At 38.5% G+C, this 121,896-nt stretch overlaps 1 protein-coding gene across 1 annotated transcript; it reads left to right on the top strand.

Moving 5' to 3' along the window:
* Nucleotides 1–1,403: 1,403 nt before the first annotated feature.
* On the top strand, nt 1,404–65,440 carry SLC26A7 (solute carrier family 26 member 7). Its single transcript, XM_058813916.1, has 18 exons — nt 1,404–1,596; nt 13,944–14,054; nt 17,719–17,891; nt 25,450–25,614; nt 33,163–33,315; nt 34,686–34,768; nt 36,281–36,428; nt 38,443–38,556; nt 41,819–41,896; nt 43,364–43,459; nt 50,165–50,271; nt 52,488–52,554; nt 56,230–56,346; nt 58,042–58,090; nt 60,725–60,825; nt 63,159–63,213; nt 63,301–63,404; nt 65,405–65,440. The coding sequence occupies exons 1-18, from the start codon at nt 1,404–1,406 to the stop codon at nt 65,438–65,440; spliced, it is 1,950 nt and encodes a 649-aa protein (XP_058669899.1).
* The last annotated feature ends 56,456 nt before the right edge of the window (nt 65,441–121,896 follow it).

Here is a 121,896-nt window from a genome sequence, read left to right as displayed (position 1 = left end):
GATGTCAGGAATAGTTAAAAGTAAGGGTCTGTCTCATGCTAAGAAATTCTTTCTTTCTCTTCCTTTTCCCTTTTTATCTTTGTAATTCTATGGGACACAGTTGTGGACATCAACTGAATGTCACTCAGCAGAATGACTTGATGCATTTGTCTTTGTGCCAGTCTACCTGTTGCGTTTGGAAGCAGTCTCATTTTTCTAAAATTGTTTTGGGTAGAAAATGCTTCAGGGTTTTTTGCCTTAATTTAAACAATAAAATGTAAATTAATTTCTATTTTTAAAAAAGGAAAAATTTAAAAAATATAAAATTTGATTTTTATTGCTTACTACAGAACAGTGATTGGGAAGACACTTCCCCCATATAATGGATCTTGCATTTCAAATTAAATTTCTTTGCCATCCATAGATACAGAAAACTTAGAGGAAAGCTTACTGTGTCCTTGCTCCATAACAGTCAAGGCATTTAAATGCCTGAACATTTAAAGCTCCTCTGTGTCCTTATCACTTTGTCTGAGCACTTTGTATCGTACGCAAGGTGCATGACATTATTACAAGAACAAATGTTACTGGGTGAACAGCCTGTGCTGAGAGAGCCTTTGTGGAGTGGATAGCCAAGAGCAGAAAGGACTAGCTTTGAACAAGAATGATTGTCACAAGAATTTTTGGCACTGCCCATGTGAAGCTGATACCTTGCAGTCCCTCGCTGCGCTTTGAGCTTGTTACTCCAAAGTTTGAGTTTTCAGCCCACAGAGAGTCTGTGTATATTTCTGGTAGGGCTTATTGCTACCTGATGTTCTGCATTTGCTACAAAAACAAGCTTTTTGTGTCATTTAGAAGACAAAATGCTGATGGAGTAAGACAAGTCTTCTAGCACGAGCTTTACTGAGGTCTCGGTGCCTCCCGCCTGCGGCCAGGAAAGCTCCCCCAGGAGGGACCAGGCTGCTCCCAGGCTTGGCAGGGAGATGCCTGCTCTGCCGGGCACTTCTTGCTCAGATTAGCATAGCCCAGCCTATATCACACACACACCCAGTAATACCTCATTTTGCCACTGGAATGAGGCCAAAAGCACGAGCATTACAGGGATATAAAGCGGGAAGTTACTGGAAAGAATCACAAACTAACGTGAGACTAGACCAAATTTTTGCAAACAGCAGAAAATATGATCTTTTTCTGTAGACAGTTCTTGTGTTTAATGTAGCTGTTTATATGATTGAAGCACTTAATAAGTGTTTTCATTGAGTGTAGTAACAGAACAGCTGCAGAAATTTTTAAGTGCTTCTGTTCATTTTTTTTCTTTGCAGTTTGGAACTGAAAAATCTCAGAAGAAAATTGGACACTGGCAGAGGTCAGGGTGATTCCTCAACAGTGCACTCCTCTGACAGAGGCACTGCTTTTGTGGGGTAGGAATGATGACAGGGGCAAAAAGGAAGAGAAGTACAGTCTGGAGGAAGGTCCAGGCTGTTCGCTTAGAAGATATCAAAGCCTGGTGTATGAGGAGGCTGCCTATCTTGACATGGGTGCCTGTCTACAACTGGAAGGAAAATTTGGTTCCTGATACTGTTTCTGGGATGATGCTAGCCATCCAACAGGTGACTCAAGGTACAGTTAACTCATTTCAAATTAATATTTTAAGTTTGTCTGGTCACATCTAATGTTGATTGAATCTAAATAAAAATACAAGGAAAAATATATAGTCTTAACTAATTTATAGAGTGGATGTGTAAATGTGGAAAGAATTCAGTTAATTTCTGTGTAACTTTACTATTTATCCTTTGACATTTTTTCAAACATTGAATATGGAAGGTGAGAGAGCAGTAACTCTCTTCATACAGGATATATATTATATACAATGTTTTGTCAAGTTTTATATATAATGTTAATGTTTTATATATAATGTTTTATTATATTACATACAATGTTTTTAATACCATCTTTTTCTCCATTTTACATGGAAAACAAAATATAACTCAATGATAATTGCACTATAAAATAAGCTGTTGTGGAATAAACACATGTGTGACACCAATACCTGTATAATTCCAAAACACAGCAGGAAGAGGTCACAACTTTCTGTGCCTAAAGAGTATTCCTGCCAGAGCCATTATCCAGGGAGAGGATCTGTGGCATCCATGGCTTGTGTGCTGATTCAGTGCTGTATTGCATTACCTACCACACCTCTTTTCAAGCAGCAATACAGAGCAGGGGTGGAGCTAGACTCCATTTTACAGCTAAAAATAAAAAAACAGGTGGAAAAAAGAAAAAGCTTCCCAAACCCTGCACAATGACCTGCAGAAACTTTAAGTTCCAATCATCTTGCTTAGTAAAGCGATTGCTGCGAGGAAATAAATGCTTTTGTCAGTTTTTGATGTCTCTCTGATAGTGTCACCTTCGTATGATAATTTCTTATATTTGTCTCAGACAAATCACAGCTTCTTATCTCAGATGGACTTTAACTCCTTCCTTCATGTGAATGATATCTATTGTTTCCTAACAGTCTTCCATATGAAGTGTGCTTAACTATCATTCATGCTGTTAAACACTCCTTTAATGGAATTATGCTGCAACTTGAAACAACTGATTTGTATAAGTATTTGTGCTTTTAAAGTAATTAGGAACATCTGCATTGGCATGATTTAACTTTAGAAACCTTAATACTGTAACTCTGCAATGTATCTAATTTCACTGGTATGTGTGCATACAACAATTGTAATTAAAATGCTGCTAATAACAGTATGTTGAAATTCATCAAAAATGCTATGTTAAACATATTTCTGCAGTCCTGGGAGTTTTAGCCAGGATTTTAATGTTTGACCCTTGTACCAAGAAGTTGTTTACTGTCACAGATAAATCTGTGAAGACAGAAAATACAGGTTTGTGTTTTTTGGTTTATTTATAAGTACTCTAGAAACAATTTTATTTTTATGCTGTTCAAAAATCAATACTTTGAAACTCCTGATCTGTTCTTTCTTTCTCTGCTTGCTACTTCTCAAGGTTTTGGAATGATTTTAGGGGATGAAATAGAAAAAGAGTTAGAGACAAAAGCATTTCATCATCTTTGTGGTGCTTTAATTTGAATGCAAATATAAGCTCTTTCCCTAGTGTTGTAAGCATTCCAGTTACCAGCACTATCCGAATATTTTCACAGGAAGACTTATGGATGAAAAGAAGTTCCATTTGTTATATGCACAAAGCCAAAAAACCCCAAATTTTTGGAGGTTCTATTGTGACAGTTTTCTTCCACCCTCAAGATAAACCAAGAAATTTTGTAATGCAATACAAGGCAGAAGTTCTAACAATAGTAGGAAAAAAGGTAATTGGTGATAATTGATTTGTTGAGCATAGTGCCAACCTCAACAACAGGTTTAGGCAAATCCAAGTATAAGGAAATAAACCTGAGTAATGGAAATATTTGGAAAAATATACAGTTGTATTCATATGCAACAGTTTTCTGAGTGATGAAAACTGCAAACTCCAGGGTGGAGAGCAGTCCAGTAGCTTGAGAATAATTAGAAAGGCCTTGCAAATGAGCTGTGTTTTTCACAATTTCCTTCTGTGGGATTTCTTACTCATCTGGTATTGGTCATATTCAGACTATTCAGGTTGGCAACTGCTCTGATCTCGTGTAAGGCGTTTGTGTTCCCACTTCTAATCTGAATTTTAGATAAAATTGCTGATTTCGCTTTGTATTGCAAGGAAGAAAAGATGGAAGTCACTGTCCTTACTGTGCTGTAGTGAAAGCAACAAAACTGGGCTGGGGAAAAGGAGACTGAGGGGTGTAACAAGATGGAAAGTGAAGGCATGGGATTATCATAGTGTACTGCTGGGCATTTGTGATGAAAGAGTCATTGCTGAAACCAGGCAGTCGTTCTGAAAATGTTCCTGTAGTTGTTTCATTGTCTGCTAAAAATAATAAATATTAATTCAGAAGCCCCAAAATTTAGGGATCTTTACCTTATGAGACAATACTTGTATTTTCTCTGTATGTATCCCCTAGTTTTAGAGTCCTTTATCTACTTCTACAGAATATGGAGAAAGAAATGTCAAAGATAATTATGTTTCTAAAAATTTTATGAAAATATCACATAGGAAAAAGACTCTACAAGTTCTAACTAAAAAAAAAAAAAGCCTTTTCAAATACTCCAACTGGCACAAAAACTGGACTTGCACAGTTTCAGACTGCAAAGTAAGCCAGCCACAAGTCAAAACTAGTAAAAGAAATCAGGCTTCATCTGTTCCAGCTATTTAATATTAGTTCCAATTATAATTTAATAATGCTGACAAAGAATCCTTATTCTTACTTTGATACTTAAGGTTGAAAAAATAATCTTTAAATCTAAAATGAACATCATGATGCAGTCTTGAAGTTTGCTATACACTGTAATAGGAAGTTAAGAAATTTGAGCTTTTATATTGTGGTAATCACAACATAATTTGTATAATTTGTCTCAAAAACTTCTCAAAACTCTGTTATTGATAGACCAGAGCAATATGTCTCTAAATTAACAAATAATTCCCTAACTTTCTTGTTGGATTAGCATTCATTGTCCTCTTCCCTTTCCCTTTAAAACTTATTAATACCACATCCACAGTCATTCTATGAAGAGTCTTTCCATTTAATTTTGTATCCCTCATCTTTGCAAACAAATTCAACTGCTAGATCCATGTAGATGTCCCATAAGTGCCTAACCTTCTTTTTCCTTTCCAAATTGAAATCATGCTGATAAAACAAAGGGTCTGCTGTGTAGGTAAGTAGTTCTCAGCAAGTTGTTTCTGTGTTCTTCACTGGTCAATGAAGACTTAGTTGATGGGAGTTAATGAACATTAAGTTATTAGAGAGCATCCAAAGGAGGGTAAGGAGGATGATGAAGGGCCTTGAGGGGAAGCCAGATGAGGAGCAGCAGAGGTCACTCAGTTTGTTCAGCCTGGAGAAGAGGAGACGGAAGGGAAACCTCAACATGCTTTGAGAGGAGGTGGAAAGGCAGGCACTGATCTATTCTCTCTGGTGACCAGGGACAGCACTTGAGGAAACTGAGTCAGGAGGGGTTTAGGGTGCATATCAGGAAAAGGTTCTTCACCCAGAGGGTTGCTGGGCACAGGAAAAGGCTCCCCAGGGAACTGGTCACAGCACCAGCCTGGCTGAGTTCAAGAAGCATTTGGACAATGCTCTCAGGCCCATGGAGTGACTCTTGGGGTGTCCTGGGCAGGGTCACGAGCTGTACTCAATGATCTTTATAGATCCTTTCCAAACTTAGTTTGTTCTGTGATTCCGTGCTTGTGAGAGGTGATGAATGACTACATTTACATCACTATTTTTTCCTTTTCTTTCATTCTCTTATTAAGTTGTCGATCTTGACTGACAAATTTTCTCACTTGTGCTTTTCTGATTCTCTCCTGCATCCTTTGAGGAGGAGTGAGTGGCTGGATGGGTACTTAACTGCTGGCTAGAATCAACCCATCACAGGGGTGATTAATCAGACTAAATCAAACCATCTGCTTTGTTAAGGTTGATTAATTATATTAATAAGTTTCCTCTGAGTGTAACAGGGATGGGCTCAAGTGTAGACACTGATAAGGCAGACATCAAAGTGTAGGTGTCTTAACCATTATATCCATGTCATTGTGGGTAATAACCAGATGAAGATATCATGTTTAAGAGTTCATGGTTAAAGGCAGGTCTTACAGTTTTCTTTTCTGTAATTCATCCATTGACCTGTCACAATTGAATTATTTGTGGGTTTTTTGTGTGACTCATACCCATACCCATACCCATAAAGAAGAATACTTTGATCAGCCTGGGTCTTAATTTTTCTTGGTTTCCTTACATGATAAAATTAAGATGCATTATGATACAGTCTTTCCATGTAGCTAAATCTCACTAAACTGTCATCATGTTTTTTCTGTAGCCTTCTGAACATGTGCTATAGTCCCATCATAGCTCTTCAGAATGCATCTGCTTAGCTTATTTGCCCAGTGGTAACTTTTATTGCACCAAGCAAATTATTAATCTTTACTTTCATGGCCTTTCATAGGTGATCTTCTTGATCCATCTACCAATAATCCACTTTGCTATTCTTCTTCATTCAGTCTTGTCTTTTCAAAAAACCAGCTTTTTACTCAGGATTTAAATTTTGCAGTGTATATGTTTTGGTAGTCATTCCTCAGTTTTTTTTCTATTTAGAATGTGGGATTTGGGTTTTTTTTTTTTTTGCTTGTTTTGCTATTTGTTTTTTCCTGGGCAGAATTATGCACACTGCTCACAAAGACTGGCATATAGAAACCATGTGCCATGCCCCTCAGTAAGCTTCCCTGAATGCAACAGAATTAAAACCAAGTTTATCTGAAAAAGTTTATAAAAGATACCCTCTGTCATGCAGATGAGTTAGTTGCCAGGGGAATTACTACCCAAGTTAGTCTGCTTGAATATATACTTTATTTTTTGAATGTATATTTTAGTGTATGTAACTTATTTATCTTGTCTATACAGATAGGGGACACAAATGTGACCGAAGTATTTTGGTCATGAAATGCTGTGAAAATTAAGTGCTCTGCATAACACCTGAAGTTGTTTTACTCTTTCTGGATGTAAATAACTAATGTTGGTACTTAACTTCAGACAATGTCAATCCTTCTCTCAGGCTTCTTCCAAGATCTCTCTTGAGGTTTTGATAATTATAAACCTCATCTTCAAGCTATTAATGACCAGACTGTCTCCTGCTTACACAAACATATGACTTAAATTCTTTTTTTTTTGGTAATTTTCTGGGTGATGATAATACTTATACCCTGCACTTTTCTTTATAACAATTTAAAACTTTTTACAGTAACCAATAATAGAAAAGTTTATGGGTAGGGAAATTAGACACACAAAAATGCTTTTGCTCAAAATAGAGAAAGTACTTGTGCAATACTACTCTGAGAGTTTATGGTGCAAAGAATTCTGGTTTCAGTAGTTTGCTACTGAAATGACGTTTAACAGTGCAACTGAGTTAAACCCCTCCAAAAAACCTCAAACCTACTAGTGCTTTTACAGCCTTTAAAAAAATAAGTGCAAAATACAGTGTTTCATTTTGGTTATCTCTGTTCATAGATGATGATCTCAGTAGAAGAAAAGGCTAGGAGAAGGAGTAGAAAAACAGAGATTATATTTGGGAGAAAAATGGCTCAGGTTAATTAAAACATGAGAAGGTTTTTTCTTTATCAGGAAAGGCGTTCAAATTAAAAGACAGTTGCAGCACATAGAGAAATGAAAATAAAGTAACTTGAATCTGTTTAGATTTAAAATTGGGAGTAGTTCTAAAAATATTGTATTTAATTATTGGGTTCAGAAGATGGATCTCATCACATAATCCCATTCATGGATGTGCTAAATTACAAACAATTGTGTTTGGCTGTCATAAGGGGGAGCAGACCACAAGAGAAGGTCTTCACAATTTTATGCTCCCTTTCAATTTTATGATCTCTGAACTGCTGCTTTTTTTTTCCCCAAAGAAATAGAAGTGAAGTTTGGAACTTCTGTGTATATATGAAAAAGTTAAGACAAATGTGTGGGAGTTTCAAAATGAAAACACTGTCACTCTATTTTTGATTCAGTCTTTGCTTACTAAGTTGTGGAATCATAAACATTTTTCTGTTTCTTTTGAAATAAATATTTTTCTGAATATTATATTGCATGTACTCAGTAGCTGCCTGCTGGAAGTGTGAGGGTATAAGATTTGGACTTTCAAACTTGCCAGATTGCAATGATGTCAGTGTTTGTAGTTTTAAAAAATATATTTTTCTGTAGGCAGCTATTACAGGGATATGCTTAATGTAGAATTTATATATAGTATTATACATTTGCTGCCTTTACTGTGACCTATCATGAACAAGAAATGCTTTGGCTCAAGTGGATTTTGGTGGGCTGTTTTTTTGGAGGGTGGAGGGCCCTAGAGACATATTTCCTCTAAAAGTTAAATATGTAGATGGTATCTGATGAAATCAGTATTGTTATTTCTGCCAACTTCTTTTCTTTTTCATTCTTCAAGCCCAATAATAACTCACTGAGTCTTGGTGTGGTTTGTATGTTTTAATTAAACTTCATTTAATCTGGAGCTGGATTTATTGCTGAACAACTAATTCCTTAATACTGGCTGGAGACCCTGACATTAAAAAAAATTAACTATATTGCCTTCCTGCATTTCAGAACTGGTGCCCAGTGTTTTGGAAGGCATGATGCCAGGAACTTATATAATTTTTTTTCCTTAGTTTTTCATGGAGGAACCCCAGCTGTGTCTTCTCAAGAGTGATAGTTGCCAGGGGTTTATTTCAGGTTCTGATCATAAATGTAGGCATAAATATACTCTAAGCTCACTAACTGGAGCTAATAATTTTATTAAGGGGTAAAGCTGCCTTGTAAATATACATCTGGCTTACAAATAACACGTGTAGATGAAATAGAATAGCACGTTTGGAAACAGAGCCAGAAAAACCTCCTACAGAATGCATTGGAGAATCCATGTAGTTCATGATTTCTGGAAGAGTGTCCAGTTGAACTCTGTAAGAGTTCTCTCATGCAAAGAATAATGATGTAAGCAGAATATGAAATTTAACATGTTAGTGAGAAAATGTGGGACAATGTTTCACACTTTACAACTCTCCAATGGAGTATCAAGGCACTTAGGCTGCTGTGCGTGCAATATTTTCTTTCTAATGTCTATAAAAGTTCTTCCAAGTTACACATGTGCTAATGCAGACCTGTCTAACAGACTGCTAGAAATGTGAATTCAGCTTCTGGATGACTCTGACTCCCCTGGGGCCTCCTGTCCAGTGCACTCTGGTGTGCACACACTGCGTGCCCAGGTGAGCTGCATGGGCCTTGGGGTGCCTGAGCACCATGGACAGAGACTGAGCAAGGAAACATTGATCCTTGAAGGAGGAAATGACACCATACCTAATCTTCCAGATCAGAAAACTGATAGTGCTCAGATCCTTGGCCACTGATTTGCCAAAATGGGTGCCCTTTTCATGGATTTCAGCAAGTCCAGCTCATCGGGATTAAGGCCTCAAATCACTCATGAGAGGTTTTTGTTTCTCCACAGCATTGATGCTTCTCAGAAGATTACCTCATAGTTACCTGCTTGCCAGAAACTTCTGAAGGCTTCATTCTCTGTTTATTCTTACTGAAATACAGAGATTTTTACCTATAATCCACTGTCAAAATCCTTCTTTGTTTCTGGAGGTGGCCGAATTCTTCCGGTTTTACGGCTGGCTAGTGGATAATAGAACTCCCTGTGAGGCAGTTTATAAAATCTTTGTGGTGTTCAGATATGGTGTCAAATTTATCCTAAAGGGATCTTAACATTTCAGATTGTCTGTCAAGACTGATAGATTTTTTTGAGGAGCTCTATTAAAAGAAAACACTAGGAATTTTTTAATGTTCTGTTTTGCATGTATCTATTGCATACAGAAGGGTCAAGCTGTCTTGAGCAGTGAAATCATAAGCCGGTCATGACATCCCCTTACTTCTTGTACCATAATGCTTGCATATTTTCCTTTTGAACATTCAGATACAAATGTCAGTATCTGGGGATCTGTAAAGTGGCAGAATAACACAATGTTTTCTCAAATCCACCTTTGATGTGCTTGTCAGATGGTGCATTGAATCTGTGAAATACTGCGAATTCAGGTACTATGGCTAACACAGCTGAGGTGCGTAACTCTTACCAAGCTGAAGGAGACTGCTGCATGGGAAGGAACTGCACTGAAGGATCCTTCAAAAAGAGGGGGGTTGCCAAATCAACATTGTGTGGTCTCTGAAAGATTTATGGTTCGTTTTTGAAGGCCTGTCCTTCCATTTTGTCTTTGCATTCTTCATTTGCCTCAGGTTTTGAATGACAGAAGAACCAAGGAATGATTTTAAGCTGTTGGTACTTTGTCACCAAATAAGTGAGACAGAAGGTGCAATCCACTTCTGCAGCCCCAGCAAATGTGCATTGAGAGAACTGACATTGAGCTGCCCAGTTTTTGGAAGTTAATGATTTCCAAAAGATCATTTTGTGTTAAGAGCTTTTATGATGCATTGTTAAAGAACCCTCCAGAACTAGCAGATTTGTGTAGGAAGACTTTTCTGAAATATAATGTTATTTTTTTCCCTATAGTGGAGAAAACTTTTTTGTTTTTTCTTCAATAGAAGTTAGTTATCCTGGAGTTAGAAATTAAATCCTGGGATATGAGTCATTGGTTAGTTTGATTTGTTAGTTCTCTAGGAAGTATTGATAGGAGACTGATTAAACATGTGTCAGTTCTATATCCTCAGAAAATACTCTTCTTGCTACATAATAAAGCTTTGTGAGAAGAAGGAGTAGAAATGGAGAAATTATATTTTTCTGAAGCATTAGAGAGTGCCCACAACTGAAGATAGCATTTTTGAGGGGGATAAGATGAATTAGTGACATTTAGGGTTCCATAAACCTGGGCTCTGACCATCTTAGAATAGTCACACTTAAGAGTAAAAGGTTACAATTACAGAAAGTTATTTGAATATACACTCTATCAGAAAAACTTTTAAAATATATATAGCTTTTTACAGTAAATATTAAATTATACTCATGTTGATACTCCTCAAATTAATTATTGGCTTAATACTTTTCCTGCTTCTAATTTAATTTCTGGTTTGCACCTAGTATTTCCAAAACATGTGATAGAGTTTTCCTCAGAATAGATGTAAGTATCATGAGCATATTTCCAGATGCAGAGAACTATTAACTAGTTGACTATACTCTGGTGATTCACAACTCTTCCTATGGAAAATATTTTTTTATTGCTGTAGTTTTGGCACTAATCTAATTAGCAGAAACATACAACTCAAACTGAGACGTTTCTCCTGCAGCAGGAGATGGCCTTGTTTCTCTTTGTATCGAGATTGTTATTTTGCAGTTGCTTGCATTGACACCAAGAGTTAAAGATCCCTTGCTTTTCAGCCTGGTATGCCAGAGGACTGGAAAGCACCTGGTGCTATTCACAGGTAATGGTTTTCAGTGAAAGTGTGTCCCACAATGTTATCTTATGATAAGGAGGTAGTTAAAACAAACAATATTAATGTACTGTATCCAAACATACTGCTCAATATTTGTTTGCATTTCTTTTCATGGAATTTATATTCTTATATGAAAACCTTAATGTCACTGCCATGGGGGCTTCTCCATATTGCCAGTGAAGATTATGGGAGATCCTTACTTTATGATCTATTTTCTTTAAGTATTACTCTATGGAATGAAAAAAAAAAGAAAATAATGTTTCTTGTCTTTTGACAGGAAAGTTCTTGAGCAAACAGAATGCATTGCAGTGAAGTTTAATATGAAAATTAATGAAATAAGCTTAAATATACTACTGATTACATCTTGAAAAGTATTTGAATCTTTAGGGCATTTTATGCCTAATGAGAAAACCTGAAGTCTTTACTGATTCTATTTTATAATGCCCCCCTGCTCTTACATACTTCAGTAAGTGCTACACATGCTTCAGTAATGGGAGTAAAAACCTAACAAACAGAGCCAGGACTCTAATCAAAGGCTGGTAGTTTTAGCCTGATCGCCACAACCTCACCATGAAAAAGAATGACAAATTTCTTCTAGAAACTCAGTACAAAACATGAAAAGTCCAGGCATGAAATGGAGAAAAGCAAGGGCCAAATTTAAGCTCAGATTATCTGCCTGTAAACAAGTGATATTTATCAGCAGCAGATAATCTGGATTTATAACTATAACCAGGATCAACAGGCTCTTCCCAAAAACCTTCTAAAGTACATATCTGGCTCAACATTCAGTACTGAACCTTGTGTATTCCCTTATACTTGGCAAGTACACTGACAGGTCATTCCATTTCAATTATGTTGTTATAATTAAAATGTGACTGAAATACTGATTTTTCAGATTCCTTCACTTTTTGGAGTCAAATAATTAGCCTAGCATAATGCTTTGTTGCAAGTCTGGAATATGTGTGTGAGTAGTATTCAACTAGTAAATTAATTCCAAATTTTCTCTTTCTGTTTGGTTTTGTTCATGTTCAAAATGGTTAAAATGGAAGAATTGTCCAGTGTTAAACAAGATTTAAAAATTTATTTCTCCTATTCTCTGTTTCCCTCCCTCCTCCATGCTTAATTTTATCTGGATTGGGTCACGTAGTTCTCTCCTGTGCTGTTTTTATTCTCCTCAGGCACACCCTTCTGTGTTGCCCTTGGTCCAGAATCTTCTTTTACCTCTATTGATCATGTGAACATGGACATTACACTACAATTTCAAAGAGCTTTCTGGCTTATGATACTGCTGTGCTAAGAGAAAAATACAGAAGTGACTATCAGTAGATGCACTCATCATAAGGCTGAAGAGCAACCAAGTCCATTTCTGCTTAAAAGAAGTTTAAAACTAAACAGATTTAAAAATATCTCTTCTTCAAGTCATAACTGATAGCGCTGCTTTGCTGAGCACAATGTGGATGAAAATGATCCATGTAGGATTCACCTCAGCAAAATCTTCACTCTGAGGTTTTTCTAAGAACAGATGAACTGCTTCACTGAGAAATTGACACTTCTGACCTTTTTGTATTTTCTTGCCTCCCCCCCACCACCACGTGCACTTTGTTACAGACTCAAATGAAAATGTGAGAAGGAGATTTTGAATATAAATGGTCAGAATTGCCTCTCAAAACCCATAAACAAAGACACTTTTTGGCACTCTCCATACTATCAAAGCCCCATAACACCAACATTTCAGGCAAAGAATGCTTTCTGGAGCAGTTAGGAGAGAACAATGAATCCTACAGGTTTAGTTTTCTTTGGGGATTTCACATGTACACAGAAGGCAGCTCCATTGCACAGGTCTGAATCTCCTCTGTCTCAGACCACAGGTGCTCATTCTCCCAGTGCACACACCTCTGCTCTAGGCTGGTGAGTGCACTCAGGTTGAAGGTGGACTTGAGAAAGGCATCTTGTGTGTTACACAGGCCAGTCCTTTCTTCCAGACTGCACGATGAGGCATTCATCAAAATTTATGGAGCAGCTGTGCAAGCCAGGTTCTCCTGCTCTTAGTTTCCAGAAGTAAGAGCTGTGACATGGCCGTGGAGCCTGCTGATCTGGAGCAAGTCTGGGGAGTCTCCTGATGACTTGCAGGAAGCCAATGCAAGAAAGCCACTTGCTATCTTAGGTATCTCAATTTGAAAAGCAACCAAATCTGCTGCTTTGCAGGAATGTTTCTGTTGAAAGATGAATTCCTGTCCACGACTTTCTAAGAAAAGGATGGATGTTGTCCTCTCTAGCTAAGCAATGAAGGTAATTAGCAAGTCTAAAAGTTAAACCTGAAGTCTAAAAGTTAAACCTGAACCAATTCTGTTCGTTCTCTATCTCAACATGAAAGTCAAGTACTTTCTGTTTCTGACCTGACAGCTTTACATGATGGAAGAAATGTTAATGTCTAAAGGCTTATAAACCCCCCTAAAGAAGATGAACTCTGGAATAGTTTTTTGTTTAAGAAATTAGAAGAAAGCAGACTGAAGGGACCCCATCCAAACCAAAATTACAGGTTTTGAAAAATTTGTAAAAAATAACCATCCCGCTGCCTGGAGACCGCCTGGCAGTCTCAAACCCACATTTGTGAGGGTGGGGGTGAAACATTGCTGCCTCCTCCTGTGAGGCCTGGCTATTAAAAGAGGCTTGGATCCACTAATGGAGACAACTTGGAAACATGGTGGGATATATGGATTTGGATGATGAAATGAAAAACCTTCCACAGTTATTTCTGATCCTTATTGTATAGTAGTTCACTAGTAGTAGTAGATTTTAATAAAGGAAGGTGAGTTTTTCCTGCTCTTAATAAAATTGTAGACATTTCCTCATAAAAATAAAAAACAACAAAGCAAACAGAACAGTTTTATAATCATACAGTGAAGTATTTTTTAATTTTAATTTTCTATAGGGCTGGCCTTTGCTGTTCTGTCTTCAGTCCATCCAGTTTTTGGTTTATATGGATCTTTTTTCCCTGTCATTATTTATGCCATATTTGGAATGGGACGTCACGTTGCAACAGGTAAGTGTCTGTCTGCTAAAGTAGTTTTCAGAACTGGATACAGAAATTTATTCTTGTGTAAAGGTCAATGGAAGGAAAATTATCTATGATTAAACAGAAATAAGATGGTTTTGTGCTTCTCTTTACAAGTATTTTTTGTCAGTTTAAGTACTTTAAAGAGCCTCGTTAAGAATATACTGGAGTTACTCCTGCCATTATAATTTTATATTGCACTGACACTTCCTTTCTAAATGTAATTTACTAAGAGCTTTTGTATTTTAACTTTGCTTTAGAAATCTGCTTCAGGCTAAGAGTTTAACACAGGGCTCTGCCAACAAGATGTATGTAAATGGAAATGAAAAACGTTTGACTGCCTCTTAAACCACAAAAAACACACATTACTCCTCACCTGTCTAAAACACAAATCCTGCATTTCTCAGGAAAAGAAAAACAAAAGTGACCTTCTGAGCCCATTACCTGCTATTGTATTAAAGCTAGAGACTCTCCCAGTAAGGACTCTTATCCTCTTGCAGAGCAGCTGGGCAGGCAGTGAAAGATGCTGCCTGGCCACTCTGCTGGTAGTTATGAGTTACTTGTTTACCCTCAGCAGAGCCTCCCCAGCTCAAGAATTGAATGGCTTTGGGCTCCTAATAGGTTGATGAATGCTCTGCTTCTGAGCCCAAAGAAATCAAAATTATAGAGGGCAGCAGGAAATAATACTCATTAGATTGAACGACAAATCCTTGGCTGGGCAGAAGTGGGCACTTGGTGGCCCCTGGAGTTTGCAAGAAGGGTGAGATAGGCCCAGCATCAACACACAGCATGGCTGGGTAAAGGGAAGCAGCCCCTGGGGCTGTCAGAAGATTTGAGCAGGGAGGAGTATCTCTTCCTTGAAGAGCAGGAAATCTCCTGAAAGGAGAAAAGATGATTCTGGGTAATCACACTCAAAATGAACTCTGCAGAGTCTGATTGCACAAGTGTATGCATGTTCTACTAAGAAGTTAGCAACACATTCTGAGCTCCCTTTTTGATCAAAAATATTCAGTTACATTATAAAAAAATACAATTCTGAACAGCTATAAATTGTCTTAGAGAAGAAAAGAAAGTTGAAAGTTTGCTTTCCCGAGATGTACAGAGAATATTTGAGCCTTTTGATGTCCAAAAAGTATCTGTAGATGTGTTAGTATCATAATGTTGTAATGACTGTGTTCAACTCATGTTAAAGCATTCCAAGAAAAGGTGGAAATTTAGAATCTGGAAAATAAATTTTTCTCTTGAATACAGATAGATTAAAACTATAGCCTATATTAAAAAGCTGTTTCAAAACAAAAAAAAAAAAAATAGGAGTGTATTGTCAGAAGTTTGTTGTTGTATGATCATCAGGAAGACAAGAATCCATCATATGTAGGAAAGATAAGTAAGCATCTGGCTGCCATAAATTCTAATAATGAAAACAGTTGATAAAATAGGTAAGTATGCTGTTAAGTCTGATGTTTTATCCTTGGGAGGGAATAGTGTTCAGAGAATGCCTTGCTGAGTTCACGTCTGCAGATTTCTGCATGGTCCTTGGTGTGGAAACTCTTTCCATTCACAATTCTATTTCAAAATTTAACGTCAATGAAAAAAAAAAAGGCAACAAAAGACTTGTCTTGCACATATGAAATTTTTTAAATTAATAAATTTGAGTGACATATATTGTTGATCTTTTCAGAGAGAAGGTCTCATGCACTTGTTCCCCCAGCCCCAGTGAAGGCATTGTGGTTGTAGCTGAGTGTACAGGAGCCATACTGCCTGCCTCAGCTGCTCCATAGTTCCTTATGGACTTTGGAGACAACCTCTTCACTCACCAGAATTTTCTGTAAGATCTGAGATGCTCTCCATATGTACACAGGCTGTAAAACTGTTCTTTGTTAGTGAAGGCAGTCATGTTAGTATGAAATAGACAATCCATCAATGGCCCCGTTCAGTTAACTGTTATTCACTTGAAATGCCTCTTCTTTGAAAAGGCTGGTCTACCTTAAGAGATTTCTCACCTGAGCAACAAATACATACAGCTTTTGACTTTTGTTAACATTGATTTTGAACCATTCTCTGAGACAGTTTTATCTGCCATAAACAGCACATACACATCTTTGATTTAAGATAGAACTTCATGTAAGGTTCTATCTTTTCTATCTCTACAAATTTAATTTTATGCAAACAACTTACAACAATAGAATGGCTGAGTTTGAAAGGAATCTTAAAGGTCTTCTAGTTCCAACCCCTCTGCCATGGTCAGGGACATCTTCCACTAGGTCAAGTTGCTCAGAGCACCATCCAACCCGGCCTTGAACACTTCCAGGGATGGGGCAAAAAAAGCTATGTGTAATCAGACCCTATTGGAGAGGAGCTAATGTGACTTCTGTAAAGGAAAATCCTACCTCACTACCATCTAGACTACTGCATGAATGTCAACAAGTGCATGGAGAAAGGATATACTTTGAATATAAGATATCAGAATGGTCAAACAGCTACTGATAAGGCTCCACACCAAAGGTTACTGAAGAAACTAAGTTGTCCTTGTGATAGAAGAAAAGTCCTTTTATTAATTATTAGCAGGTTGAAAGATATGGAGCAAAAGGCTGGACCTCATGGTCACTTTTCAGGATGGTGGAATCCCTGGTGGGTTCCTGAGGAATTCATGCTGTGGGCTTTACTCTGTGAAGGCCAAGGTGAGGGCAGGACTGTGTACACCAGGTCCTGCAGGAGTAGAAAAAATGTGAGTTCAGAGAGAAATTGTTTTAGAAGACTTTTAAAGTATAGATTAAAGAAAACAGTACAGCAGATGCTGAACTTCTGAAACCTGCTCTCAGACAACATTGAAAAAGGAGAAATTACAGGCAGGTTCAGACAACCTTTGATAAATTCATGAATGCTAGTCCACAAACAAAATTAAAAAAAGCCAGCTAAGGCTATTCTTCACTAACACAACAGCTATGGATGCTGGCAATAAGAGCAATGGCCCACAGAAAATGGCCAGGCTTGTGTGCATTCCCCAGGTAACACCTCTGACTGTCACAGCTGGAGGCGGAGTGCTGGGCAAGATGGGCCATTGGTCTGACATAGCAAGATATTCTTGTGCTCTAATAGTCTGCATGTTTGTGTCTTTTAATGTTGAATTGTCACCCTCATTTATCTTTGTGTCATTAAATACGCTTTATCTCTTTCAGCAAATAAATGTTTTTCTCATAATTTGCCTCCATTTATTAGAGTGCTAGGTACTATTTAATGGGCTAGGTACTATATATATAGTGTGAATTAATTGCCCTAGACATTTGAATAGTGAACACTTGGGATTCTCAGAGAAATAGCTGCTTGATCACATCCAGGGTGAGTTAAAAGCATTTCTGATAACTTGAAATAACTTGAAATAATTTTAAATTGTTGTATTTGAATGTCTTTTGTAAATCTGTCTTAATAAATGTGCTTAAAAAAGGATTTTCATTTAATTTGCCTGTATAAATGGTATTTTATGGGAAGAAATGTGTGTTACATAGAAAAAAATATCTTAAAATTGTTCTTATGATGACAGGAAAGTAAAAAATGGCACTTTTACTTATAATGGCCATTTTGAAAAAGAGACCATGAGTGATGAGTACAGACAGATATACAATTATTCGTGACTAATGTGTGGCTTTTTTTACAGGAACTTTTGCTTTAACTTCCTTAATATCTGCCAATGCAGTTGAGCGTCTTGTTCCTTCAGTCAGAACTAATTTCACAGCAAACAATAATTCAGGAATTTTGGGTTTGTCAGAATTTGAAATGCAGAGGATTGGAGTTGCAGCAGCAGTTTCATTTCTAGGTGGAATCATTCAGGTAGGTGGTGATCCCATTTTCTGTATGCTAATGATGTACTGCCTTTGTTACAGCTATGACATTTATAATAGTTTTTATACTTCTCTGAGGAAAACTAATGAAAACATCTGCTTCAATGGGCACAAATGATGAAATTAATGCACTTTAAGAATTTGCTAATCCTTTGTTGAGATGTAGTAATTATCTGTATATATTCTCTCAGTGTTTTACAATATGAAGCAAAATCACCTTCAGCCAGCTTTACCATAATACTCACTTGGAGTTGGTGTCTCTTTTCCTTCTTCAGAAACAAACATGAATCAGCTCCTGGTAAGCACTGACATATTCCTGTGGCTTTCTGTTGCCCTTGGCTTGAAAAGCAATACTGTACAATATCCAATAATTAAAAACAGTAGGGAAAGTTTTAAATTCTCTTTAGAGTTCACACACCCATCATTAAAGTGAAATAGTAAAACAGATATCTTCAAATGATTCTCTAAAGTTTCTCAGAGGTCTTTTAAATTTCTTCTTTTATCCTATTCTGGCTAAAGGGGCCAAGTTTCTTTGTCCATTGCCAGTTGCTTAGGTTTTCAATGAAGGCTTCCCTCTTTCCTTGTAAATATTAAAAGAGAAGAATTGTTCCAGCATGTGACATTGCAATGCCTCCTAGGTAGCTGGGCTCCTGAACCAAACCCAGACCCCTCCACCTGGTGCTTTGGATCCCTCTCCAATGCAGAGGATGAGCAAAGGGGCCCAGAATGGGATCTTCAGTAGCCTACGTGCTTGGCAGGAACTGGGGCATGTACTCATGTTAGTCAGTAGGAAATATCAAGAAGCATTGTTATTTCTGGTGTTCTTATAATTCTTTTATTGGTTTATGATGAGAATTCTTTTATTGGATTATGACAAGAATTCCTTTATTGGATCATGACTTTGGAGCATGAGGGACAGCCTACAGACAGCACAGACAGCAGAGCTGATGCAGATTGTGCCTGGCTGTGCCTGCACGTGCTGTCCCAGCACTGCATCTAACGCAGGGTGTGTGCAGCAGCAGAGCATGAATGGAGCTCTTCATGCAGGAGTCCTGTGCCCACAGCTTTGAAAGCTCCTGCATCATCCCCAGAGAGGCCAAAGTGCCTTATGTGGGAATTTGGTGCCTGCATTCATTTGATGTAACTTCAAAATCCAATGCAGAAATTGTTTTGCCTGGTGGCTGCAGTATCGTGTTAGGTGTGTGAGTCCTCTAGACCTCTTACACTTCTTAATCCTGAAAAGTTCTGCTTTTTCATATGCCTTCCACTGCATCAGCTGATTTATCTCAGCCTATGTCCTCTTTAATCCTGACTGGAATGAGAAGAACTGGTAAATCCTCTCTGCATCTTCAGATGCAGGGAACTGTGCCACGTGCATGGGCTCCTCTCCCAGGTCAATAACGTCACTTGCATTAGAATTATATAACGCAGCTGGTGCTTGTCATGCTGCCACCCATCCTTTGTGTGAGTTTAATGGTTGGAGGCCAGAGTAATACTTATAAACATTTATTTCCTAAAGAAGTGCCTTGAAGATACTAATACTGCAATATGCAGGTGAAAGTCCTGATCAAGGCTGAGATTAAACTTTGGCATCTTCCCAGGTGCTGTTAAGTGTGGCAATCTATGTCTCTAATCAAGATTCCAGTCTCCCAACTAACAGTTGCTGCAAACCCCAGATAAGGTGACAGGGCATGTGTTGCTCTTAATGGGTAGCTGAATCAGTCACCTTCTTCTATTTATCAGATTAGATTAGAAATTACCTAGTGGCTTGAAATTAATGTGTGTTCTGGGACAAGATGAATAGTACAATGCATTTTGGGGCAACAGCTTTTCATTGAAGACATCCTGCAATACAAAAAGAAGTTGGATTTTCTGTGTAGTTGATATCTGGGATGGTGCTGCTTTGGGAAGGGAGCAGACCTGGGTTATGTTATCTACTACAAGACTTTATTTTTCTGAAAAATAGTCAAAATGCAGTTTTCTAATCAGCCACTAATTGCATAAAAACAACAGATGCTGTGACTTATCCCTACCTTGGGCATCTTCCAGACAAAGGATGAAAAGTCCTTGCCAAAACAGCTGTTTCCTTCTTGGAAAGAGTAGGTAAAGAGCTGTACACCCTTGGCCTAAAAAGCAATTTGATGCTATTTTTCCAGTAGCATGGCTAAGTAATCCAATCAGCAAATAATGTTAAAATAAGAGAGAAAACATAAAAAATAGTGGGTAATGGAGGGAAGGTGGGGGAAGGGGGAGCTGTTTTTGAGATGAACTGCTGTTGGCTAGCTTGTGTTTATTGCAGACCACAACTGTGCATTTGTGTGTGAGGCAAACCCTGAGCAGGCTCTGTGAATTTCAGCGCCATCTAGACATAAATTAGCACTATTTTCTTATCATAAGACAAGGATAGGTAGAGATTTTCACAATTCAAATTAGGGCTTAACTGCTTAAGTTTTTCTCAAAGTAATAAATTTCAGAGTCCTGAACTACTTCTGAAATCTAATGTTTAAGGAAGTGCTCATAAAAGAGAAAGAATACTTAATTATATTAAGAGGCATTCTGATGAAGTTAAAATAGTATTAAAATAGAAAATAAGTAAACATAAAATAAAAACTTCAATTACCAAACCCATTTAATATAATGCATGCGTTATTTCATTTTAAAAAGCAGAATGGAAGGCATATGAAGTTTTTTTTTTTATGTTTGTGTAGCTACTACTCTATAAAAATAAACAGGGCATAGAAAACAAATCAAACTAATAGAAATCTTCCCTGATATCAAATACCTTGGAGGTATTGATGGGGAGAGAAAATGATGGAACATAGCAGACATATATGGGGTAATTTTGTAATTAAAATTGGATGTTGCCTTTATAACATTAAAAAAATCCTCAAAAGGGCTTTTGGGTAAGATTTTTTTTCCCTATTAATATATGTGCAAGAATGCTTGCATAAATATATGTGTCTCTAAAATAATCTCAGCATACTAAAATGAAATTCAAGATTAAGATTTGCTGAATAAATAGAGGAAAGCTCCTTGCAGATCAAACTGAGGAAAAAATATCCTAGGAAAAAAACCTGAATTCTCTCAAGACCACAGTGTTATAGACTTCAGTTGGGCTATTCTTCTCTAGGGGAGAAATAGCTGCTTATTGCATTCCAGTCTTGTAACATTTTTATTGGCAAGTTTTTCATCTACAGTATTTTAAAAACTATCATGTAATTAGTTGCTGATATACAGCGTTGGATATAAAAATATTTCTGGTTTTCAGGAGAACAAATTTACACAGTCTATTATCAATTTGGTTAATAAAAAACGAATACATTTGAATAAGAAGGGCATTTTTGTAAGGCAATATTCTCGTCCAAATCTCTATTACCCTGTGAGAAAAATGATGCTGCAATATTCTGTCACCGATAGCTCTGCATGAGGTAAAAACATGAGTCTATTATACAGTGATAATCAGGGAAAAAGTTAATTTTCCTTTTACAGTGGAAATACCTTATTGCAGGCTCTTAATCTGTATTTTGAAAATTACAAGTTTTCAAAAGGGAGTTCTGATTCTCACAATTATGGTAGAGCATACTACCATATGTGTTAGTACAGAAAGACCATAGAAAAGACTTTTTCAGGTCCTGGAATGAGGAAAGTTCACTGTGCGCACCCTCAGAAGCTACCAGACTCTCTCAGGGCACCCAGAATGAACATAGGAGCTGAGCTCAAGGAACAAAAAGCTAGTGGTCTGCCAGTCAGATGTCCATTGAAACAGGCCATGGAGATTTTAAATTGGCAGCTCAGCTGAGTTGAACTGTGTCTGACTGTTGTCTCCAGAGGGTCCACAGAAGTCTTCGCTTTTGCTCCCTTGGATTGTGAGGTAACCAATATAATGTACTAAATGAGAGTCTCACAGCCTGTGTTGGTTCCCTCCAAGAGATGCTCCCAGTTCTGGCCTCATCCACCCAGCCCATGCAGCAAATGATCAGGAAGAGCCCCACCATTTGTCTGCTGTGACACTGGAAAACCCCTTCCAGAACAGTGGAGTTTCGAGGGGTTTAAAATTCACTCCAAAGCTGAATCTGTGCAGCAGGCAACACCATGTCAGTCTTCCAATTTCTGGGGACAGAAAGTTCGACATTAGTGATTTCCAAAGAGCTGTTAAGTGATAAAAATTTTTACTGGCCGTGGAGTTAAATTGACTACATGTTGAATGGAATTTTAATAATAATAATAGTAACAGACTGAGCATGTTGTCATGGGAAGAAAGTCTTGAAAGTGGACAAGAACCAAAGGTTCTGGATAATGAACATAGAGGGCTTTGCTTTTTGCGATTGCTCGTTTTTCTTCTCCTGGCTAAATTCCCGTTCTCTTCTACTTGTCAGAGTAAAATTATGGAGCAGTAAAGACAGATGCAAAAAAGATTCCCTTTGTATTGTCTTTCTTCTGTTTTGAAATTTACTTATTTTTTCCAATGTTTTTTTGGGAATCACACCTTTCCCTACTTCTGTCTAATCACTTCATTGTATACCTTTTTTCTGTGATCTTTTCTCCTTTACTGTGCATTAACTCAAGGCTGCTTTCCCTCACTTTATCTTATATTGCTTTTTCTTTTCTCTGAAAGGTCTTTATTTTATTTACATGAATTTATTCAAGAATTTATACCTGGTGAAAGCAAAATTCATCTCAAGACAGTTACTTCTTAAGGAACCTTTTTACAAAGTATTATGTACTGGAAGTGCCACACAAATAATCAATAGCCAAGTGCCTTTCAAACCACTTTTATATTGAGCATATTCTTTCCCTGAAATCTGCTTTTATCCTCTAGGAACTAAGTTCTTAAAAATTAAGAATTCGGGATGCAATTATAAAATAAGTTAAACTCTGTTTTCTTTTACAGGTTAAGAACATCTCAGCATTATTATAAATAATAAAAGGAAAAAATATTTGCTTTTTTTTTTGTTGTTGTTGTTGTTCCAGCACTTTAGTGGCACTTTTCTCTGTAGTTTGTCTGCATCAGGAACAAAAAGAAATCATAAAATATACCAGAAAATAAGGTGGAAGACCTGCAAAAATGAGCATCACAACCAATAGCCAAAATAAAGCAGATTTTTAGACATTTCTTTAAGAATATTGAACTTTCTACACTTAGGTCAGTGTTACTGGGTGAAAGATTTTATGACATAATGCAATGTAGTGTAATTGAGTGCTGTCAGCTTAGCTAAGTTTCAAATGGTGTTTATTCAAAATGCAGTGGCAGCCAAGCTTAAATGGCTCTTGCCCAGCATGGAGGGTTAATTGTAGAGTCAATCTGGGCCTGTGTAAATGCTAATAATAATTTTATCTGTCAGGAAAATTCACATGCAGATAGATTTGGGAGGCTTGTTTCAAAACCTTTTCCTCCTCACGATCCAAGCAGTTTCTGTCCATTACTCATGTTGCAGGGACAACATGAGGTACCCATATCAGTTTGTGCTAAAAATTACACCCTCCACCCAGAACGTTTCCTGTTCTGGTTGCTGCATTTTTAGATCCTCTCCATGGAAGTTGTATGGGTGCACATCATATTTATTTCTCTATCATGTAAATAAAGAGTAGGATGTTCATGCTCATGAAGTGCTCAAGACTGCCTTTGTCTCTGTCAGTCCTGAGCTGCCTTCTGCAGGAAGCAGAGGGCACCAAGTGTTGCTTGTTCAGTTGAGTGGCTACAGAAATTGTCTAACTGAAACCACACCCATGGTTTGCATGTATTTTACATAGCCCACGGTTCCACGCAATCAATAAAAACTGTGTTTGAAATGTGTTCTTTTAGTTAGTACCTGTGAAGCATCCTCTTAAAATGCTGAAGATTAAACAAAAAAACGGTAAAAAACCAAAACGTAGACCTGAGAGTGATGCTAAAATTTCTAAGCTCAGCAATCATTTTGCTGTAACTCACAAAAATAACTTTCTCTGAAATGCTAATAGTAACTAATACTTCTCTGTGATATTATGTAGTATACAGAATTGTCCCTGTGGTTTTGATTCCATGGCTAAATAAACATCCAATTTCCTGGAAAGTAAGCTATTACACAGTTAGAAATTTCACATTCAGACAATAGAAACCAATTTTAGAAAACAAACAAAAATTCCCAAGGGAAGAGAGAATTGAATTCTTATTGAACTTTGCTACTGTGAACAATGTTTTAAATATAGTAGTAGACACACTGTTAGAACAAACAGCTAAACAAAATATCTGAAATTAGTAATTATCAGTTTTAGGCCTGACTAACTAAATTACTACTCACTGAGGGTACACAGTAATTATCATTATTGGAGTCCAATCTTGAATGGCAATCAATGTTCCAATTGCTCATAGTAAAGAGCAATTTACATGCTATTAGTGGGAAGTAGAAGAAAAATCTCAGATTTAATCTCTCAAATGGAAGAGGATATTGCTCACTAAAGGTTTTGTGGTTAATTAAAAGCCACTTATTTTGATATTTTTGTTTCTTTTGTGGTACTATGCCCAAAGCTCTCTGCATACAGGTGAGCTTTATGGTGAGAACATGAATGGTGTTCAGGCATAAAGAAAGATAACATCTGAAAATAACAGTTTTAGCTTCAGAAAAAAAGAAAACAAAAAACCCCAACCCCCAAAAAAGCAAGGGAGACTGTGATATATTCCAAAATGATGATATTTAGTATGGTAAACACAAAATGAACCTCTTAGAAAGTATTGTAACAAACAACTCTGTGCCAAGAGCATGTAACTTTTCAGGGAGAAGAGCAGCAAATGCAAAAGACTGGAGAAGTTAGAAACTGCAAAACTCATTGTGAAAGGAGATTATGTCAATGTAACTTAATGTGGATCAGAAAAGCACAAAGTGTTGTGTAAACCACAGTAGCAGCTGTAGTCATGTAGCAACTTTGTGCAAAGAATGAAGAGTTATCAAATCTCATACTTTGGAGAGAAAGAATGTTCCAAGCACAGGATAAGGGGAGAAAAGAGTTGAACACAACAATACCTACAATAGTTGCAGATCCTGCTGTAGTTTAAATTTCTGGATTAGGGGTCTCACCACAAGAGTCTCTATAGCACCTCATAAATTTGGTATCTGTTGAAATTACTAATTTTGAGAATCCTGATAGTGGCATTATGGCAATCAGTAAGCTGGACCAAGATATGGCTCTTGGCCCATTTAGGCTGCAAAGCAGTGGAACAGGAATAAGTCTCAGAACCAGCCTCACTTTTTGAGTTGCTGTACTTGTTGCAGTGATGAGTTGATGTTTTTATTGTGTTTATTGTGCTTACATATTTGAGCAGGAGAGAATATTTAGAGTTTCTCTGAGTCTGCTTTCATTACTAAACTAGTATTAGAATCTGGTAAACTAGTGAGTAAAATAGTGCAGGTAAACCCACAGAACTTCAGTGGGTTCCACTTTCAGATAGATTTATCTTCCAAAGGACTTTTGCTTTGTATCTTTAGCTCATTTATCTTATAACTTATGAAAAAGACTCTGACTCATTGTCCTATCACCAAGAAGCTGCTGATCCTCCTGCCTTTGCTTTTTAGGTAGTGATGTTCATGCTGCAGTTGGGCAGTGCAACTTTCTTGTTAACAGAACCTGTCATAAGTGCCATGACAACAGGAGCAGCTACACACGTCGTGACTTCACAAGTGAAGTATCTGCTGGGAATGAAAATGCCATATATATCGGGACCACTGGCATTTTTTCATGTGAGTTCAGTTAAAGAGATGAGATTTACTTCATTAGATAAAATTTTATTATATGCACTATTTGTCTCTGTGTAAGAGTATGGAATTTGTTAGGCACATGTGTGAATGAACAGATGAATCTTCATCTTGCTTTAACTGTTTGTTAGACAAGACTTGGAAAACTTGATAGAGAACTAGCAGGGATGGGTACAGTAATTAATTTAAAATATGTTTCTTAGGGTATCCATAATCCCTTTTATTATCCTGAGCCATACAGGGAGGGTAATCTCTCTCTGGGTCAGCATGTGGAAGGAATATAAATTTAAATATATTTTCTTTATATGCTACTGAATGAAATCTGACCATCATTGTGGTGAAAGGAAAACGACCCATGATTTGTGCATCTCCTATGCAAAAATTACTCTAGATATGTTATTTATTATTTATCACATGATACTATGCCATAAACACAGCAAGTGGATGGCTTGAAGGTAATTTTTATAAAATGCATGTTACATTTCATGCAGTATTGTTGCAAATGAGTAGTAAGGCTGCTTAAAGCATCACCATCACAGGTATTGGTAAAAAGCAGGTATGAGCTTATTATGAACTAATGGAAGTGTGACTTTAACAGAGTTCAGTGGCAAGGTTCACTCTCTTACTTACTGCAAGGATGAGGCATTCACAGGAAAATTAGATTTGTAACAATTTAGAAGAAATTACCTGGAGACTGAGGATGAAAAAGGGTAAGGGCACAAAGGGTATGGACACAAAAAATAAGGTGTGCAAAAGGGTTTAACAGAAATTCATCACTGAGTAATTTAACATTTATTAAGTGATTCAATGGGAATTTTTTATAACTATAACTATGGTTTAATTACAGTTTCATCATAACAACATTCACACCATAACAATTTCACATGCACACAGGCGGAGATAAACGCATGTCTGTCTGTCAGTGTAAAGGTGCTCATAAAAAATTCCCCTCGACTTCAGGGAAATATTCATGGCAAATGGCTGAGTGTTTGTCACCAGACAGGGGTTGCACCTCAAAGAGTCTGTGTGCATCATGTGTGTGTGTGCGCGTGTGTGTGTATCAGCCCAGGGGCTGCACCCCAAGGAGTCTGTGTGTGTGTGTGTGTGTGTGTGTGTGTGTGTGCGTGCGTGTGTGTGTGTGTGTGTGTGTGAGCCCAGGCCTCACTGTGATGGTTTTTTGAGCATTTCAGACTTGAGGGTTCCCGAGCTCTGAGAGGTGCCGCACAGAGAGGGAGGTGCTGGCGCAGCCCACTGTGGCCCAGAAGGGCTCAGAAGGCCTCACTTAGGACTGCTGTGTGCAGGGTCACAAGGTGATTTGCTTTAGTCACCAGCTGGTTTCCATCCTGACCATAACCCACGCTGGCAACTGCAGGAGTTTCCAAAACATTTGGAAATTGTTTCCAAAACTTCGGCAACAATGGTGCTGCTCTGCTCGGGCTGCAGCTGAGGCAGGGAACGTTCCAGGGCTGTCAGGGCATGACTGATCACCCCGTGCTCCCCACCCCAGCCCCACAGTGGGTGCTGGTGTTGCAGCACCTGCTCTGCTCAGGGACACGTCCCCACCTGGCTGGTTTGGGCAGGGCCAGGGGGTGATGCACCACCACCAGTGCCATGGTCACAGCCCTTGGAAAGTTCATGTTTTTGGCTGAGCAAAGCTGAATAATCTTATTACAGAGTCACAAACATATTCTTGATGGTAACTTATTCCAGCAAGCCCTGAATTTCAGTGCTGTGAGCATAATCTCTTGGCATTATTAATGTTACAACAGTGCCTGTCAAATTATATTTTGCTCATAATAAAACTGTATTTACTCGCTGAGGTGATATCTACATTGCACTGATAGTGAGACTTCATCTAGGCAGCCAATAAATTAGGACACCTTATTTAAAAGTACTGACTATGTCTTTGTGCCCTAGTATGTGCTTTATTTTTTCCTATTATTTGGAAAATTTGTTAATGTGAAATCTTGATTAGAAGATGTTGCTTTTTAGAATGTTTTTCATAGTATTTTATAAATTTGATTGCTTTTCATACGGATAATACATTTTTAAATTTTTTTGCAGGAACAATTCATTAACGAAAATTAGAAGCATGTAATAAACACAAGTAATTTATCCATTTATCTTGTAGAGATATACCTAAAAGTGTCATAGCTATTTTTATGAGCGGTCAGTTGGCTTATTAGACGATTAAAAATGGTTCTTCTTTTTTTATTATTTAAAAACCTTTTCATAAATGATTCTTAATATAAAATGTGAATAGTCTCTTTTTTGTGGTGTTTCCATGGAGACTATACTTACATATAGGAATATTGTCATCTTGTAGAGATGACTGGTGTTAAGTACTGCAGCCAAGGCATAATCAAAATACACATTATGAGCAATAATAAAGAACAGCAGTGATATGAAGAAATATTTCCACCTTGGTGTGCTGATGATATCATAAATGAGGTCATTCAAATCCTTTGAAAGAAATCTATTCCCTTATCCCTTGTATTTTTAATGCATTTGAAACAAGTTCTTTGCCTTTCTCTTCTCTTTTGAAATCAAACCCCTTTGAACATATTCCAGAGAAAAACTCCTGATTTTTTTAAGATACTGGATTCCTCTGTAAATTGTGTGAAAGTAAATGACCAAAAAAAAATCTACTCTGTACAACTTGAAAGAATGATAAAAAAGGGGCAATTTTACTGTGTAAATATTTTTAAATATTTCTGTTGTCTGTTCAGACTTATGAATTGCCTTAAGAAGGTCCAGTATCTCTGTCAAAAGCACCAGAGCTAGACTTAAACAATAATTTTCTTCTGTGGTTGTAGTTTCATGTGAGAATTATATTAAGTAGATATAAGGTAGTATCTAGAGAGTGAAAGGCAACTTTGGCATGTCTCTCTGGACATGTTCTTCACTTCAAAAAGTCTGGTGCTTTTGTTACATTTCTTTTCTTTGTCCACTCCAAGACGCCTCCCACACACAAAACCAATTGCTTTGCCTCAGGCAGCCTTTGGGTTGGCAAAGCAAGAATAAGAATGTTTAATAAAGTGTGATAGGAGAGTTGCAAGCAGAGCAAGCCAGTGAAATGAATTCTTTATAGCATGTGAGATCATGGTTAAATACATAGGAAGGAACTTTGCATATGGAGAACAAATCTTGCACACTGGCCCTGAGCCTGTGGTATTTCTGTGTTTACACACAAGTTATGTAACAATAAATTTTGTTTTCCCTGTACGTATTTTGTCACATTTCAATTGAGCTCCACAGTGCAGCATCAGCTGGTATTTTGCAAATTGAAAAGGAAAAGTGAAGGTGAAGAAGAAAAACAGTGAGAGAATAATGTATGTGAGATCTAACTTTACAAGGGAAAAGAGTCATCAAGTTTTACTCAGCATCTGAAAATGAAAGAACATACTTGAATTTCCCCCTTATTTGTGTATAGATACATTTATCTTTCCACATGTTTCTGAGAAAATAAAACACTGCAAAATGAGCTGTAATGTAAGAAACTTGCTTTGCAAAACGGGGTCTTCTGTGGCTGTGTTGCAAAATCCTTGTGTGGTTTTGCTGCAAATTTGAAAAAACCCCAAACATTCTCATTCTGTTATCAGTCTTTTCTTTTCACTCTTTTTTCCCCAGCTACCTCTACAGTTTACTGTATTTGCCTGTACTTTTTCCCTCCAGTGTGACATATCTAAAAAACATCAGAATGAAATTTTTTTGAAAATGAAATTAATTACTCTTAAAATGTATCATCTTAAATAACATGTTCCTTTAATTCCTTTGTTTGCTTCAGCCTCTACATATATTTTAGAGCTAATTTTTCGGGGTTTCACGTAGGCATTAAAAAAACAACTCAGAGCATTTCATTAATACATTAAAATACACACCCTTTCTAGAATATAAATCATTCCAATGTTCAATATCACCTCAAAACTGATGGTTTCTCATGAGGAAAGGAACATTCAGTGTGTGTATATATATGTGCAAAGCTCAAATAATTTTTGTTTCACTTAGGTCAAAATTTACATTGATTAGAAAAAAGTCCACTGATTGTTCATAATATTCTCACATAGTTTCTATTAAGAATATTTACACAAAACTAGCAATGAAACTAAAAACACAAGAGGCAAACAGCTCAATTAATATATCATTGCTGATTTTTAAAATATTTCATAGAATGAAAAAGATTAAAAAAAGTTTTTAATTATATAATGACAAAGATTGCTTCATACACTGCAATATCAAGCTAAATTCTGCTGCATAATTTCCAAATTACATTTTTGATTAAAATATTTGTAAATACTTCTTTTGAATCAGATGCCAAGGCTGTTGGAAGCTTGAGCTTTATGTATTTAGATTCAGGATTTATAGTTTGCTCTTGGATGAGTAGAGTAGCTGACTGGACAGAATACAATGTAAAATGTACAGTTTAAAGAGATGTCTGTGGTATGTAATTGTATTCCTGCTAAGAGCCACATGCTCTTTCTTTCTTGTGAAAGGGTCTCCTCATTTCACTGGTCATACCATGAATTGAGTGGTTTTAGGTTTTCAGAAAAGGGTTACCCAGGAACCCACTAGTCAGTGGAAGCTCCTTAGTCTAATGCAGTCATTAATTTAATACTAATGCATCACTGCCAGAATTGTTTTGGTGTGCTACAGACACTTTGGGGATAGTGCTGTTTGGGCTGCTGAATTTAAATGAGCTACAGAGTATTGGTAGTTCCATTATTTTTCATTTATTGGCTGATGTAGACTGCATACAGAAGGGTATGACTTCAAAGAAACACCAAAGGATGTACTAGGCAGTTCATATAAAGATTTTGTTGCAAAATCTGAAAAACCTATGGCAGAGGTTTTCAAGATTCGGCCATATATATTTTTAAAATTAAATGGAAATGCCTTTTTTATTCAATTTGAAAGACAAAAATTCTTGAAGCCTGTGTATATTTCTTCACTAAAATTTTATTTATTCACTCAGTATTTTGTCTCACTTTGTCTCAGAAAATTAGATTTCATGCCATGAACACAGATAGCCAGTGCTAACACTTTAATAGACAGCATTCATTTCAAAATAAATCCCATCTTTCTGACTTCAGCAAGTAGGAATCAAACAATTTCTTCCCTTTTCTTGCCTCTTCACCTTAGATCTAGCTCAGTCTTTGGTGAGTTTGTGGGCTCAGTTTTCCAGATTGCCTCCTTTTGTCTTAATTAATCACAGCTTCTGTTTAGGCACAGAAACAAGTCCTGTGCCCTCTTGAAAATGCATTCTTGGAAAATTATGGGTACAGATCTAGTCCCAAGCCACTCAAGACACAATCCACATATTTTCTGATTACAGTGGGGCAATATGTGGCTAAAAACTGTGGTTTAATTGCCATTCTTCAGATTTAAGAAATATTTAGGTCATATTACTTAACAAGTTGACTTTAAAATATTTTCCTGGTTTCTGAGAAATGTTGGTGCTGGGGTATATTGTGCATCCTTAATTGAAACTGCAAGGGCTACATTGGCTCTTTATGAGAAAAGTTACTTTTCTGAAACCATATTTAGGCTGGATTTTTTTCCCTTTCTAAATTATGAAAATATCTTCAGAGAGAAAAAAATCAGGAAGTCATTTAAATTTACTCATTCTTCAATATGAGCATCACTTCTTTAATGAGTGACAGAGTCAGAACAGTAGAAATAAATTCTATCATCATATTAACTACCTTTCTGCTAAAACAGGGTTTTTTTCCTAAGATAATTTTTCTGTATTTTTCCCTGTCCAATATAAATTTATGAATTTAACCTCCAAACTGTCAAAACTTGTTAGCATTATACATGTATTTGAGAATAAGTTCTCTGGAGCAGAAATTTATTAATCTTTATTTTGACAAAACTATAAGTGACACTTTTGATTTATTTTAGTGGTCTTCTTAGTCATTGCCAGAGAAAACACTTTTAAATACTACTATTATTATTCCAAACTTCACTTGCTTTATTTTATTATCCTTTATGTTGGGGTTTAAAAAAAAGTTATTTGTGATGATGTCTAAATCTACATCCTAATCTTACCTTCTGTTCTCTCCATGGTTTATATTTCCGTATGCACAACAGTTCCCAGAATTTAAATGCAGAACTCAAGGGACTGAACGTATCTTGTTTTTCCCCTTACAGCTTTAGTAAGCATGTGTATTGTATCCATTTTTATGGCTTGCTGCTCTTTGAGGCAATATTGCTTTTCTTCATGAGGTCCAAAAAGAAGTTGTGATGAGATCTCATGATTTCTTTATCAGGATAGATGGTCTCTCTAACTTTCTTCACCCCTTCTGTTTCAGCAAACTTGTAGTTTTTTCATTGCTTTCTGTTAACGTGCTACCATACTGATTTATGCCTTATTTCCTGAACCCACAAATTCAGCACACAGCAAAAATGACAGTTCACTGTGTCATCTGTGCTGGTGCAAAGGGAACTGCATTCTCCTGAGCCTGTCACTTACAACATGGTATTAATCACCAAAGACCTCTGTTTCTCTTCACCATTGGTCATTCTGTTCCTGTTCTGTATTTCTGTTCTGCATCTTCCTTATAATTCAGCGCTGATATTTCCTTTGTTCATCACAGATCTAACCACATTTTTCTAACCTGTTTTACAGCTGATTGCAGCACATGTTAACTGCTGAAAAACTGAGCTCCATAGCTCTGGCCTGGTGTTCTCTTTCCCTCTTGACTCTGCAGTGAGTAGAAAAGGAGCAAACAGGGCTAAGCAGATAACTTCAGTTGTTTATATAACCAGTGACACATGTATGCAAGCTTGGCATCTATTGAGTGTGTGCAGCACCTGGACCTGGCCAAAGCAGCTCCATGGAGCACTGTGCAAGGGCCAAGGGCAGCCAAAGGGGGGGCTGAGGATGCCCTGCTGAAATTACTCTGGGAAAAAGTTACTCTGAAAAAATGACCCACAGACTGCAGAGAATGCCCTGAGGAGGATGCTCATCTTGAAGATTCCTGTTGCATCTTTGCATCTCTTCCCATCCAGCCACTACTACATTTTTCTTTCCCTTTTCTTTTTTCTCTCCTTCTCTTTTCTCCTTTTTTCATATTTTAATTTTTTTTTCAGAAATAACTTTCACTACTAGCATTGGTGGATGTTATATACTATGGCCACTACAAATAAACCTTTGTGCAAGAAACTTTTCTCAACATTTTTATGTGACACTCCCTTATCTCACTGAACTTAATGAGACTGAAAAAGAAAAGGAAATATATCGCATTTATTTGAATTTTATAGCTTGCTTCTACTAAAAGAAATTTGTAAATTAATATATATGAATAGTAATTGCATTTTTAAAAGCTTTCAGAAGTCTATAAGAGTGGTAAATTGATGATTTTCTTCTTTGTAAAATCTAAAATACAGGCCAAAAACTTGTCCAATGACTCAGCTCCTGCAGTATTGATTCAGCTCTCACTCATTATCTGTCTGAAGTTGTGAGAAGATGCCATGGCCTGTGATCCAGAATATCTTTTTTGATCTGTGATTGTTATTTGCTGTTCACTGTAGATTTATGCCTATGTGTTTGAGAATATCAGATCAGTTCAGTTGGAGGCATTACTTCTCTCCTTGCTGAGCATTGTGGTACTTGTTCTTGTTAAAGAACTGAATGAGAAATTTCACAGAAATATTAAAGTTGTCCTTCCCATCGATCTGCTTTTGGTAAGTACAAAATTATATATCAGGCTTTTTCTTACAAAGCTTTCAGTGGCTCAATCTGCTGATGTTTACTGTGCTGTCTGTAGTTACCCACACCCACACCCACACCTGCCACTTATTAAACAGACAGCTGATTTTCATGGCTGTAAGTTAATTGTAAAAACAGGAAACAATTTGGCTTAATAATTAAGAAAGAAATTACATAAGCTCCCAATTTGTATAATATTTTTCATATGTTTACTACTTTTTACATAATTACAAGAATATAAAACCTATAATGTTAAAGTATAAGAAGTTTCAAATAGAAAATAAAAAGTAACTGGCATATTGTAACTCCAAGCAAGTCTTCTGCTGGGTAGCTGTGCCTTAGATGTTGCTTGTGATTTATCTACAACAAAGTTAAATAGCTATGCTATTGCTTTCTGTCATTTTACTGACATGTTTTCTTTTAACAGTTTTTAGTTTTCTTTTAACTAAATTAAAATTAGCAGTTGCATTATAAACCCCTGCTTTGAGGATTAAGCTGTAGTCAAATGATTAGCACCAGATCACCATTAGAAATTTTCTGTTTTTCTCTAAACCTCTAAAAGAAAATGCAAAGTATGAAGGACAGCTCATTTTCAGAGTGCATTACTGCAATTACTCTTTTGTTGCTTGAAAAAAAATATTTTCAAGGGTAAAATGCTGGAAAAGGAGGTAGCGTGGCCCTGGTCTCAGTGTTACCTTTTTAAAAATATTGGACAAAACGTACCAGCAAACTAAGGATTGCAGCCTGGAACCCTGCTCTATTGGGATTTGTGTGTTCATCTCATTTGAAATACAGGAAATGGGTTTGAACCTCCTCAGGGTCAAACTTTATACTCCTCTGCAAGATTTGTACCTGACAGAACATAACAACAAGAGGCAGACACATCTGCTGTGCTCTGTGCTGAAGTCAACACTGCCAGTGTGGATTAGATGTGCTCAGAGAACATCAGCTGGGTCAGATTGCTCAGGAACACCTGAATCATGAACTGCTCTAAGCTGCTTACATGAATGGCAGTGCTCTGGGGCAGGTGCTGAACAGAGGAACTTTGGACACTGATTGCCAAGGTTCCTGGGGCTTTACACAGAGCCATACAAATCTCTTTCACAGAGATTTGTATACAGAGTGTACAAACTGCACTACAGTCTCATGTCTTTATTGTGTCCAAATCTTAGTTTCATTTGACTCTCTTACACATTTGCAAAAACAAAATCATAATACTTTCCTGTTTTACTGGATTGATCTAAGGATAAATGTATGAGCAGTGCCATATGCTTAGGTATGGCAATAAGAGATACCATGTCAGAAGGAACGGAAATGTAACACCTTTTTCTGTTTGAATCAATAGATAATTGCTACATCCATTGCTTGCTACTATGCTGATATGGAATACATCTACGGGATAGAAGTTGTGGGAAATATTCCTAAAGGGTAATGTAGGTTTATTAGCTTCTGGCTTTTAAACACTTCTGTTTCTGAGAACAGTCTCTGAAAAGGTCAAAGGAGTTTCTGAAATAAGAAATGGTAAAAATCTATTTTGTTTTTTTCCTGTCTCCTCAAACACTCTCTTACAACTCAATCCCATGTTAACAAGTTACACATGCAGAGATATCATAAAAAAATGCATCCTTATATGTTTTCATAGATTTTTATTGTTGTGTGGAATAAAAAGTAGGTACTAAGTACTTGATGATGTATGACAGGAAGGCAGGACGCTCTTTACAAGATTATTGCAACCTGCTTTTTGAGGGTTGGGTTGGGTTATTGTAGCAGAACATTCTCCACCCATGTAGTAATTTTAGAAAATGCAGTTTCTGAGAAAATGTGAACGATTTAATTATGCTGAATCTAGAAAATAACATTTTTACTGTAGTTAATGATACACTTTCCTCCATGACCTTGAAAAGAAGGCAAAAAAATTTCAATATAATTTTCTAGAAAGAGAAATTAGATTAAATGTCAGAGAAAATGTTCACACTCTACAGGTTGGTATGGAAGAGCACAGCTGTTGTGTACTCTCCTGCTTGGATATAGGAGGGTTTCCCTAAATTTCACAAAACACAAGGCCAAGACAGCATGAGTGCATGTGTGGCAGCTTGCACTGAAAGAGATGAAATAAGGGACATTTCTGAGAAAGAATACAGTTTTTAAGTATTTAGAGCATGCTACGAATCTGAGACTAAAACACGGGCTAAGTGTGCCCTTCTATGTGTAATGAACAGGTCAACTGTATTTGTGCAAATTTAATCAGGAATTTATTTTCTGTCTAACCTCATACAAGTAGTGTTGAAAACCAGAAGCAGAGCCTGGATAATTCCTGCATATTTTTAGGCATTTATCCAAAATACCTAACTGCCTTGTCAGTGGAGAGCATCAGAAACTTTAAGAGCACAATTTGCTTTTCAGATGGTGTGATTTGTGCTCTGGAAAGACCAAAGTCTTTTTGAAGAGTTCAGAGACAATCTGTGGTGATTTGGTTCATAACTTGAGTAGTTTTATTGCAATCCTCATTGGATGGAATAAACCGACAGGAATACAAAATTTTTTAAAGATTTAAATTTACCTTTACAGGAAAGCCAACTGTATTAAAAAAGGAGAAAGCATAGAGTAGTCTCTTCTCTGAACATTACAAAATTAGTGAATGGTTGCTAATTTTATTTGTCAGTTGTGCAGTTATTTTATCAACATCTCTTTATAATTTCTCAAATGGAAGTTTTCAAATTGAATACTCCATCTGAAACTGTTTCATCTTCTACAAATTCTCTTCTGCTGTTCCCAACAGAGAGATCTTAAAATATTGCAAAATGTTACCTTACAAGTTTACAAGTAATACAAAAATTAGCTGTTCCTGCAGAGATTGTTTCTGTGGTATTCACATAAATTGCAGGTATATAGAGACTACATATCAAGTTTTTCAAAAATTACTGTCTTTATTTTTTATAGGTTGCCATCACCAAAAGCACCATCCATGAGTGTCCTGCCTGAAGTAGTCACTGAAGCTTTTGGAGTGGCACTGGTTGGTTATGTAGCCTCCCTAGCTCTTGCTCAGGGCTCTGCTAAAAAGTTTAAATACACTGTGGATGACAACCAGGTAAAGCTCTTTCTTCTTAGTGTCACTGAACCTTGAAATCATCATTTGGGAAAAGTATTATAGATGAATACTCATAGGAAAAGTTCCATATAGCATCCTGACGCCTTCTAGTGTTTACAGTAACACCCAAGTTTTGTTTAAATTATCTCTGCAGAAGGCCCGCATTGGTTGAACTGCTCCTTTTGGGGAAGCTCATCCTTCAGGATAAACTTGTAATGCTACATTCAGTGCAGCATTTGGGTATCAATGCATTTTTCACTGCTCTAGGATGAGACAGCTTCTCCTCTGGCAGCTGAGCTCTTATAGACAAGCTGTGATGTTAAATCAGCCACCATTAATGAAACAAAGCAATTCTGAAACAAAACCAGGTAGTTTATAATAAGAAATTATTTATTTATGCAAAGTAGAAGTCTCACCTGAAATAAAGGTTTATCTGTATCTAAGAAGCTGGGTGAGTTCAGAGAGTGCTGCCAGATTTACAGCCAAAGGAGATTTTTGTTCTGAGTTCCATTTTGCAGAGAACATGCTTAAATAAAAGTGGGCAGTCTCTACCCTGCTACAGTGCTTGTCATGGTAGGTGGGTAACTCCAAGCCTGCTGAAAATCCCTGGAGATGCTAATTCAAGCACTGTGGGAAGAAAGGCTCAATTTCAGATAACTGGCACTAGTACTGTGAGATGAAATTGTTGCCCCCACCTTTGTGTTAAGTGGTTTGGGATAAATGGCATAGGGTTGAATGAAGAGCAGTTGTTTTGCAGCTGGAGGTCTATTTGAACACTCTATCTAGACAGGTTGGTTTTGCTGCATCAGGTCCTGCCTTTTACAGCTTGTATGTCATTGGAAAACACAGTGGAAACATTCTTGGCTGTTTAGGTCTCTAAAATATTTCTCAGTTTGAATACATTGAGCCATGAATTTCCATTGATGCTTCAGAGCCATGTTTCTACGGAGCAGAGGGAGAATGCTTTGAGCTTAGTGCAGGTCAGACTCCAGGGAGACACAATGCTTTGTTTCAAGGCACTCCATGGAAGTGTTTCAAGTTACTCCATGCATCTGTGTCCTTCTGCACCTTTGGAAGTCTTGTAGCTTGCACAGGTTCATTACTGAAGTCTTGGAAACTCTGTGTATGTCCACATCAAATAATGGATCGCAAGAGCAAAACCTCCATGAGGGGAGAGCAGTGAGGTGGTGTGGCTGTGCTGCCTCAAGGACAGGCATAGTGCTGGGCACGGGGGCCGGTGGGGGTGTGAGGCTGCAGGGTGAGCTTTAAGGGGGTGCTGCTCTGTGCTGTGAACACAAACTCATGAGCTGCTGTTTTCCTGGCTGGATACAGCACCATTTTCCTACATGTTTTCCTCAGCACACCAACTTGCTCCTTAAAGTCTGTGGTGCTGGGTGGCCATGGTGGAACACTTCCTTAGAAACCATGGCTCTTAGGCTGCACATACATGGTGGCTTCTCCACCTTTTCTCCTATGAATCCTTTGTTCAGACATGTCTTCATTTCGACTGTGAACAAACATCAAATACATTTGTGATGAAGGACAGCATGCATAAAGTATGGCTACCACATCACTACACTTTCACTAGAACATGCTCTAAAGGAAGAGAAATCAATGGTTTTTTCCAGTGAGCCATGCACCAGAAATGATCTGGACAGTTTCCAGACACCAGTACTTGGGACTCTGTTAAAAAGCAGACACGGATCAAGATGTAAATATTTTGTTTGAACTTAATCTTCAAAGCTTGACAATAGCATTTATTCTGGGAACAAAATGTCCCTCCTGCTTTTGATGAATCTGGTTCAACAGCTCTATCATTCAAATTAGTTCTGAGTTGGGAGAAGGTCTATTCTGTTGGGAAGTCCTTTGTCATGTACCTGTGGGATTTTTTCCCTCAAAAATATGTCCATCTTTTATTATCGCTAATATTTGCATAGGGGACTTCTTTGTTGGCAAGAGGCATTGAAATGACAACACAATAGGAAAAAACATCTTCTATTTAACAACTTTGCAGGAATTTTTGGCTCATGGCCTCAGCAACGTGATTGCTTCATTTTTCTTTTGCATACCAAGTGCTGCAGCGATGGGACGGACGGCACTTTTATACAGCACGGGTGCCAAAACACAGGTAATGAGTTTTAAAAACACAGGCTATAAAAACACAGGCTTAGAGTGAAGTATGTCAGAGAATTAAAGCTATGATTCTGCTCACTGCAATTTGTACTGATTTATCCATTCTATTTTCCTAGACTCCATTTTCCTCTTTCCTGGGTATGCCTCTGCCCTGTCATTTTTAACAATCTGCATGAAATTGCATCTGATCAGTGATGTCTTTCTAGGAAAAACAATGGTTCCATTTATTAATTTTTACCTGTTTCATTCAATATGACATATAAGCTCTATGACAGCAAGGAAGTTCGTAGTTGTGTTTTCAGACTGCAGAAAACTGCATAAAAGCCCTTTCAGTTTATGTGAATTTGTCAGCATTGTAACAAAAGTGCCCTCTAATGGTGTTTAATGGATTTAATGCTGCAGTCTAAACCAAAGTTTAGGGGGAAAAAAATCACATTTAATTTATCTGATTTAATTTATCTTCTATCAGATTTCCAAAATAAAATGAAAGTAACCTTTAGAGCTGTTTGTTAAAAAAACACAAGTAATCTCCCAGCTTCTGCCTTGTGACATGGTGTGCTTGTCCTGTCCCTCAGTGTACACTGAGCCCACAGACATGACATTTAGATTTTTGAGGATGTTTGTTGCTATTTCCTACTGAGGAAACTCAACCCACAAGGTGTTATTACAGTAGCTCAGGAAAGAGGGGACTTTAATAGCTGAGATGACAACTGTGACCCTGTCACCTGTCCAAAACGTGCTTGGGAACAAGAGCGGTGGCAAACCACCTGGGGCACCCCCACAGCATTGCCTCTTCCTCTAACTCAGGGGCCCTTCAGGGGCAGCCTGCCACATCAATGTCCTTTGCTATTCTCCCAGGTAACAAGTGACACGACAAGAGGAAACACCGACACGCTGGTCCAGGCAAGGTTTAGATTAGATATCAGGAAACTTTTCTTCACAGAAAGGGCTGTAAAGCTTTGGAACAGACTGCCCAGAGTAATGGCAGACTCACCATCCTGGGAAGTTTTCAAACATTGTGTGAATGTGGCACTTGAGGCCATGGTTTAATGGTGAACATGGTGGTGGTGCTGGGTTGATGGTTGAACTTGATGACCTTAAAGGTCTCAGCCTTAACAGTTATATGATTCAATTATTCTAATTTCATATTACAGTTGTTTCTCTTGCCTTCTCTTGTACAAAGGACATTAGTTACAAGGAAGAAGTGGTACAAGACTAAATAAAATCCATAGGTAGTTTCTCCTCAACCACGCCTTGCAATTATTTCTTATGCAGATGCCACAACATTAAGGAATTATACAGGACTTTACTCCAATAATCAACATGTCAAATAACTGCTAATTAGCCTACAGAGTACTTTGAACTCAATCATAATGAATAATCTGACAAATAATAATCTTGAAAAGTATTTATATGAAAATATTTTAGCTACCATTTGGCTATTAGTTATTTTATGTATTTTAGTTGAATTTTATGTCATACAATGAGCTGTCATCCTCACAGACATTCTCTTCTGTAATCTGTTAATGTACTGAATGTACAATTTACAGTTGTACTGCATCATGCTGTACTGGCTTTTCCGTGGAAGATTTGAGGTAACCTGCAGACCTATAACCTTGAGGCATATGGGATACTTGAGCACCCTGGCTCTGGTACAAGAAGGGAAAGACCCTGATAAAAGGTTATTCAACACATGAAATGAAAAAAGAAACCACTGAAATTCAATTTCAAGACAGCAAACACACAATAAAATCTGCTTGGTTTACCCATTGGTTTCACAGAATAGCAGTGCCTGTGTCTAAAAGTTAAGAGTGTGTTTATGAGAGTACTATGAGAGTATTTTATTATGCATAACAATCTCTCCCCTGCCTTCCTGGAAAGCAACACATCAACTTAATGCTCTCCTTTGTGGCTGTCCATACAGAACGAGGAGATGACAAGATCATCACTTATAACTATTGGTCAGGTCATAGGCAAAAAGAGGCCTTTCCTTAACTTAGAGGGAAGTCAGTTTGGCAGAGTACATGGAAGAAATGCAAAGAGCCTTTCAGGGGCATGGAGGAGTCTTTTTATCTCAAATTGGCCATACTCTCAGGGCTATACCTGGATTGCAGTTTTGTCATTTGTTCCTCAGTGATATATTTTCCTGGGAGAAAAGAAAAGTGAAAAACTCTGTGATGGACTAGAAGCATCCTTCAAATAGAATCAACACTTTTTTTCTTGCTCTTCATGAAGGCAGAAAGAGGGAAAAGTTCCTTGTGACTTTACCAGCAGATTTTCTGTCCCTTTTTATGTAAACACTCTGTCTATCCTTCTTGATGGTATTTTTAAGTACACCATGACTTTAATTTTCTAGTGTTTTAACAACTTGTCTGGTTTTGTTTTTAACAACTTGTCTCTTAAAATGAAACCTAATTATTTTAGTAAAGAAACATATTATCAATATAAAAATAAAGTGAGCATCTGTCTACTTATCGTCAAAAACCTTCTGTGAATCTGAACTGTATATTTATAAGAGCAGAAGTACTCAGTAAGCACTCACAGCAGAATGGGACAGTGCAATTTTACTGTCATTTTCCATCAGATTAATACCATATATACTGTGAAGAAATATGTAATTATTAGACCATATATTTTTATGAATTTATATTACTTGCATTAGTTATAATCTTTAATGTACTTTTTAAATGGTACCTACATTTTCTTAAGTAAATACACTGATATTAAAATGAAATTGTTAGTGGTTTCTGCTTTAAAAATAGTTTTCTTTTAGTGTTAATCCCAACAAAAGAAGTCAGAAATCTTCTCTTGTGGAAAAAATGATAGCATACATAATTCTTGCTTAGTGCTATGACAGATCTGTTATTCAGTACAACATAGGGTGCATGGCTATAAATATGTTGCAGAATGACAGTGGGTGCTGAGAAACTTCTGGGATGAGAAATTGCACACACACGTTCCACTTAATACCCAAATGTGAAGTGATGCTCTGATCTGTGTCAGGGTGCTGGCAGCAGGGTCAAGCACAGATGTTGAGATCTCTCACTATCTCATCACTGTAGCTGATTAAAGGTAATAATCAGAGATTAAAATTGAAATTATTTGCATCTGCAATCCACAGATACATTAATAACTAACACCTTCAACATCTGATTCTTGACTTTGTCTACAATATTTTAAAATTAGTCCTTTTCACAATTTCTTTGTTGTTTTTGTTGTTAGACTGAATGATCTGCAACTCTTGTTTATTGTTTTAGGTGGCTTGCCTTATCTCTTGTGTATTAATTCTTGTGGTGATCTACACAATTGGACCTCTGCTGTACTGGCTTCCTATGGTATGCTACTTAACTTTTTTAAAGATTAAGATTTCAAACATTTTCTAAGGACATTTTCTTCCAGGGAAAGACAGTGCAACCTTTAAAACAGCTCTATTTAATTTCAGTGGCTGAAAGAATAGTAAGGGTATGGTAAATCTTGAAATCATAAAGTACAGAGGTGACAGCATAAGACATATAGATTTTAGACATATATAGTTACATATATAGGCTATCACATCAGAGTATAGAAGTGAATTCCTCTTCTACTTACTTTTGACATGTAGTTTACAAAAAATATACGTCCAGGTCACTGCGGATTTGTAAATTGATAAAGTGTCATAGAAATTAATGAAGATTAATGATATTTTTCCTGATATGCACATGATACAAATTTTGCTTTTCAGATAGATATGATACAAATTATTTTAAATAGTGATATAAGCTTATGACAAAAAGACTATAAAGTATTCTTATATCTCTGTCATACATCTATGCTAAGACTCTTTAAAGTAGTGTGACATCTTTTCACATAAGCTATATCTAGCTTTTGGTATTACAAATTAATAGTTAATTTTAACTAGAGGCATGTCAAAGCTGCTAAATACAGCTCCAAAATTATCCACAATTCTGCCATGTATGTACATGAAGTTTTAACTATGTTTTAAACTTGCTTGGTGCTATTGTTTACATGGTGTCATGAAAGTTCTCACTTTTCAAACACAGATCCTTTTATAGCTTATTTTAACCATGCAAAGTAAGGACACTTGAAGATGGGTACACAATATGTCCTGGGTTTTTTGCTATACTTCTTCCCTGCTTTCATTTGTTTTCATATGGATTATAGGTAAATTTTGACCAGTTTCCTGTAGGTTTTTCTACCCATATTTTAAAAATACTTTTTGGTTTTTGCTTTCTTGATAATTTATTTCTCCTCTAATATGCTTTTTCAGCCCCATCTCTGCACTGAAAGTCCATTGGTTTGTACTCCATTATTTTTGGCTCTAGATGATTTCTTCATCCATCTTCTCCTACTTCCTGAGTCAAAGAACAAAAAAAATATTTTTTTTGCCTCAAAATTAATGGACCTTTGCCCTAGAGGCCTTCTCTAGGGATGGGAAGGAAGTGAGGAAAGGGAGTTACAATTCTTCACTGCATAGAAGTTGAGTGATGATTTGCTTTTGAGTCCTTCAGACTGTGGCAGAATGTATTTGGTCTGGTGAGGCATGGAAGAGTCTTGAGTAGTCCTGAGGTTTCTGTAATTTTTCTCTCAGTTAGGTAGCCTGTAGATTGCCTTCACAAAAAAAATGGGGATAGGGTGGTTGTTGCAGTTAGCAGCTGTCACAAGGACACCTGTGCTTATCCCATTTTCTAAACACCTACCAGTTTCTTTATAATTTAATTATGACATTGACTGCTAAATTAAAGAAACAGCATTTGTTTTCACCAACAACTATGCAAATGGCTCTTGTGTTTATGTCTTTGCAGTGTGTGTTAGCAAGCATTATTGTTGTGGGCTTGAAGGGGATGCTAATGCAGTTCCGTGACTTAAAAAAATATTGGAATGTGGATAAAATAGACTGGGTAAGTAAAACTTAATGTAAGGAGGTTTTCCTGAGACCATTTGGCAAACATCTGTTAACTAAACTTTAATAGTTCTGTGGCCCTAGAAGAAATAAGTGCAAGATATTATTAGTAGTACTTTTTGTGCACTATCAGCTCAGAATAACAGCATCTGTAATATCAGTTGTATTAAAAAATAACATTTTAACCAACGATAAAGAATCAAACCTGATGCTAGAGATATGTGTGCAGACAGATCAAGACAATATGAGCAAATATTTTTATGTCTTTCCTATCTGTTTAACATGCTTTTGTTATTGTAGTGTTATTGAAGAGATTTTGGTAGCATCCTATCCTCTGGGAATAGGGAATGACCACACAGGTCAAACAGAACTGGAAGCACTAGTGATGCAGAAAGATAAATAGTGAGGGGTGCTGTAGGTAAATTACCTTAATTGTTTCAGATTTTTCAGAAATCTATCTACTGTTTGAACACAGTGAAAGATTCTGCACTATGAGAGGAGGAATACATCAGAAAAAGTAGATAGGTAACGAGATAGAGTATGAAAATTTAGTTTGATGCAAAGTCTAAATAGTCTGAGAGAATTTGCAAGAATTCCATAGTAAAGGTGAATCCTGGATGTAAGAAGACTCCTGGATTTCTCTTCTGTGGGAGATTTTGGGTGTAATGGCCCATTAGTGGAACCAAAATTTCTGCTGACGTCCTGCATGTTTGAGTTAACAATATTCAGAAAGGTATTTTGGCCATATAGTCCTTGTCTGTGGTGGGAAATACAGGTAATTGGACTTGATAGGACTTTTTTGAATCCACCAGTTACTTAGCATTCTATAGCAGTAATGGTTAAGTCTAGAAAGAATAAAACTTTTTTTGTTAGACTACTGCATTTTAGTATGGGGAACAGAGCTGAGTAAGCAACATCAAGTTTGTGAGACTTTTCACACTTGGTTGCAGAAAACTAGAGGTTCAGAAGACTTGTTTTTGGAGGTTTCTTTTGTATTATCCAGAAGAAAAGTTCTGTATTTCCTGAAATATTTTCTTCCTCAAGCAGTAAAATTCTGAAAATATTTTCTATCTCTTGTTTTGTATTTGATCTTAAGATTAACCCATATTGCCAATGACAGAAATTATGGATGATGTGGATCAAGAATTATTTTGGGAACAATAGACTTAAAAACATTTAAGTCATTAACATTTAAACATTGGTAGCTATGGGAGAGAGATATATCTTCTCCATCAGTTCATTGAGATAATAAGTAGTTACACTTTCCAGCAGGATATTTTGGAATCTCACTAAATTTGACGTGTCTTCACAGATAGACTAACCTGACTGATTTTTGCTTTTCTGGTTTTGGCAGAAAAGGTTGTGTGAGTAGTTAGTTATTACATCTCTGACATCTGTCATCATTTCTAAGAGAGGCTATAGAACGGGGGAGTTTGCTGGGCTCATCTTTTTGACTAAACATACTTGAGCAATGATTTATCTTCAAGTAGTTTAACCATCAGTCCTTAGGTTGACAGGATAAATCATCTTGCCTTAAATAGCATAGTTTAAAGAAAGGCTATAAACATTGTTCTTGCATTGCTGCCTGCTCTGAGGAGCCCCACCAAGGCCAGTGATTTGTGTAACTACACTGGTTATTTTGGCCTGAAAGGATTCACCCCAGCAACTGACAGAACACAAGAAATGAATCATTCCATCACCCAGGTTATCCAAAGTGTTCTGAAGACAGAAACCCTAACAAAACATTTGGAAATAATTAGCAGTTGTCCTTTCTGGAACTGATTCTTTGAAGGGTGTGTGTCATGTAGAATTGAAGTCAGGTTTGTTTTGGTTATAGGTTTGGCAAATGATTGTGCATGGAAATGGAATATTATGGAGTTTGTTACCTTGTTCCTTTACACTTCTTTAAGCATCTCATTAGACACAAATGGGATGAATATATTTATTTGTTGATTAGTTCTCTATAAACACAATCCTTTTAAATGTAGAAGGTATGATAATGTTCAGGGGTTGGAGTTGAGGAAATCCATTGGTTCCTCGAATCACAGGATATTCTGTGTTTCTATGAAATCTCTTCTTTCAGCCATGGGTGGCTTTTTCTTTCAGATTTACATCCTCTCAAATCACATTTGATTACTTTTCAGCTACTACCCCACTGGTTTTATTCCAGAGGTTTCTTTCTTGCCATTTAAACTTCAAATGTCTCCTGCTTCAGTTAAGGTCTTCTGTCAGTCCCTACACCTTGGCTGAATGACTTCAACAATCTCAGATTAATAACTGCATTATTCCACTATATATGTTATATGCATAACTGAGAGTGATTTGTCTTGATCTTTTTTTCTGCTTTTTCTGAGAAAAGCCAGGAAGCTAATCTGACCTTGTCTGTAAATACATCTCACTTCTCAGATCCTCAGGTCAAAAGATTATTTCCTTGTCCTTCCTGTAAGCCTAATTTCTTATGCAGGCCAATTTTACTAGCTTGCTGTTTTTATTCTCCAGCTTGATAGGGCTGGTGATACCTGTGATATTCTCCTAGTATAACTAAAAAGGCCAGTGAAGTTCTTCTTAACTTTTGATTTTAAGGCTCAGGATCACAGATAAGCTGCCTTTTAAGACAGGCAAAAATACTGCCTGGCAATGGACTGCTGAAGAAAAATGTTCTCTTTGCTGTTAACAGTTGGACTTGAAAGTAACCAGAGATGGGGGGAAATATTTCAGAAGGTGATGTTCTAAGTGAAAAATTATAACAGAATAAGGATCATTTTCATGAGTTAATTATATACCAGGGATTTGAGAAGTTCAGCAATGAAATACTCTGGCATTTAAAGAGAAAAAAAATGTTTTAAAGTTACATATATGTCTTGACCAGAAAATGACCACAGCTGAGACAAAGCCAGGTTGCATGCCTGACATTTAAAGTAGAAAGAATGGCCAGAATTTATGGTTAAAATGACACATTCCCAACATGGTGTTGTGATGAGAGGCAGTTATGGATGCATGCAGCATGAATCATAATTGTATGCACATATATTAATATTAAAGGATGTAAGGAATGCTACTAATTCAGCAATTAAAGTAGATCCAAGAATGAGGGTCTCATTTTTGACAAGTATCCTCCAAGATCTTGCCAGTGTGAAATTCTGGGACACGTATCCAATATCCTGTCAATCTATTTTGTCAAAATATTTAGAGAAGAGGCCCTAGAAAGGGTCTTCCTTGAAATCTGGATCTCATTAGTGCATTTTCTTGGGGTTTTTTAGAACTTCTTCAGATACTATCCTCAGGATGAAAATGGCCTCTTAAATTTGTTCATCACACGTGAGTCCTGATTTGTGAGAGGGCTCTGAGAGCTCTCAGGGCTCTGCTATGCTTTACAAAGAGAATGCTCTGCTCTGCTTTCCTCTACAAAGTAGGAAACCATCTCTTCTATGGGAATTGTTTTACATCCATGATTCTATCTTATGACATCCTAGGGAGATTTTCTGGTTTTCCTGCCTTAGTGAATATGCTAGTGTGAGTTATATTACTTGTGCTGTAGGTGGTATCAAAGAACTACAGTACCACTTTAGGATCATTTAGGATCATTTAGGTTGGGAAAGACCTTTAAAGACCATCTAGTCCCACTGCTAATCCAACACTGCCAAGTCTACTCCTAAACCATGTCCCTGAGTGCATTAGGCAGTTCCTGCCCTATGGCTGTGGTGGGCTTCACTTGAATGCCAAGTTTTCATGAAGGGTATGCTGAGGATGAATGCACACATTAGTCATTTGTCTGCAGAAGGATGTGGGACCATGGCCATGTCACTCAGTCCTTTGAGCCAGAGCCTCCTCCCAGACTCCAGCATCCTCTGCTGAGACAGTTTTGGAATGAGCAGGACTTTAATAGGATTCTTTTGGCTATATGCTGGAGGGCTTCTGTTAGAGCAGCTCATCACAGCCTCATATTACAGACAGCACAGAACTGGTCAGCTGAGACATGTTCTTCTCTTCCTCCATTAAGCTACAGCATAACCAGGTAGGAGTTAGATGAACTGCATCCTAAATTTTATCCATTCTGATAACCATCCATTGATTATGGTAGGAGACTAGACAGCTGTGTTGCAGATAGCTACATGCAAGGAACCCTACCCATTCAGGCAACAGCTGATCATCTCCTCAGTTTGCAATGAAACAAGGCAAGTGCATAATCTGCTTTTAAACTGGTACCTAAACACTTATTATCACCATACCTTAGCATTGCATTGTTTGGCTCTAGGTTCAGAAAGCATTCTGCAACTTGTTTATATGATATTTTTCCTACCAAATGCAGATTTTAGACTGTCATCCATGGTGGATAATTAGACTCTATGAAATGGAGAGTCTAGAGGAGGCAGCTGCTATACACAATCACTGTACCTCTCAGTGATTCTGATACTTTCTGGTACATACAGGAGTTGACACAAATCTATTTCTTCTACTTGTTTCTTTTCCCCCTCTTTAGAGTTTTCTTTAAATTAGTACAGTACTTTGAAGGTGGATTTTGTTTTGGTTTTTGATGTTAGCATGTGCCTATAACACATTATTGCTAAGATCTGAAGACTGATTAGATTCTATCTGTCCTGGAGTATGCAATAACCATATTGAAGTAAGCTGCCAAGGATAACTTTAATATTTTTATCACTTCTATGTTGAACTTTGCAATAACCCATGAATTAAAAAAAAAAAAAAAAGTCTATCAAATGAACATAACTTCTTTCTACAAGTTTGATGCTACCCTAATTAAAGAAGAACTGCTTCCAGGCCAATATAAAGCACTAAAAGAGTGGTTGATTAATGAGAGTATGAGTTTTGGCCCAGCCTCTACAACAATGGCAGTCTCTGAAAACAGTTAAGATGTAAGGTACTAGGCTGCTGGAGAGGCACTTAACTAGCTATCTCAGTAGTCAGCAGTACTTAAACATTTCTGGCTTTGATTCTTCCTATGCAGACTTTGTATTATGTTTTTGTGCTGTTTTCTTCTGAGACATAAGAAGTTTGCAGGTCTGCAGCAGTGATTTAGTCAGATGTGATGAGGTTCAGGTCTGCAGCTGAACTGGATTGCACTGGAGTGGATTCAGGTGCTGTCAAGGGTTCAGCCTTATTAAGATAGTCAAATTCTTGATCTCACTGATTTTCAGGTTTTCAGTAGTTCTGTTAGGCTTAGGTGAGCTTCTTTATAAATATATGTTTGATTTATAAATCTTAGCATTACTTTCTTATTCATTAATCAGACCTCAATATCTGCTGTTCATAAAGGTGGTCTTTGCGAATATATGCACAACACTTCATATAAGATGTCATGTCAAAGTACAGCTTGTGATTAAGGACAGTTTCAGAGGATGAGCCACCTCCTTACCTGGCAGCCCTCCTGTTGAACAAACTGAAAAGTCTTTTGCAGTAGTTAGGAATCTTGAAGATGAGGGGGGAAAATGTTTCTCAACAGTCACATAACATTCTGTCCTCTGTGAAGCACAAGTTAGCATGGTATGAATTACACTTAATAATTCATAAAATAACAGTTCTGAAATCTGCTCAAGCAAAATCCCTGTGCTTGGCCTGAAAGTATTCTATTGTTTCTGGCTTTCGTGAGTTAAGTGAAGGAAACAGAAAAGATAATCTTAAAAATGACTGTGCTATTGTAATGTGATCTGTTATTGTGCAAACATGAACAAGCAGCTCTGTAATTCTTAAAACGGGCACCTGTGGGGATCAGTATATCCAGAAAAATGAAAATACTTTCCAGTCTTTTTTAACACCTTTTATATAAAGATTAGATGGCAATCTTGGCTTAAGGCTCCCTCAAGGAAAGAAAGATGTGTTTTATCATACCAGTTAGGTTGGTATAAGAAATCGAGTAATTCACACTTTTCTTTTAATTGTAAAATCTGCATGTCTCTTGGCTGTACACATCATTGTAGTATGGAAAGAAAAGTGATCATTTCTGGTAAGAAAATAATTAAGGAAAAATTGAAATGTGAAAGTTTTGTAAAGTTTTTTAAAATTTCTTTTTAAAGTGACCTTAGTTTCAGATATGCTTCTGAGTATTTTAAAAATTTGTATTTAAAATTAATCCAAAGTTTTAGTAATCAAATATTGAAAGATGAGGAGGTAATATGAAATCTCACCATTTCCATTGGAAGGAATTAATTCCCCAGTAATTTTTATTTGTAATAGAGTTGTTTCAGTCAGCTGTACTCTGATAAATGCCACTTTTAATCAGCCTCCTTGCCAATCATAATTCCCACTTGTATGATTAGTGGAAGGAAAGGTCTCTGTATGTGACCTCATTAGGGCACCTCTTTATGGGAAAGGAAAGGAGGATTTAAAATCTATGCAGCGAAGAAGGTGATGAGAATTTGCAATGTAAAAAATAAAATACAGGTTTCTGAAACAACTGAGTTGATTCTGACTTAAGCTGTTAGCAGAAGTACAAATGCTATTTTAAGTAACCCTGGCAGGAACCTCTGTGAGCACTGGGAAGAGCTGTGCCATGCTGCATGTGGTTCCCCATGGGGAGGCATTACTTTAATTGCTAATTCAGTCTTCAGTATTTGCCAGTTCAAAGATCCAAATGTTCACATCTGAGAAACTAGCTTAGTTTTAAAAATCTTTATTTCTGATTCATAAAATGCACATTGCTATAAAATTTGAAACTAACCACTTCTTTTTGCTCCCCTCCTTAAAGAGCATCTGGGTTAGTACCTATGTGTTTACAATATGCTTTGCTGCTAACGTGGGACTGTTGTATGGCGTTGTGTGCACTATAGCAATCGTGATTTTCCGCTTTCCCAGGTAAGAAACAATTTATTGAAATATTCCACTAGCACCTCATTATGTATTCCTTCTGCATATTGCTTCACAGTCAGGATAGACATACGGTATACTAAATTTAACAACTAAACTTCAGGTTTTTAGTTGCAGAAAATTACAAGATAAGACAATTCAAAAGTAAAAGTCACATCTGTCCATTTACTGTAGACTAAGGAATCTCTAAAACATTTTATAAAATGGCATTGTTTTGTGATTTCTCTTATTATTACGCATCTGTAGGATTCATTATGTGAAGGTAGCATAAAATCAACTGGAAGATTACTAATATTTTTTTCCATTAGATATTTATTTGCTCCTTAAGAAAAAAGTATGTCTAGCAAGCTTTAGTAACGAAGAGCCTTTATAAACTCCTAGGTACTATGTTGCACAGGAATTGGTAGCTGACAATTTGACAATTGCACTACTAATATAGATTAATGAAACATAACTGTACAACTATTCTAATGTCTAGCAAAATGTGTAAGTTCTGTGCACAACTTAGAAAAGTCAAGACAAATAAACTAGAGCCATCAGAAGTTTGGTTTTTTTTTTTTTTTTTTTTTAATTAATATATTATAGTTGCTACTTTGGATCATGAGCAAAGGGAAATATAGCTGAGGTTCATGATTGATTTGTGCTACAAAATTAATCCACAGCTCACCAGTCCTGGAAATGCCACAGATGCCTGTGGGCATGCCAGCTTGCTGAGGGCAGTCACACACTGGCTGCATCTGCACCCAGGGCTGGCAGGACAGAGCCAAACTCAACTACAGAGGTCATTCATGCTTGCATGCAGTTGTTTGCATGAACATTGAATCCCAGTGAAATTAAGCACAATATAGACAGGTTGATTAAATGCTTGTTAGACATTTATGCACAGCTTTATTCTCATAGAATAAGTTAAAGAAACAGCATGAAAATAGTTCAAAATTTCAAGGCAGTTAAAAATATTAGGAGATTGCTTCTGCTTGAATTAACCAATACATTTGTGATAACATTGTGCTACTCAGCAAACTAAAATTTTGGTAAATTCTGCAGTAAAGCAAAAGGCAAGTTTTCATGTTGTTTTTGTCCTGAGCCTGGATGTTAGAGGCTCTCCAAAAGCAGAAGTGATGGATATTTAACAGAAAGAGCCAGATGTAGAGGAGACCTCAGTCTGAACCTGCACTTATTAATGCAAATAAGACTCTTCCTGCAGATCTCTGTGTTCAGTAAAGCTGCACATGATTGTCCACACTATCTAAAGGCATTGAACAAGGCAGCAGCCCTAAAACTGGCACGGCACAGATGGGGTTAACGAGATAATGTGTAGTAAGCCGTGCAATCATGAGCAGAAGTGTTAGCAGAAGCGAAGCAAGGAAAACACCATAGATTATTTATTGTAAAGTTTCTGTTCAGATGTCAGAGTGCTGGATGTGGTACATGTTATGTATCAGACTGTATTAAAAGCAGCCGCAGCTACAGCTTCATTTATGCAGAGATGAGAGAACAGCTGATGTTTGCAAGGCTCATTTATCTGGCCCCAATACCTGCAAATACTCCTGGTATATTGGCGCATCTGTCTCAGAGGATAGAGAGTTCCAGTTAAATGTGTTCCTGTAAATGACATGTTGAATCAGAAGATTCTAACACTGAGCTCCTTTTCCAAGGCATTTCTCTCTGTAGAGAGCATAGGAATACTGGTGCTTTCCACTAAGTCCCCCATTTTGATAGCTAGAATGCAATGTTCTGCTTCATCATGTAAAGATGTGTCAGTTTCCATGACAAATTAAATATCTTTGTTTTGCGTGACACACAACTATTATACATATTTATTTTCCCTTTCCTTACAATATGTTCTTTGCAGGTAAAAAATATTAATTAAACTTCTTTACTTTTGAAGATATAGATTATTTATGAGCTACCTTGACTTGAAAGTAGCTCTGGCCAGCAAACAAAAATTAAAATGAAGATATTCTTCACAAAAGAATTTCATTATTCATATTTTCAAAGTGATCTCACAATTCTAAAATGAGCTTTTTACTATTTAAGAGGATGATTATCAGAAAAGAAAAGGTCTGTAATAACAAGAATACTCCCAGATTGCATTTTTGGACCTTTAAATTGCTATGCTGTAGCTTGGGGTGTGTGTCTTTTTGTTTCTGTTCAAGACTACTAATGATTAACTGTACAGATTTTTCTCTATGTATTGATCACAGAGCAAAGACACTGAATTTGAAAAATATGAAAGAGGTGGAATACAAATACAAAGTAGAAGATAATTGTGTAAGTTAATTTCTTTTTTAACTTTCTCTGTGTGTGGTTCACTAATTCACTAATCGTTTGCTTTCTCTAGTTAGTTACTAGATCATAATCGGGGAGTCAAGGGAATGCTTTTATGATATGACCACTTGAAATCTAAAGCCAGGATAAAATAATAATATTATAGTTGGCCATCAGAAACTGGAATATTTTCATGGTGGTTCTGCTTGTCTGCAAAGTGAAGTTAGGCAAGTCCTCTTAGATTTATCTATCTTAGTTTATTTGTCATTTATAGTTATGAATTGCTCTTTCTCAGTGTTTCCTAATTCCTAAATTTAAGTAAATATCTTGCCAGGAATGGCAAGGGCAATCTGAGCAGACAATAGCAGTCTCTGTATTATTATCAGTTTTCCTAAAAGCCCTTTGGTATTTTTATCATCCCCAATCTCTTTTCTGAAACCATTTCTCTCCCCAACCCCTTGTGACCAGATTGTCCCAGAGGACACCACAAGGCTGGGCAAAGAGGGGCAGCACCACAAAATGGTTACAGACTGCTTTGCAAATTTCATCACCCTGTGTACATGAAAAATGGGTGGAAGAATCTCTCCTAAAGACTGCACCTTTTAAATCTGGCTTCTTAAAAGCTTAAACCAACCAGTCAGATTCTTTGGTTATTTTCATTGCAATTATCATCAAAGTTGCTTTTTGCTCGGGTCTGTGGTAAGGAGAGAAGGGTAATGACCCAGAGAGGTGAACTCCCTCCTCCAAGATGAAATGGTAGGTCAGCAGCCAAGAGAGAAGTAGAACCATGTGTCCTCTCAGCACAGAGCCCCATCACCAGGACATCCTGCCTTTTCTGCTGCGGCAGTTTCTCTTTCCCTTCTTTGTGCTTTTTCCCTTAGTGCTGATGAAGAGTCTTATGTATCACTAAACTACATGCTCAGCAGTTAGTGCTTCACCATTAAGCAGATCTTCTGTAAAGAATTTATTATTTCTGGCAAATGTCTTCCATCAAAGCTATCTTGGGCTAAAAATCTGAACTTGCGAGGGCTCAAGGGCATTTACTGTTTTGGCATGCTGGGAAACTTTGGAATGTGAAAGGTACATAAGAATGGGGAGAACTCTGAAATGTGAATGAAAAACACTGTTGTTGAGGCTGGATCAGCTGTCAATTATTATATTACTTTTCATTCTTAATAAAAATGTTGGAGTAATTTTGTCAGAGATGGGTAACAAAAATTTGATTTGCCTGCTATTTTTCATATCGGTCCATGAAGCACTTTGTACAAATGCCTATACATTTTTTTTTTAAAGCTTAAAAAAGCTGGTCCCCTGCTTTTTTTCCCCCTAATTCAGTAAGGTTAACGCCAGTAACCTAATAACAAACTAGTGTCTGCAGACAGTGGGGAAAATAACATTATGTTAGAGATGCAAATTGCTCAAGAGCTATTACACAAAACAAAGAAGGAAAATATGCCTTTAATTGAATTTAGAGTCACTGGGTTGCAGCAGGCATTTAGGGTAATTTTTAATGTATGAATGTTAGACTGATCCAAGTTTCCCTGGTAAGTAACAGATTAGACATAAACAGCAGGACTTTTAAACATGAAAATATGCAAGCTTAATGATCTACCCTGCCATTAAGGATTTATAGGGGTTATTTCATCAATAAGAGAAAAGACACTTTAATGTGGAAAAAATCAAAGGGAATTTAGAAGGTTATGTGAAACACATTTCATCCCAGGCGTTCACTGGCACTGAACTCGCACCCGAGCAGAGTGTGCAAGGGAATCGCCCCGGGCCTTCCGAGGGGGGCAGGAACAGACACCTGAGATAAATTTCCTGCTTTCTTAGCAAGGACACAACAAAGAGGAAGTTTTGGTTTCTTCTGAACAGTTCTTGTCAACAAAGAGTCAAACCAGAGCCAGGAATAACTGGCTGGTCTAATTTAGGTCCAGTTGACCTTGTCCATTCTGGACAAAAATTATACACAAGTCTGCCATTTCCTTGATCTGGCCTTATGATCTGAGTCTTTCAAGTTTTGGACTTTGTACTTATAGAAGCTTGATCATCACAGGATTTGATCTTTGCACATCAGTCTTCCTTTTTTCTTATCTTTTATCTTCTACTTTGCCATGGCACTGAAGTATCCACTTGTCTCTACACCAAGCTGTCTATAGCATCATTTTTGTGGGAATCTGTGGGATGTCAGAGCATTTCTCCATTCAAGCATATACCATGCTTTGTTTTGCCCTTAGTTTAGAGCTCTATTCCATACAAACAGATACATTTTAACGGCCAGTTGAGTTTTGCCACATATCTGACTGTGGCAAAACTCATTTGTGGTATTTTCTGCAATCACATCCCACAGGTGTAGGTAAATTGCGCAAAGTCCCTACACATAGTCTGGGGTTCCTTGCCTCAGTTGGGATGTTTGAAATGTTTCCTTTATTTCATGGTCACTGTGGTGGTGTCTGAGAGATCATCTCATTCCCAGAAGTCTGAATAGCAGTCTACAATAAGGAGATCGTTTATGTGGTTTGTGGTTCCATTTCTGTTTTGCTTGAAAGTCTGTTGGGAAAACTGCATATCTTCAATGCAATCCCGAACAATTTTTAACTACCTAAAAATTGATCTGTGTCAGCTCCACTTACTTGTGTTTGACTGTGACCTTGTTACATGATTTTTGTTAGGAAGAAAGAGAGTATTTTTTGACCTTTATTCTCTTGCAAATTCTTGATTTTTGCTTCCATTGTCACACAACCTGTGGAAGATTGGGAGTTCAATAGAAGCAACTTCTACAGAAGTTCCCCTACAAAACCAGTCTTTAAGCATGTCTTACTGCTGTCCAGTATATATATATAAATATTAATTTTCTTACTGGCTTTTGAAGATTTTTTAATATGTACACCTTGAGAGTGAGAGAAATAGCACTTGTTTTGTGCAAAATGTCTGACACTTGTACCTGAGGGTTTCGGAACATTATCTGGTGTCCTTCCAAAATTGTTCTGCTGTGTAACATTTATGTTTTGAGCTGCACAGTCTGACTGAAGGTGCTGGTAACCTGGTTGTAGCTTATTTAGTGAAGTGCATAGACACGCTCAAGGGCAATGGAGAGTTGTGAAGATTATTGTGTTGGTGGTAGAAATATGCTGGTAAAGCTTTAAATGTGCCACTCAAGGTTGATTTGTATCCATTAAATATTTTCATGGAGAACTGTCTCTGTACTAAGGTCATCTTCAGATGAGCAAGATGATTATTGCCAGCTTTCCCCAAACCACCTGCAGTGTTTGCCCTAAATCCTTGTGTACTTTTTACAAGACGCGTTTGTCTAATAAAATATATTCCCTGTCTGCAAATGTTACCTTGTCTATGCTTGGGAATCACACCAACTGGAAATAGTGCTATTATAATTGTTAGCTAATAGTTCTTAGTATTATGCCTCATAATGTCTATGCTTGTTTTCATGCTAAATAGTATTATAGATAATTTTCATTATATATTACTTGTGTTTCCATTCTTACTTCAGTTATGTGTGAAGGCTAATCAATATAATTAACTGTTAAATCATTTTCACAATCCAAAGCTCCTCCTAGGTTAATTCACAGGTATTTTCAGGTTTTATAAAGAAATGAGTCTGGGGTTTGTTTTCCAAATCCAAGATGAACTTTTCAGCATTATGTTTATTTCACTCCCCAGGAATCACTAAAACAGGTAAAAATAGTTTCAGTCAACAGCCCGTTAGTCTTTTTGAATGCCAGAAAATTTCACGCTGACCTGTTAAAGATAATCCAGAAGGATGGCATGAGCAGCCAGGTATGTGATATTGTAAACCAGGTGGGATGTGCTTTACACTTCAGTAATCACCATGACTAGCTTGAAGATTGTGTTTGCCTTCCTTGCATTTCTTAGAGAATGCAGTCAGATACTGAAACAGGTATAAAGAAGCAACATTTGAAATTATTCATTTAGAAAAAAGCTAATTCTAATCTTAATCAGATTCAGTATGGACTATTTTTGTATTACTTGAAAATAATATCCCTTCTATTTCTGCTTATGGTCCTGTAAGAGACATTAAAGCACTCATCTAAAACTCAAAAATTTCTAGAAGAACTTACATAATCTCATCTGATATAAGGCTGGTATTTATAAAATGTGATTTTTTTTTCCTGGAGATAAATCCCTGAAAGATGGGCACTTCATTTCTAACTATAAATAATTTTGGGAGAATTAGGAAGAAAGTGGCTACATTTTATCAATGGTATTGCTTCTTTTTCCTCTTTTGCACTGATTGTATTAGAAAAGTAAACAGTATACAAATTAGGTATATCACATTTTTGCAGAATATCCCTGTAAGTATAGTATTTTTCCAAGTTCATCTGCACATAACTACTGCAACTTCCTGCAACACTTCCTAAAAGGGAAAAGATAAATTATCATTTTTCTATCAGTGCCATGAAGACATTCCGATATGATACAATGCTTACTGTAGACAATTTCATCCATTTTGTCAAATTGGGCTGAGAAAATCCAAGCTGTGTCTTAGATGGGTTGTTAAGGCAGCAACATGTCTTAACCACCTCTGCTGTACCCTGAGAAAGAGTTGTGCTACCCATATGTACTTAGATGGGTGGAAATTCAGCTCAGAAAATGTGATGCCTTTTTCCCTTGGTTTTGCTAGGCTGACTGATTTGGATTAGTATGATAAAAAGCCTCCAAACAGGGAGAAATTACTTAGGATTTCCATGGAATTAATTTGAATCACTTTAATAAGTTAATTTGTATGTTACTTATAAAGGAGATTTTATCCTTTGTTTCTTCTGTAAGGTACTCAGCAGTACAGCTGCCTGAAACTCTGCCCTTTTTTAAAATTTTTTTGTTGTTGTTGTTGAGTAGATGTCTTTCTGTCGCACATAATGGGTGTGAAAAAAATGCAACTTCACTTTTGTTTCTGTGCTTTGTGTCTGGTTTTAACTCATGTTTCTACTGAGAATTTACACATTGAAATAACCATTATAAAAATTATCCAGATAAATGTAACTCTTCAATAAATTGATATGTCAAAAATGTTCTTACTAAAGTATTAGCATAACAAATGAGATTGCAGCAAGTAGAAAATTAATCAAAAGTTAATCTTATAAAATCACTGCCAAGAATTTTTCTTGTCAAGAACATTTTTCCCATCTTTTGACCAATTCTTAACCACCCCCCGCTTTCCAAAAGCATTGTTTCCAAAATATGCTTTCTAGTGAATCCAAGCTTGATAGAGGTTGAGCCAGCTAAAAAGAAATGCAAATATCAGTTTGAGTATGTATCTCAGCATTCTTCTAAAGTTATACCAGAAAATATTATACATACAACAGGCTATTGCATAGGGCATGATTTTGCAGAGAATGAGTTAACTTTGGTACTGAGAAACAGAATTCTTATGTATTGCATTGATTTTCTCTCTTCACTGTGCAATGGACTGGTTTTCCTTGGTATGTTAATAATGTGCTGCTTTTATTTCAGTGTGAGCAGAACACATTGCTCTGTTCATTTTCCAATGGAAGTTGCCATGGTGAGTTTGTTACCTATAAATGGTGTTAAAACAAGATGGATGTAAGTGTGCAAAATAGTTCCACATTTTTCTATATAATTCTAGGTGCACACAAGTTCTGAGGAAATAAATATTTTCAGTTAGACCAAACATTCAATGAAGCATGAATGCTAAATTAATTATGCTAACCTTGGACTAATAAGTCCTGTAATTCATTCTGGTTTTGACAGACTTTTTAAGATTTCAAAAGCAGGGAACCCCTTGAAAATGCCTTTTTTATGGGAGTGGACCCTTCTAGTGGAAGTCTCGTTGCCCATCACACATGAGTTGGAACAGGATGATTTAAGGTCCCTTCCAACCCAGCCCATCCTCTGATTCTGTGTACCTGCTTGTTGGACTGGAATGAGTGTGTGTGTAAAGAGACAGGTACATAGTGGGGGAAACCCTTCCCATACTGTTGCCTGGACTGATCTTCCCACCAGGCTGAAGAGACTGTTTTGCTAAGCTCTGGTCTTGGGTTTTTTTTGCATGCAGAGTATATTAGTATGAAAAAGTAAAAGTAAGATTAGAACCATGTAAAATCTTTGGGATCTTTAACGCCACATAGGAGGAAATCTCAGAAAATGTCAACTGAATTGTTAGTGACACGATAACCACCAATATTATACAGTATATCAATACAATATATAATAAAAACCCCTAGAGCTTTCCTTTCAATTAAGGATTAAGCTGGAAACTCCACTCTTTCCACATTTTGTAGCACTTGAATCAAACCAGAGCACATACATTCCCATGGGAGAGCTGCAGCAACCTTTTGCAGTGGATACTTTATACAGATGATTTCATTGTGGATAGAATTAAAACAGTGTTTATTTAAAACCCTTATAAGCATTAAAGCCACAGTAGAAAACCTGATTTGGAGACTGTTATCTGACTGTTTGCATTTGTTAACTAGACTCAGGACATTTTTATGGTACTACAATGTTTAGTTAACTTAGGGGTGACAAAGTGCTTTGCTGTAGTATAGCAACCTATGAAAAGGGTTATTGAAGATGATATTGTATTTTATTGACTATATTGTAAAATATTATGTTTGAGATCTTACCAGTACATATTTCAGTCATCTTGAAGATGAACTGGTTTCTCATATACAGAAGTGACAGAAAGCACAAGACCTCTTTTCTGAATGTCTAAGACCTGCCTTGAGGACTTAAATGCTGTCATTACTTATATCAACCAGTCTATGGTGATTCTTCATAGGGTCTTTTCAACAACAAACAGAGAAAAAAGAAAAATCCCTTTAAAAAGAAAAGCAAAATGCTGAGCTTAAATTTTCAAGGATGGGAGCATGAGGACACAATCCTTAAGCCTTATGGCAGTTGTCCAGGAAAACATGGAAAAAAATGTATGCTTTCATCAGAATCTTCCCTTTATCCCTTTGGGGAATACTGTCTCTATCAGCACCAAGTGAAACAGCTGTTCTGGCTCATACCACTGATCCAAAGAGGGTGCAGGTCTTTACCTACCCCCTCATTTAGAGGCCAGAAAGCCTCTATTGCAATTCAGGATGCAGCAGGGAATTATTACACTGAGCCTGGGAGATCACATGAACCCCTCCTGTGTTTCTATCAGAGTAATTTTCAGGAGGTTCCCTCTAAAATCCTTTCTTTTTGTTTGTATGTATCTATTCATGCACATTGCACAGAACAGAGACAGTAAATGTCTGGACATGCAAGTCCAAAAGTCTTTGCTCTCAGACTACTGTTGGAAAGGAATTGCCACCATTATAAATTTGCATCATGGGAAAATTCCAAGTCTCCTCAATAGTTCAAAATCTTTACCTCTGCTCTGCCAAAGCCATTCAGCTTAACTCATCTTTACAATCAGAATTGCTTTCCTTCATTTTTTTTTTCAGTTGCGTGCATTATGAACAAACATTTGTTCACAGAACAATGTAAATAAGATGTGCAGTATTTTCTAGTTTTCACGTTATGAAAGCCAGCAATCATTTATCTGTGTGCTAGCTCAGGATGCATTTAGAACAGAGTATGTTTTGATTAAACACAAGATGGCCTGAGGTTGAAGAATGAATATAAGAATTTTGCTAATCTTGCCAACACAATTTTCTTCTCCAGCATGAATGTGTAGTTATGTATTAAAAAATTACCCAGTCAACAACCAGCATAGTAAAACCTTAGGAAAATTAAACACTCCACTTTAGATCTATTTCTTCCTTATGGGTGAATATTAAGTTAAGCCATAGGCAGGTGTTTAGGGCCTATGGAAATCAGTGTCATATCAGAATTTAGAAAAAAAAGATATATTGTTTTTGTATACCATGAAAAATCTTCCAAAGAAGCCAACTCAATGAAAAATTAAAGTCTGAAGAAGCAACTGTTTAATTCTTGAGACACTATTGCTGCCTAAAACATCTCTATTAATATATTCTGTCTGTCATCACTTCTTTCCATTGCCCTAAAGGTTCTTCATTTGTTCCTCTAAAATATGGCACTTGCTTTCCTGATACCCCAGCACATAACAATGACAATCTTATTGTGAGAGTTTGGGCTTATTTTGTTGAGATATCATCATTCTTATACCCATTTCTTGAGTATTCTCCTTTTAATTAAAGGTTTTCATTTATCAAATGTGTAGGTGAGTTGGGGCAGCCGTGTCACAGTGAGAGACATGTTTTGATATTAGACTGCAGTGGACTGAATTTCTTTGACTACACTGGAGTCTCCGTGCTTCTTCAGGTATTCATGACACTAGAAACATTCTGTATATAATTATACATATGAGTTATTGGGGCCAACTACTAGTCACTCCACCTATGTCACTGGATAAATCTTTCACCTATAGAAAAGATGAACAGAGATTTGGTATTAAATTGTACTGTGTTTATATACAAAAAATTACATTAAAATATTTCTATTGGGTAACAGAGCAAATATCTAATAATCTAATATTCTATTGGGTAACAGAGAAAATCTATGTATCTATATGTAATGAAGAGGAGTTTTGGAACTTTTCCCTTTTTAAGTTGGTTTTTCGTCATATTTGACCCTGCCATGTCAGTTGTAGAGACGAGTAAATTTACTGCTTTAAAATTTCAACTTTAATTCTGTGATTTTATCTGTATATTCTACTGTCTGCTAAGCCAGAGGTCAAAACATGATCTTCATCCTTTCTCCTGTGGGCAATATATGTTGCAGACTGGGTTCAGGCAGTGCAGGAGTTCCAAGATGCTCCCAGAAGAATAAACCCAGCAGTCACTGGTTACTGTGGTGAATGGAACTATGTCCAGATGGTGGCTGGCCACAACTGGTGCTCCCTTGGGGCCAGTCCTGTTTAATATTTTTGGTGATGATTTGGACAAGGGGATCGAGTACATCGTCAGTCAGTTTGCAGAAGAGACCAAGCTGGGTGGGAGTGTTGATCTGCTGGGGGGCAGGAAAGCTCTGCAGAGGGGTCTGGGCAGGCTGAATCATGGCCCAAGGCCAGCTGTGTGAGTGTCAGCCAGGCAAAGTGCTGGGTCCTGCACTCAGGTCACAACAACCCCAGGTGGCGCCACAGGTGGGGCAGAGTGGATGGAAAGACATGGGCTAGTGGTGGACTTGGCAATGCCAAGTCACTGCTTGGACTTGATGATCTTTAAGGTCCTTTCCAATCGAAACAAGTCTATGAGTCTACAGTTTCACATAACAAGTAGTTCTATATAGTAGATAAAAAATTATGTTCAAAGCTGTTTCTTACACTTCCATCAGATCTGGAGTTTAAAAGTTGTGTAGTGAGTATAGAGTTAAGTGGGTATGGAAGACTTGGTTTGCATAATTTTTCTGAGTAAGATAAAGGGCTAGATTTGAACTTGGGTCTTGGCCTAGACCTCTTGTTGCCCTAACAATTTTCTCAATTTACTGCGGTGATTGCACAGTGAAGTAAATGTTGCTTTAAAATATTTTAAATTAAAAGTACACATACAGGCAGGGATATAATGAAAAAGAAAACTGGAAAAATAAGGTTAGTGAGAGTGACTATTAGCTATTAGCTATCAGTACTTTTCCTATCCTTTCGTACTGGGAAGAGTTCATCATAGATAGAAACTGACCTGGATTTCTCTGGTCTGAACTCAGATCACATAGGACTGTTAATTGACCTCCAAGTTACAAATTATGTCAAAGATGTGTTTGACAAATTTGTGAGAGGTAAGTCTGGATGGGCTGTGAAGTGCATAGGTTGGTAGTGCAGCCTCTGGATAAACGGTTGGTCCAAAACCAAGTTACTCCTCCTCCTACCAAGACGACCACACTCAACATGTCCTTGTTACACTCCTTCCCAAAATATCATCACTGATGTCAGAGATGGAGGATTTTTGAACTGAGTAAGATTTTTGCTTTATTTTAAAAATAGAATATTCTGATGGGGTTTTCACTGAATCTCCTCCCAGAATTTTTCTACTTCACATGAATTATTTAAACTTTTTTTGAAGCAGTAACTGCTTAGGATATTCCTCATTTGGCAGGAGAATGGCCTACTCTGCTTTTAGAGTTATTTTCACTTTTTTTTTGTTTTGTTTTGTTTTGGTTTGATTTTGTTTTCTATCTTATTAATATTTTGTCTCTGGGGAGCTGAACACTTTCAAAGAAATAATAAAGAACAACTTACTGCTCAATGCAGCATGATAACTGTGGTGCTTTTTTGATATAAGTCTCAAAGTTTCCTAGGTCTGAGTCCTGTCTGTGTGGACTGGAAATAAGCATATGGTAAGGACATGCGAAAACACACTGAAAAAAGATAAGTGGAAATAATACCCCTAAAAAAATACGGTCAGAAATTGCAAAATTGTTACTCAAATTCAGTTTTAATTCTCAGCAGAGCTGTAGAGTACTGTGAAGCAGTGGCAGGAAATAGATGTGGCTTGGTGATGTTTGCATTATAGAAGGGCTCGCTCTGGTGGCTGCTGGCAGTACAGCTGCTGCAGCAGCACTCCGGGCTCTGCCTACCTTGAATGTGGGCTTTTTGTGAACTTTCTTCTCTGTTGGTATTTTAAACAGTTTTTTTTTTTTAAATTTCTTGTCTTCAAACATAGATTTACGTGGACTGTAAAAACAGATACATCGATGTGTTGCTAGCACACTGCAAAGGCAAGTATCAGCTTACAGTAAAAATTTTAACATGATGGTTTATATATCTTCACCACCTTCTCAGTGCTCATGTTTGTTTTACTGCAGGTTCCTTGATAAAAGCAATGCAGTATGGTGGAAATCTTGACTCTGAAAATCCTGTATTTTTTGAATCCATTTCTTCAGCAATTGATGCCATTCGGATTCACAGGGTAAGACTTACAAGCAGGAGTAGGTGAAGCCTGGAGGGCTTCTTGGATGCTCACAGCAATTTGTTAAAGTCTGGGAAAGTATTACTCACCCAGTTAACCTTTTATGTAGAAATCTTTTATCTGTCTGTAATCTACAACTAGTCCTCAGGCTGAGAAATGCAGTTTTCCATTTTTTGCTGCTAGCACTCTCTCCCCATCACCACATCTACTTTTGCAACATCTCCATCTTCTATGATAGATCCAGAGGTGCTGTGTTGTGGTGCTTTAATGTGGGCTCATTCTCCACTGGAAAGATTCATCTAGAAACACCTAACACGGCCCCTCAGTGAGACAAATTAACTCACAGCCTCTTCTGCATTACTGAAACAACAGTCCTGTTTCTCAGCCTGGGATGCTTGAAGCTCTTCACACATCAGAGCACTGGTCTGACTGAAATGGTTCTGAATCCCCAGCTGGTTTGGTTTGAGCTAGAAATCTTGTCTGCCCTGCACTGTACCATGCTGTGTTGGCTCACTGGTGGAAAGAGGGGAATTGCACGAGGTAGAAGAGAGAGCAAGAGGGAGAAGGGAGGCTTGAGCATCTATTTACTTGTTTAATGATTCCTGCATTCCTTTCTAAAAAGATTGTAAACCTGGACTTTCCTCTTGAACTATGTGATTCTTTTCCACTGTCATGGCAGTACAAGTGAGTGTCCATTAAAAGCAGTGTGCTTTCCCATGGTTTTATTTATGATTCAAACTTGGCTAGAGCTTGGCTCAGAGCCTTCTCCAAGAGACATTAAACTCATCATGGTCTGCGGTTTGGTCGTTTGTCTTTTGTTCTTCACTTTGTATTTAACTAATTAAATCAGACTTGCCTATGGACAAAACCACTTTCCATTGATTTATCCAGATTAAGGTGAGTTGGCATAGTTGGTCTCGTGAATTGACCAGAAAAACATGTTCTCTTCAGCGCTTTTCAACATTTTTCATTATGTTGTCCTACAAAAAATAATTTGTTGAAATGATAACTGCAGGGCAAAAATAATGGGGTTGGCTATTGTATATTTTGTCTGGGTCTGATTAGATGAATTAGAATGATCGGTGTGTTATAAAATGTCTGCTTTTTATATTAACATTATTAACTTTCCTAACATTCTCGTAAGATAGTTATGTACCAGCATTCCCATTTTATGGAAGTGAAACATGGATAAACCAGGACAAATGTTCATAATGAAAAAGGGGAGTTAAAATTCAAAGTGCACTTTTTAAGGAACTGATTGCTTGTTTCTATCAGAGGTGCTAGGCAAGTCAAACCTCTGCATAGTGGCTTAGCAGTTTAGTCTGAAAGGCTTACATGCAAACTCAAATTCTAAATGTAATCATGAACAGTGTACATATACTGCTGGTGCTTCTTCAGAATATTCACAGTATGTACTTCAGGGATTTTTATGTATTCATTGTGTTGAACACCTGAAGATAAGGTGGACAGGAGTGAAAAGGCAGGGTGACTGCAATAGCAGCAGCACACTGGAGCTGCCAGTCTATGTACTCCTCCTGTGCCTTTTTAAGGTGCTGAGGTCAGTAGGACTCTTCAGTGTTAATATGACAGAATAGGCAGAATAGGATAGAAAAATATGAGGAAGGGGTTGGAGACTAACAGAAAGTGATTTGTTCTGATTCACATTTCAGCTTCCCCATACAGCAGGAAATAGTCTTCCACTGTCAGAAAGGTAGAGGTAAGAGGGCTTTGTGGTCCATTTTCATCTCTGCTACTGTTCAGAAAAGATATTCTTATCTACATGCTCCAATGAAAATGTGTCATTCTCATTTTTATGTTTATAAATTGGTAGGATACTTGCCTATTACTTTATGCAGTTAATCTTAAATAACTTTTTTTAATCACAATAACTTTTTTAAATATTAGTGGTGTTTTCAAGCTAGCACTCCTTCATATCCTAATTTTACTTTATATTCTAGGAAAACATTATAATGCTTTTTTTTCTGTTTCTGTCATTTTAGAATTACAGCAAGTTCAGTGAACAGAGTGAATTGTGATGCCCACCCATTGAGCATAGCGAGTTTCATCTGCTCATATTCAAAATGAACTACAACATGGCTTCTCCTTCACTTTTTTCTCCAGCGGATCTCATAGATGATCTTTTGTATACCATATATATTTAGTACGTTCAGTAAAGACAGATCTACCTTTCAGAGAGAAAATCTTTCAGCTGTGATCACTCAGAGAATTTTTATGCAATTGTTCTATAGTGGTTTTATAAAATATTTTTATATACATTTATATACAAATTATTAGAAAGCAGACATGAGGTACTGTGTTTACCAGTTAGGTGTATTCATTTAGTATCTTCTATTGTAACATTAGTTGTAATATTCATCTGTAGTTTTGTGTATGGAACAGAGACATGAATTCTTAAAAGAGTATATTATAATTGATACAGTATCTGCAGCAAGGCATATACCAATGCATACATTTTCTAATGGCAGTTCTTACTCTTTCCTCTGTTCAGTACAGCTATTTGCAGTAACAGCATCACAGCTATCATATGCTTTCACTTTTTGTACTTGGTTTTGTATGCTTTTTAATGCCTGCTCAGACCAGTGGGAGAACTCACAAGTCTATGCAGAAAAGGCAAATACATGTTGACTAAGAACACTGGATTGCCTCCCTCTATATTTGTTGTCTTGTGCTATTATGGTTTGCTACATTTTCAAAGCCACAGGTATTCTTTAGTGTCAGTCTGAAGAGGAAAAACTGGTAATATTTTTCCAAAACTTACTCTTCTTTCCAGCATTTTCCCACATTTTTTCCAGTCTGCATTTCCACTTTGAGCTGTGATTTGTTTGGTGTTGAAATCTTCAGCTGAGGCAGCTGAAAGGTGACCGTAGTGGCACATGAGGTGTGGGCCACATTTCAGCCACAATCCTGATGTGATGTGCAGTATACTTACTGTGTGTGAGCACACAAAGTGGGTGGTGGAACTCACAGTTTGAGTACTTGGTTTGTATTTATGGGTTGTCAGCAATTGTATTAGATCATACTATCACACAGCTACCATGTTATTTGGCAACATATTAAGGCCTTCCAGTACCTGAAGGGAGCCTACAAGAAACATGGAGAGAGACTATTTGCAAGAGCATGTGGTGATAGGACAAGGGGATGGCTTCAAACGGGAAGACAGTAGGTTTAGACTAGATATTAGAAGAAGAATTCTTCACTGTGACAATGCTGAGGCACTGGAACAGTTTGCCCAGAGAAGTTATGGATGCCCTGACTCGGGAAGTGTCCAAGGTGAGGTTGGATGGAGCTTTTAGCAGCTTGTTCTAGTGGAAGGTGTCCCTGCACTTGGCAGGGTGATGGAACCACATGATCTTTAGGGCCTTTAAAACCTAGGCCATTCTATGATTCTATGTATGATTTTTCTCCTCTTACCTTTGTTCCCTTATGTGGACACCAGCAGTCAAATGTGAGATGAGCAAAAAGGAATCAACAAATGAGAAAAGAAGTAGGGGGTTTTGGTTTTTTTCACCAACTTAAAAAAATCTATGGAAGCTATAGGTAAATGAATATGGCACATCTGTAACAGCCATCTTACACTACAGAGAGGAGGGAAGTACAAGGAGGCTCTGTGCAGCTGACACATATAGGCAAAATCTAGCTCTAAGCCTTCTGTTTTCAGCAGCAGTTACATCTGTATGCTTGTCTGGACCCTCCCTGCTCTCTCTGCCCAAAGCTGATGCCTGCAGGAGATGAAGTGGCTCATGGAGTGACTTCTGCATCTCTGCATAGTTCAGACACTGATATGCTTTTCCTCAAGTCTTGGTCACTCCACACTAGTAGATGATAATGGGAGAGAGCCGTGGGCTTTCTTGCCCTTTCAATTATGAGTGACTCTTGTATTTATTCCCTGCTTTGTCCCACAGAGGACTAGAAATGTTCTGTACAAGTTCTTTTGAGACTGCTTTGGTAATTACTATGCAAAAGGCTGATAAGTGAGAAACTCATTATATGCAGGAGAAATAAATTCTGTGTATTGTCCCAAGCACATTAATTTCAGATGCTATAGTTGACTGCAAATGGCTCATTACATCACTGGACTCAGTAACAGGCTATAACATTTGATTAATAATTTCTTGAAACAGTTTTAGTAATTTATTAACACTTTAGAAACTATTTACAATGGACTTTAATCGCAGAAGCATCAATTTTATGTCACAGCTGACTGGAGATTTCTACTTAACTGCAAACTGAATAAATGAATAAATGGTATCTTTTCTACTAGGTTCAGCATTTGTTCTTTGTCAGCTGAATGTTTTTTCTGAAAATTTATAGATTAGTTGATTAATGAAATTGTTAAAAATAGGGTCTTTAGCAAAGATAACATCACTTTTCAGGAGACTTTCACTTTTATTCTGAATGATCTTGTAAATGGAACAACACAGATGCTTTTAAAATTCCTTTTAGTATTAGCCTTTTAAGAAACCTTTTGCATTTAATAATCAATTTTGTAGTGCTTATCAAAATAGCTTCTAATTTTTATTGCTTTCAATAGGAATAATTTTTGATCAGTGTAATGGCTGGTTTAGGAATGAACATTTATCTCCCATTAGCTCCAACCTTCCAACACTGGGATTTGGGATAATATTTCTGTAATCTATTTTGCTATATATAATTAGTCTACAGAACTTTCTGTTTCTGAGAGCATGTATTGTTAATTATATTCCCTGTCTGGCAAGTGGCATCACTTAGGATAGTTGTTTCTCAGCAGAACAGTGTTTAAGGGGCATGTGAAGATAGCTGCCCTTTCAATTTCTTCTAAAATACCTGTACTGAGTTTAAGCTCTGTCAAAACAGAGCTGCTCTATACAACTATGGGCAGTGGGGGATGGAGTATTATTTCTTTTTTACCATTGACTTGGAAGAACAAATTTCAAATTACAAATCACTGACACAGTTTCCATTTCTCCACCACCCAGTCTTCTGAGCTACTGAAGTTTACTAAAACATGTGACTGCACCTTGCCTGCCTTCAAATGGCCAGGAGACCATTGCCATCAGACCTCGTGGACTGCCAGGTCATGGTTGGTCTGCTGGTGGGATGGGAGTTGCTTCCTGTCCTCCCCGAGTTGCTCTTTGCAAATCCCAATTGATGGTGTGTTTGTGCCACTAACAGACTCAACTGACAACTGTTTAATTCTTTGGTGAAGATTTAAGGAAACACCTTAAAACTTCTGGATTAAGCTTTGGAGGCAATCCCCACTATCAATTTCTACCCTTCTCTCAGTGCTTTTTTATGTAGACTGTCCACTGGCTTTCCTCTGGCTCTCAGAATTATTATGTAAATACATGGAACCCAAAACATCACAATTAGCTTAGGAATAGAATTAAATAGAATAGAGTAACATTTGAAAGAAACCAACAGGCATCATCTAATCCAACCGCTGTTATTATAAAAGAATATCTTAATTACAATAAACCATACTTATTCTTCTGACCCAGAAGGGCCAAGGAAGCCAAACTCATTCTGTAGCAAAGAGCCTGCACAAAGTCTGTGTGTCCTTATGGCTGCGCAGGCCTGGCCACACTATCCCAATGGAGTTGGGAATTACAGTCAGGAACAATAAGGGGTTTAGTTATTTGTGCCCTGCTGCTGCAGACATTCATCTTTGTACCTTCAGCCTTGTTTGCTTGAACATCCCTAGGGACTTTTCAGAATAATGCAAAGTTTTATCAAGTGTGACTACATCTGTGAGCTTCTGCAGTGTTAGCAGTAAGAGCGAACTGTGGAGTTTCTCTGTCCTCAGTGATTTCTAAAGCAAGAGAGAGACTGCACCCGCCAGCAGAGGCTTGAGGAAGTCTCTCATTTGCAAACAGGTTTCAAGTAATGAAACTAATGAGTTTACTACTCTTGGTAAACAATTCTGAAAATCTAACCACTCACTTTGCTTCCTGTATGTATACTTACATGCTCAGACTTTATATTGCAAAATTCAGTGTGTATGAGTCACCAAGCTTTTGCAAATCAGTGCTTCAATTCTGCACATTTGGTGTATTCTGCACTTCATAGGAAAACCTAAATACAATTTTTTTTTGCAGAGGTGGTCCAAAGTTATCAGAGATTATATATTTAGTTGATGTGTTTAGGAATTTTTAGTTATTTTTAGGAACTTATTCTACATTTTAAATAGCATATCATGTGAGTAAAGAGTTTTTCTCAACATTTAAGATTTGATAACCAGAGTATATTAAAATGGTGATCTGATCATATGCACTTACAGAATTTGTTTCACACATTCCAAAACAAAGCAAGCAATGAGGAAAAAAAGAGAGAGCAAACTGATGTTATAGAGTGAATATAAAGGCAATTAAAAATTAGGCATAAAATATGTAATAAGGAAAAGACTGTTAACATTACATTTATGCAAATTAAATGTTTCTAATTCTTGTCATATGTCTTTCATTTTAAAGGTTATTTGCCCTGATTCTATGATTCAAGTGTCACAAGGTCTGGCTGTAGCTGCTTTGACATAATTTATTTGACAGCTCTGTGTGTCATAAATATATAATGCAACAAGGAAAGGTATCTTCAATGTTGAATGAAAACATTAATGTGTCAATACTGTGTATGAATACTGTTTGACATTTACTAGTTTCAAAAATAAAATACACAGTATGCCTTGAAAATATGGTATTCCTATTTTTGGAAGATACTTTCTTTGTCTAGAGGAACTCATAAATAAATGAAGGAGCGCAGTTCCAGAGTGCATGCTAAATGGTGCCTTCATCATTAAGATAGATTTTACTAAAGATCACATAATCTGTATGTTTCCATATGTTTTAAAATGCATTTAAATATTTTTCTTTTTCCGATTCCATGTATTAGCATATGCAAGAATAAATTTATACTGAAATAAATTGGAATATGAGACAATTTGCATGTAGAAGGAGGAAAAAGCCCTCATTATTTCAATTCTCTTCTTTTACATTCTGTACTAGCCACTTTGTTAGGACATATGCTGCCTTCTCCTACCTTAAAATGTATTAGATCTTAACAATGAAAAAAGAGAATTTGCCTTACATTCAGAAGTTTTAATTCCTCACAGCTCTTACAGGAGTATGGCATGTAACACATTTTTACCTCTATGAGAAATACAGAAATCTTGGTCCAATTTCCCCAGTATTGCCTCTTTGCATGCACAGTCATTTGAATATGTCTTTTTTAAATTGTCATTTGCATCTACAGATGGTGCACCTCATATCCAACTGGCACATACTGACGGCACTGCTTATGTACAGTCTGTGGCTTATCCCAGTAGAGAGGAAATGATGGGCAAACCTTCCCACCACCTCCCAATAACTGCAATGACATTAATGAAAAATGGATTGACATATCTTTAAAACTTTGGCCTTGAATGTAGCAGCTTAATTTTTCAAGCCTGGTAATTTATGAAAGCATTTGCTTCTACAAAAATGAATGCAACTGCTACATTTTTTTGATTGTACAGTGGTATGAAAAAGTGTAAACAATTTACAGTTCCATAAACTCCTAGATGCTAGACAGCTAAATATTCTTAATCTTGATGACATAGGCTATTTTTTAGAGCTAGGCTATTTTTTAGAGTTCTCCTTTCCAATTAAACTCAGACATTAGCAAGGAAACATACAAGTTATCTTTCTTTGGGGTGAGAGAACAGAAAATATCATCTTTTTTATTCCCAGAATGAGCATGTAGAAGCTGAAGATCAGCTCTCACCAAGAACTTGAAAGGTAACTTGAAGTGCAACTCCTTCCCTACTGGGAATCCTTTGGCTCCACAGCAGTTCTGAAGAGCATGACATGCAAAAGCAGAGAAATATCTGTGTTTTCCAATAAAGAGGTCTTTTGTGCTGGATAAATTCAGGTGGCTAATATTTAAGAAGAACCAAGAGAGTGGCTCATGTTGTTGCTCTGACTGACTCAATGATGAGAAGTGTTCTCATTCCCATTGTGCTTTGACTGTGATATTGTTGCAGTTTAAAAGCACAGCTAAATTGTAGGAATTCTTGCAAACTCTACAATGCTGAATTAAGATGCACACTGCACATTCACTTATATCCAACAAAACAAATCCCACTAATTTGGACACACTCTTTTATATTTCGTTTGAGAGGCAAAATTATCTGCTCCCTTAATTGTTACTTGCAACTAATAGTTTTAAGACTTCAGGTAAGGTGCTTTTTTGCACAATTGCTCTGATTTGTAGGCTCAGATAGTATAGTAAAAAATGTGTGCTGCTTATTGGGTCTGCAAATAAAGTCTCTCTGAGTTCACAGCAACAGTATTGGAATTGTGAGTTGATACTACAGAGTGTGTAGTTTATATTCCAGTATAAATTAATAATTTCAAAACCCCTCGGCATTTTGCTTCAAGTTCCTTTTCCTCTTCTCTCTTTCTCTGTGACCATTTTTGCATCTCAAGAATTTCATTATTTTCTGGTTTAGCTTGGTTCCTATAGCCAAAATCTTAATTCAGAATACCTCCATCATAAAGGAAGATATGTTTTGAAAGAACAAGAGCAATTATAACTTATCTGTTACAAAAAAAAAAAAAAAAAACGAGGCACTTTTTTTGTTCTGGAGTGCTTCCAGATTTGAAGCATGTTTTGGAATATTACATTTGCAATATGCAATTTGTGATCATTTTGATCTGTTTTTAAGTAATAAAATTGTGTTTAAATCTGCTGATCACAGCTCAGGTTTGGTGCTGGCCTGACTCCACTACTGCCCTGATTTCAGAGGTCTCCAGTATACCTCATCTTCAGTTCCCAATCCCATGAAATAGAGACAGTGTTGTAGGTGACCCGTGGTGCTCTGCAGACCTGGCGATGGCTCACTTTGCTGCTTCCTTCTGCCTCTCTCCTGGCAGGAGACAAGCTCCTCTACAGACTGCAGAGCACTAGTGGCTGCAGAAGTGATCAAAATACAAGTGAAATGCTGCAGATGCAGAGCTGGAGACCAGGGCTAAGATGCTGGTGGGCTGCGAGACTCTCAGTCATGCATGGGACTGGGAGGAGAAAGGTGCTGGGGTGGACAGCAGGATATGGGAAGAAGCTGTACAGGAAAAAAAGAATCAGGTGAACAACACTGTGATGCTGCATATGAATGAAAAAGCTGAAGAGCAAGGATGCAGCTGGGATGTCAGGCTGCATGGAGATGCTGGATGAAAGGGAGGCAGATCACAAAAATTTGAACAAACTCCTACGGGCAGGTCCTTGATCACTACACAAGATCATTTTCTTCCAAAGTGCAGTTTGCTTCACACAAGGATAATTTCCTCACAAGTGCGATTGATCCTGTTAATGTGGTTTCAGCAGCATTTCAATTACTTCATATCAGTAGGAGTTTGGTTTTTTCCTGAGTCTGACATCTTTTTCAGAAAAAAATGCATCATTTATAGGTGTTTCATTCATATAAGTATGAAGTACACATACTACCAAGCTCACATCTGCCTCTTTTCAGCCTCACAGACTACACCTTTGCAGAGAGACAGGTGGTTCATAAGGACAAACAGGTGTACTCCAAGTACTGCCACCTCCATGTTATGGGCAGCCCTTGAAAACCCTGTGCTCAAAGCACTTCAATCATTTCTCCGTCATTTTCACCATTCAGATACTTCACCAGGATCTACCTGGGGTACTGGCAGCTGCATTCATGTCATGCATCAAAGAAAATTTAGCACAGGACTAGAAGTGTGCAACAAAAAGAAAGTTAAATGGAAAAATTTTCAGTTGAAAGACTAATTCTAAGCTAGGATAAGAGTTTTAGAATAACCAGTCTATTAGGGCTAATCAACAGTGCGCTATGGGCAATGTTGGTAGAGTTTCATGGGGCACCCTGTATGCTGCGCCTTGGTGAGTCTCTCCACTCTGTCTGTGCAAGGAAAGGCCAAACCAGACAGTGCAGTACCCTCAGTACTCAGGGGAGCTGCACTGAGATGTACTGCCCTGGAGATGTGCAAGCACTACACAGAGGACCACTGTGACCCTCTGAGCAGTGGGCAACCAAGCATCAGCACAGGCAGAGACACTATTGCACCTTTTATCAGGAGAGTGACATCCCTGTGGCTTTGGACAGCTGCTGAATCTGTCTTTGTAAACATGGCCTCAGCCTAGAATGGCATCATCCTGCCTGCCTGGGCTGCACACGCCTCGGTGCGGTCTGAGAACCTGAACCAAGTGTTTCCAGACCGCTAAATCTACAGTGCCCAAGTCTGGACTTACCTCAGGAAGGTCCCTTAACTCTTCCAGGATTTCTCCTTCCTGTGGACATTATCTGGCTGCATACAAAAGAGGGCAATAAGATTCACTGGTGACAAGGGCAAAGACAGCAGAGGGCATGAGCTGGCAATCTTAGTTCCTGAGGTCTGGTATTCATAATGGTGGTTTAACGTTAAATACATATATTGTCCTAGGAAGAGGGAATGGTGCCCAGGAGTTCCCCACTCCTATGACTTCCCCAGCCACAAAAATACAGTGTCGCCTTTTGCCAGGCAGCCCAGTTAAGGCTTAAACTCTTTTTGGCATAGTTTTGTTGTAAGGTACCCTCACCAACTAGTAGAAAGGTTTTTACCCTGAAGATAGAATGACAGATGTGAATTTTGCCAGCCTGAGAAGAAAGTTGTTTCTGCACTTCTCAACTCATACAGCAAAACCTGGGCTATTGTACTGAAGGACCTGCCCTAGGTTATCCATGAAAAGAGGACTAGCAATATGTTAGCTCTCTGCCAACACTGCAAAGACCAATGAGCAGCATCTCTATATTTCTGCAAGGGATAAGGGAAATGCCTCACTGCTTGGTCTGGTCAGCTGTGGACAACTCTGGCGCCACCAAAGCCACAAGTCTGGACACTAGATAGAAGCAAATGAAGTGTTCTAATACCTGAAGTCATAAGCACTTCCTAAACCTATTACTAGTTGTTTGAGGTATTCCCTCTGCCCACACAGTTGTCAAAAAGGACCGGAAATAAAAAGGTGATGTTTAACTCTGCGGTATGTAAAGTGTTTCTGCATCAGTGATTTCTCCCCCATGGAACATAGCAGGTAAGTCTTGGTGACAGTCAAGCTTAAGCTTGTTTTTTCCCTTCAATTTCCTAGCATTTGCTAGGAATATGAGATAGGTCCTTAATGTTATATTAACATAGATTTTTATGTGTCAATTAACAGATAAATTCATTATGAAAACTCATTTAGGAAAGGACTGACACCAGACAAAGCCTTGAGGCAGCTGTGGAGTGCTGGGATGAAACATCTGCTCCATCAAATTGCACTCAGATGCTCCCATTTCTTGGCTGTTCACCCCTGCTCCACAGCATTTCAAGCAGCCACTTACCTCCTTGGGACATACAAGTTCAGACACAGACCCACATAAAGGCCAAATGTCTCCATCAATTCTTCTAGGCATAAACAGCTAAAGAAAGTTGTCAAGATATGCAACCCTCTGACATCATGAAAGAAAAAAATTCTGTACAAGCTATATGCCATGTTCACTTTTCATGTAAGATTTGCTTTTGTTGACTTATTTACTCAGTATTGAATTTGACAAGCATCTCAAATATTGAATCTACTTCTGAAACCCACCTATTTTCTATGTTATGGACCTCGTTTGCTATTTTAGCTAATGCAAAAATGCCTTCCATTACTAGCTGTGTTGCTTCTCATGACATAATAGAAATTGACTCAGAAAGTAGCATATGCTGTTATCACCCATAATAGATCAGCCACATCTCAAGGATTGGAAGCCAAAATTACCATTTGGCATGTCTGTAAATTCAAATATAACGTCTGTCCCAAGTTGGAAATTAATCGAATTTTATCTATTTTATAGATATATATCAAAGCTTTCTCTACTGCCATAAGAGATTTTTCATTTAGTATTTATGTTAAAGAAATTTTCTGTGGGTGTTTAATGTTGTTGAAGAGCTCATCAGGCTGCAATTTGTAAAACACATCTCCTTCTGCCTTCATGCAGATTGTTTTCTCCACTTTGAGGTTCAGTGCTTCCAGAAACAGAGAGCTAGGAGAAGCTCCTGAGAAGCTGCTTCTCTGTCTCCCTGTCCCAAGGCAGGACCCACTAAATCATTTCCAACAGTTATTTCTCAATAAAATAGAAGGCAATACTAAAATATTTTACACTTAAATACATCCCTTCACATATGTGTAGTGTACATCAAAAATTCTTCCCTGTTGGTTGGAATTATTTACCTTTAGTTTTTAGAGGGCCAATAATACAGAAAAAGCCAATTATTGAGGATGAACCTTATCTGAACACTTTCAGAACAGAAAGCTCCCTGACAGCAGTCAGATTTCCATGCACATAGGTGGCAGGATCAGACCTTTCATGAGCAGCTCAATTCTTACCTGTAGCTGGGGTGCATTTTCAACCAGCACACAAGCTCTGGTGGGGACTTTTCACCCAACTGTACAGACTTTTTTTCATTCTCTACCACTCATGTTTTAGATCAGGATTTCTTTTCAACAGCTATGGTTTCTAAAAGGGACAAATTATGCGTCCAGTTCTGCAAACCTGCCTGCAATGAATGCCTTTAGAAATCAGTGGAGCTTTCACATGGCAGATGGCTCCCTAGGATTGAGCTCTACATAATTTTGCAATATTTTAGCTGGGGATATTTTAGTGGCTTTTTCCCTATGCATGACAGCATGATTTGCTAGCTGTTAGAAAATGTCATCAGACCCTTTCTCATTCCACAATCAAATCCTTAGATTTGATTTGAACGAGCAAAAATGTTTTCCTTCTACGTTGTACAGGACACTCCTATCCTATGAAAAATATTTCCAGATAAAAACAGTGACAGTAGAAGGGTAGAAAGGTAAACCAGCCATGTTGTGATTCAAAATAGATGTAAAGCCAAAAGAAGGGGAAAGGGGTTTTGCTAAAAGCCTTTAAACACACGTTCTATAATTGAAAATCCTTCCACCCCCTAAAATCCTTCTGGAGGACTTCCTAATTATTTCATTTGTGGTGTCAACTGATATCTCTAACAAAGCAATAAATACAATATGATAAATTCACCAAGTTCAGCTTTTTTGCATTTGTTCAAACAGGATGAATTCAACGATCATTGCATTGCATGTCAGTCAACATCTAGACTGCCTCCTACAAAAACACAGGAAAAGCAAAAAGAAGTTGCTTCAAACCCCTCTCTATTTTGCCAACATTTGTCCCAGTCTCAGAACTAATTAATTCACTATCCCTGGTGAGGCCTATATCTGCACACAGAGATTGAAGTGGAATATTTTACACTGGTTTTGCCAATAGACTCTGCAGGGAACATTCCCCTTCAAGCTGGTCACACAACTGTTAGAGGTAACATACATGTTCTAACCACTACTATAGTGCTGAAAATGGACTTGGCATGTCCAACTGATGTTTGAATTCAAAAAACCTGTCAGTGACTGAAGTAAAGGTTACCTGGATCCCTGGGCAGTCCACAGAACAAAAGGAGCCTATTTAGATAGTTTACATTTCCCACTGTGTCATTCCCCCTGGAAGATATATGTAGGTATGGCTTACCATCTCTGGCTAGTAAGACTGATTCTACTGTTCATTTTTTTGCATTTTTTTTAAATTAAAATATCTATGTCTCTATTCTGAAGCAAAGCAGATACTCTGAATACATCTCACTTAATCCTAGAATTCACAGTCTGTACTATCATTTACAGCACTCACAATTACACAACTCCTTTTGTAGTTTTCTCCATTCTGATCTTGTGACTAATTATTCCTTTCCAATGTTTCCACTTGTTTTCAATAAGGCATTCCTTCTTCTTTGACCCTTCAATAGGATAGCTACTCAACAAAACTAAAATTAATGTGGCTTCCTTGTTTCCTTTATATAACAGTGCAATCAATAATATCATCTGACTTCTGGAGAGAAGGACTGTTAGTTAACCTTCCTTGCTGCTCTTGGCTGAACACTGGGCACTGCAGCATGTGACACTGTAAATTACAGAAAAATAGTTGCTATCTTCAAAAATGTGGTGATACACCAGTCATTTTAACAGCAGGATATTTTGATTCATTGCTCATATTCACTGTTCACATAATAAACAATTCAGGACTTGAGTCTGGGCTGTTGGAGAGGGGGTTTTTGCTCAAAATAATTCTTAACCATTGTACCAATGGTATTCTGAGCCAGACACTTGATCAGAAAGGTCTGGAGTGTTGGGAGACTATTCAGACTCCCACCTGAGACCTCCATGCAAATTTCATGTGATGTTCTACCTGGGCATGGAAATATAAATGGGAAAAAAACTCACTAGTCATGGTAACGGATCATGTTTTGTTTTTCTTTTTTAATGATATTTTATCAGATGAACAAGAAAAAGTTATAAGAAAGGAGAATGAATAACAAAGAATTAGCTTTGGCAGTTGAGAATCATGAATATGTTTTGCAGCTGGTAACCAACATAGCCAGGGAGGAAGAGTGCTCATTACTGAACCAGTGATAACAAGTCAGTACATGAGGAGTTAATAACAGCACATTTAGAAAATTTGGGAAATGGGACCTTAAGGAAGCACTCTAAGGCATAATTTGCAAAGCCATTTTTACTAATCAAAGAGGCATTGCAAACTTGGCTGACATTTGCTTTAATGGAAGACTTTCATTTTTGTCCAGCTCCTCCACAGAGTTCAAAACTGTGAAATTGAACTCTAAACTGTCTGGTATTTTGTGTTGAAGGTCTGGACCTCTTTGTCAACAGAGAAATCAATGGATTATGCATTCCCATTTTTCAAACCCTGTTCAGCCAGTGTAGTTGAGCTCTTGCTTACAGTCACAGACTTGTGGGCCTATGCCTGTTCATGAGGATGAAACAGGAATTAATTTTGCTATAAGATTAATAGATCCAGTTTAGTATTCTTTGTACAAACTTACTGAACCAGACCAGTAACTTCCTTTATACATTCCCTTCAAAACATTCCAATTTCCTCAATATACAAGCAATCCTCTCTGTTTTGGAGGAACGTGTTTCTTGTCATCTAAGTAGAAATCTAGGCATACACATGCACAATATTCCAGAAATAGGCAGCCTCTTGGTCTCCTTTCATAGTATGAAAGATAAATTATATATTGGATTATGACTTAAAAACTGATATATCCATTTGAGTTTTTCTCTTCCAAGGTCCTTAAAAAGTTTAGTTAGTCTAACTTACATCAGAATTCAATCACAAAGGACAGAAAATAAGGAATATTTACTATGAAAGATAATGTTTTTTGAAATTGTAATTTTTATTACAATTTTTTTGTGCAGTCACATCTGGAATAAAGGCAATACTGTTGTCTTCCCCAATCTGAGATTTGAGGGGAAGTAGGTCTTACTGTGGCAAAAAAAGGCAGAGCATCCCTGAGATCAGTTTATCTGCCATCAAAAAATATGATCAAAAAAGAGCTGGATTTATGGATTGAACCCTTAGGAGTTGATGTGCTGAGATATTCCCTGCCTTGCCTCAAGAAGTCTGATAGCACCCAACAGCACCACAAACCACAGCTGGCTAAAGAGGGGTAAGTGTGTAAAACCAAAATAATTCTTGAATTTTCTTATGGAAAAAAACCCTTTATTTTCATTCTCTGAGAAGGGATTGAGCAGGGGAAATAAACTGTTTTGATTAAAAATGCCTCTTGTTCCAGCTTTACTGATTTGGTACCTGACACATGAAAGTGAAGTGCTTTTTGACCACTGGAAACAGAAAAAATATTTAGTTTTTATTTGAATTTTTGCACTATTAATTAAAGGGATGAACATTTAAAAATTATTTTAGAAAAATTTCACGTTAATTGCAAAATAGTTTTTCACTGGGGAAAATATCTTGATAGAAAGTTGCCAATTTAGCCTGATGTAAATGAGAATTAAATGCCTTCCATGTTGCTAGAGAATAACAATGATGCAAATGAAATTATAATCTACCAGGGAAAAGCAAGTTTAGTTTATAGGAGATAAGAGCCTCAGTGGCTGTTCAGCTGAAAACCCTTAACATCCTTCCAAAGGCTCAGTCTGAGCTGCATCCAGTATTTTAGCTGCAAGATACAGATTTTAATTTTACAAATTTTAATTACAAAACACAGATTTTAATTCAGAGGATGGAACTGTCTTGACCAAAACTTCTGTAATGTTGTGTTTCCAAGCTGTTATTCACTCCAGGAAATGCTAACACAGGCAGATTGTGAATGGCTGACATCCTTTTAATACTTTGATGCTGTTCCATTGACTTACACTGAGCTGAGCTTTTTTTTTATTGTTATCCATTAACAATAAACAGCAACTCAGTTAATTAATCCATGTCTTTCATGGACTGTCAATGTTGAAAAAAGGTGAGTTTTGGTCAGTATTTTGCGCGTAATTTTTACTAACACTTGAACAACAGACATGTAAAGTTTCTCTACTCTTTGACAGTGATTTTGAAGAATGCACACCTATGCTTGAACTCTATTACCAGGAATGAATGCAAAATAAAAATGCTCTTAATCTAAGAACAAAAAACAATGCTCTATTTACACAAGATGCTTACAACAATAATATTGTTTATGTAAACCAGGCTATCATTATTGATTCCAATAATTTGTTGGTATTTAGGGAGATTTCTGCTGAAAACACTTTGCAGTCAACTTGCATTTGAAAATGTTTTAAAAAGCTGAACTAAAACTGAATAATGAATTCTATGGGTATTTCACTGCCTAGCCAGACTTGCAACTCGCTATCAGAGAGACACAGAAAACAATCTTATGAAACAGCTTCCTGATAAAATTTCAGTTTCATTATTCTCAAATCCTTGGTTTAGAGCAAATGTACCATGAAAAAAACCCCAAAAATTTATTTATTCTTTTATTGGTTCCATTTACTGTCCTATTCAAATGCATTGAATATCATGCTCTATGTAAATGAGAATTTAATATAACATAAAGTCCAAACAAAATATCTAGAATTATAACTGGAATCTCAAGAATTTTTATAATTTGAAATAGAGTAATTTTTATTTTGCTAGACTGATATTATTGAGTTTAGACTACAATAACATGAGATAGATTGCCAAAATAGATTGCTTCAACCAGCATGTACTGAAAGATATTTTTTATTTAATGAGAAATACTAGAATTTCAGCTCTCCCCTTAACTTAATTCAAAGGAGAAAAAAAGAGAAATTATTACTCAAAAATTTTAATGGCACTATGTAATAATAGAAATTAAAAACTATGAAAGTGGACGCTGGGAAATCTTGGTCTATGAGGTTGCATGAAGACTGATATTTCTTATTATATTAACAAATTTGTATATGTGCATACGTTAAATAAAACCAAGTATTTTGGCTTGACAGTTAAAATATTTGGGGGTTTATTTTTGATGGTTCAGGTTTGTATTGTCTTAACTAGTTAGGTATATTTATCACTTTTATGAGGGCACATAATTTATACCTACTCTTCACTTGACCCAAGCCACTAAAGAAAATGGATTACCATGAGTTCAAGTCAGTTTATACAAAGACTCTTTTCACTGACAAAGCACTGCTCCAGCACAATAACTTAACAAAAGCACCACATAAAAGACTTTGTAGTGTATTTTTAGGATACTTTGTATAATTTTGATCTACTTCAGTATACTTTGCATACCTTCTCTGTGTTGATATTTTTGAGTTTTAAGTACAAGGGACTTTGTACAAAACTACAGAGGAATTAAATAGGGAATTAAAGAAAAAAAAGAAGAATCCCTTCAATGCTTTCATTTGTGGTCAGTCACCACTGTACTCCCTCTCATTTCTTTTGAGATTTGTAGCCAAGCTGAGAACTACGGCCATCTGTTTTTAATCTCTATTCAGGATGATAGTCTGTGGATCAATGAACTCCAGTCACAGTCTATAGAGAAACTGCAAATCTTTTGGGGATAATTTCCAGAGGATAATAATATTCACAAGAGACTTCTTTTGCCTTCCTTATCTCCAACTACAGTTTTTCATAAAAGAATGGTATCATAGCTGCCTGTTGCACCAATTGCTTCTATCATGATGCATTATTGCCAGTGAGCTAAACAATTGAAGTCATAAATCTTTGAGCTTTTAGCTCTGCTACCACTGCCCAAAGGAGATTTTGTGAGACACAAGTGAGCTAAAGAGAGTCAAGTGACTAAATGCAGGAAGGTGAAATGGGACAGAAAAGCTCTCCTAATATATTGTCCAGATTTTCTTGCAAGAAAACATAGCATAAAATAAAGTTCCTTCACAAGTCTGAAATTAAGCACAGTACACTTTCTTCAGTTAATGCCCACCAGACACCAACCATACTGACAGAAACGAGTAACTCTGCTAACTGTACATTACACTGAGAAACACATAGGAGGAGAAAATAATAGCTACTAGTTCTTGTCCTGGTGCCCATTGACCTGGCATCTGCTGAGGATAAAATGCACAAATGCATATGCTAAGAAGGGTTAATCTCGCTGGCTCTTGCACAGTTCAGTGTTGAGCACTCCCCTACACTCCCACTTCTGTGCACGACCTGCAGCCATCCTGCCAAAGCCAGAAAACACATGGCTTTGCAAACCCTTGATAGGGTCTGCACTGCTGCTGCTTCTCCCCTCCTCATACTGAGGAAAAAGTGGAGAGAGCATCTGGGACTGAAGGAGGTGCGGGTTCCCCAGTCCCAAACTGAATTAACTACCGGACGGGTGGCCAGCACAATACTCCTGTCAGAGCTGGCTGAAATCACTGACTCTAAAGGGTCATTACCACATAAGCAGGTCCATTCCCTGCAGAGGGCCATGAAGGCATGATAAATCAGCCTACCAAACTGCTCCAAAGAAAAAGTAAATAAGCAGCAGTACTTAACCCTTAGCTCTCCCAAATGTGCTTTGTTATTTCTTTCAGACAGCTGTCCGAAATGAAATTGGCATAAACTCAAGACATTCTTTCTGATCTGAGATTCGGGCCTCTTATCTGAATTGCACTTAAAAATCACATCTTTGGTGATGTGAATATCCATCTTTTCAAATTATTGTTCTGTATGTCATGCAAGTTGTAGCATTCTTATCTCTCTTTAGAAAAAATCTAAGCTATTTTTTCAGCTTCTTGCTACATTTTTTTAGGATGTTGAGATTCTACATTTTAAATATGAACAGTTGAATTCTTCCCTTAGATACATAAATGCAATTCCCACTGAAATCAATTAAAGCTGTTTTGAAATCTCACAGAGTACCCTTAACTTTATATCCATTTATATCTTGAAAGTAATTGGACATATATAATGTGAATTGTCTAATGGAAAGATGAATCATCCCCAGCTCACTGTCTGGAAGGAGACTTTGGATACTTGATACAAAGCTTTTCACTGTAATTTTTCAGAACCACAGCTTCTCTCTACACCTCCATTTGTATAAAATATTTCAATTTCATGGTGCTAATCCTCTTTTTTTTTGTGAGCTTTATTTCAAGATCTTGCCAAGAAAGGAAGAACTGTGGGGAAAATATTAGTTCTTAACTGAGTCTACTCTCATATAAAATATTTCTACTCTACAATATTATGGGCAACATTTTAAACCAAAGCAGACTTTACAAGAAAGCTGCAAGGCTATGGTATTAACCTGAGAAGTATTTACAAGGAAAATGACTACGGTGATGGAAATTCCAGTTGTTCCAGACCAGTTCTTACCCCACAGATTTTTTAGTCAACAGATTTTTTACCACTGATTTTTGTGCTGGACAGTTTCACTCTGCTCAAGGGCTGGGACTTTTCTCTTGCCAGTGGAATCTTCAGAGCATGTGATAAAAAAATGGAATGGAATTTTCTTGAAAATGTGAGTCCATATCAAGAGTCCATAGTAACACTGATAAGCATGTTGCTTATTCTAGAACAACTTAATTCCAAACCATTTCTAGTTTCCATTAAAAATAATTATAGCATTATACAAAGTATTTCATATTAGCTGCAATTTTTTTTCTGAAGCAATTTCTGAGATAATAGTTTCACTGTTGGGATACAAGCATTTTCTTGGTTTTAACATCTTTAATTGTGATTTAAATAAAGTTAGGCTAGGGTGGAAAATCCACTTTTAAAAGCATAGCTGGCTGGAAGATGTAGGTACAGGTCAGAAGCTATCAGAAGCCTTTTTAGATACCCTATGTGAAGCACCATTCTTGGGAATGGGAGTGTGAGGACAACTGGGAGGCAGCATCTGGGGCCAAGGACCAGGAGAAGCAGCTTTTCTGTCTTCATTCTGTTTCTACCACAGAGCCAGTTAGCTATAGCTTTACATACGACATTGTAATACTCATGAAATTCCTGACTATAATTTTAATAGAAGAGCCATAGAGTTTTAATCATGAGTAATCTGAAAGAAACAGCTTATTTTCATAGAGGAACAGTCTCTTGCTGGTGGTAGACAAGGCGTTTACAGAAATGATATTTATCTCCAAAGTGGAAGATATCGATCATACACTATTACAATCATAGCACTATTTCTTGCACCGCATGATGGACAGTGAAGCAATGATCTTGACTGATGGATGTCAGTACACAAGAGAAACAGTGCTGTAATGCTTTTTTTCAATAGCAGACCTCTGAACAGTTCAAGTTATAATTGCCCCTTCTGGGGACCAGAAAACTAGGACAATTTTGAAATGAGAAAATAATAGGTAATTCATCCATAGAACAAATTTTCCATTTGAAATACCATGATTAGTCTATTTCTCAATCAATGGGCTTGTAAGTACTCAATTACAGTAATTTTAAATTATTTCTATTCTTTTTTCTGGAAATAAAACTATTTCACTAATAAAGTATAATAGAGAATAAAGAATACAGGTTTTTTTGCATTCAGCCTGAGAGTTTCACCCAAGATTCATGAAGTGTTTCTATGAACACAGAGTACTTCTGCTGCAATCACCTGCTTGTGTATTTTTGGCTGTTGACTTCATTTGTCCACAAATTACCCACTGGGACTTCTGGTTCCCCTCTCCTGTGGCTATAAGAATCTCAATTATCTCTTAACATCAGTGATGAATTTTTTGTGTATCTTAAGAGGTCAGGGATCGGCTTTCTAAACTCTTGTTGGGGTACAGCCCTGCCTAATCCTACTTGGTCATACATTTACTCTTTAAAAACATCTCCACAGTTCATTCATCCTTTCTCAACATATAAAGAAAGTATGTGAAAATACAATTTTTTTAAGAGAGGTGAAACTCAGGTTTCTTTTATATTAGCCAATTTGTGCTGAAAGCTGTAGGTAGGATATCTTATTCCATAAACATGGTAAGACCTCTAGCTATGGCTTCCTTATCCCTTTCATTTCTTTTCCATTTCATTTCATGCCTTGCTCCTGAGAACTTGTTACATCTCACAAATCATGGGATCTGCTCTAAATATTGTGACTTATTAGCTTCCCCAAGTTCTGGGTCTTTCTGCCCTAATGATGATGCAATATATTGGGTAAAAATGATTAAGCATTTTTATCCTTATTTCTACTTCTTTAATTAATTTACTGGGGATTTAGAAGCTGTGAAAAAAAAATTCCTGAGACCTGTTAGATATTATGGTGAGTTGGGAGCCCTACAGAACACATGAGAAATTACCCTTGTATCTATTTTCACAAGTTTTTTGATTGGCTTCAAGTCCTCTGTACTTTCAAAGAAAAACAGACACAGAAATGTATAAAGCATTTTTAAGTTTGGAAAAAAATATTTTGCAAAACAGGGTGTGTGACAGGTCTGGCACTGTCTGCCAAATGTAGATTTGTGCTGTGGGTACCTAATCAAACAGCGCTGCTAAACTCAGTGCTTATATTCCCTTAAGAAGTGATGGAAAAAGGATAAGAGGCTTTGAAGACCTCCACAGACATGTCTTTCTGGCAAGCTGAGGCATTTAAATGACTCCTCCTCTCTGCGGGTCTGAAGGGGTATCTGGGGTTTTGATCACTGATCATACAGGATGTGAGACAGAGGATGCAGTCTACGTTCCCATCTCTGGTCACCCCCTTGCTCCAATACTGCATCCCTCTTGCTCCTGCTGGAAGGACGGCAGGACAAGGGCCGGGACTTTTGCCTTTCACTAGGCATTTTCTTCGCTCACATCTTGCTCTCTGGTTCTACTCTGGTATCAGCCCCAGCTGGGACGGGCTTCTGTTGTTGGTGGTAGACAAGGTGTGCGGTACAGGGATGGATCGAAGTTTGGGCATGAAATGAGGAGCTGGGATACAGATGAGAGTGAAAATGGAACTCGCCTTCTATTTTTACACCTGTCTTTGCCGCCTTGCACGGTAGGATGGTCCATGTCGGTATTTCGGGGTCCTGTGGAGCGGCTGGAGCGAGCTCTCCCACTGCCCGGCTCTGCGGGCTATGCCTCAGTAGCGGCACGGACGCTGCTCCTGCCCGGGGGCTCGGGCAGCTGCCCAGCCCCGGAATGCCGCGGTCACCTGCCCTGTCCGGCTGCTCCCACGGGCAGGGCGGTGAGCCAGGGTGCCAGCACGGCCCTCTCGGCTCCCCGGGGCGGCCCGGGCCCGGCCGCGGACCCTGCGGGCCCAGACGGGCAAGGACCCTGAGCGGTGTCCGGTCCCTGAGCGGGGCACGGACCCTGAGCGGGGCACGGACCCTGAGGGGACACGGACCCTGAGCGGGCACGGATCCTGAGGGGGGCACGGATCCTGAGCGGGGCACGGACCCTGAGGGGACACGGACCCTGAGCGGGCACGGATCCTGAGGGGGGCACGGATCCTGAGCGGGGCACGGACCCTGAGCGGGGCACGGACTCTGAGCGGGGCACGGACCCTGAGCGGGGCACGGATCCTGAGGGGACACGGACCCTGAGCGGGGCACGGATCCTGAGGAGACACGGACCTGAGCGGGGCACGGGGCCTGAACGGGGCACGGATCCTGAGCGGGGCACGGATCCTGAGGGGACACGGATCCTGAGGGGACACGGACCTGAGCGGGGCACGGGGCCTGAACGGGGCACGGATCCTGAGGGGCGCACGGATCCTGAGGGGACACGGACCTGAGCGGGGCACGGACCTGAGCGGGGCACGGACCTGAGCGGGGCACGGGGCCTGAGCGGGGCACGGATCCTGAGGGGCGCACGGGTCTTGAGGGGACACGGATCCTGAGGGGACACGGACCTGAACGGGGCACGGGGCCTGAGCAGGGCACGGATCCTGAGGGGACACGGACCTGAACGGGGCACGGGGCCTGAGCGGGGCGCGGATCCTGAGGAGGGCACGGATCCTGAGCGGGGCACGGATCCTGAGCGGGGCACGGACCCTGAGCCTGGCACGGACCCTGAGCCTGGCACGGACCCTGAGGGGCGCACGGATCCTGAGCGGGGCACGGACCCTGAGCGGGGCACGGACCTTTCCTGGCGCCGCTGGGAGACGCCCCCCGCCCCGCGCTGCGGGCCCGCTTCGCCCTTCGTTTGAAAATAAAACCGTCATCAAAATCACTCGTATGATTCAGCTATTAAACCACTTAATTCGCAAATCCGTGCCATGGGTGATTTAGAAAGGACAATTAAAAAGCCAGGGGACGCTCTCTGTGTTTCTTAATTGTGAGCTTTATCAGCCGGGAATGGTGCCTGCCATCCGCTGCACTAAAAAAAACCTCGATACACAAATTGCAATGGTGTTTTATAGGTGCCTGCTTGGTTTCCCCTCTTCTGCCCCAGACTGTCAGAAAATATTTTCTTGGATATAAATAATTATTATTTTATATTTCATTTTATTATTTTTTATTTTATTACAATTTTATATTTTGTTTTGGTTACTTTTATTTTATTTTGCTCTGACTGTAGATTTAGGGCTGAATTGAAAATAATCAGAAAGAGAATGGCAACGAGACAATCACCTAGTGTGAGGTCAGCCCTGACTTGCTGTGAGCTTAACCATGCTTCTCCTGGGCAAAGTAAAGAGCAGCAGGGATTGGGAATGAGCCAGCTCCATCACAACTCTGTTATTATGCCAGCAACCCTGGAACATAACCCTCCTCAGGACTGGGACCAAGGGTTCAGTCTCACCTTGCTTGTCAAAGCCAAAGAGGATAGGACTTGCAATTAAAGCAGACACAATTCTGCTTTAATGTCTATTAATTCTGGAGTAACAAAGCTAAGAGTAGAGTGATGAAAACAAGAGTCACAGCAGGATTAACAAATTAATTTTTTATTCTCATGTTGTCCTCCTGGCTGCTCAAAACCAAGCTAATACCATGCTAATGTTCCTTTTAATAGACACTGCATGAAACTCGTCTGTTCACACTCTGCAGTATCTGTGCAAGAACCTGGCCCAGATCGTATGTTCTGCGTCTCCATCTGTGCTGATGGGTCAAACTGCTCTGTGAAAAGAGCTCTCCAATAGCTCCTGTATTCAGCTAAACCAGTGAGAATCTGAAGTGCCAGGGATTTGGATTGAATTCAGCTTTCCTTTTGATTCAAAAAAATCCAGACAAACTCACAACTGAAAACCTTCCTGTCTTTCCCAGGTTAAAAAGGAGGGTGAGCTGGAGTGGGCAGGCCTTTGCTCTCTCTGCTGGAGCAGAGCAGGGCATGGCGCTAGAGCAGCAGGAGCAGAAGGTGCCTCTCATGCCTGCAGTGAAACTTAGCAGACAGAAGTTGCCCCAAAAGAGGGAATCTAGTCCACAACAGAGGTCCCTGGCTGTTCTGTGTCCAGTATGTGAGCCTTTGTGAAAGCACTTTCTCTCTTGTTCTTCACTCCAGACAATTCATGATGCTCCCTGGATAGCATTAATGGAGTTGTGTTTCCTTGCATTTTCCACAACTGCCTGTTTTTCTACTTGTCTCCCCTTTTCCGTTTCCTGTTGGCACTGCATCCTCAACTCCTAACCTATTACACACATGCACTGGATTTTTTCACTTGCTGGAGGAGGTGCTGCACAATGAGATCCATGTACTGAGAGTTCAATTGCTACATGTTGGAGCACGGCATATGCTAGCCAGTTTTCTCACCCACACCCCTCTCCGTGGGATTTCTCAGCACATTTGCTTCCCAGCTCCTGCACTCAACATGTGCTGCAAAGTGTAGTGGAATATCTGGGTCTGAGGCCCTGCAGTGTACAGGAGGACTCTTCCTGACTTGTATTAATATTGCTGCCAGTGAAATCTATGGCATTTTGATTGCTTTGGAGCTCCAGTGCTGAAACGTCTTGCTTTCTGCCTACCCATATGACTCTCCTTTCAGCTTTTTGTCTTCACATGAAAGAGAGGGCAAAAAAAAAAAAATCTTTTGATGTTTTTTGAGAATATTGCAAGATATTCTCATGAAAACACCATTTCATTTGCTCAGGCTCTTGTTCATACAGACTTTCATGACTTCCAGGATTGACTATTTTAATTTGTTCCTGGTGATGTTCCAGATTGTTTGCTAAACTGGCTGCAGATGGTTTTGAATGTTGCTGCTGCCAGAATTGTTACTAGGACTTGATCTGCAGATCATATTTCTCTAGTCTCACGTTCCCTCTACCCTGGTGCCTGTTAAGCAGCATATGGCTTTAAAATTCTTTGCTGACTTTTAAAGCTTGCACTGGCCCTGATTCTTTTTACCTTCCTGGCCTTATAACGCTTTAGACTTTGGCTTAGGCTCATGGCTTATCTGATGTAATGGCCACTGACAGTTCAGAGCCAGCATCCAAAGACCAGGGTCGAGTATTGCTTTGGATTTTGCTCCTTGTCATACTTTTCTTTCAGTGAAATGAAGGAAGTGAGTAGATTTTCTGGTTCTCTTGCCTTATATTCTAATGATTATTCCAAGCTTTACACTCAGCTTTTCTACATAGATTTACACACAGATGCAGACACACACAAAGTCAACATATAGTCAGTACCCTCCTCCTTTAAAATTCAAAAGTGCAAACGAAAGAAGCTTGATTCCCAGCTGATGTACAAGAGAACTGGTCTAATTAATTCTGTAGAGCCACTTCCTGATGACACTGGGTGAAGAGGGATATGTCCTTTTATGTGCATGGCATGGAAAAATTTAGGAACATCATCTTCTCTTATTTGCCTGCCCTTCAAATACTTTGATTAGTGGAAGCTAAGGAGTGTCACTCGTAGCTGTCTATCAACTTTGTGTTGCCTCAGCTGAAAAGGAGGTATGCAAGAGCATTGCCTTGCATGCGTATATTTCATCACACAATGTTTTGGTCTCCCCCTAAGTAGTGAGACCCTGCTGCTGGATTGGATCCCTGCCAGATGCAGAACAAAGGACAGTAGTAAGGTGCTGGGTTCTTTTCATCTGTCACTGAATGTACTCAAAGAATTTTTATTAATGGTGGTACAGCCCAAATGCACAATGGGTAAAATTTTGTATTTACTGAAATCTATGGGAATTTTCTTGGTGGCTTTATTAGAGCCACCAGGCTTTAAGGAACAAGGTGTGGAAGCAGAGATGGCTTGTATTGCAAGGTCAGCAAGTGAGTGTAAAGGGTTCTTGTTGTCAGTAACTTAAATGAGGGTTTCTGTGGGGTCACCGAGGTGCAATCAGGGATTGCCATAGGTTTAGATCCCCTTCCAGAAAGCCACTCTGCAAGCCCAACCACTGGTATTTATTCTTCAAGGGTTAGTTCAGGAAGAGTTCCTGTCCTCTTGCTATCTTTGAGCCCCTCTGGACACTGAGATGTTTGTCTCCGTATGGAAAGAATTCACAGTGCTCCCTTCTGCTCCCAACTCAATCTGCAAGATCACACCAGGACCACTCCAGTGTATCCCAGTCCTTTACCTTCACTGACTGCAGTGAAGTTATTTCTGAGAAGATGTGTACAAGTTTCTTTGTCCTGACTAGTTCTGAGTTTATAGATTTCTTTTTCTCCTTAGTCTGTCTCTTGCTGAGGTCCTATATATTTTGTACTTTTTCCTTTTCATTCTTTCAACAAAGTAGAAAGTAGAACACAGGTTGTGCTTTCCCTATGGAAAAACATTCCAGACTTTTTTTCTTCTTTCACTTCTTTCAGAATTGACCATAGCTGCACATTACATAAATTTCTAGAAATGAAAATTAAAAAAATAAACTGGGGGGAGGGGGAATTTGACTATGGAAAAAAGTGGTAAAAAGAGGGGAAAATAGGGAAAATTTAGAAGATTTTGAAAACTTACATCCATCACCATTTGATCTGAATGTATTCTGTGTGTTTTGCTTTTGTGTGTTCTGTGTGTTATCAAAAAAAAAGGGGGGGAGGAAAGGGAAGAAAGTATGGACATATCAGCACTTCTTCATAAAAATCCTTTTCCCAAGAGAGTTGTATATTTTATGAAAGAAGAAGTCAAAGTTCAGATTAGTTTTTGGATCATAGAATATATTAAATATATTCCTGTGTGATAAATTTGTCAAGGGAGAATTGTAGTACTCTATAAAAAGTTAAGAGTGCCCTGGTAAGGTTAGAAAGTATTGGAAAGCAGCTGTAGCTATAAGGTGGGGAACACAAGACAAAGGACATGGAAACTGACTAAAGTTCATGAAGATTTTCCTGCCATGATATTGAAGCCAGATGACTTATGAAGTCCCCAGGTATACAACCAGGTCAGTGATAAGTAGAAATCAGGAGTTACTTTTCTCCTGTGTGTGCATTTTAAGCCTATTGTGTGAACATGACACACGGGACTGCAGTCAGCTTTTTAAACAAGGTGTTGAGCAATTAGAAAAAAATAGTTCTGGAAAATAAGGAAAAAGAGTAAACAAAATTATCTGAGAGCTAGAGAAGTTACTATCCCTTCACTGACTGGAAGAACAGTGTGTTTATTCAAGTCAAAAGGTGGATGTTGAAGTAATCTCTAATCAAACAGATATGGCCACAGCAAGAGTTATGGCTGGAAGCTCTGGCCGTATGAAGATGAAGTCAGAAGAAAACATGAAACAGGCCCTGAGCAGCAATGGCAAGAAACTACTGCAACACAATACCAAAAAAACCGTAGTGATACTGCCTAAACAAGTCTAAATGCTTTCTTTGGGAGACTTTTGTTCACACAAATTTTACTTTAGTCACACGTATTGCTGAGTTCACTCACTGCGTGGACACTGGATAAAACACGGTGCTCTGAGATGTCCAGAAGAGCAGACTGAAAGAGGTGTTGGCTCATCCTTGCCTTAAACTTCAGCAAACTCTGAGGTGACTTTCTGGGTCAGACTAGGTTTCTGTTACACCCTGCTTCACACAGAAAGGTAGAACCACAACTCCAAGACATTACTTGTCTTTGCATTTTAAGGGGGAGAACAAAGAATGTCAATATTTTTACAGAACTAGTTAAAGTGCATTTCAGCAGATGCTTTCAATTCCTTTGATTGAAGTTAAATTTCTTAACAACTCCAAATAAAATAGTTTCATTTTGATTTATTTACTTGAACATTCTGAGTTCAGGACTCAGGGGAACTTTGATTCCTCACAGGAATTGTAGTTCAAATGCAGCATCCCCATTTTTCCTTGGTGGTTTGGGGTCCCCAGATCAATTGGACCTGGTCTGGTGTTTCAGCTTCAGGAATGTCTAAGGAAGCTTTTGCAGAAAAGAACTGGAGCATGTATTATCTGAACTAAACTGCCATGAGACATTTCTATGACTTTTGTGACCATGAGGTAAGGTCTAACTGATCTGGTCTGAAGTGTTTTAACCAGCCAAGTGTTTTTTTGGAGTCAGTGTTGCCCAGTGAAGATTCAGAAACTTTAAGGAATATTATTGTTTCCTTACAGTAAAGTTCAGTTTTGCAGAAAATGCATTTTATATGAGAAAGCATTTGTGGAAATTTCCTGACTAGTTTTATTTAAGAACTAGAGAACCACCTCTTAATTGAAAGGAGGATAGTGCCAAATATTGACACCCCCAGGGACAGCAAAACTGATTAAATATGTGTCTAATGTTCTGTTTTTAATCCAAAGGAAACTGCTTCGATGGCATACATGTTATTTTAAGTTTTTTTCATTTTCCTGAAAAAGTGTCTGAGTGAAACAGCATGTTCTTTATGCTGGGGTCCCATTCCCTCGGGTTACTCTCATCGTGCTCACAGCACATAAGTGCTGCTCTTTTCTCTGAGCCAGCAGTGTGAGGGCTAGAAACAACAGTGAGGAAAACACTGCAGTGGTCCTTGTGTGTGCCTGACTAACTGCTGGGTCGTGAGCTGCAGGGACTGGAGACCTGAGCTTTCTTAAAATTGTTCTGCATTGATGTGTCCCTTCCTGAAGCTGCAGCTCCTATGAACAGCCCCACTTGATGATAAAAATGAGTGGTGGAACACTAAACATGGCAAAGTTTTCATCTCTTTTCAAAATCACAGATTCACAGATTGCTGAAGTTGGCAGGACCTCTGGAGGCCATCTGGTTTAGTTCACCCCACTCAAGAAGGGCCACCCAGAGCTGCTTGCCCGTGACTGTGTCTAGATAGCTTTTGAAAGTCTCAAAGGAGGGAGACTTCACAGCGTCCCTGGGCATCCTGTGTTAGTGCTTGGTCATCTTGACAGTAAAAGAGTGTTTCCTGCCATTCAGAGGGAACCTCCTATGCTTCACTTTGTGCCTTTTCTTCTGGTTCTCTCACTGGGCACTGCTGAAAAGTTCCTATAGCCATTGATAAGGTCCCCCTTGAGTGTTCTCTTCTGGGTGAGCAGTCCCAGCTCTCTCAGCCTTTCCTCACAGGACAGATGCTTAAACATCTTCATGGCCCTTTGTTGCACTCTCTCCAGTATGTCCATGTCTCTGTCATACTGAGGAATCCAGAACTGGGCAAAGCACTCCAAGTGTGGCTTCACCTCTCTAAGCAGAGAGGCTGGATCACCTCCCTTGACCTGTTGGTAATGGTTTGCTGAATGCAGCCCAGGCTACCATGTGTCATTTTAGTCAGGAGGGCACATTATTGTCTCATGTTCATCTTGGTGTCCACTGGGACCCCAGGTCCCTTTCACAGCACTCATTTCTAGCAGGGTTGCTCCCAGAATACAATGGTGCATGGAGTTATTCCTTCCCAGGTGCAGCACTTTGAGCCTGTCCTTGCTGAACTTTGTGAGGACTTCCTTATAAAACTAGGTGTTACCTGATAATAATCTTTGCTATTCAGACACAAATTACATTAAAACATATATATTACATTTAAAATAATTTAAATGAAATTGTTCTGATCTTTTATCAATACTTACTGTTATGTATTCACCAGCAGCACTGTCAGAGTCATTAAAGTGTCCTACCTCCTGCCATACCAAATCCACCTTCTCCAGAAAATATCCATGTTGTTGATCTATATGCTTTAGCAATGATGAAAATTTAATGAGCTGGAGCTATTGAGGCTACCTTTAACTCTGAAATAACATTACTAAAGCTTCCAAACCTCTGCTGCCAAGAGAAGAAAGAAAACATCTTGATTTTTATCCCTTGACTTACTACCATGGTTGCACCTGCTGAGAGCACAGTGTTCCATCTCTGAGAAAAAAGACCTCTCTGAAGTACAGACCTTTAACTTACAGACAGTGATCAGATGGTCTATTGCAATAGAGCCAGGTGACTTAAGGAGATATGGATCACAGTCAAGGTTGCCTTGGTAGCTCTAGCTTTTCAATGGTTTTAAGTCTCTAGGATGAGTTGTTGCAATGTAACTGAAATATCATCTGTTTTAGTGCTTATTAAGCTGCATCAAACTGCATGATTTTTCTTGAAAAACATTGCATATTTATAGGTATGTGCATATACAGTTTTTTAAAATTAAATTTGGAACATGAGCAGCTGATATAAATCGAGGTGCAGTGCTACATACTTTATGGTACTTACTTCCTGGAAGGGCTGATGAATAATTGTGATTCTGGCAAATACATTTGCTTAGGTGACTCTAAGGCTGAAAAATGTCTTTATATTTTGGTGCTAAATACCATTTAAAAAAAAGTCTCATCCAAAAGTCATGTGCAAATGTAGGCAAAGGTTAAATCAAATCTGAATGTCTTTTACAGGACAGAAATACAGAGCTGAGGTCACATTAAATCACAATCCAATTCTGTATAGAGCATCCTGAGAAAAAGCTGAAATTCTGAGAAAAACTCATCCATCCATAACAAGCAGGTTCTTCTCATCAGTGAACACAAAACCAGAGGAAGAGAAAAGAGCAACAAAGTATTACTTTACTTTGACCACTAATTTGTGGATGGCTAACTGGAGATGACTGTGTAACAGCAATCAACAAATGCTCAGTGTTTATATCAAGTAATCCAGTGAAATGGTCAAAGACAAGCCAAATCATTTACAGGAGGCTTTCAATGTGCAAAGTGTTTCAGAGGGGCTTTGCCAGCACACAGCTAAGCTCTGCTGGAGATGTTGCATTTAACTGATTCTTCATGACTGATCCTGGGCTCTGGATGCAGGAGTAGAACCGGGTCTTGCCTGTGTAAAAGTATTAAGTTTCTGGCTGCTGTTGTTTCTCAGATAGTTTGGAACATGGAGTTGGAAACCCCTTTTGGGAATGCCAAATACAATCTCTAGAAAATAAATGCATTAAATATTTCCTTTCCTATAGAAACCTGTAAAATATGATATAGAGCTATTAAATTTTGAAGTCACAATAAATCCAAATTGGGAAAGGTGGGAAAACTTTTGAACAGCAACGTTACAAAAAGATAAACCTAAGAGTTCAGTGTGTACAGGCAGGAGTTCGTCTCTTATCTGCAATGCCAGACATGCCTAAGGGAGGAAGCAGAAGAATTGTGGTGATTGGCACTTGTTTCCAGATCTGTTCCTGGATTAAATTAGGACTGCTGTATTTGTGACAAGGGTTTCCTGGCCAGAAGTATGTGTGCATGAGCCACCCAGGTGGCCTACATATGAACTGGAAGTGCATCCCAACCTCAGCATGTCTGATGTGCTCTGCATGTGCTGTGCAGCTGTGCACAGACAGTCAGTCAGATGGATCCAGTACACGCTGCATTTACACTGTCATCTGCACAGTCTATAAACTACCAGGGGAATCAGACAAATGACACATGTACACAGTGTACGATTTCTGGCTGCTTTTGGATTTCCTACATCCTAAGATTCATTATAGAGGTAAAAGGGGACATGCCTGGGACAACCCAGACACATGGGGAATGTTCTTTCTTATGTTTGATTTACCCAAAAGGTGATTTTTTAGAAGTTGTAAAATATCTATTGTGCATTTATGGAGTGGGACACGGTATTGTATGACCAAAACCAATGCTTTTTTCACCCAATGAAAGAAATCAAGTGTTTAATACATGACTCCTGGACCAAGCTGAGAATGAAATCATATCAAAGCAAAAATGCACCATTCAAGCAATGCAACATAGCTCCCAGATGCATAAACCTTTGGAGTAAAATAAAACCACATGATCCCCATTCATAAAAGCAGCCTTTGGTGGCATTTGCTCTGCTTTTGGCTTGCAAACATTCAAGTGTGATAGCTTTTGTTCATGAGGATATCTGCAGGATGTGAATACTCCTACACATGCACTGCTGATATTAAAAAGTATATAGGTATACAAACCCCTGTGTAAATAGGCATCTCCTATAGTGATTCTCTTGAAAGCTTCTCTTCATTTTAGGAGTCAGGATGCAGGTACTGTATGGTTTTGATGAGCAAAGGCAGACTGGGAAGAACAGAGCAGATAAGGAGTTCATGTAAACTGCTATTATACAGAAGTATTTGAAGAAATGCATGAAAACCAATCCTGTATTTTGGTAAAGCAGTGTCTGGGAAAGGGAATATAAAGGAGATGATGCATTGCTTATAGTGATAGGTGTGCACAGTTTTCTGCTGTTTGTAAGGTAACATTTTATTGTTCACAAGGAGAGAGTCTTGAAGGATTTACAGAAAGGAAATTCACAATAAAATGCAGTGAGTATTTTTGCCAATAGCAGAACCTCTTGCAGAATGTTTCTTTCCCTCGTCATTTCAATTCAAGACCTAAATGTTATTCACTGACACACAAACTAACAATGACATTTTAAAGCTTGCACAGTGCACATGCATCCAGCTCCCCTAGGAAAAGCCAGGCAAACACCTGATGCCTGCTGGGAATTTCGCTGTGGGTGCCAGACAGCTGCTGCCCATCAGTGTTTCCAGGTGTGCTTATTCGGTTGGGAGGTCGCTGCAGCTGCAGACACAATCATAGCAGGGACTCAGGCAGGCTGGAGAGACAAAGGACATGCTCAGATTTTGCTGCTTGGGCTGCCTTGGTTTTGCCCTGATTTAGAGCACCTGGCTTGTTTCAGGATGCAGATGTTTGCTCTGTTGCCCAAGAACCAGCACTTCATTCCCTTTATGATGAGCACTGTGACCTGGGGGAGTTATTAAATCTCTGGTTCAAAAGAGTCTAGTTTTTCTCTCTTTTTGTTTCTCAGCTGACAGTCTAAAGTTCACAAACAGATTAGTGGAAGGAATATATAGAAATTAAAAACTTAATTTTCAAACTCCTCTGAGTCAAATCTAATTGACAATTTGAATTATAGCCTGCGCTGTTCTTTGTTTCATTTTTCTTTGGGGAAATCCCTGCTTATAATTTTGCTTTGTCCTTTACTATAATTTTACAAGCCTGTATTTAAAAATTATTCTGAAGCAACTTCTAGAGGCTGAAGCAATTTTAGGACTACTGCAGTGCTGGTGTGAGACCATGCAATATTCAAAATTGAAAAGATTATACCTTACTCAGGAGACTAGGTACCTTTTTTAAGACCACCAATTTAATTAAAAAACAGAGGCTCTATATTAGCAGCAAGCTTACGGATGACCATATGCCAGTCAAACATAATGAAATACATGCAAATGCTAGATGGTGTATTCTTTTGTCTCTGAAATTAGCTATTTCAGTGAACAGTCTCTGTGCTGTATGTGGGGATATAATTTTCTTTTCTTTATATTTAAAAAATAGTGCCTATCTGAGTGCGTACCTTTTGAATGATAAGAAAGGTAAGAAATAATCTATTGTCAACAATGCTTCCTTTACAGCTTAAGGCTTGGAATTCTTGTCTTCCATCATGAATGTCTGCATCATGCACAACATTGACATCACATTGAGGTGTCCTCTTTCCTATAAACACATTTCTGCCTTTGGAGGTTGTTTGCATTGAAGGGGAAAAAAGTCATGAAATTGAAGCCCTGGAGAAAATCACTTATGCTCAAGAAACACATTTCAGCCTTTCTGTCTGAACAGGTTTGTTTTCAATTCCAACTTCATTCTTCATCACTGTCACCCATCCACTCGGCCATTTGTGTTTGAGGAGTCGGGACAGGAGAACCTTTGCTCTTTGTGTTGCTGCCACAGTCAAGAGCCCTAGCAGAACCTGCAGAGCTGTAATGTAACAGCTCCACTGACTGTCTCTGAGAATCTTAATAAAAGCAAACTAGTTTCAAGTAAGGGACAACCTCACAACTGATAAATGTGCAAATAGAGCAACATATATTGGGAAGAAAATCTAGAGTGTGAACCTGATGTGAAGACAACTGCAAAAACAATCTTTCTGATCAAACACCTGTTAAGAAAATAGAGTCTTAAGATTTAAGTTCTTATGTCACCAGTATATGACACTAAATTTATACCAAAGGTAAGGAGTTCTGAAGTTCTTTTCTTCTACAGAAATCTGTTATGTTACTGTTGCAAGGCCTTTGTAAAATTCCTTTAGTATAATTTTCGGTACATTATCTGAAAATAGTATCTGTCTAAAGATACTATTTCTATCACTACAGAATTATAGAAGTTCCATAATGACCAAAATAATGTAGTGTAAAAGGGTTTCATGAGGAAATTACTTTTTAAAGTAATATATCAGACTTTTTTTTCCTTTGTGAATATGACCATGCTTAGCTTAGTTATTACATTTGCTGCTGCTCTCAGCTTACCCTGAAGACATGCCATCATATTCTGAATGAAGTCTGTTCTTTCAAATACATTCTGCTAACAGTGATAATCAAAGTATTTCCAAAGACCAAAAGGTGCTTATTAAAGAAAGGCTTAAATCCTAGACCTGATGAGACTTTGTTTTTCAAAAGTCACTTTTCATACCTATTTTCAAGTCTTTTTCTAAGTTATTTTCTCTAATTATTATTATAATTTAAAATAACTATTTTGATTAGCATGAAGCTAGAATGTCACATTTATTAAATGTCTTCAATTTCTTCATGTCTGTAATCCCACATATACAGAAAGATTATTTCACAAACGCTATCCCCCTTTTTTTTGGTAGCTAAGATTTAGATTCTATTCTTGCTAAGTTATATAGAAGAAGAGAAAATACATCCAAGAAAGGGTAGTGATAAAATACGTGTTTTTACTACAGTTGAGCCACAGGATGTCACTGTTCCTCTTTCACAAGAAACAAACTTTAACTGTGAAAGTAGACCAGATTCTTCTTAAAATTACAGAAATGCACAAAAATGACATAAAAAGCACAGAAATTAAGTCAGACATTTCTTTTTGTATGTGTGAGTCAATCTAGGCAATGTGTTGCCTATGTAGAATAACAATTTAATATTCAATTCAGTCTCATCATGTACCAAGATTGATATATTTTTGGTACATCCCTCCAGACAGAACTGACACATATCAATATGTCCCATATTGCATAAAGAGTCAGGCAGAGCTGAATAGAGTTCAGGCGAAAGTTAATGTAAGACACTAAAACTTCTTGTAGCCTTCCCTAGTTAGCACTGAATTTCTAAAATTTAGCACCCTTTGCAACCACAAAGCTGGATCTTGACAAACACATGCTGCTTCTAGAGGTTTAATATGATCCCTCCATAAGATCCTTGGTTGCCTTCATATATAGAGTTCCCCATCCTAGATGTCCCAGGAGGAAGGTGGAAATTAGCTCAGAGAGGCTTTCAGATGTCAGTGTGCTTCAGGCAGTGTTTTTCGTCTGAGGGCACTACAGAATAAAAAGTCCTTTCCGCATGGTCATGCTGATGCCTTCCTTCACACACTTCCATGTGTCTGTCTAAAGATACTATTTCTATCAGTAGAGAATCATCAGAAGTCCCATAATGCCCAAAATAATGTAGTGTAAAAGGGTCTCATGAGGAAATTACCTTTTAAATCAATATAACAGGTCTATTTTATCCAAGTCTTTTCTCATTGCAGTACATAGGGCAGCTCCCTCATTCACTTCAAATCTCCTCCAAAAATACCTTGTTCAAAACTCCAGTAATATTGATCTGCCAGTTCACGCAAGTCCAAATCCAATTTTTTAAATTACCATTGGCTATTAATTCCACTTTCAGACTTGCATTTTCTTAGGGAGTTATCTTGTTTTTTTCTGAATTATTTCTCTATACTTAGTGCATTGCACACAATACATGATGAAGGAAGTGGATTAGTGGCAAAGGTTTTAAGAAATATTGTGTGTGGAAGGTGACTGCTCCCTGTTTTTTGTGGAATAGCTTGTGTGAAATGGAGGCATTCTGGCATATTTTACTCACCTTTCTAGTTTCTATACTCTTCTTCTCACAGCTTTGGTAAAATGGACTCTTCTATTTTCACTCCTTTTGTGGGATGACATGTAAAATATATGGAAAATGTGTAGGAAGACTTTTCACAATCACCAGTTTCATCCCTGCAGCCCACTGAGATCTCGAACTGAATCACACCCCATCTTCTACATGTCTGAAATAATTTCCATACTGTTCTTTAAAATGGCAGCCAGGAGTCAGTGAGAGGCGGGTGCAGAGACATGAAACAGAAGAGAGTGCAGTACCTGCAGAAATCTTTTTCTGAAATCAACAACTAGATCATCTGGCATCTCTGTCTGAAACCTAGATTTTCCTATCACTGAGGAACCCCTAAAAATATTTATGCTTTTAGTGTTCTTTATAAACAATGAGGGTACTTTGCATGAATTTGTCTTTGTAGATAGTCTTCCAAAAAAAATAGAGGAGGTAGCAGTTTGGGGTGAGGGATTGTGTGGTGGTTAGCAAGACATATGGTGTGCAGCATAAGGACCTTACTGGATACAACTCAAGGCAGTAGCAAAATTCCCACCCACACCACCAGATCCAAACCTGGCCCATAAACACTTTCTTTATTTGACAAACCATAGTATAAATGACTTTCTGTTTTATAAACGGACTCTATAATTCTCCCTAAATAAGGGTTATTATGGATGCCACTGAGCTCTCCCATACCAATGGCATCTCATTGCCATAGGAGCTAATACACTTGAAATGTGGGGAAAATGTATGAAGATTAAGAAGGGTTTGCAGGACCTAAGCTTAATATACGATGGCAAGCATTTCCCAGAAATGTTTCAATATTTTGGGGGATATTTAGCTGAATAGCACAGAGGTAACCATAGCCTGAATAGCAGGGTTACAGTATTTAATCTATTGATGCAAGTTGGCTGGATGACACATTTGTTCCTTGAGCTTCCTGTTTTCACAAACAGGAGGAGGAAAATTGCCTCCAAACACTAAATCTGTGCTCCCTTGGGTCAGCCCATGCTACTCTTGCAGAGTAACTGGGTGTCTGACAGAAGTGTGGTGGATGCATCTCCCATAGCTTCAGGAGGGCTAAAGTGTTAAGTAGCAGCATGGAAGATATGGAAGCACAGATATCAGCATAGGCTACCAGATAAACCCTCCTCTTGTGTGACAAAGTTCAACTCAGGGTCTCCACTGCAGTGTTCCTGGGACTGCTGAAACATGGCATCTTTGCTGCAGTCATACCCTCTGGTGCAGCAATAAATTGTTCTGTGACAGCACTTTCATTGGAGCTTTTCTCCATATACACTGCTGGCAGAATATGCAAACAAACACACCAACAGTCCTAATTCACAACAGACACAGTTATGGCAGCAATATTTTGTGCCTTTTACAGACCATTTGTCAAATTCTACTTTGCTTTGAACGAAAGCAGAATTTTCTCCAGAAGAAAAGATAAAGGAGATCCCATTCGGTTGAAGACGAAACACCGTAGGGAGAGTGAGGGGGTTACAAAACTCTCCAGTGTCTTTTTTTCAGCTGTATTGATTTTTTTTTTTTCTATTTCATTTTAAATGAATAAAAATAATTTTTAGGCCTTAGGGACCCTCAGGGATACTGAAGCCTGCAGCAAATTTAAGCATACTTACCACTTCAAAGTCAGCTGGGCTTTCTCTTATAGCAGATTAGTTAGCGTTGCAGGGGGAAAAATTCCAGAGTATTTCTCACTGGAGATGAGCGTGGAGGAAATGTGCTTGACTTCCAGCACATTTCCAGCAGAAATAAGGTGGTTTTTAAATGTTACCTTTTTTTATATAGGGCTGTTCCCTTTAATACTTCTTCAGTCCTCTGTTGTCCAGACAGTCACAGCTTCAGTCAATATGGCCTGTACCATTCAAAATCACCATCAAAATCCCAAATCTGAGCAAATGGGCACTCTGAGGGGTTTCAGATCCAATGAGTTCTGGCTTTGGTGATCTTAGGGATGTATGGAAAGCTGTTCTGGTTTGAATGGACAATTACTATAAATTTGTTTGATGTATGGCTGGACTGGATGATCCCATTGGGGATGTGTGCCCAGCTGTGCAATGTGTCAGATGACTGTGTATTTGAGGTCTTGGTCAGTAAGCAAGTATCCAAAGCACAAACTTAGTGCTTTCAATGTTGTTGGCAAAGCAAATTAAGAGCTTGGATGGAAAATCCTAAATTTCACTCATGGTCTAGCCAAGAGTGATGCTGAAAAGAAACAAATTTCATGGGGTTTTAAGTGGCAGAAACTGGAGGGCCAGACCCCATTTTTTGGAGCTGGAGCATTGGTATCAACCCATGGAGGCCACAGGTGCTTGATTGCTGCCTCCTTGGGGAGCTCTGCCAGAACTTCAGGGACAGAAATTTGTTTGGTGCTGATGGCATCTCAGCAGCTCCCAGTGTCAGGCACTTAGTATCCTCAATATCTCAGGCATCTTCAAGATAAAGCAGCACGTGTTGGGAGTAGACATAACTGCCAGGTCCCTTCTTGACCCTACCTATACCTGAAAATTTCATAAATAATTTTTCCCAGCTCCTTTTTCTCCAGTATCAAGAATATGTTGGATCTGATGGAAAAAGAGAAGATGAAAAGAGAAAAGAGAAGAAAAGAGAAAAAGAAAAGAAAGGAAAAGAAAAGAAAAGAAAAGAAAAGAAAAGAAAAGAAAAGAAAAGAAAAGAAAAGAAAAGAAAAGAAAAGAAAAGAAAAGAAAAGAAAAGAAAAGAAAACCCCCAACCCTGCTTCCTGTTTAAATCTTTCTTATCACCTGAAAGGTGGCATTTCTGTTGTGCTGAATGAGGTCAGTTCTCAACTGGGTACAAATAGCAAGAGAACAAAACACATGATGAAGCCACATCAACAGTCTTGCATATTTCTCTCCCATCAGAAGTGCACAGTCTACGTTTTTTGAGACCAGAACTTCACAGGCTTCTTGAAATAAGAGGATGCAAAAGAGAAGGGAACAATATAATTGGCTGGATACTAATGTCCTTCTTGCTTAAGCAAGCAGGTCTCATTATGGTTTTGCATCTTTCATCTTACTCTGACCAAAGTCTAGCACTTGGTGATATTGTGCTTATTTATTTTGTGGGCTACATCTCCATAGGCTTATACAACAAGGACTGGATAATGCTTATTCAGAGATTTACTATACTTCATTTTCCATTACAAATGTATAAGAAAATATATCTAAGTATTTCAGATTTCTTTGTCATAAAACTAAAGTAAAATCAATCTAAACCACAACTAATTTCAACCATCAGCAAAACCTATTCTTTATTCACCCTTTCAAGGCCTTTCCTGCAACAATCCCCAAGTCTTTAAAGGCAAGCACTGTACTGGGAAGATCATTAATGCATTTTTTTTGACCAAGTGGAGGAAGAAAGTTCAAAGAAGAAGGCTTCCCACAGAGAACAAACTGTCCTGTGAACATCTGAGCTACTGGAGTCAGAGTTTCTACTAAGCTATGTCTTATGGTTGAGTTTGGTATCTAAGAAGGTGCTATTTTGATTGACATTTTGGGGAAAATTGCTTCTTGCTTGTATGATAGAGCCATGAAGACTGTCAAGAATAGATTCTTTGATTGTTTTCACATGACTGTCTCATAGAGGCTCTCTCCTTAACTTCTCATATTTTTTAAATATGTTAATTACCTTTGAATCTCTGCATCTGCATCTGTGTCAAATTTGATTGAATCAATCCAGAAGGATCAAACCCTTTGTGTCTGTGTGGGAAGCTGGATTTGCAAAACACCTGGAGACACTATTTTTAGGAAACCAGATTCTTTAATAATCTCCCTTTCTAAGTGATAAGAGATGACCATTCTTTGCTGATGGTGGCTAAGGCAGTATCCCACAGGTGTGGGATCCCTCCTCTACACAAGCATGGTATGAGCATGACATAGCCTGATGAGCTATCCAGATACAAAATGAGAGAGGTGACTTGCAAGTAGGATCACTTTACACAGGAAGCCAGATTTGCTGTCACTCACATTGCTCTTTGCCCAGTTGTGGCACCAAAGCTGACTTCAAAGGGAGCTCTGTCAGCAATCGCATCACCAGTGATTCCCTGCACTCAGTGGTTTCCTTTCCTGTGGAGCAAACTGCTAAGTGACTCAGACTGTGCAAGATGCTTCCTTGTCACCTACTTGTTGCCTTTGCTCCTCACTCATCTCAAGACCGTCTTTGTAAAAAACCTACTGAGTTTCCAAACAGTCAAGCAGAACTTTTCTCTCCCCAGCCTCCCTTGCCCAAATATCTGTTTTAGAAATCTTAAGAGCAAGGTTGGCCTAGAGACATCTGGCTTCCCTCATGGTGCAGCACCACCTCATGACTGATAGCTAGAATTTGACAATACTGTGGGAGATCCAGTAGTTTATTCCTTTTTGTGGGAAACAGGGGAAGAAAAGATCAAGTGGCAAATGAGCAAATAGAAGGAAGAAGTAAACTCCAGGGGGATCACCTCAGGGCTGAGCATTGCAATTCTCTTCTTTTTAAACCACATCCAGCCCAGAGTGACTTGTTTTGAAGCACTTAAAAATGCAACTGAGTGGAAATTGCTGAACAAAACATGTTATAATGAATGTGGGAGTTTCACTGAAGTGAGAGGCATGTTGCACACTGTTTTGTCTACGGACTAATGCCACAGTGTAAGGGACAGGCATCACATCAAACAGAGGCATACAAGAAAACAGTGGCAACCCCCACTCAACCCAGCTGTGCTCTCTTGGCTCTGTACTGAACATGGTGATCATAGTCTGGCAGAGCTGTTGTAGAAAATGAGATCTGGAACACTTAAAAACATTTTGGAGTGAATTCTGTTTATTAAACACCACTGAGACCTTTTATATCAATTTTCAATCCTTTCAATAACTTGTTTTCCAACAGCACTAAATCACCCACCTCTTCTTCAGATCCTAATTAGGCCATCAATTAGGTAAATCACATCTGCTTGTCCTTTTTACCACAGTTCCCTGTGTACAGCAGCTCTGGATATTTTAGAGTATACATCCATGTTGGCAAGGCGAGATTGGCACTGCTCCCAATGCTGTTGCCACCCTCCCTCTGTTTTCGCAAGGGTGCACACAGATGCAGCAGGGTTGAGGATCACTTCTGCTGCAAATGAGTTGGGTCTGAACAAGGGAGCTACTCTTGGCTGAAAACCTGTTAGTATACAGAAGTATAAACAAAATCAGCAATAAACGTGATCAGTTTGCATGACTCTGCACTCAGACTAATGATGAAATAGTTGCCTGGGCTTAAGCAGCTGCCAACTGCTGTCACTGCATATTCCATGTTGTGTACAACTTTTCCATGGCATGGAGAAGGAGGAACTGTTTCAAAGAGGATGCAGGTGTTGACTCACACCTGGCATGTTAGGAGGATGTACCTCCTTCACTCTGCAGGCCCACCATGCTGCTGGCAGATGGAGTGCCAGGAGCTGAGCAGCTCCCCGTGGCTCCTTGGTCACACGCACTGTGTGCAGGGGCCAGGGACATCCCTGCAGGGCAGGCTCCCCATCCGGCCTCCAGCTCTGCTGCACCTCTCTCCTGCCATTTCTGTAGGCACCAGCTGCTCATCTCCCTTGTTTGCAATGGGGCTGAGCCCACCCAGGGCTCTCCATTAGTTTGTTAGCCCTGACCAGGGTCACATTGTGAGTCTTAAATTCTTCTTGGTGTAGGTGGTATCAAGAAGCCCTGAATCCTCCTGTGCTAAATCTCTCACTCATCAGATGGCTTTCTCTTCAGCACCTCACAAATTCAGGTTTTTTGTCTTACTGGACACAACTGAAGAAGAACATTAAAGTGAGTGAAGATTGCAAAAATTGTCTTTGAGATTTTAGGTTCTGACTCTTCTCATCTGAGCTCCTCACAGTCATTGTTAATAAGGAAATATAAGTATGGAGTGGATTTAAAAAACTACTGCTTAAAACTCCCCTCTCAGAAAGAAATGTACTTATTACACTTCCTACACTTGAAAACTACTCAGTGACATAAAAGGCAGTGTGTAATTGGTCCTTCACATTTAATTTGCATGTGGAACATAATAATAGCACGCATATTACCAAAGAAAGCAGATTTTACAAGGACTCCTTTAACAACTTAAAATTGTTGGATGAGACATGTTAAAATTACACTAGACCTTTCAAAATCCAAAAAATAAATTTCAATTTTTAGCCTTCAAAAGTTAAAAACTTCTATTTTAAGATTGCATCTAAGACTATTTATTGCACTGTGTGTGCGCAATGAAGATGTTTCAGGTGCTCTGGTGCCATGACACTGCAGTGAAGGAGGGTGCCATTACCTGAAAAACCCTTGTTTAAAATTTGGGAATCTGATTAAATGTGTTTCAGCAAAGAAATTATTTCATGCCAGTTCAATGAAATGCAAGTTTAGACAGCTGGATCTATGGCCCAGGATTCCTCTGTGATGCTAGGCAAGCCATATAAAACTTTATTTTCCTGTGAGGATCACTGACCTCTTTGTTCCTTGCTTTCTGGTCTCCAATTGCAAATTTCTTAAGGCCAAGCTAACAGAGATGCAAAGTGCTCACAAAGGTAGAACTGATGGATTGGACCCATAAGAGAATGGGTTATAAGCTAAAAATTGCAGTATCATCTGAAGTATCAGGAGCTCATCATCTCCAGTGTTCATTCAAAGGAAGGAGCTTGCACTTACCTGTGACGCAGTTCCTCAGAGGTTAAATTGTAGGGGTGTCAGGAATGCCATATAACTGGCATTTTTAGTGCCTGTGGAAGAATCAGAATGAAGGGCTCTGTGAGAAATGAAGATGTGATCAGTATCTATTTTGAATGATGCCTGCTAAAGTAGTTGTGGGAGTACCTGGCCATGTGCTGAATGGGGAACACTGAAGAAGGTTTCTTGATTCATGCATCCTAGAAAACAATGAATGGGATGTTTTCTAGGATGAAAACAATGTGGCTGCTTCATTAGAGTGCTAAACTTGTGCAGTGTGTGTGCAGAGGGGCATATCACACCTTCATGGGCAAAATAGACATCCTTGGTGTTTCCCTGGGCAAGATCTATACCCCAAATTCACCTGGCCTTTATTAAGTTAGGGAATATCTAAGGCATTACTAATTACTAAGGCATTACTGCAATGAAGACTGAGCTTTACTGGAAGCTACAGTACACTAATGATTCCAAAGCTCATGGCAGCATAATTCTGGCAATTAATCAATCTCTCATTTTCTTCCATGTTTTCTGCCCTGTTGATTATCATCCTTCAGTCTTCCTACTCCTCTTTTGAGATGGCATGGATCACAAGAGAAAATATCACCCAGGCATCAAAAGGGCTTTTCCTTCCTCTCCTCTCAGCAGAAGAAATGCATTCCCAGGAATCCTTACCTGTCTCTGAGAGGGCTGTGAGGGCTCTGGGAGCATCTCCCTCTGGGGATCTGGCTGCCAGCCCAGGGCTGGCTTAGAGACAGGGCAGCCTTGACTGATCCATTCCTTTGGAGGCAGGGGAAGGTGGTCCTAGAATGCCTAAGCTCCTGTCCCTGCCTTGGCCCCCACTTTCCCCAGGCTGATGCCCAGGGCTGGGTCTGCCCAGGCTGCCCCCTATCCTGCCCTGTCCCTGGCTGGGGCAGTGGGGCATGACAGGCTGTGAGGGAGCCCCCAGCCCATGCAGTGTATTTACAGGGGGAGAAAAAAATTTCATCAAAATAGCTTGCTCATCATTCCTTTTGAATTTTTTAATTAATTTCCATTTTAAAATACCAGCAAGAAAATGTTCTGACAAGTTTATACCCATACATGCGATGTACAATTTGGAGTTAAATGTGACTGAGAAAATAATTTTTGAACCCATATACAAAACCAATGCACAAAAGTTGACCCTTTCTTCTAAAATTAAGCCTTTTTTCCACTCTGCTGTCCTGACCACAGCTTTGGCCAGGTCAACTCTGGTTTGCAAGGCTGGACACCATGAGACCTTTTATTCTTCTGGTGAGGACAGCATTCTCTAGCTCAGTGGATTGCCACAGAGGTTCATTGCAGCAAGAATAAGTTGTGCCACAGACCCTCCAAGTTCAGCCTAGATCACTCCAGCCTTTTCCTGGAGGGGAATGCAGAGGTCTCCTTTCTCCAGATCACATATTCCCTGGTGCCATTTCACACAGTATTTTTAAAGAGGCACAACTGCTTTTGAAATTTTCCACCTTCTTCCCACCTTCCCAGCTTCTTGTCTGCATGTGTCTACCTGCTTGCCCTCACTTGTGCTCATTTAATGGGTTGTGAGAGAGCAATGTCAAACAATCAGGAGAAGATTCAGGATGCAGACACACAGGACTTCCTTAAAAAAAAATTAGCACATTTTTTAAACTCAGATTCCTCCTGTGGATCCCAGTGTGGGAGAGCTGGCTTCAGCACAATCAGGATCGCAGCCACAGAGATCTTATTGTCTGTATTGCCATGAAGTAGATTCTGCCATCCTAAACTGTTAGTCGCCTTCTGTGGTTGTGTATGTGACAAGCTAGTCCAATCCAGTTTTAACACTTCATCTAGTGTTAAAAAACTCTACATTAATAATGGGAAAGTTCAGGGCTATACAGAACATTCAGAGAAGTACTACAGAGAAGTACTAGCTGTCCTTACGTTTTGAACACTCTTCCTTTACTAATAGTTATATGCCCAAGTCTTTTCCCTCCCTTGTCTCTGTATTTGCTGTGCTTTCCAAATGCTTGAAGATAAAAGTTGCACAAAACCAATATGTTTCTCCAGCCCAGCTGCTTGAATTCTCCAGAGGTTTTTTCTTGGCCTTTCTCAGCTGCAGGAGGGGAGACTGCCTCTTCTTTAAATTCCCAGATGAGTCATGATAAAAATAGTGTAGCATTATATTTGTACTAATGCACCTGCTGTATCACCTGTCTCCCAGCTATGAGGCTGCAAATTTCTGCAGTTATCAGTGCATAAGTTGAAATGCTTATAAGTCTCTGCCAGCATAAAACATGCCTGCAATTCTGCAAGCTCAGCAGAAACTCTGCAGAGAGACAGAAGAAAGTGTATGTCCTGAACAGTCCTGGCTGATTGGAAATTCATACAACATAATACAAGTTACTCAGATTCACATGATTAGATTTAGATTTACATCACGTGGTTTAAAACTTTTTAGGCCAGTCTCCAACATGTTTTTATGGTCATACAATGTTAGTTCCTCAGCAATATGTTAGTTTCAGTGATTCTTTTTTTGAGTTCTCCTACTTTGTTCTAGATCACATTTGTCAATGCTAGTTCTAGTTTAATTTCCAATGAAAGTGTTTAATCATAATTTCATAACATTTTTAATTAATTGTCAATCTACTGTGCCACATTAAGACATCAAAGTTGAATATGCTTACCTAAAACTAATAAGTATATAATTGCTGGATTTTGTATTTGTTTTGATTCTGTCTAGTCACTGACACCTCCTCAACACTGTTCTTGTTCTTCTCCCATCCCCCCAGGTCAGGCTGCTGCTTGTGGTTCTGTTTTATTCTGACAGCTCTATGCATGTCTGTGTGTCCCTGGCCCCAGAAGCAAACTCTATGGCTTTCAGTTCCAATGCACAACCTTTGCTTCTGCTGCTTCTTCTTGCTAACTTAAAAGCTCTGCTGATTCTGAGACATATTCTGAGGACATTTTCTAAACTACTATAAGTTACTTTTGAGCCTCAATCTAAAAATGAAAAAGAGTTGGACAGTTTTGAAAATGCATTTCCTCCTCTATCTTCTGTGTAACCTTATTGCTTGCTTCACATTCAGTCGTTGAATCTTGATGCATGCAGCAGAAATGCTTGTGTAGACACGCAGCTGGTAGATTCAGTAAGTGTAGAGCCTGCTTGCATAAACAAAGACTCAAAGGGGAAAAAAACCCGACCAAAAGCACCTTTGGGGACACTTTAAATGTATGTCACAATCTCACAATCTCCTCCAAGTTAACAAATTGTATTTTAGAGCTGTGTTTGGTAATTATTGCATTCATACCTCAGAAGTAAGACCCAGGCATTATGGTTGGTTGGAATTCATCTGAATAAATAGCAGTTTGCCACATTCTTAACAAAAACATTATTCATTAGAACTATTACGTATTAGCAGCCCCAAATAGCATTTGGCAATTGCTTTGGGTCTGTGTTTCTAAAAGGTCCATAGACGCTTACAAATTGCTCAGTGCGCTAATATAAAACAGGAGCAGTAATGAAATAGTAGAGTGAGTATTAAGCTCCAGGACTGCAGTTTTATTCTGCAAAATGCTGCTCTTGCAATTTGTAAACATCTTAGAAACTCGGGTGTTTTTAAGCTATTTAATGACTGTTAGTCGTAAGTCTTGATTTGTATTTGCTGCCTGTCCCTCTGCAAAAGGCATTAGTGGCAAGCTGAGCTGGTCAGATGATTTTCAGGCATTGCAACAATAAGCCCTAGGTACTTCAGAGGTTTTAGAACACAGATTGCTGCAGGTGGTTATTGAAAAAACCCTCTGAAGAAAGTGGTCAAATGGGTGCTGTGGTTGGTAGTGCTGACTGGTAGGGTAGAAGGAAGTGCACAAGTACAACGGGAGACTTGTCATGTTCTGTAAAAGAAATAATAACTCTTCAAATCATATGTGACCTCTCTGCTCCATGCATGGCTCTAGATTGTAGCAAAAGAAGGCACTTCTAATGAGCCAGTAAATGACTACTCTTTCAAGAAACTTACATTATATCCCACTCATAAAAGATGTAGCCAGGAAGAAGAGAAAATTTTCCTTATTCTACACATACTCTCACAGAAAAGGGAAGGAGGCTCCAACAAAAGAATTTATGAGATGGACATTTCTGGCCCTTTAGAAAATTTAATTATGAACACTGCTTTGAGATTATTCTACTTCCCAAAGAACAGAAAAAGCTAGACACACTTCATTTAAAATATTGGAAATACTTACATTCTATATCAGACTAAACTACTTGCTCAAGGTCTTTCAGAAAGCCTCTGAATGAAGAAGAACCTGAATTTTGTTCCCTCAAGTTCTATGATTTATTACTCCAATCCACCCTCTAAAATCTGTACATAATCTATTAAGTAAATAAGGGATCCTTCCTTTATTGAAATCCAAATGATTTCCAAAGCATCTGCTTCCAGTTCTGTCAGCAATCTGGAGGATACATTGCAGATACCTTAAGGTAGAAGTAAAACTCAAGAGCCATGGATTTACAGATGTTAGCCATCACTGTGACAATGTATGGTAAATAAATCTTGAAAAGTTGGAAGGAACATTATATTTTCTATAAGGTGAGAGGACTAGCTCCTTCTTGTGCTATCCATTTAAAAAATGTTTTAAAGAAAGGCAAGACAACAGATTGCCTTAAACTGATTTCTAATACAATAGTATGAGATATTAGAGTGAAGAGGACTAAAGGAGGGAGCAGGGAAGAAAAGCATATCAACATCCAGTTGTTTTTTGTGTTTCTGGCTGATAATGGTCTGAGGGTATGGACTTGTGGAAGAGTGTTTGGGAGAACAAAAATGCCAAGAAAAGAACCTGAACAGAAAGTGCTTTTCCTCTGGTCATTCTTGCTAATACCTACCTGTTAGATTGCTTTCAGGGCAAGGCAACCAGGATTCCCTTATTCTTAAAAGCAATGTGACCCTGGGGCTCTGCTGCAGATCAGTTCAGAAGCAGTCAGGCATATGAAAGATTATATTAATGACAAATACTTCCTCCTTAGTATTGGAAGTTTTTTGCTCTTACCATCAGGAGGAAAGCATTGTAAATGAAATGTTTATTGCTGTGGTTCCTTTATGTGACTCTTGTTTGTTTATCATCAGCATTTTTGGAGATCATCTAACAGAATCCAGAAATTCACATTTCATAACCAACACCTAATTTTTGTTAGATTTAAGAAGGTTTTTTTATAAGGTTGTGATAACAGAAAACACTTAGCCTTAGTATTAATTCCATAGCAGTATAGTAATCATGAAAGGGATGTGAGTGGGATAGAGGATTATAATTTATTGCCTCTGAGCATCTACTCTGAACTGAAATTAGCACATTAAGGTTTCCAGTGATGAAGTATTTAATTACTGAGCAGAGCATCACCTTTCTATATTTTAGAAATGGGTGATGGGTTTTATCTGGTTTTGTCTGGGATAGAGTTAATTTTCTTCACAGTAGCTGTTATAGGGCTGTATTTTGAATTTAGGATGAGAACTTGCCTTCTGTGTTCCTGTTCCAGGTTTCCTGTTCAGTTTTCACAGAAAACCCGCGGCTTCACCTGTACTTTTCCACTAGCATAATGCAGTCCTAATCCACTCAGTATTATTCTGTGGCCTATGACTATATATTATATCATATAATTGGGCCACAGAATTAGCAAAATAAATTTTAAATAGAGCCATGAACGGAATAATGTTGCTGCCTCTTGAAAAGGGGAGGAAAAGATATATTAGATGAGACTGCCCTTCACCTTGAGGTGATCTTTGGGCACACAAAGCAAGTAGGTGACACACAGATCCCAGGTCTCATTCCATAGCATAGGTCAGAGCTGCCTCCAGCAAGAGCTGGCAAAGTCACTGCTCATCATTTCTTACAGGGGGCTAAAAGGCTGCTCTGAGCAGGAGCTCATCCCTCTGAGCCTCTGTGTCTACCCATTCAGTAACACAACACAAGGGAAAATGGGACCTCTCACTTCTTCTCCTAGGTGGGTGTAAAAGCATTGTTAGAAAGGGAAAACCTTGGGTTACAAAGGCAGTAAAAATATGGCTAAAGGGGCATGTAGTTTTTCTGTCAGGTGAAGATTGATTGTGCTTTGGGATCCCTTTTTGTACAAGAAATTAAAAAAAACTAAAACAAACAACCCAAACCCCATGGAGAAATTATTTTTATGCTTATGCTTTATTATACAACATTGATTGATTTCAGAATTCTTTTAAATGAAGCGTGGCCATTTAGAAAATGCTGAGAAATTTGAGGTTCCACTTAAATAGTGCTAGTTACATGCATCCATATACAGTAAAGTGTGTTAGGCACTATTCACAGCATATATAACAGATCACCACTGAAGGATTGACAACCATGTAGAGACTGTGAACAATCCCATCAAGAGTACTTCTCTCACTGTACCTGGAAGCTGAACAGAGTGTTGTGCTGCATGGACTAACGTTCAAAAGGACTGGGTTATAAAAACTGTATTTACTGAGTTTCAGGTTAACATGGGGCACCTAAAGAAAAGAATGATCACAGGCATGCCTGTCTTTTAGCTGCAGGTAAGAGGACAGTAAAGAGAGGGAACTATTCATGCTTTTAGCTCGAGTATCATTGAATTTAATGAGAGATGAGTGCTAAAACCTCATGTAGCACTTTGAAGATACAGGGGTCACTTTATCTCCTATTCTGTTGAAATGATTGATAAACCAGCCAGGAACTATATATAGTTTTTGAAACAAGTAAATATGTCAGCAATACAGTAACACTGTATGTTTGGCCAAAGAAATAAAAATATTAAGGGAAATTATTTATGCAAAAATAGGGCAAGTTGTAACTGACTACATGACAGCTGAATTGAGCTACTAAGGGACAATTTTGAAGATATCTTTGTCAATTTGCACGACGACAGCAAATTTAACAAGATTCAGAGTTGGCCTTTAATTCTTTCTATTTAATGTGCTTGTTTAAAAATATGGCCTTAGCAAGAACATATGTGAAGTACCCTTTGATATTCATTCTGGACATGAGCCAGTAGTGTGTGCTCACAGCCCAGAAAAACCAACTTTATCCTGGGCTTCACCCAAAGCTGCATGGCCATCAGGTCAAGGGGGTGACTCTGCCCCTCTGCTCTTCTTTCATGGCACTCCACCTGCACCCAGCTCTGGAGTCCTGGGTAGGGGACATGGGCCTATGGAAGCAATCCAGAGGAGAGCAATGATCAAAGGGATGGAATACCTCTCCTATGAGGACAGGCTGAGAGAGGTAGGGGTTGTTCAGCCTGAGGGAGAGAAGGTTCCAGGGAGACCTTACTGCAGCCTTTCAGTACAAACATGGTCTTATAGTAAAGGTGAGGAAAAGACTTTTAGTAGGGCCTGTTGAGGTGGACAAGGGGTGGTAGTTTAAAACTAAAAGAGGGTAAACTCAGAGTAGAAATGAGGAAGATGAGAGTGATTCATCTTTTGTGATGAGCAATGAAACACTGTAACAGGTTGCCCAAAGAGGTGACAGATACTCCATCCCTGGGCACATTCAGGGTCAGGCTGCAGGCAGCTCTGAGTAACCCAACCTAGCTGAAAATGTCCAGGTCCCAGCCAACCCAAACTCTTCTATGATTCCACTCACAGCACACAAGTAATTACAAAGCTGCAGCAGGGGAGAACTCAGTCCTTGGCAACAACATAACAGTGGTGAGCAACAAACAATAGCGGAACAAAATGTTCTCACAAAAACTGGAACTTCCTGGTTATCAAAGACTACCTTTACCTTCTTACCTTCCATCTCCAGTGCTTCTGACTGCTGTTTAACCAGCTTGGGTCTGCCTGGAAGCATTCCCAGAGGCCAAGAGACTCAAGATACTCAGTACTTGCCTGTGTAAACAAGGACAGTGTCAGCTACTTTATTTGGGCTGGTTTTGCCTGGAGGAAGAACCTAAGGCAAGAAAACTGAATGAATAGATTCTAAATACAGATTTGCTTCAAAAATAATCTTCAGACCACGCTGGTAAAGTGAATGAGGAATGGGAAGTTTGTTGAACACTTTTAGCTGAAATTTTTTTGTCATTTTCTCCAATGAGCATTACTGTACTTGCTTTTTTCACCTAGAACAGCCTCCCAGACTTCAACTCCTGGTTTGGTAGCACATTTCAATATTCTTCACGCAAAATCAGAGATTTTTATGGCCATCACTCCCTGAGGCTTTCTTAGGACTTGCCTCTCTAGATGAGTTCTTTAGCAAAAGTGGAAATGTCACTGCAGCCATGACAGCTCAGGGGAAGATTTCTAGGGAGTAATTTTTCTTCAGACAAACTGGTAGAGCTGGAAAAATAGGGCATTTTTGGTGCACCACAGTTGTTCTGCTCTGAAGAAAACACATTTGGCCATTTGTGTATATTGAGGCTGACAATTTTTACACAATGCTTCTTTGAGTTTTGTCATCGAGTACTACCCTGGTTATGCAGAAGTAGCCATCAGTGTCTTAGTCCTCCATTAGTGTACATATGAGCCTGTTCTTTACCATAAAAAAGGTGGTGAGGGATTCACATTTATTGTGCCTGAGTGACTTGAATGACATTTTCTCAGTTTAGAAGCATCTCCACTTGCAGACTCAGCTTGGGATCTGAAAGTCAAGCTGAGCATTTTCTGGCTCATACAGCTTTGCCATTAAAGCTTCATTACATCAAATTCTACTCACAATTAAATCTTTGCAGATAAATTTTCCTCTGAGTTTGCAAAGTAATAGTTGAGGAGGCAGCATTTTGGTCCTGGAAATGAAAAACATTTAACAACTCTTTGGGTGACAAATGAGCCGGAATGGAAACCAGCTTTTTTCTCATACCTTTGTCAACACTAAGTGATAGAAAAAAATGTAAAAATTCATTTTAGTACAAAATACATTGGATAAATATACAGGCAAGGAATAGAAAATTGAGGGAAAGGATGCAACTTTTTGACAGTCGCTTTTCAGAATAAAGATGCATTTTAAGAAAGACAGAGGTGTGTTGGAATAAAGAATTTTCTTTTATATATGAAGGTGAGTCAAACTGTCTTGGGACTTCATTTGCTTAACTGACAGGCAGAAAATAGGATTCTGGCTAGTACTGCAGCTCCTCTAGCTTCATATGGGAGTTGAAATTGAAAATAATAATGAACTGTAATGTTAATCACTCCTTTATTAGAGCAGAGACTGAGGATCAAGGGGCCTTAGTTCTTTCTTTGAGTCTTTCATTGAAGTCTTAGCTGATGTGAAAAATAGTAACTGAAATATCAGTTTGATGGTACCGTTTGCAAAATGGCACTGCTTGGTCCTGTCCCACAGTGTCAGGGCCAGGCTAACAGCCCAGCACAGCCAGCAAAACAGGCATGTACACCCATACACAAACAGGGCACCTCTGTACATAATTTTTCACATAAGCACATTGCCAAGACATAAGGCTACCTATAGAAAGGTTAAAACACCATTTCAAAGCACCTGGTGTCTGAGAAAAATGTTCAGTGCTCCATGGCAGTCCCAATATTTTTTTCTTATGGCAGCATCTCTTTCCTCAATAAATATTTTCCAGATCTAGCGGGATATCCGGGATATCCAGGATATCCAGGACAAACTGCTACAGGGCCTAATGTGCCCACTATGCAGGACACATCTCCCACATTATGAAGGTTTAACCTTGTTAGAAATGGAAGGACTTTGTTGTCCTGGAATCCCATATCACCCGGGACAGTGGTGAGCACTAACAGATGAGGGAAAATTTCTTTTTTCATGGCTGTTGTTCCCTGAAGCTGCAGCAGCAGATGCTGCATATTGTGACTGCTTTCAGAACAAAGCTTTCGGCCAGGCTTCAGTCCTGGCATTATTCATCCCTCTCAAAACTCTTCCCAAGCACTGACAGCTAAGCTGGATGTCCTGTGCCTCTGCACAAGTAGCAGTCAGTCTGTCTGGTGTGGATCCTAGGAAGCTGAGTGTGGTCGTGTCACCCACTGCAAATGGATCATGTATTTTTTGAGACTTGTGCAGTGGTTAGGCTGACTCACCTGATACTAAGATTTATGAAGAAAGGAAAGAAAAAAACATTTCAGAGAAACAATTCTTTGTGCAGTCAGCACTTACAAGCAATCCTTTTACTCATTCAGTTCTACTAACTGGATGCATAAATGCTTTCCAGGAATGATCTGAACTGAGGCTTCAGATGATGCTCATGTTTTGATCCTGTTTCTCTTGCAATCACATCAACCACCTGCCTTCCTTGAGTCTCTATTGACTCAGCTGGACTCTTTGTTTTAGTAAAGTTGAGGATTTCAATGAAAACCAGATGTGCTGTCTGATCCAAATTTTCCTGGTTAAATAAATGTTCACTCTGTTCCGTCCACTTAGTTATAATACACCAAACCATCTCTAATGGAAATGCTTTCACAAGCCATTTAGTAAAAATAAGGTCCCACTTCTAGAGAGACACTGATCCTCTGTGCTAATGCAGGAAATGGTGGCAAGAATCACTCTGCCCTGGTCAGTGTTCGTGTGTGTTGTAGTGAGGTCTTCTTAGAGGAGAAAAGAGCTTAGCAGAGATCGTGAAAAACAGGGAAAAGCCTTAAGTGGACTGTGCAGTGTAATGTAGTGTAAACATGAGGAATGTGGGAGAAAATTGTGCATGGAGATGTTGGATAGGGAACATGTAGCAGTGTGGATCAATCATCCCCCGTAGGACAGTGGGGCCATATCAGCAAGCAATAGCTATAGGAATATTTGAGACAAAATGTGCTGAAGAGCAGCATTTTCCTGCTTTCTCAGTAGTCCACCTTTTCCCCCACCCTCAGGCAGGGAAGCCAGATGTCCCTGAAAAACAGTTCATTAAATTGATGTAACAAAAGACAATTAATTCTCAGTGGCAACATTTGGTACTGCCGTGGGTTGCGTTCACGTCACAGACACCCTGCCCCATGGCAGTGGGGGGATTGCTGAGATCTCATAAACAACCAGTCAGGTGAAGCAGCAAATGCAGAGTTCCCTGTACACAGCTCACAAAACCACCCTGGCCTTTTACTCCTTCAGCTCTGGTAGTCACCTCTAGCAAAAAGGTGACAATGTGCTGCTTCTGGTTGGGATGCAGGAATCAGGAATCTAGCAAAACAGTGCTGTGGTAACTGAGAGCTGTCTCTCTAGTCTTTGATTAATAGACAATGTTTGGGATGGCTTCATTCAGCACTTAAATTATTTGTACATGAATAAATAATGCTCATTATTTTAGAGGGAATGTGACAGTCCTTTGTTCAGGGAAGAAATAAGTATTCCAGCTCCTCTCTGCTAAAGAGAGATTGTGACTTTTGTGGCCATCCATAAGATCAGTGCTCTTTAGCATGAGGAAGAGCTGATCACGGCATTTTTTTTAGCAGACCTGTGAAAATATTTTTATTCCCTTAGACTTCTGACATAAACAGATACTGCTTAACCATGTTTATAACACTTCATATTAAGCAGAACTGAGAATCTTAGAAGATAACAGCAGGCTCTTCCAGGCATTAAATTAAAATTACTTTATATAAAAAAATAAAGATGTATGCCTTTCACTATATTCCAACTGTAGATGGCTGTAGTCCATTTGCCCTTGCTGGCAGCCTTTAATTTTCAATATATAAAAAGATATTAAGAAGTTTTGCAAGCAGACCATTTCCAGGAGTGCCCAGAAGAGCTCCAACAGCAGGGAATTGGCTGAGCTCTGTGAGTGGTGGGCAGCAAGTTCACCTTTGAAAGCAGGGCACTGCTGGCTGTGTGTGCCCTGTGTCTTGGTTGTAGAGAGGCAAAGGCTGCCTGGGCAGCTTTGCTGTGCTCTGAGCTCACAGGAGCTGGTGATGGAGCTACCTCTTGTGAGGCATCATTTTCTATCCTACAGCTCTCATTGACTTATGACATGAGTCAGGAAGAAAAGTTGGAGCTGCAAACCACTCTCCATGGAGGCAAAATACTCCCAGTCAGCTTCAGTGGGAAGGGGCTGGTTGAACCTAAAGATACTCAGATGATTTCTTGTACTCTTTTGAGTAACTCTTCTCATCAGTCCCTTCCCAAATTTTTGTTTCAAAGCCCCAGATGAACCTGATATGTACCAGAGGCTGTGCTGGTTGGGATGTGTTTTATCTGAGGAATGAAGAGTGGGATGGTGGTTACCTCGTCATACATGACTGTGAGTGACAGGCAACACCCAAACTGCCTGTGAGGTGTTGTAAAAGAATTTTACAGAAAAAACATTTTGGCAAGAACATGGAGGGAGATCAAGGGAAAAATAATCCATAATGTATGTGATCTCTCAGAGAATAAGTTTTGGAGGACCTTAGAAGAGTTAGAAATGGAGAACAAAGCAGAAGACAGCTTTATATAGTCATAGCCATCCTTGGAGGGAGCTCTTACCCTCTAACCCCTAATTTCATCTTTGTCCCTTGCCTCCAGTGAGACGCAGTAAAGCTCAGGGACCAGCAGGGAGAGAGGGCACAGGCTCTGTGCCCTACAAACCCTCTCCTACAACCTCTCCTCGTGGGCAATCTGAGCATCCATTCTCCTCCCCTGTCCTCACTCAGAGCAGCTCCATTAAAACAGGCATTTGCAAAATGCTGCCTGCTGAAAGCATGAGAATTGATCTCTGCACGATATGCCTTAAGGCCAGTAAAAATTAGTTTTACCATTCTGCAAAGAAGGAAATGAAATGAAAATGGTTCAGTCACTTGCTCAAGATTGAAGAGGGAGCCTTTACTGGAGCTTGGAAGGAACAATGGAAATAATGCAGTTCATTTCTAAGGATGGATCCTTTCTGAAAGAGCTACACATCTCATGAGACCCTCCCTTCTGCTCAGAGAAGGACAATCACAGCTTTAGTCAAAGAGGCAGAAATGTTTCGTGACATTTCTCTAAGGCATGAGGTCTCAAACCTTTTCAGGTTCTCTGACAAATATCTGGACTTGACTTAAAAACAAGGGGAGCTCTACTTCTCACACAACACAAAATCCAGCCCAGACATCCCCAGAGAGGCCATGAACTAAATGTGGTCAGGGGAAACTATGAAAGGTTTTCAATCTAAGGCTTTTCTTCTACCAGATCCCAAAATGCTGGTTTTAGGTTGATAAATTGAAGATTAAAACATATATAGAGTTTTCAACAAATTATTCAGTCATGGTGCATTGAAGGATTTTTAAAATGAGAATTAAATGCATTTTTAGAAAATATGTAATGTCTTCGAGCCACTCTGGAGCTGGAACAAAACATGTTTTCTTTATTTAAAATGTAATTTTTATGGATGCATGAGACTTGGAGCCAGAGAAAACATTTTTAACTGCTGAGGTTTTACAGCCACTCTAGGGTTAGGAAAGAAAGCTGAAAAAATATTCTGCCTGGCAGATTTTTTAATGCTTCATTTAAAAGTAAAATAAAAATATTGTAACTTTTCCACCTGTACCATAGTTCATCCAAGTGAAGGAGACATCTTTCACTCCCTCCCTCTCTCCTGCGATGAGCCCAAATTCAAGATAACTTGTCTAGTGTGGAAAGAAGATGCAGGCTCTGGGCTGAGAGCAAAGGGACTGGGGCCATAACAATGAGGAGTCTCTGTTCAACTGCAAGCCTCAGTTTCTTGGGCATAAAATGCAGTGAAAAATGTTCCTTTTATCTGATTCATTTAGGTGTGTTGGGAAGTAATTTGAGCTGTCACCACGTCTTAATGTAATGCTTTTTGCAGAGAAACCTTCAGAGATACCTGCCTTTTGACATAATTCAAGGCAGTTGATGCCAGTCTAAAAATCTACTTCTGAAGATTAAAATGTGTTAATTTGCCTAATCAAGTAAGTTAAAAGGCATAATATCATGAGCTGTTAAAAACAAACAGTTTCCCACTCTAAATGTTACTCCTGGAATAGGACCTAAGGAAAGCAAACAGGATCTCCAGAGCTTCAGCATGTTAGGAAAGCCCAGGGCCTCCCACATGCATTGCAAAGGGAAAGACACATGCCAGACTTGTCTATAGCTTAGTGTCTGGTGAGTCAGAGCTAGAAGAAGCTTTCTCTCTACATTTCCAGGCACATTTTTTACATGTTGAAATTCTTACACATGGAACCTGATGATCCATTGGCGAGAGCAGATCCTACAGATGAACATAGCCAATATGAAAAGCCAGAGGAGCAGACACGATTTTTGTTTATGTGCAGAAAGAGATTAATGTCTTTGGGTGAATAATTTTGTGCTGTTCTCCCTTGCTCATGTGAGGACTTGTGCTGAAGTACTTTAATTTCATGCATGATAAATCAGAAGTTGGGCATCTTCTCCTGCACTTTGCCCAGTTACAGGTTGGCGGAGATTTTATTTGTGCATAGAGCTTTTACATACATTTCTTCTGAAATGTGCAGGTTCTTGAAGTGGGTGTGTTTTCTGTAGCACATGGCCAAAGGCCATTCTCACAGTGTGATTGTGTAGCCCACAGAAGCAAAGAATAGCTCTGAAATGGAGCAGGAAAGGCCATGTTATTCACTCCCTTTGTGGGAAGATCAATGTTATCAAATTAACACCTCATCTGACTCTCTCTGAAAATAAAAATAAAATAGCTGTGTGTAAGTATAATAATTTTTTTCTCTTTCAACTGTGGAATTGACTTCTGAGAGGTAGTACAGTCCACCATACCTCAGGATCTGAAGTCCATAGCAAGACATCAAGTAATCCTTTCACCTCTCCGTGTTTCCGTCTCACACTTTCCACACTGTGGACAGTCTTATCCTAGGTCATATGTAGATTACTCTTACAATCGGTAATGAAGACTTTAATTTTGTCTTCAGTTTTTACTTTGGGATTATAGAATGTGTGCTGAATTCAGCACACATAATACAGTCTTTTGTAAAGGAGTTTTCATGGTGTTATGAGGGACCAGAGAATTTTGGGGTGCATTGGGCTTTGGGAGACAGCAAAAATTTCCAGACAGCTGCTCATTGGGAGCCCTCAGAGCGCTCATGATTGAGGGTCCAGGTAGACCAAGAAAAGAAATGAAGCAGCTACACATATGGTTTGGGGAAGATGGGTAATTTGAGGCAAAAGAGAGGGAGGTAAAGGTGAGGTCCAGATGGATAACAGTCTTTAAACAAAAGAATGGAATAGAGGAAGGCAGGCCACTGGAAAGTTTTACTGAGAAACTGAAGATGACCAGAGGAACCAAAGGTGTATACTTTTCTGGGAAGAATTTTCAGAGAATGGTGAGAAGAGGATGAGCTTCCTTGTGGAAGCACCATGGAAAATGTAAGACCCATGGATTTCACTTACAACATGACTGAAGGTCTGCTGCAAAAGGTGGACCTAGAGGAATTGACAGCCTGCATCATGGAAAGGCTGTTGGACATCCTTAGGGAAAATAAAATTAAAATAAAG

Source organism: Ammospiza caudacuta, chromosome 1 (assembly GCF_027887145.1).
Source record: "Ammospiza caudacuta isolate bAmmCau1 chromosome 1, bAmmCau1.pri, whole genome shotgun sequence".
Lineage (NCBI taxonomy): Eukaryota > Metazoa > Chordata > Aves > Passeriformes > Passerellidae > Ammospiza > Ammospiza caudacuta.
Note: the sequence above shows the minus strand (reverse complement) of the source record. Positions and strands in the feature narration are given on the sequence as shown.

What these genes read in the sequence shown, in the direction of transcription:
- SLC26A7 (XM_058813916.1), top strand. Translation starts at nt 1,404, where the DNA reads ATGATGACAGGGGCAAAAAGGAAGAGAAGTACAGTCTGGAGGAAGGTC. An exon ending in GTGGGAAATATTCCTAAAGG is followed by an intron (nt 34,769 to 36,280) that starts GTAATGTAGGTT and finishes TATTTTTTATAG; the next exon opens with GTTGCCATCACCAAAAGCAC. An exon ending in GCACGGGTGCCAAAACACAG is followed by an intron (nt 38,557 to 41,818) that starts GTAATGAGTTTT and finishes TTATTGTTTTAG; the next exon opens with GTGGCTTGCCTTATCTCTTG.